This window comes from Prunus dulcis, chromosome 8, assembly GCF_902201215.1.
Source record: "Prunus dulcis chromosome 8, ALMONDv2, whole genome shotgun sequence".
Lineage (NCBI taxonomy): Eukaryota > Viridiplantae > Streptophyta > Magnoliopsida > Rosales > Rosaceae > Prunus > Prunus dulcis.
In genome coordinates this window covers 9,494,811-9,617,530 of record NC_047657.1, presented here as the reverse complement: position 1 = coordinate 9,617,530, position 122,720 = coordinate 9,494,811, and the positions used below count along the sequence as shown (strand labels likewise).

Below are 122,720 nucleotides of genomic sequence, written 5' to 3'. Positions count from 1 at the left end.
GATAAATTAGGTTTTTTTAAGACATTTTTTTATTAAGAAGAGCGATAGCATACTAAACTCACACACACTACATAAATGCTATGACTCAAACCCAGGATCTTTCCCGAGGGAGGAATTGCTCCAAATTACTACACTATTGAATCCTTTGCATATGATGATGAACTAGGTTTAATTTTGAAATATGATGTCTCTTATTGTATTTTTAACCTATAGTGGAATTAAGAAAAAAGAATAAATCAACACTAGGGTGACTCAAATCAATATTGAGTTTTAACATAAAAACTCGTTAAAATTGATATCATCAATTGGTAATTAAAAGTTAATTTCATTAAAAAGAGAATATTCAAAAATGTAGTTACATGTTGCCACCCGGGTCTAACCAATGGAAAAGGACATTGACTTGCAAATCAGTGGTTTCAGGTTTGAACCCTCATGACGCCTTAGTAGTGTGTGTCCCTTATAATTTAGACTATCGTTTATATTTTTTTTAAAAATTATAGTTATATGTTACTTTAGGTTGTTCAACGAATCAATGCCCAATCATCTCTATTTAATTAATGTTTTTTAGGGCTGTTTTGTGTATTAATTTACTATATTGAATGGTTAATGTAAGTAGTTGTAGCTAATGCTTTGGCATATTTGAAATAAATTTATATTCAAATAAATTTAAATGTCACGTTGACTAGGATTAATGGGGTTTGTAATATACCCCATCAAAGCTTTAACTTGTTATATAATTCAGGAATTGGATGAGAGCATCTTACCCAAACGTGTTTCAATGTATATACAATTTGACTATATTTTTTTTTCTCTTTATTTATTTTATAAGATATTTAAATAACAAAAATAAAATTAATTTTTATAAGGATTTTTTTCCGACCAAGACCAATCATGGCCGGCATGACAAAAAAAAATGGTCGTTTAAGAGAATAAAAAAAATCATCATCGATTATTTGTTAGATGATAAGAGTTAAAATATAAATAAATAAAAATTATTGTGAATAAATTAAGACGGCAAAAGAGTTGCCATACTTACGAAATAAACCAGTATCTTTTCAGAATGTACATACATGTAGTTCATGATCAGACTGATGGATAATCAACTACCAGTCTTCTTAGAGAGATGGAAATTCCCATTGTTTGGCTGAAAAACTTATCAAATTAGAGAGAGAATAAATATTGCCAAACACTGCAAGCCTCAACAGTGACTGCCTCCTGCCCCTCAGATTTGGGTACCATTGGGTCATGCAATAGGGGCTTCATGCTCTCAAATGTCTTCATTGTAGGAGCCATCATGTCAGAGTGACGGACGCACAACGGGATAAATGGGGTCAGGCTACTTCATGGATGTAAAAAAAAATTAGTTGTGTAGGTCCTCAGGCGATCTATGGCCAGCATATGAGCGACCTTAGATGTACACAAGGTGATCGACGAAAGATGATGGATTAATTTTTTTATATTATTTTGGGTAGTTTAGATGTAAGTTTCTTTTATTTTGGAAGAAAAGAAGACTTTTGGATGTTATTTAGATTGTGGTGTATCTAATCTTGACTATGGAATATATATTAATATTGAAGTTTGTTATTCTTTAACTATCAGTTTGGTGACAAATGAAGGAGGTCAAAAAAAAAAATTTGTCTAAGTTAGAGAGGGAGAGGGACGTTTTCACACACACACACACACACAAACAATCACTGGCAGATCTAGGAATTTTTTAGCAGAGATGCAATTTTGAAAGGCTAAACTTTTTATGGATTGAACATCTAAGGTTTTTTTTTTTTTACCTAATTGATCTTAGGTCCCTTCATGCATTTATACATGAAAAAAAAAATTATGTAAAAATATAGACTAAGTATGAAAAATGGTTTTTCGGATTAATCACTTTCTCAATCTAATTTTTGGTGGCTTTTATTCCTTACACATCAAATAAGAAAACTTGATTTTATGGGATTTTAGTATGAAGTATATATTGACTTAATGAGCCATCATTTTTAGCCTAAATCGTATTTTGCACTAAAATCGATTTTTCATATTTTGATTTGGTGGGAATTTGATTTTCTAGTATTTTTATTTGAATCCAAATAGGAGGTACTTCCTTATTTACATTGTAAATTTAAGTAAATGAATTAATATAAAAATAAATAAAAGTAAAAGAACAAAGACATTTTCTTAAATGTTGAAAATGAAAATAAGGTAACTTGTACACCAGCTGAGCAACGAGGCAATTTGAAGCACCTACAATAGTTTTTCTGGCAAAAGGAGGTGCTGCACCTCCTTTAGCCTTAATAGGTCTACCACTATTGACAGTGCAAATGTGCCATGGGGGTTTCAATCTGAAATCATTGATATACAAATTAATGCTCTTTTTCATTGACCTATACCTCGTTGGTAAAGTTATATACATTCTATAATTGGGTTTATCCCCAATGTAATTTCATGGTCCGAATTGTTCATAAGCAAATTTATTGCCATTTTACTTACACTTAATAAGCAGTGGTTGAGAATCATAATAACGTGAAACCCATGATGTGAGGGAGACAAACCTCTTTAGAGATATTTAAAAATAAAAAATAAGCTTTTTTAAATAGGAGAAAGGAAGTTTACTAGTATATCATATTCCATTGCAATGATAAACTACCAACTAAAATAATAACATTATTAAATTAGCCAGTGGTCTCGTTCGCAACTTTCCAACAGACAAGTCCATAAATTCACGTAGATTTTAGGACTCAACAGTGCGTGTGTAAAACCGAGCAGGCCTTTTGGACGGTGGAGATTTAACGTATCTTCCCATGTGATGGGCGGTATACTTTTTACCTCCCGCGCCTTACACGTCGGATTTGGAAGGCAACGTGACAAAGGCATTTTGATGTTGTGTGGTGGGGCCACTTTCGTCTTTTCGTATCCTCCATGAGCTCGTTGTCCAGCGGTTCATCCGAAACCATGAGAAGTATCTAAGACAAAAAAAAGAAAACCTCTCATATATGGGCAAATATGTACTCAAATTATTCCCACTACCCTCTTGGTACATGCTTTAGAGCATCTTCAACAAATATGTCAAAAGTGACATTTAACAATTAGGAATAATATCTCATATCATTCCAACCGATATATTAAAATTGATGTGGAATGAAGGCTGGAGGTTGAGATGTTATTTTTGACATCCCAAAAGCAAGATGTTAAATGAATATATATATTTCTTTTCTTTTTAATTAAAAATAAATCAACATTAAAATGTAATAAAATAATAATATAATTTGATACATAAAGTGGAGTGTAAAGCTGTATAAGATGTCAAATTGTCACATCAGCCATCAAAATTAAATTTGATGTTTGGTATTTGACATTTTCCAAAAGATAACATCGGTAGTTATGTTCCATAAAAGTATGACCTATTATCTTATTTTGTTTTTAATTGTAATTTTTTTAAAATGAAAAAATGTGAATTTACCATATTATCCTCATTTAATTAATGATTTCAATTCTTAATATTTGAATTAACCAATGGTATTTTCTGGTATTTTGAATGTTTCATCATTCTCTGCCTTTTGCTTTACAATAACGCTAAGGGCACCAACTCATTTACCAACTTTTAGATACCAACACATGTGGCACATGACATGGCAACCCATGTCATGTGCCACATGTGTTGGTATCTAAAAGTTGGTAAATAAGTTGGTGCCCGTAGCGTTATTGTTTGCTTTATATATATAGATTTCTGATTTTATCTTGTGATTATAACTTTAACATTATAATTATTTAAACTAGCCTCTTCACACCGCTTTCGAGAGGCCTTTTTTTAAAAAAATTTAAATTTATTTTAGAATTAAAAGAGAGTTTTTCTATTTAAACCCCGCACTTCTCTTTATTCACCCCATATCTAAATTCACCCCAACTTCTAATTCAAATTTTCACAATTTCTAAGAAAACCTCACTATCTTTCCAAATTACCCCTAAATACACACACAACATAAAAAATAAATAAATAACTAATCAACCTCACACTCTGCACCTCACCTCTCTAAGAGATTAAAACACTCTTGTCAAATGTGTAGCATCATTATTTTATTATTATTGTTATTTATTTTCTTGTTTAACAAAGCAAATCCATGTGGCAATTTCCAGATTATATATCAATCAAAGGCTTAGGTAGGCATTGTTTCTTTACTTCGCAATCAAGGTCTGTTTTTTTTTTTTCCTCCAGTTTTGTTTCTTTAATTTTGATTATATTATTATTATTTCTGATTTTTATTTGTTTGATTATGATTTGTCATATTTAGGATTTGTAAAGAGAAGATGAGAGTGTAGTATGTTTTTTGGATTGAAAGAGAAGAGTAATCTGGCAATAGGGTGTAAAGGAGTTTGTATTTTTGTAAAACTTAATATGAAGAGTGGTGGGGGGTGTGTGTGTATAAATATACTAAGGTTAAGTATTAAGTTGGATGACATTTTTTGTCTTTTTACACAATAATAAAACTTAAAGCTTAATGATTTAAGTATTGGGATAAACAAAGAAAAGTATGGGGTTTAAATAGAGAAACTCTTTAAAAAAATATAATGGGTAGTTGTGTTCCATAAAAATAGGATCAATCATCTGATTTTTCTTTTAATTTTAATTTTTTTAATATGAAAAAGTATGAATTTACCCTATTATCCTCATTTAATTAATAATTTCAATTCTTAATGTTTGCACCAAGTGCATTTTATGGTATTTTGAATGTTTTACCATTCTCTGCCTTTTGCATTTTATGGTATATAGATTTCAGACTTATTGTGTGGTTATTAAAACATAATGAATAAAAAATCATGCATGTTCATGCATGTTCATTCTCTCTCATATTCCTGACGCCGATTGATAACTTCTCTCAATCTAAATTAGTAAAGATGTCATAAAATTATATTTAACAAAATCTCTTTCAGATAAAATGAGATCTTTAGCTAAAATTTGTAGAAATGTCAACAACAACAAAAATCAATCATATATAGTAGTTATTTTGCCCTTAAAATGAATCAATCTCTGGGAGGTTCCTGGGAGAAAGTGACTTCTTACTGACTAGCTATCCAATATGCTTGTATCATTTCACCTCAACACTGATTAGATTAGAGTAGATATAAAAAAATATATGAAGCTATTATTGGCACTTTAAAATATCATCATGCATTCATCTAGGTGTATTTTTCTGTTATGTTTTAATACAAGAGAATAGTATATGATGATTTTTTCGGAGTGCTAATAATAGTTCCATAAAAAAATTAATTGTTGAATTAAACTGTTATAAAATAATTGAAATATTAATCTGTAGCTAAAATAGCTAGCATAACTTCGAAGTAGCCATTTAGTCATTTTAGCAGCCCTTCCGAAAAAAATTATTTTTATTTTTCTGACAAAGAGTTCACAAACAGTTAAACTATTACAGGGTCGGTAAAAAAGCTAACAGTTTTACTTTTGACTATTATAAGATTTTTAACTTACCATCATTGCAACTAATACATGTTGCTTGAGCTTGACCCAAGGTTTCATATCACATGATTAGTACAAAACATACTCATTACGTGTGTATAATAATGTCCTTGATTACATTCCACTAGGAAATACATATATAATATTATTACTATATGTAAATGTTTTTCAAAATAAATTATCATGAAAAAAGTACTTCAAAATTATTTAATTCATTTGGTTATACCACGGGATAAAAACATTGACATGTTGGTTATACTTATCCGACTCTAATCAAATAAATAAACGAACACAATATTTTCTATAAACAATGAAAATACTCATGATAATAATCAAAATGGTTAGACAATTTCCAATTTAACTTTTTTTTATATATAGTTGTTTTTGACATAGATGTTCTTTATTTATATTAATTTACTAACTGATTAGTGCTTGAGTAGTACGTAGTTTGAATATCATAGGATTTTTCTTTTTATTTTTTCAATCACCATGCTTGCTATAACAACTCTTGACTGTGTTACTATGCAAGTAATAATATACAATTGGAATTTCACTGTCCAAGAAATTTTTTTGACACAGTGATCACCATAAAATATTTCTTATTTTGGGATGCTAAATAAGGAAGTTGAGTATTGTTAGTCTAAGTACGAGTCCATCGAAATGCTGAATGAGGGGGTTGAGTATTTGTAGGTTTAGGTGTAATTCTCTTCAGATCAAATCAACATGCTGTTGTGTTTGGTCACTGGAGATGTTGTACTCATTTTGGCTATTTTATGACGTTATACTATGATATATTTCATCAATAATTACTATTGCTTTTTCTAAAAAAATATTTCTTATTTCAACGTAGGAAATATATATTTGGTGTGTAGTCTCTTTTAACTCCTGTAACCCTAGTTGGAATGAAAATGAAGTTCAATTTCAAAGTTTTTCAATAAATGACAAACTTGCTATTTATAAATTATTATAGTGTCTCTTCTTATCCATCGATAAGATCATTTTCATAATTAAAAGTTGTAAAAATTGCATTCAAAGTAACACATGGGACATTGACAATTCATCACCCCTCCCCAATGAACTAATTTACCTTTTGCTTCCAAAAGTGGTAATCTCAACTATGGTTAATTTCACTATTGACATTAAAAAAGAAGGCTATGATTGAATTATTAATCGAATATAGTTTTAATACTTTTGAAATGGCTAACCTTCGTTTGGCTTGATAAAGGAAAAAAGATTGATTTATATACCCTAACCCAAAATAAGAGACCAAGAAGATGGATTCACATATTTTTTCTTTTAAAATTTTTGATAAATTTTTGATTCATTTAGCGTCTAAATATATGATTAGATGTTTATGGGCAAAAGCGTACGGATAATACTACATGACAATATTGATTATAAGTGAGAGAGTAAATGACTGATTAATATGAATTCTTAATTTTAATATTTTTATTTTATTTAACAACCGTCCTATTTATTATTTGAACTCGAAATTTTATCCAACAAAATAAGTTAAACGCCATTGACCAAATGAACATTTATCGCACTCAACATTTGTGTTTATCGTAATCAACATTCAACATGTATTTTTCTCTTTTAACCCAAATAACAGAAAAGGAAATTTTTTCATTTTGTCAAAAAAAAAAAAAAAAAAAAAAGGTTATAATGAATGATAGAGATGAGACACCTTATATAGATTCATAATTATATGAGAGAAAAAAAAAGAAGGTAAAGACGTAATTGTGGGTCCCAAGAAACTGTAGCAACACAATCCTACAGAGACGGGCTTGTCTTACTGACCAACACCAACCCATATAGCATTAACAATAAAATCCAATTTTATTTTGGGTTTTTACGCTAAAATTCAACATAGAAGAGCAAATTTCTAAAAAGACCTTGTGCTTCCCTCATTCTTTGGCTTGGAAATGGACCATGGCTGGCTCTTTGCTGATTCACAACTTCAACTTGAATCTGCACGCTGGAAGAGTACAAACAAAGAAAACAAAAATGGAATGGGTGATCAATTTTGCACTCATTTTTGCTTGGAGGGCTTTGATTGCCACAAGTAAAGCAAGCAAAATGCATTTACAACCTTTTGTTTTTGAGGTGGTCCTAGAGGTGTTTGTGAATATGCCTGTGTGACCTTGAAGAGAAGCTAAACTAGCTGTCACTTCCACTTTTTTTTTTTTTCCTGACATTCAAATGGCTCACGTGCAATTGGGGGCCTTCTGCCCTTTTGCAAATTACCAATGTCCATGTGGGTTCTATTTCAATCATATCATATCTTCCCATCCCATTCATCAATTTTTTTTGGGTGTGTTTTTTGTTTTCTGTTCTTCTTCTTGTTGTTTTCAGCATAAAATATCAACCTAATTCTAATTAGAACAATCATTAGAGCTTAACAAACAAAATACCCTGCAAGGAAATTATATTTCAAATAATTAAGAGCATTTACTCTTATATCTGAGGTCCTTAAGTTCGATTTCCCTCTCCACCATTAGTGCTCGTATCAAAGAGAAAAAAAAACCCAACAGCCAATCCAAACGTGTCATGCCATCAATACTACACAAGAATCAACAAGATGATTGTACTGACTGTAATGTCAGAGTTTAGTTGTTTAGTTCAATCATACATTTGCATCACACTTCTATCAGGCCCCAGTCCAAGAAAGTTGCCTAAATCTGGAGCTCTGATGTGAATCACATCCCCACTGATAGACAAAGACACTTTCATAATCAAGATGTGATGAAAATAAAATAAAATAAGTAAAATCAGAACATCAATTAAACTATAAAATTCCAAATATGAATTTTCAACTCACAAACTATACAACAATTTTTTGCTTTTTTTTTGTTTGTGTGTGTGTCTAGAAACTTAGGTGCCAAGATCATGGAAGAACAACTCAATACAAGCTCATGCATAATCAATCAACATTTATTGACAAAGACAAGTTATTTGTCATAAAGTTCAATAAAATCAAGCTTTCAATCATAATCTAGAGGCTCCCAAGATCTCCCACCTCGATTCCAAAGCGTTATTGTGCCTCTAAGTATTTCCACACTAGTCAAACCTATCAGTCCAACCTCAAATACAACCAAAACTAAAACCAAGCAATGTCTTGCTCTTATTCGGAAGTAGTTATTCATTCTTATTTGTCAATTATAGTTTGATATGTGTAAAAAAATAAACATTTTTTTCTTTGTATCTGTATATATAAAGCAAAAAGTAGATAATTGTGAAACATTCAAAATACTAGAAAATGTCTTTGATTAATGTAAACATTAAGAATTGAAATTATTAATTAAATGATGATAATATGGTAAATTCATACCTTTTCATATAAAAAAAAAATTAAAAGAAATATCAGATAATGGATCCTATATTTTATGGAACATAACTACCCATTATCTTTTTTAAATTCTAAAATAAATTTAAATTTTTTAAGAAAAGCCAATATTTAATAAATTATCTATGTATGTGTGTCATATTATAATTTGCCGATAAAAACGAGTGATACAAGAAGAGTTCAAAAATGGTGACTTAGAAAGGAACTCAGGAGGCCCAATTCAGGTCATGTAGGCTTTAACACCATTGGACTTTAAGTCCATTTACATGAGAAGGGTGTTGGACTTTTGGGCCATTACCCACAATTCCCCAACCAAATAGAAAATCAACAGAAAAAGCTGTCGGCTTTTGGCTAAAAATCCATGTCCCCTACTTGCTTGCTTCCCCTTATCCTAGTAGCACAGAGCAACACCCTGTTACAGGGGCACAAAGAACAAAAGTAGACTATGCTTGCCTCTGTTTACAATCCTGCAATCTCCTTTCTGTTTCCATGGTCGTTATCCCCTAAACATGGTTATCTCTCTCTCTCTCTCTCTCTCACACACACACACACACGCCCACATTTTTCATTTGTGTTTCTTAGCTCATGACCAAATATTTATTAATTTGTGAAGTGTTTGGTTTATGATCTTGATGCTTCAGGGTTGTTTAGTTCATGGAAGCAATTTTCAGGAACTGGGTTGTTTTTGTATGATAATGCGAACAAACTAACAAAAAGAAGAGGTCCAAGACCAATACCAATGGCTTTTGGAAGCAACACAGATGAGGCTGAAGTGGGGGTTTTACTTGGGGAGAGGCTTTATCTTGGAATGGACTTTGGTACTTCAGGAGCGAGGTTTGCGCTCATCGACAAGCGAGGGACAATTCATGCTGAGGGAAAGAGAGAATATCCTCATTTTATGGTATGCTAATAATTTGTGTTGCTATATATCTCTTCTTTTAATAATATGTGTTTAGTTCCATTTTAATTTCTTGGATTCTATATATCCATTCTGTTGCTTCTAGGGACTAGAATGAGATGGAATTCTTGAAACCATTTAAAAAAAACATTTATTCTGATGAGTAGAAATCAAACTTTTGTGTTGCTAGGGAGTGTGTGTGTCTGTGTAGAAAATTTATATAAGGCTTGTGCTTGACCACATATGTGGGTTAGGCCAGTTGGCCAGGGCAGTGAGCCCGCCCCCCTTGCACCCAACTTCGAATCCCCCTCCCCATAGGTTAGATTAATTCAGAGTAATTTATCGCTTGCATTAAAAAAGGCTTGTGCTTAACCGAGAATTGAATAGTACTGTAATGGGGTTAATAGTTGAGAGAATTTCGACGGTAGAAATTGGTTTTGGAATTTTTGGGGACAGTTGTATTGAAATTTTCAGTCAGAAGCTACAAGGAATTGGTGGTTTTCAAATATAACTGGATAACTCAAAGATCAAAGTTGGAGTTAAGTATGGTGGAGGTGGACCTTACCAAGAAGAAGGAAATGCTTTTGTGATTAGTTGCACCATATTTTCTACTCCAAGTAATTGATATCTGCTTTCTATTGTTTAGAAAGAGTGAAGAAAAGGTGGATTGGGCGCGTTCATGGAAAGCGACACTCTTCTCACTACTTGAAGACATTCCATCTCATCTCCGCAAGCTAGTTGCTTCCATTTCCATTGATGGGACTTCTGCAACTACTCTCATTGTAGACAGGTGGATATCTTAGAGATTTGATGCTTATGCTTGTTTTTGTATAATCTCATTTGAAGCAGGCATTTGAATTTAAACATGCAGCAACACAGGGGAACCATTATGGAGACCTCTCCTATATAACGAGAGTTGCCCTGATGCTTTACCAACAGTTAAGTCTATAGCTCCTCCAAACCATACAGTCTGCTCTGGTTCCTCCACTCTGTGCAAGCTTGTCTCATGGTGGGAGAATGATGATTCAAATAAAAAATCTGCACTTTTGTTGCACCAAGCTGATTGGCTTTTGTGGCTTCTTCATGGAAAGCTTGGAGTGTCTGATTATAATAATGCCCTGAAGGTATTTTTCGGTGATCTTTTTACATCTTCTGGCTGTAAATCATTAAACTTTTGTCTGTAGATATTATAATTTCATTTAAATGTCTTAGGTTGGTTATGATCCTGAGCTTGAGTCCTATCCACCTTGGCTCCTCTCTCAGCCATATTCACAACTTTTACCTTCTGTCAGAGCTCCTGGAACTTCAATTGGTCATTTGAAAGAGGATATAAGATCAGATTTTGGTATATTTTCCTGGCAAGTTTCCCAGTAGTGGACACGTATAGCACTTACAAACTTTTTTAATACACAAATCCTATTATGCATTTATGCAACTTAAAAGTAACTTTCGTTCAATTTGTTATGGTTCACCACAATTTAGGAAAAACAACAACTAATAAAAGTGTCTTTTGAAACCGCCTAAAACTTTAATGTATGAAATAACATGTTCATATTGCCCCTGTGGATAATATATGTTTTCCTGGATATTGTAGCAGATTTATATTTGAAGGTGATGGGAGATGATCATGTATTTTTAAGACTGTCTGTCATTAGTCTCAAATAACACTCTTTACTAACTAATACAATTCTGGGTAGTTCCATCCAGCAAACAGTGCTAATGCATCAGATAGGAAAAAGAAATACTTATAATTGTTCTTATATGCTTCTTTTATTCAGGTTAAGACTGAATTATGGAAATAGCATCAAGTCATACAGTGCATGTCTTATCATCTGCCTATTGCACCTTAAACCTGAATATATAAAATTTCCTTGCAGGTTTCCCAAATGATTGTGTTGTATGCGCAGGAACCACTGATAGTATAGCAGCCTTTCTAGCAGCTCGTGCAACACAACCTGGGAAAGCTGTAAGAGTTCCATGTGTTCCTTCTTACTCACTCAGAAAGTTTCATTGAATTTGTATGCATTGCTTGATGTGAAAAGTTCTTGTGGGCTAGCCATACTGGGAAGCTCTCATCACCAGGTCTTAAATATTCTGGGGGTTCAAGTTATGACCATGAAGCCTCATTCTGTTTCTGCACCTCCAAATCCTATGCAGACCTCATCTTGCTCCATACATTGAGTTTCCTAGTACTTTAAAAAATATTTGTACATACGTTTCATGTCTTATTTTCCTAAGGTTTTGTTGCTTCCCAATGGTCTCATGCCCACTATTGATCCTTAATTTAATTTGTGTATAATTTTTCTACATAGGTAACTTCTTTGGGTTCGACACTTGCCATAAAACTGTTGAGCACTACTAGGATTGAAGATGCACGGTTTGGGGTGTATAGTCATCGCCTTGATGATAAGTGGCTTGTTGGAGGGGCTTCAAATACTGGTGGAGCAGTTCTTAGACAAATTTTTACTGATGAGCAACTGGTGAAGTTGAGTGAACAAATTAATCCCATGGAAGCCTCTCTTCTAGACTACTACCCGCTGCAAACAATTGGCGAGAGATTTCCAGTGGCAGATCCGAATATGGCTCCTAGGTACGTGGTATTTTCTGTACTTCTTGAAGGAACTAGAAAGAAAAATCATGAGAATGATAGATGCTTGACAGTATTATCCAATTTAGCCTGGTATGTTGCATATATTCTTAGGTTCTCATCTGCAGAAGCATGGTCAATCTTTCTCGTAATACAAGTAATACATGATAAGATGTTTCTCTAGAAATATTATGTATATATTCCCATTTGTTTATTTAGTGGAAACAGAACATGGTGACTGCACCACGTTCATGGTACAAAATATAAATAATCAGCTGCAACTTGGATGGGATTAACAATAAGATCATGTAATCAGGGGTTGGTCATCTAACACTAAGAGATGAACAACTCATGGGGATTTTGGTTATCCTATGCTTCAAAAACCCTTTACATGAGAAAGTCTTGTACTTGAAAATCTGCTTGTCAGCTTAACATGCCTGAAGAAAGCAAATCTCAAACCAGACATTTCAATATTTTTATCTCTATTTGATGGAAAAAAAAAATGTTTAGTGTTCCAAAGTTTATCAATTTGATTAAGCATGCAGCTCAAAATGTTTCATGTCAAGTTCTTGGGGTGGTAAGGAAAATGCCAACCATCCTCAGAAGGAGAAAATAGAGATGATGAATCTGCCAAAGTACTTCACTATATATAAAACCTCGCCTAGGGGTTTAGTGCGTCGCGACTCATAAATTATCAAAAGGGAAGCATTAGTTAATTTAAGATCTTTTAGAAAAGGAATTCTTCATTTGGCATTGGCTTTGCTCACAATATTTGCTTGTGCTGTCTCTGCGCCAGACTAATAATCTCCGGTGGTTTGAATGGTTAATTAGTTTTTTGTTTTTGTGCAGGTTAGATCCTCGTCCAGAAAGTGAGGTTAAGTTTTTGCATGGGATTCTTGAATCCATTGCACGCATAGAGGTATGGAAATTGCCTTCTCTCTGATCAAACTTGATCAACGCTGTTGAAATAGGAGACACTTAACAAAATAAAAACCAGATGCTGATGGCAATAAAACCTTCACTTTGTGATTGTGAAATGAAACAGGCAAAAGCTTACAGCTTGCTGAAGGATCTAGGAGCAACTCAAGTTGATGAAGTGTTCACAGCTGGGGGTGGCGCGAAAAATGAGAAATGGACAAAGATAAGAGAGAGGGTACTTGGCTTACCTGTGAGTCGTGCAACTCAAACAGAGGCTGCTTATGGAGCTGCTTTATTGGCGTTGAGGGGAACTGATGAGAAATGAATGTATTATATGTAACCTGGTACGATCTTTTTGAAGGTGGTGAAGAAAGCTAACATTTTAATGATGATAATTGTATACTTATTCGTTTGATACCAATGTCAATATAAACTTAGGCTTGTTTATTGAATTCTATAGTCTTTGGACTTTCATCATTGCCACCATTTCCGTTTAATTTTCTCCATATTTTGATCATGTGCTGCACATGCGACCAACTTTGAGTGACAAAAAGATCGTACCAGGTTATTACTTCCCTAACGATCCCACGCACTCCGTAAGTTGAGGTTGGTAGGATTGTTAGGGGAGTAACAGTAACATGTCAGAACATTTTTTGCCCTCAAAAGTTAGTCACATGACAGAAATGACCACAAGGATGAAAGCGTGACACTGAAAAAAGTTCGTAGACTTGAAAAAAGTTCGTAGACTGGAAAATTCAAAAAATGAACTTAGAGACTAAACTGAAAGTCGGGTAATAATTCATGAGTTATTGCTACAGTTAACTCTATCCTTAAAGCAAAGAGCTTGTAACTCAATTAACAAAGAGCATTTAGCAGACTCAAGAATCTAAGTTCAATTCCCCCTTTCGTCAATATTATTTGTATTGAAAAAAAAAAAAAAAAAAAACTCTATCCTTGGATTGGATCAGGCCCGAATATTTTAGCCATGATCGGTCAAAGCCCATAAGACCAATATCAGGCATGCACTTTTTACGTGAGCAGAACATAGTTTGTTTGAGGTGGGACTTTTGCACTTGCGACCAAAAGAAAATGAATATTCAATGCCATTGTTCGAGGAGGTTGCAATGATCATCCCCTCCACTCCCATTACCCATCAACATTTTTTATTCAAAATATGTGGTTAAACAGAGAATGTATATGCATGGCTCCCACCATATGCTATTTTGGTTTCTCTGATTTTCTCAAACAAAAAAAATTAACATTACTTTCAGGTTTCCGAGATGGTTTGCATGAGACCCCAAAAGGGCAGGAAGGAAAAAGAGGAGAGGCAGAGGGTTCAAAGCAGAGGATTTACATTGTCATTTTCTTCTGGTGAGTCTTTTCTGCCGAGGTATTCTCATTTTTTCCACTTGCCCTTTTGCAAAAAGTCTCAATATTTTGGCTTTTCAGGTATTGGATTGTTCTTCGTCTGATTTGCCTGGGATTTTCGTTTGAATCAACATTTTTGGTGGGTTTTTGTTCTGAATGTGTTTTTGCTAATTTTTTAAACAATTTTGTTTGTTTTTGGTTTTGATTTGTTGGGTACCCATACGACTATGTTGTCTGATTAGTTTTCTATACATACAGATTGGGACTTGAAATTAACATCCTTATCTATTATCCAGAGGAAGTAAAAAAGACAGAGAAACATGGAGTTGGTGGTAGAAATGGGAGTTAAAATCAGGAAATGTCTGACCACACCAATCAGAACAAGTTACAGATCAGTTTGTAATCATCCATTTCTTGTGGTCATGCTGCTTTTCTTGATATGTCTGCACAGAGTATTTCCTTATGTGTTTTCTCTTTTGGTGACTGCATCCCCTGTTTTTGTCTGCTCTGCTGTTCTTCTTGGGACCCTTTTGATTTTTGGCCAACCCAACAATATACCAGAAATTGAAAAGGAACAGAAGAGTAGCCATGATATTGCTTCTCTTAGAACCGGGGTTTCGAGGGATGGCGTTGTTGTTGTTAAGAGAGATGGGGGCTTTTCTTTTGAGAGATTCTCAGGAAAGACAAGGGAGATTGCAGACAGCAGTGAGGCTGAGGATTATGGTGGTTCAGTTGCTTATGTGCCACTTATTGATGAGAGTTTGCAGCACAATCAGAGTGAGAGGAGAGCGGTTGAGGATATGGAAAGAGAAATAGACAGTAAGGAGTTGGAAAGCCGGAGAAACATTCATAAAGAGAAAGTGAGGCGTCAAGGCATGACAAGGGGTGTGGAGGCTTTTGAGAAGCAGCATTCTTTGGTTCACAAGGTACGACATGAGAACCGAGAGCCGTTTCGCAAGGGTGATCACTTGGAGCCGTCTCTAAATGGCAGTTGTGATGATGATGCTGACGATGATGAGGCTTCAGATACCAGGTCAGATAGCGCGGAGAGTTCATCACCAGATGCATCAATGGCTGACATCCTTCCCATTCTTGATGAGCTACACCCGCTTTTAGAGTTAGAAGCTCCACATCCTGCCCTTTTGTTCCATGACGAGTCTGATGCTGCTCATTTGTCCCATGATGAGTCTGATGCTGCGTCTAACATGAGTAATGATGGCAGTAATGACACATATGAAGATGTTCTCAATCAGCGTGGAGAAGTAGAAGAATATGGGGGTGATGAGGAAGAAGCACAGGGTGGCAAGGATGATGAAAGCAAATCTGCAATCAAGTGGACAGAGGATGACCAAAAGAATGTCATGGATTTGGGGAATTTGGAACTTGAGAGGAACCAATGGTTGGAGACTCTTATTGCAAGAAGAAGAGCAACAAAAAGCTTCTGTTTAACAGCTGAGAAGAATCTAATTGATTTAGATAGTTCTGATAATCCTTTTAATGTTACACCACTTTCAACAACAAGGCACAACCCATTTGATCCTTCATATGATAGTTCCTATGAGAGTATGGGGTTACCACCCATTCCGGGTTCTGCTCCATCAATTTTGTTGCCAAGAAGAAACCCTTTTCATCTTCCTTATGAGCCAAATGAAGAAAAACCTGATCTCAAGGGAGACCATTTTGAACAAGGTTTTATGACATTTCACCCCAAGGACACGTTCTTCAGCAGGCATGAAAGCTTCAGTTTGGGACCATCAAGCTTTGGGGATGCCAAGAAAGAGAGGCAAGATTTTAAGTGGAGACCTGTTTTTGTACCGGAACAGTTGGGTTCAGAAGGAACAAGCTATTCCTCTTTACAAAGACAATCAAGTGATGTTAGTGATTCAAAGTTGAGTTCCACTGCTGATACTGAATCAGTGAGTTCTGCAGCAGATATGGATGATAGGAAGTTCAGCGAGCAAGACTTTACTAAAGAAGCAGAAGTGATCTCCAACATTTACCATGCTTATGATCTGGTTGGAAATGGAAGTCAATCCTCTGAAGATGTAGATTCTCTAGAAATGGAACGCGCTGGAAAAAGGGAAGCTCAACATGATGAGCTAGAAATAAAATTGGGCAAAGTGGAAAATCTGGAACCGAGCTTGTCTGGTACAGGAGGGTCTAATCCTGTGGAAATAACGAATGACATTCGGTCGAAACCACGACCATTTAAAGGGGACAACAGCAGTAGGTCAAGCTTGTCATCAGTGTCAGAAATTGATGAAAGATTTTCAGATGTTAGGAAAGGTGGAACAAGAAGTTTGGAGCCAAGAGGTGATCATGATACGGAGTTTGGGATTTCACCACAACCTCCACTTGAAGAGTCAGAAAGCCAATTTACGAGTGTGACGCTGGATGACAATCAACATAAGGAGCCAATCTATGATTCAAGCCCTCCAGAATCTGAGAAGATCCTTTCCTTTGATTCCATTTCTTCTGATATGCAAGTTGAGATATCTAAACTGGTTCCACTTCCGGCATCAGCTGGAATGCGTGATCCGTCGGTAGAGCAGGATTCTGATTTGCATGGTGAGAGCAAAGAGAAGGGTCCTTCAGAGGCAGATGTCAATCTCCCTAACATTTTGGATGTGAAGGCAGCTTCTTCAAAATATAGTTATCAAAACGTTCCTTCCAAAGAAAAGCAACCAACAGAACAGAAAAAAGATGTGTCCTGGTCAGATAAACCACGTTTTGATGATCATAGTGCACCCCATGTAAGCTATGCAGTCATTATCTGTTACATTATTTCAAACATATTTCCTCAATCAAAGTAGGTTTGTACTTCTTTTGTACTTCGTGAATTTTCTACAGCACTGATATAATTAAGTTGGGTGGCCCTCCTTTCTTATGAGTTCCCTGGACAATCCAAATTTTTTCCATGACATCAAACTTCCCTGTTCTTTTTCTGCCATTAAAGCAAAGTTCTATAGAAAGGGTAGATAAACCAAATAATTGTCCATGAGTGCAATGTCAAGCTGTTGAGACTGATTCTATTTTATTTGTTGGATGATGCGCCTGTCAAAGTGATTTACTTCATGTGTGGCCTACGTAATGCACACCAAATAAGAGGTTCTGGATTTATGCCTGTCTAACTAGAGTTGTGTTTTTATTAATTCCATGGTCTTAAATTTTATTGCAAACTTGTGTTTTAAGACTATTAATTCTGTTGCATTCGTCGTGCAAGTAAATTTTTTCTGGATATCTTTGCATCTCTGCATAAATATATTCTTTGACCTTCTCGGTATGATCTTTGCTCTTTTATCTTGTACCAGTCAAACCAATTTTGCTGGTTAGATTAAACCATTTAGCTAGGGACTATGGACATCCATTTGAAGTCACAATGGTACTTTGTTTATATAGAAAATTATATAAGATTTTAATCATGGCTTCTTTGAAATTTTAGGAACCGGCTATCATCTTGCCAGAGCCCAAAAAGGATTCAAGCACCATTCAGGATGTGAATGTACTGGAAGTCCGTGAAGTTCAGGACATGAATTCTAAACCCACCTCAAGCAAGGAGATTGCATCAAGCACTATCGAATCTGGTTTTCAGAAACCTACCACTACTCATAATGCTTTGAAGCAAGTCTCAGAAGGTAATATTGGCGAGCTTCCAAAACCATCAGATTCAAAGGATGGTTCAAAAAAATTAGAAACTAATGCAGTGGGTACTACAAATGAGATTGCATCAAGCATTACAGGATCTAGTGCTCAAGAAACTACCACTACCACTACTCAATCTGCTCTGAAGGAAGTCTCTGAACGTAATGTTAGTGAGCTGCCAAAGCAATCAAATTCAAAGGATGGATCAGAAAACGTGGAAACTGTTGCAGTGGGTTCCAAAAATGAGGCTTCATCAAATATTACAGGGTCTGGTGTTCAAGAAGCTATCACTAGTGATATTGCATTGAAGCAAGTCTCAGAAGGTAATGTTGGTGAACTGCCAAAGCCATCAGATTCAAAGAATGGATCAGCAAAAGTAGAAACTAATGCAGTGGAATTTAAGAAGCATCTTTCATCAAGCAGTACAGGATCTTGTACTCCAGAAACTATCACCATTGATCCTACTGTGAAGAAAGTTTCAGAAGGTAATGTGGGTGAGCTGCCAAAACCAACAAACTCAAAGGATGGATTTGCAGAAGTAGGAACTAATGCAGTGGGTTCTACCAAGGAGATTGCATCAAGATGTACAGGATCAGATGTTCAGGAAACCATCAACACTCATACTTCTTTGAAACGAGTCTCAGAAGGTAATCTTGGTGAGGTACCAAAACAATCAGATTCAGAAGATGGATCGACCAAAATAGAAACTAATGCTGTGGGTTCTACCAAGGAGGTTGCATCAAGCAATGCAGGATCTGGTGTTCAAGGAACTATCACTACTCATACAGCTTTGAAGCAAGTCTCAGAAGGAAATGCTGCTGAGCTACCAAAACCATCAGATTCAAAAGAAGAATCAACAAAAACAGAAACTAATGTTGTGGGTTCCACCAAGGGGGTTGCATCAAGCAATGCAGAATCTGGAGTTCAAGAAAATATCACTACTCATTCGGGTTCGAAGCAAGTCTCAGAAAGTAATGCTGGTGGGCTGTCAAAACCAGCAAATTCAAAGGATGAATCCAAAAAAGTAGGAATTAGTGCAGTGGATCCTACCAAGGAAATTGCATCAACCATTACAAGATATAGTGTTCATCAATCTGTCACTACTGATCCTGCTTTGAAACAAGTCTCAGAAGGCAATGCTGGTGAGCTACCAAAACCATCAGATTCAAAAGATGAATCAACGAAAACAGAAACTAATGTTGTGGGTTCCACCATGGGGGTTGCATCAAGCAATGCAGAATATGGAGTTCAAGAAACTATCACTACTCATTCCGGTTCGAAGCAAGTCTCAGACAGAAATGTTGGTGAGTTGCCAACACCATCGAATTCAAAGGATGGGTCTGAAAAAATAGGACCTAATGCAGTGGGTTCTACCAAGGAGATTGCATCAAACAATACAGGATCTAGTGCTGACAAAACCATCACTGCTCATACCGCTTTGAAACAAGTCTCAGAAGGTAATGTTGGTGGGCTACCAAAACCATCAGATTCAAGGGATGGACAGACAAAAGTAGGAACTAGTGCAGTAGGTTCTACCAAGGAGGTTACATCAAGCAATACAGGATCTGGTGTTCAAGAAACTAGCACTATTGATACAGCTTTGAAGCAAGTCTCATATGGTAATGTTAGTGAGCTGCCAAAACCATCAAACTCAAAAGATGGATCTGAAAATCTAGGAACTAGTGCAGCGGGTTCTTCCAAGGAGATTTCATCAGACAATGTAGGATCTGGTGTTCAAGATACTGTCACTACTCAAACTGCTTTGAAACAAGTCTCAGAAAGTAATCTTGATGAGCTACCAAAACCGTCAGATTCAAAAGATGGATCGGCAAAAGTAGGAACCAATGAAGTGGGTTCTACCAAGGAGGTTGCATCAAGCAGTGCAGGATCTGGTGTTCAGGATGCTATAACTACTCATACTTCTTCGAAACTAGTCTCAGAATGTGATCTTTGTGAGCTACCAAAACTGTCAGATCAAAAAGTTGGATCAGCCAAAGTAGGAACCACTGCAGGGGGTTCTACCAAGGACATTGCATTAAGCAATGCAGGTTCGGGTGTTAATGAAACTATCACTGCTGATACGGTTTTGAAGCAAGTCTCAGAAGGTAATGTTAGTGAGGTGCCAAAACCATCAAACTCAAAGGAGGGGTCTGAAAAACTAGGAGCTAGTGCCTTGGATTCTACCAAGGCCATTTTATCAATCAATCCAGGATGTAGCGTTCATGAAGCTATCACTACTGATACTGCCTTGAAACAAGTCTCAGAAGGCAATGTTGGTGGTGAGCTATCAAAACCCCTGGATTCAAAGGACGAATCGACAAAAGTTGGAAGCAATGCAGTGAGTTCTACCAAGGAGGTTGCTTCAACCAATGCAGGATCTGGTGTTCAAGAAACTATCTCTATTCATACGGATTTGAAGCAAGTCCCAGAAGGTAATCTACGCGAGCTACCAAACCCATCAAATTCAAAGGATGAATTGACAAAAGTAGGGATTAATGCAGTGGGTTCTAGCAACGAGATTGCATTAAGAAATACAGAATCTGGTGTTCAAGAAACTATCACTACTCATACTGCTTTGAACCAAGTCTCAGAAAGTAATGTGAGTGAGCTTCGAAAACCATCAAGTTCAAAGGATGCATCTGCTGCAACAGTTGGGACTAATGCAGTGGGTTCTACCAAGGACATTGCATCAAGCAATACAGAATCTGGTGTTCCTGAAAATATCACTAATACTGCTTTGAAACAAGACTCAAATGGTAATGTTGGTGAGATACCAAAACCATCAGATTCAAAGGATGGATCAACAAAAGTAGGAACCAGTGCAGTGGGCTCTACCATGGAGACTGCATCAAACAATACAGGATCTGGTGCTCAAGAAACAATCACCACTGATGCTGCTTTGAAGCAAGTGTCAGAAGGTAATGTTAGCGAGGTGCCAAAAGTCCCAAAACCCTCAAATTTAAATGATGGATCAACAAAAGTAGGAACTAGTACTGCAGGTTCACCCAAGGAGATTGGATCAAGCAATACAAAATCTGGTGTTCCAGGTACTATGACTAATGTTGATGAGCCGCCAAAACCATCGGATTTGAAGGATGGATCGACAAAAGTAGGAACTATTGTAGTGGGTTCTACCAAGGACATTGCATCAAGCAATACAGGATCTGGTGTTCAAGATACCATCACTACTCATACTGCTTTCAAGGAAGTTTCAAACGGTAACGCCGGTGAGCCGCCAAAACCATCAGATTCAAAGGATGGATCAACAAAAGAAGGAACCAATGCAGTGGGTTCTACCAAGGAGATTGCATCAAGCAATGTCTCCACTAATACTGCTTTGAAGCAAGTCTCAGATGGTAATTGAGTTGCCCAAACCCTCAAATGTATAGGACGAATCCATAAAAGTGGGAACTAATGCTCTACGAAGGAAACGAATTAAACTTAGCCGTCTCCAATTTCCAAATTTTGTACTTCGAAATCACAGAAGCATTATATGCTAAAAATCATTTCATTTCTCTCAGAATATACGGATGAATTTGATGTAAATAGTACTACAAGTCCATTGTTTTCATTCATCATAGATTCGGAAGATACTGGTTTGGTTAAGCAATTCAAAGTTATCAAATTGCTTCAGAGTCACTTTTCTTGTCTAGACAAATAGTGGTGTAAATAAGCCCTATGGGCCAAGTTACCAGCTCAAACAGCAGGTTATTAACATTGCTTTTTTATTTTGGGGTAAATGAGGAGAGAAACTTTGGGATATCATTTTTTGTTATTCCCGATTAATAACGCAATGATATATAGGATAACTTTTCCACATGTTATTGGCCGGAAATAGCAAAATAGTGTTATTCCTGTTAGAGCATCTCCAACTAATATGTCAAAAGTGCAACATAGATCTTTAACGGCTAGAAATAACATCTCATATCACTCCAACCGAATTGTCAAAGCTAATGTGGAATGAAGGCTGGAGGTTCAGTCGTTACTTTTGACATTCAAAAAGCAAGCTAATGTAAAATGAAGGCTGGACATTCAATCGTTACTTTTGATATCCCAAAAGTAAGATGTCAAATGAATATTTTATTAATTTTTAAATATAGCTAGTTGTTACTTTGATTTATTATTTTTCTTCTTCATCTTGAATGATTTGACAGTTACAAATTTTTTCCTTATTTCTCTTTTCAATTTATTTTCAATTTAAGTCAACACTAAAATGTAATAAAATAATAGTTTAATTTGATACATCAAGTGAAATGTAAAATTGTGTAAATATCAAATTGTTACATTAGCCATCAGATTTAAATTTAATATTTGATATTTGACAACTTCCTTGGAGATGCTGTTAGATGTAAGTATTTTTGGTAAATGAGATATAGATAAACAATAATTAAGCATGGGTTCTGATTGTAACTTACAATGGAAGGTTAATGAGAGCCGTTGGATGATAATGATGAAAAAACAAAGTGATCAGTTTTGTCAGAGAAAGATGTAGACCGGAGAAAGTAGTGGAGTGTCTGTAAGTCTCATGGGAAACATTCGGCCTGAATTGAATCGGCGACTAATCAGAGAGTAGAGAGTAGGAGAGTGTAGAGACAGGCAACCAAAAAGGACAATCACCAAATCCATGCATTTAATACGTAATCATCATGATTCATCACTGAGATCTTGATTTCTCTTTCTCCTGCTACCTCTTGCTTGCCCCCAGAAATTTAGTGTTTTCCTCCCCCACGCGCTTCTTATGTGGGCTCTACACCTTCTCCATGAGTTATTTGCTCAGATAATACTACGGGTACAAAATTAAATCACAATACAATGTGGAAGACTGAATCCAAAGCATCTACATGCTCCACTACTGCATAATATAAAGACATGAAAGAAACATGAAAAGTTTAGAGTAGTTTAGAATATTATTTTATAAAATAAAAAATGAGAGAAGAAATTTTATTATCAAGGACTAGCATGTGATGACATTTACAAAATACATATTAATTCTGTCAAATGAAGTTAGAAAAAAAAAATCCAGGAAAAAAAAAAAGAATATTAATATTGTTTCTTCTTCTCAATGCATTAGTGTTAAGTATCACTTATTTGTATTTTAAATATATGCATAGAAAGTAAAAATAGAAAGTTTGAATTCCTAAATTTAATATAATCTTAAATTTCAACATTGAGAAGAGGGATAATATTACTTGACCAAGTGCTAATAACTTATTATTTGTTCTATTAATCTTGAACTTTGACTCGATTCACATTTTGGTCCATCAATTTCCAAAATCGTTCATGTGGTCCTTTAACTTCACTTTTGTTAGGACAAATGGTCATGCCATCAATTTTATTTGGGTTAATCATTTTATTAGTCCTTGAACTTTGACCCGATTTGCATTTAAGTACTTTAATTTCCAAAATGCTTCCTGTGGTCCCTTAACTTTAGTTTCATTTGGATAAATGGTCATGCCGTCAATTTTGTTAACTTTTTCTGTTAAATGCAGGGGCAAAATGATATTTTTATATTAAAACCAAAAAAATGAATAAAAAAATCATATCTTTAAAATAACAATAAAAGAAAATCAAATAAAAAACCAACCAAAAAAAAAAAAAGTTTTGGGAGTAGAAATTGGGATAAAGGGGGAGAGAGAGAGAGAGACAGTTTAATTTTAATCAATTTTGATACAAAAATACCATTTTGCCCTTGCATTTAACAGAAAAGTTAACAAAATTGACGGTTGGACCATTTGTCCTAACGAAGCTAAAGTTAAAGGACAAAGGGAACCATTTTAGAAATTGAGATACTCAAATGAAAATTGGGTCTAAATTTAGGGATTAATAAAACGATTAACCCATTTTATTAACTTTTTCTGTTAAATGCAGGGGCAAAATGGTATTTTTGTATTTAAAAAAAAGAATAAAAATCATATCTTTAAAATAACAACAAAAGAAAATCAAATAAAAAACCAAAAAAAAACAAAAATAAAGTTTTGGGGGGAGTAGAAATCGGGAAAGATGGAGAGGGGAGAGTTTAATTTTAATTTTTTTATTCATATTTTTATCAATTTAATACAAAAATACCATTTGCCCCTACAATTAACATAAAAGATAACAAATTAACAGCATGACTATTTGTCCTAACGAAAGTGAAGTTAAAAGACCACGGGAACAATTTTGAAAATTGAAGGACCAAAATGCAAATCAGTTCAAAGTTTAGGGACTAATAGAACTAATAACCCTATTATTTTTAATAATCAAAGCGAATTATATTATTTAGAGCAAATGATACAAAATACATAAGGGTTAGACATAGGCCAAGCGTGTCAGGCTAACTACTCTACATATAACAGTATGATCATCGGTCTTTTCAAAGATTAAGTAAGCAATAAGTTGTGCAAGGAACTTTTAGTTGATGTCTTGTGTTCGAATCTTATTTTGTCAATGTCCTTCGTTTGTATAAAATAAAAAAATAATAGGTCGTGATCTTGACCAAAGACTAAAATATTGATAATATCGCCGATATTATCCTATTTTTGGGTCTAGAATATTTTGGAACATATCCATATACATATCGTATAATAATTGATAATATCGATGATAATATCGGAAATATCGACGTCATAATTTCTCACACGCTTCAACAACATTTGGTCAAAATAACGTGATAATATCAATAATATTGAGATGATGAAGACAATGAAATATTTGAACCTCATAGGAACTCTATGTGGTATTAAGTCACTTATGTATTTTACCATGCAATGTATAAAGTGTAAAATATTGTAGTAAATCATTATAAATAAATAATTATTGTATGTTTAACCTTCTTTCATTAATTACTACATATTTTCTACACTCCCGGTGTTTGTCAGCTCGCTATATAATCAACTTAAATAAGTTAAACTCATCATACAATGCATTTCCTTCCAATTTATTGTGATAAATTAATGAATAATTGACTAAATAAACGTCCTCCAAAGTTTCAATAAAAATTTTCATGGTTTGTATTCAATGTTTACCGATATCAATAAAGGAGCTTTAGTTTTAAAACATAATATAGTTTACTAATTTGGAAGATAGAAATACAATTTCATCTAATTAGCATAAGACCAAAGACCAAATATAGTACCTAATTTTACAAAAATATCATTAAAAAATATCAAAATTACACACAATGCCACTCATTCTAAGGCAAGCATACTATGCCACATGTCCATATCTAGCCACCACTACTGCCGGCCACCACCACCGGCCACCGTCGCAGGCCACCACGGGTCGTCGGCCACCACCGCCTACCACCGGTCGTCGGTCACCATCGCCGGCCACCGTCATCACCCCCAGTCACCGTCGCCGTCAACCAATGCCTGTCACCTGTCACCGGCCACCACCGCCTGTAGGGGACCAACTCCGTTGCCCTTTATTCACCTTTAAAAAAAAAAGATTTTATGTCATTAAAGGGACTCGAACCTTGATACAATATTTATATAACAATCAACAGTTTTTTTAAATTAAAAAAAAAAATCATTTCAACACTTATTCACACAAAAACTGCAAATAAAAACAGAAACTGCAACAAAAATAAAATGTAGATATCAATTATGTTTAAAAAAAAAAAAAAATTGGAACAGGATGCAACAAACAAAATTGGAACAGGAAACTGCACTGCAGTTTCTGATAAAAGAACTGCAACAAACGGAAACTACAAGTGCAGTTTATGAAAAAAAATCTGCGCAAATGTGAAAAGAAATCAAAAAGACAAATCCATGATCAAAGTACTAAAACTAAGTTCAAAACATCTATAAATAGACGAGTAGTTGTAATAATCCCATAGACTTGCAAAAATTATTCTCAAATTGAATTATGAAACAAAAAACTGCAGTGCAGTTTCTGATCAAAAACTGCAACAAACGGAAACTGCAGTGCAGTTTATGACAAAACATCTGCTCAACTTTGCAAAGAAAACAAAAGGCAAAGTCATGATCAAAGTACTAAAACTAAATTTAAAACATATTTAAGTCGATGAGCAGTTGTAGCATTCCCATAGACTTAGAAAAATTATTCTAAAATCGAAATATGGAATAGGAAACTGCAATGCAGTTTCTTATCAAAAACTGCAACTAACGGAAACCGTAGTTCAGTTTATAATATAAAAAAAATGCTCAAATGTGAAAAGAAACCAAAAGGCAAAGTCATGATCAAAGTACTAAAACTAAGTTCAAAACACATACAAGTAGATAAGTAATTGTAACATTCACATAGACTTGGAAAAATTATTTAAAATCGAAATATGGAACAAGAAATTGCAATGCAGTTTCTTATCAAAAATTGCAACAAACGAAAAATGCAGTGCATTTTATGACACAATATATGCTCAAATTTGCAAAGAAACCAAAAGTTAAAGCCATGATCAATAAAACTAAGTTCAAAACGCATTTAAGTCGATGAGCGGTTGTAACATTCCCATAGACTTGCAAAATCGAAATATGGAACAGAAAACTGCACTGCAGTTTCTGATAAAAAAATTGCAATAGAAACTGCAGTGTAGTTTATGAAAAAAGAAGAAGCGCAAATGTGAAAAGAAACCAAAAGGCAAAGCCATGATCAAAGTACTAAAACTAAGTTTAAAACATATTTAAGTCAATGAGCAATTGTAGCATTCCCATAGACTTGAAAAAATTATTCTAAAATCAAAATATGGAACAAGAAACTGCACTGCAGTTTCTTATAAAAAAAATTGCACTGCAGTTGGTGAGGTTGAAGGCTAAGGAAAGAGCAAAACTAACCACTAAGGGTTCTCATTCTTTTCCCACCCCATGTGCATTATTGTATACTTCAGGAAGAAAAATAAAACAAAAAAACAAGATAAATAGTTAATCAAAAAATGCTCGGAGAGTAGTATTTTATGGAAATCACAATCCCCAACCATCATATGCCTCCAACTCTTCTTAAAATGAATAGGCAAACCTTATGCATATTTTTCAGCAGTAGAGAAACAACATATGTAAACAATTAAATTTCACAAGAACCAGTGAAGGCCAAATAACTGGAGAATAAGCAAATGGTAATCCCAAAAATTGAATAAAGAAGATTGCGGAGGATATATTACCCAAGCCACAAAGAAATAATCTGAGCAATTGCAATCTTCAAATAACCAGAACCAAATGCATAAACTTGCCATTTTAGATATTCAAACTAAAATGCTAGTATGCCCAACCATAAAAGAAACTGATGTCGAAATAGTAATCGTACAGATACTTGTATCAATACTAGTAGTAGCATGCTATAACAAAATGATCAAAGCATGCACTAAAAATGATAGAAGATACCATATTTATGTTGTTATTGACTCATTGTTGCAATTGAAAACACAAGCTTAACAAACACTTACCGACAAGGGATAAGACAATCAAAACGCATGCTCCCAATTCAACAGCTTTACGGCTTCCCATCTTAGTGGCAGCTAGTGTGTGCACATTTTCAGTTAAACTTATGGGGCCTGTTCCAGTACCCCATAGACCAGCCAACACACTAGAAAGACCTTCTAGACCAATCCCTCGACTAAGAACACCAGGGGTTGGAGGTCTAGAAGCCAACAATAACGAAGATGAATGATAGGAGCCAACCTAACATGTCATACACAAAGCAAAGGAATGAAACAGCATTGCATGACAAATCAAATAAGCAGCTTGATGGAGCAAAGAATAATGCCTAATGTTGAACTAATAATTTAGTATTAGTTCAATATTTCCGTTACACAAGTTTAGAGGGCACTCTCAAGGAGGAATTTTCATGCAGTGATGTAATTGGGATCTTTAAATAGTATTCTATGTAATCAGACTAATGCTTTTCCAAGAGGAAAATTCAGAACATGGAACAATAGTTTTTCACCTAAAAAAATAGCTTAATTCCTACCAACTACATTGTTACAATTTGTAATCTCGTCAATCTCAAAAGTTCTATGAGACCAATATTAGAACGTTAGACTAATGAAAATGAAAAATGATCAAGAATTAAGGATGTATGTCCAAACCTTCCATTCAGGCAATCAAGCAGAGTTCAAAACTTATTTATAAATGTGAATTAAAGCCAAATCATTTCACCCCACACCAATGACAAGGCTGGCCAAACGAATTGTTAGATCCATATTGTAATAACCCAAAACAAAATATCTAAAAAGAAAGAAAATATCTAAAAAAGTAAGGAAAATATCTTTTAACAAAAAGACAATTTTACCCTCGCATTATTTAATAGGGAAAAAGTTGAATTTTTGATCGGGAAAGAATTTGGTAATTCCGATTAAGCTGTTGCGTAGAGCACGGCGAAACGAGTCCGTAGACACGGAGTAGGCCCGAATCGGAGTTGTAACGAAGGAGTTATGGTCAAAAGAGTCTCAGTGGCAGAACCGTAAATATTTCAAAGTTCAGTTTTATAAACCCAGCTTTCTTCTCTCTCGAACCATCTCGACCAGCCAACTTCAGACAGCGATTTCTCCCAACTCAGGCCACCGTTTCAGGCAATACCGGTCCCAAACGAACCACCTCACTTCCCTCTATCAGCCCTGCCCCTCCTCAGCCTCCATCCGCTATTGTAGTAGCCGGAAACTGCCACGAAACAGGCTGGTTCCAACAGTTTTTCTGAAAATTTTTGGGAGCTCGTTCTCTCACTTCCGACCACCAAATCAATCGAGTAAGGCACCAAGAGCCCGACAGGATTGCAAAAGAGACCTTCGAAGGGTCGAAGTAGCTCGGACCATCTGTGAGTGGACTTTCTTTCATAAATCAGATTTCATGAATGATTTGATGTGATTTTATATAAATAAGTTTTATAAATGAGTTTATATTGATTTTATATAAATAAGTTTTTAGAAATGAATTTATTGGATAAATTTCTTTATTTGATCTTGAGTAAGTTTTATTACGGTTCTGAACATGATAAGTACAGTAACAGTTCTATAAGTCTGTGCTGCTTATTTACAAGTTATAGAAACAGAGTTTGAGGTTGGAATCAGATGAGACAGCAGCACAACTTGAGATTTCAGTTATTATTCAGATTTTTCTAAAGGAATTTATTTTAAAACCACCTCGTACCCATTTATTTTTGGTGATTACCCAGAGTTGGACCGATGTCTACGGACATCCAGTCCAATTTCAGCTTATGTTAGTGCACTTGATTTTGCCTCACGAGTTTCGGGGACGCTCGGACCGTGAGTGCCAGGATTTGCAGCTCGGCAGACTTGGTGTCCCGAGACCTGCCAGGATTGCGGCTCGGCTGACTCTGTGTCCCCAAGACCTGCCAGGATTGCGGATCAGGCTGACTACGGTCCCCTGCATCCTGCCAGAGCGACTCGAGTTGACTTGGTGTCATCGAGGAATCTGCCGGCGGGACAGGTTGATCATAGTCCCCTGATTTCGCCAGTTTGCGGCTCGGGTAGCCTGTGTGACGCCCAAGACCTGCCAGGGAATTGACGGTTATGACAGGGGTACAAAGAGGTGGTATTTTCAAAGGATTTTGGGTTTTCTCTTATTTAATTATGACTTTCAGTTATTTTATATCAGCTTCTCCAATTTTTCAGGCATTGATACATTTATACAGTTTTGTTCAGTTATACAAGGTTTGAGTACAGTGCTTTTATACAAGTTTGATTTCAGTGTTTTATACAAGCTTTGATTTCAGTGCTTTTGAATAAAATTTATCGAGCTTGATTATGATTTACATGGAATGCTTTGAGTTTAGAAGGCTTTAAATGGAATGTACGTATTTAGTTTATTTAACAATTTTTATAGTGGGGGTTATTATGATTGTTAAACTGTTTTCAAGAATTCTTATGTTCGGTCCACTCACATCTTCAATCTATTTCCGCCCCCAGGCTGTAAAAGTACGCGGGATCCACCACCAGGCCAATTATAGCTTCCGCACTAAGGTAGAGTTTGTAGAAAATCTTTGAAAACTTGAAAACTTTAAAGTATGCTCTGATATCTAGTATTAGTGGAAAACTGGAGTTGAGATTTGTTAATTGAGATGTTCTGGCTGTTGGGATGGATTTACTGATTGTTTAGCATGTGGAAAATTTTGGGATTGGTCAAAATACAGGGGAGACTCTGCCGAAATTTCGGCAGAAGTCTAAGGGCATTTTAAAGAGAATTTGAAACAAGAAGGGTAAAAAGGTCTTTTGTGCCCGACATTCGTCAGGTGTCGGACACGCACAGGACTTGGCTCGAATTCCAAAGCGGAAATTGGGTCGGGTCCTGTCACATATAGTCTTCATAAATCAATAGATACAGACACTTCGCTTGAGAAGAATTTGATCTAGAAAATTGAAATAACGGATCTATTGTTAGATCCATATAGGTTGGCCTAACAGATCTACAAAATTGAAATAAGAATCTAATCTAGAAAACACATACCTCACCAGATGAAAAACAGAACTTTGCGTGAAAAGAAGAAAGATGAGAGAGAGGGTGTCGTTGTTGATGGAGACTAATAAGGAAGAGGAGAGAGAGCGGGTGTCGTCGTAGTTGATTGAGCGAAGAAGAAAGAGGAGAAAGAGAGGGCGTCGTATCGTCAATGGAGAGAAGAGGGAGTCGTCATCGCTGGAGTGAATAAGGAAGAGGAGAGAGAGAGAGGTGCTGAAATCTGATTTTAAAACAAAAGGGTAAAATTGTATTTTTCTTTTATAATTTAGACAAGCCCAACGAATCTGGGCCTCCTCTTTGGTCTAATCCAAAATAATAATTCTTTTTTAGGTATTAAAACCCAAACAAAAATGCCCAATGTCTCAAATAATAATTAGTAAAGTTAATTATGTCTAATACCTAATTTTTCTTATCAATAATCATGTTTTAGGCCTTGTTTGACACTCTAAGTTTCGTTTGTAAAACTCCAAATTAAATATTTAATATTAATAAAAAAACTACTAAAAGTTAAGTTCGAACTGTCAAAACGCTCTCTTAAGTAATTAGTTAGTTAAAACATTATTACTTGCCAAAATAAAAAATCCAAATTTGATTTATGCCTTGAAACGCAATTAACACAATGATGAAAAGAATCATATATTTGGAAGTTTTTGTATACACAGATCCTAGACTCAATACTCCTTAAAAAGAAAAGGCAACAAAAACCAAAACCCCAGAAACATGCATCACCTATAGTTCTGTCTTACTGGGCGTGAGAGTAGTAGAAAACTAGTGAGTAACCCAAGAAAAAAAGGGACAAGCCTCACTTCACATCAGCAAAAAGGCAAGTTTTTGAGTCTTTTCCCCTTTCCAGTGTACTTACCATCTCTCGGCCTTTTTAGCCAAAAAACCTCTTTCAATCTCTCTGTCTGTCTGTCTGTCTGTTTCCCGAAGTTAGTTTCCAAACCTCTTTTGTTTCTTCCATGGCAGTTCAAATCACAGGAGGGTTTCAGGGTTTGAACCCATATGCCCCCGAGTTCTTCCCTAACCAAAACCTATTCTCACTCTCTGGTTCAATAATCCCCTCCTACTTTTACCCCCCACCGCCTCTGGTAAACCCTAACCAATATTCCTCCTTCTACTTCTCTTACTTTCATCAAACAAACACCACCACCTTTGATACTAACTTTACCTCCTCCGATACTAATTACTCTTTCAACCCACTTTTCCCTACCCAAAGTACCCAACAAGCCCCTCTCAACTTTCTGCAACCATCAACTGAGCCAACTCTTACCATACCTCATGAAGAGCATGGCCTCCGTGGGGTCCAGAACCAAGAGGCCAAGACAGTGTCTCGTTCTCCAAGGCCAAGGGCGGCCAAGGGGTATTATAGGAATAAAAAGCGGTGCTCTTTTGGTCATGGAGGTCTAGGGAGCAGTTTTAATGAAAGCAGAAGGGGTACTTATTGTAAGTGTGAGAAGGAAAGGGAAGTGAGGCCAAGGTTGGGGTTTGTCAATAGTTATGATAAAGGTTTTGATAATTGGAAAAGTAATGGCATGGGAAATAATTGGCTTGTGCCCAACAAGGTGAGGAGCAAACAATTCTCGGATGTGTTGCCTGTGGTACGTGGTGGAGACAATACCACTGTTATGATCAGGAACATTCCCAACAAGTACAAGTATGCTCTAGGCTCTTTGCATTGATTTTGATCTTTCTTTACAGTTTACATGCATGCTTTTGGTCTTCATCATCTGGGCTTTTTTTTTCTTTTTCTTTTCAAGTTTTCAGTTTGGTTTCCAAGCTTTTTCAATCTGGGTTTTGAGATTTTCATCTGGTTGGTGCATGTGGGTTTTGAAATTCAGTTTGGTCAATTGGGTTGAGTGTTTTGCATGGGGTTGGTTGATTGTCTAAATCTCAATTTTGATTGGGAATTTAGTTGTTGAGATGACCCAGTTAGTGCATTTGGATTTCTAAAATTGTGGCTCATTTGATTTTATGATCTGAATTCATCAAATGGGCACTTTCTGATCCTCATGGTTTCTTCCTAACTTTTCTGCTTTTGGGTTCTCTGAATATCAAAGTCGTGATCTGCTTATGGCTTTTCTGGACACTCATTGCGCCATGGAGAATAAAAAATATGAGAAACTTGGCGGAGAAGGAGGAGGAGATAACTCGACGCTAATATCTGCTTATGACTTCTTGTATCTACCAATAGACTTCCAGTAAGTATTAATTAGCAATCACTACTTATCATTCCAATTACTTCATTAATTTCTGATATTAATTTCCATTTGGGTTTTTGGTTTTCCCAAAAAGTTCAATTTTTTTTAATTTTTAATTTTTTTTTTAAAATGTTTTGATTGTATTTGCAGGACCGGGTTCAACAAAGGGTATGCATTTGTGAACTTCACGAGCCCGGAGGCAGTCTGGAAGTTTTACAAAGCGGCTGACAGCCAAGCATGGGAGCTCTTCCACTCTACTAAGATACGTCAAATTGCCTATGCCAAAATCCAGGTATATATCTCTTATTTATTATAGCCGCATGCATGTTGTTTTTAATTTTTAATTACAATTGATTATGCAAATAAGTAGCTTTAATTGGTGACCAACGGGTCCATAGCTCAATGATAAGAGCATTTACATGTCAGTGGTCTCGGATTCGAAGCACAAGCACACCTTCCCCTCCCCTTCCAAACTTTGAAAAAAAAAAGCAGCACAAATAATGCAATTTTAATTGTGAAAATAAATGATGTATGGTTTAATGGTGATCAGGGGAAGAAGAGGCTGGTAAGGCATTTTGAGACGATGGGGTTTCCGTGTGAATCAGAAGATGTGTTGCCTCTATCTTTCGAGCCACCTCGAGACGGTCTCAGGAGGCAGGTTCTGCGCACGACCGTAGGCAAGCTCATTTTCCGCGAAGAAGAAAAATCTCAGTAGTAGTTGAAGGCCATCTCCTCCTCCCCTAATACTTGACATGACAATTAAGCTAGCCTTTCGATCCTCCACGTCATTGTCATTATCTCTGCATGCGCTCCCTTCCTTCCATGTCATATCAATGCAAATATCCATCATGATACTGTGGGTCCACGTCCAGTCTCATCTCTCTCTCTCTCCACCGTTTGATCTTTTCGTATTTAGTTGCCTTTAGTTTGGGAGTTTTAGTTCGGTTTCATTTCAGTTTTATTGTCAGAAGTTTAACGAGTCTAGCTGGTTTTCCTTCCTTCAGTTAAGTAGGGATTAGGTTAAGAATAGTAGGAGTGGTTGTACTAGATTGTGGCCAGGGTAGTCTCTGTAGAGATGTAAGCTTGTCTTGTGTATGTAAAATGTCTGTAGAGAGGCCAACGTTAGTGGGGGTGGAGCTTGGCACCTGGACTTAATCATGGTCCTGATCATTATGGATCTGAGGGCCAAGAGGGCTGGTGATGGGCTCCACCCTCCAGAAATGTATGGCTCCGATTGCCTTGTTTTCCTAGGCAACAGGGAAAAAGCCGTCTGTAAACTGATGCTTAATTTAAAAACCCTTAGCTTTAAAGTTCTTGTTTTTAATTTTATGTACTGTAAAGTTTGTAAGAGTAGGGTACTGTTAATATCCAGTGGGGTACCAGATATGGTTGGGGCAAGAGGGGGAGAGAGTAATCAAACGGGATTTGAGGCTGATTTTGGAGAGGCATGGTTTGTTGGTTCTCTGAGTCTCTGATTTGGGAGAATGGCCTACACTCTACCATATATACTATAAATAAGTTTTAATAATCTGGTCATGGGATTTAATTCTTTCTTGTTTTGAAACAAGTAGCCGAAAAGCTAGCTTTTGTTTTGTTTCCAACTGAAGCTGCAGATTTTGTAAAAAGCCATTAATTTTTTTTGTTTTGTTTAGTGATTCTCTCTGGGATTTATTTACAGTTCCTGTCTACTACAGTTCCTATATATATATATAATTATATTCACTATGCTTTTATTATTCTTAGGTCATCTCATTCTAATTATACAATTTTCTGCTAATTAATCTTTTAAATTTGCATTCGTACAGATAATAGTCGGAATAAAATTTGATACTTTATAAGATCTTTAATTTTCATCACTTGTTTGTATGCTTTTATGAATTAAACCCGTTTAGTTTGCAGAAAAGATTTGATGGGAAATTGTTTGTGAGAAATTTATCAAGCCTCCACTGAATTGAATTACGCGAATAAATTTTTTTATCTTTTATGGTGAATGATAACATTTAAATAATTCTAAGAATAATATAGAATTTATAAAAACAATATGTATTAATAAGAAAAAGTAGAGAAAATGCGATTTGAGGACTGATTTTTGCTGTATTTTATGCTTTCTTTAAGATCACAGTGATTAATTGATTTTGTTGTTGCTTCATAACCTTCACTAAATTTTTTTTTTTTTTTTGCTGTATACATTTATAAAATTAAAATTTATCCTATGATGACACTTAAAAAAAATTTCTAAGAATATTTCTATAAAAAAAAAATATTCTAAGAATAATAAAGAATTTAGAAAAAAAAATTAATAATAAGAGAAAGTAGAAAAAGAAAAGGATTTGAAAACTGATTTTTGTTGTAATTTATGGGTTATTTAAGATCACTGTGATTATATCGTATGCAGATTTGAATGCACGTTCATAAAAATAAAGACTGAGAATCTGGAATAAATAAATTTGGAAGAGATAATAATGTAGGCATGGCCTTGAGTGCATAACGTAGGTGTTCCAAGTTTCAAAACACACACTCTCTCTCTCTCTCTCTCTCTCTCTCTCTCTCTCTCTCTCTCAGAGTTGTCAGCTTTGGTTTTTGGGAGGTGGAAACGTCAAATTGCAGCTGGATCGTCAGTTTAGGGTGGTGTGGGTAAGCAGTGGAACTGTGGAACTCAAATTGCCTTGCCTTCAAACATTATATAGGCAGCGGTGTTAAATACCTCTCACAAGTCTCAACATATATATAATCATTATTGGCAAAGGAATATTAATATATTTTTTTTTGAAAGAAAGCCAATTTTCCTTGGAAGTGTGGAGCAAAAATTTTATTTCATTAGAGCATCCACAATCAAGGTCTAAAATATTGGTGATATCGGAAATATCGGTAGTCCAAAAATATGGAAATTTTGATGGAAATATCGGGATATTATCGATATGGATAAAAATTGAATAAAAATTACGGAAATTGTAAGAAAAACTTGGAAATTTTTATTGAAATTTTGGAGGATGCTTATTTAGTCAATTATCTATTAGTTTATCACAAAAACTGGAAGGAAATGCATTGCATGATGGATTTAACTAATTTAAGTTGATTATATAGCGAGCTGACAAACATTGTGAATGTAGAAAACATGTAGTAATTAATTAAAGAAGATTAAACACACCACAATCATTTATATATAATGATTTACTACAATATTTTACATTTTATACATTGCATGGTAAGATACATAAGTGACTTAGTACCACATAGAGTTCCTATGAGGTTCAAATTTTCACTATCTTCATAATCTCTATGTGTAGAATAAGTGTAGTGTGAAGAGTAGTCATCAAATGATAAATCCCCAAAATAGTTTTGCATGTAATTGTTAACATGCCACCTATATGGATCCGAGATTGGTTGACGTTGTCCATGAGCAAAATCATTTGAATATTGAGTCTCGGATTCTGTCCATGTCTCAATATTTAGAAGAAAAAAGAACTTATGACTTGGACACCACAATACAAAGCAAACCAAGGATGACTAATTTTACAAGAGGAAACACCTTGAATCCCCTTTGTGTTTTTTCCCCTTTTTTTTTTCCTTTTTTTTTTCATTACATCGATATTTTCGATATTATAGCGATATTGTAACAAAATATTGCTGAAGTGTGAGTGAAATTATCGACGTCAATATTTTTCAATATTATCGTCGATATTCTCGATATTTATACGATATGTGCATGGATATGTTTTGAAATATCAGTAATTCAAAAAAACGATAATATCCTTGATATTTCATCGATATTATTGATATTTGAGAATATGTCCACAATGATGCTATCTATTTCTTAGCTAAAATTTAGCTAAAAATATAAGAAAGCTATTTTATGAGCTCTCTAAAAAATTTCAATTCCAACCATACTCCCTAATTTGGAGAGTCATAAATGTTATAACTCTTTTTTGATTGGTCCATCTCTATTAAAAAATAAAATAAAAAATAGTTAGCATTAAATAAAGGTTTGAAATACTCATTAAATAAAACAGCATTACACTATAGGGAGCCACTAGGAATCCTTTCTCTCTCTTCAGATTTAGGAGCTCCTAGAGGACTCCCTATTTTAGGAGGTGGATAGGGAGCATGGTTGAAGTTGCATTTTTACAATTCCTCTCTAAAATTTGTCTAAGGAGGTGGTTTAGAGAGCCGATTGTGGATGCTCTTAGAGCATCCACAATGATACTCTCTATTTCTTAGCTAAAATTTAACTAAAAATATAAGAAAACTATTTTAGGAGCTCTCTAACAAATTTCAACTCCAACCATATTCCATAATTTGGAGAGTCATAAATGCTATAACTCTTTTTTGATTGGTCTATCTCTATTAAAAGATAAAATAAAAATAGTTATCATTAAATAAAGGTTTGAAATACTCAATAAATAAAGCAGCATTAAATTATAGGGAGCTACTAGGAGTCCTTTCTCTCTCCTCAGATTTAGGAGCTCCTAGAAGACTCCATATTTTAGGAGCTGGATAGAGAGCGTGCTTAGAGTTGCATTTTTAAGATTCCTCCCTAAAATTTGTCTAATGAGGTAGTTTAAGGAGCCCATTATGGATGATCTTATAAGGGAGCAATCTTATGACGTGATTATTTAATGGGTAATACTAGGATCAAAATTGAATCTCAAAGGAATATATATAATTCATTAAACTATTTTCCAGCATGTATTCATTAAATAAAAATGATTAACTTCTAAAATAATTGAATTAAGAATGAAATCGAAAAGTCAACTAATGAAAAAACCAATTCAAGAGCCCTCTCCTCCATCCTCTACTCCGATGTATGATCCCTTCTACCTGCTAAAATATGAATATGGTTTGAATGTATTAGTTTTTTTTATTTATATTCTTCTCCATAATGAGATATATATAAGAGTTTACATGTGGGTTTTATAAGAAATTAGATGCAGTAAAGAATTAGGAAAGTATCTCCTAATTGTACAATGATTTATCAATTATATAAAAAATAGGAAAGTAAATCCCTTAATTAATCAAGGAAATAAATCTCCTTGATTAATTAGAAGACTCACGTCAACACTCTTCCTCAAGTTGGTGGATATATGTCACCAATGCCTAACTTGGTAAGTGAGTCATGAAATACTATACTACAAACAACTTTTATTAAGATATCTGCCAACTGATCTTCTGATTTTATGAATGGTAGGCGGATGATCTTCTTCTCAATCTTCTCTTTGATAAAATGTTTATCCACTTCAACATGTTTGGTTTGATCATGTTGTCAATCATGACTTTCAGACTTACAGACTTACTTCCAACAACATGGAATTATCCATGAGACGACTTGTCCTCAAACACTGCAATAAAATGGTGTTGCTGAAAGAAAGAATTGACATCTTCTTGAAACCGCCCAACACTTCTGATTAGCGCTCATGTTCCTCGCCATCACTGGGATGATGCTATTGTCACTGCAGTTCACCTGATCAACTGCATGCCTTCTGGTGTATTGACCTTTAAAACTCCCTTACAGGTGCTTGCGCAACACATACCTCTATCCTATGTTTTGGTACTTACACCCCAAAGATTTGGATGAATGGCTTTCGTTCATCTCCATAAAAATCAACGTAGCAAACTTGATCCATGTGCGCTTTGTTTTGTTTTTGCGGGTTATGCCACTCATCAGAAAGGCTACCGCTGTTATCACCCTCATACCTGACTTACCTATGTCACTTTGGATGTGACCTTCATGGAATCTGAGATGTTCTTCCATGACCCATCATCCAATTCTACGCTTCATGGGGAGATACGAAGTGAAGAGCAGAATTGGAGCAACTTGAAAAACGAAGAAATTCTCTTATGTACAGAAATGATCGATCGTCCCGAGTCTGGAGCACGAGATTACTCTTTGCCAAAAAGCTATCAATTGCCTGACCCACTTGATCCATGCGAATATATTTCTGATACGAGTCTCACACCTACAGACAATACAGAACAACAAGATGAAGACCCCCCTCTAATTCAACAGTACTAACAGACCAATCTCCTGAGAATATCCTTGAGATAACTACTCCTACTAGACTTGTACATTTAGAGGATAAAACTATTGGATATCAATTACCTTTCAGATAAAATCGTGGGAAGCCACCAAACCGTTATTCACCTGATATTGGCAAGACATCCAAGTATCCAATTGCAAATCATGTATCCACTGAGAAGCTGTCTGAACCACTCAAGGCTTTTGTGCACCAGTTGTTTGCTATCCATATTCCAACCAAGGTCTCTGAAGCATTGAAAGATCCTAAGTAGGTTCAAGCTATAAAAGAGGAGATGAAAGCTTTTGAGAAAAATCAAACTTGGACATTGGAGACTATACCAAGAAAAAGACTATCGGATGTAGATGGGTGTTTACTATAAAACACAATGCAGATGGATCTATCGAGCGATACAAGGCAAGACTTGTGGCAAAAGGGTACACACAGACCTATGGTATAGACTATGAAGAAACCTTTGCTCCAGTTGCAAAGTTAAACACCGGCAGAGTCTTATTGTCCATTGCAGCTAATTTAGATTGGCCACTACACCAGTTTGATGTAAAGAATGCTTTTCTACATGGCGAACTCACGGAGAAGGTGTACATGGACATTCCTCCCGGATATAATACTACTCAAACTGGAATAGTTTGCAGGTTACGAAAAGCATTGTATGGATTGAAATAGTCACCACGTGCATGGTTTGGACGGTTCACCATGGCAATGAAGAACAATGGTTTCAAACAGTGCAACTCAAATTATACTCTGTTCTTGAAACATTGGAAAAGGAAGGTAACAGCATTAATAATCTATGTTGATGACATGATTATTACTGTGAATGATAAACAGGAAATATCACAGCTACAAGAGTATTTGGCTATTGAGTTTGAGATGAAGGTCTAGGTGGACTCAAGTATTTCTTGGGAATTGAGGTGGCTCGATCGCAACAAGGCATATTTCTCTCTCAAAGGAAATATCTCTTGGACTTGTTGATAGACACATGAATGCTAGATTGCAAACCTACAAACACTCCTACTGTTCAGAATGATCATCTTGGAGAATATCCGGATTAAGTTCCAACTAACAAAGAAAGATACCAAATGTTAGTGGGAAGATTGATCTACTTGTCACATACTTGACCAGACATTGCTTATGAGGTAAGCGTTGTCAGTCAATTTATGCACTCTCTAAGTGAAGACCACATGAATGCAGTTCTTCGGATACTTAGATATTTGAAGTCTGCACCTGGAAAAGGACTTATGTTCTCAAAGCATGGTCATCTAAATATTGATGGTTATTCAGATGCAGATTGGGCAGGTAATGTAACAGATAGAAAATCCACATCTGGTTACTTTACATTCGTGGGAGGTAATTTGGTGACATGGAGGAGCAAGAAACAGAATGTAGTAGCTTTATTTAGTGCAGAAGCCGAGTTCAGAGGCATGACTAAAGGGTTTGTGAACTTCTTTGGTTAAGAAAGTTGCTTACTGAACTTGGGTATAAACCTACATCCACAATGAATCTCTTTTGTGACAACAAGGCTGCTATAACCATTGCACAGAATCCAGTTTAGCATGATCGTACTAAACATATTGAGGTGGATCGACACTTCGTCAAACAGAAGCTTGAGGCTAAAGTGTTTCAGTTTCCTTTTGTGAAATTCGAGGATCAATTGACAGATATTTTGACAAAGGCGCTTTCCAGTAAAGCATTCCACAATTCACTGGATCAGTTGGGCATTGGCGACATCTATGCACCAACATGAGGAAGAGTGTTGGCGTGACTTGTAGATATTGACTTACTTTCCTTACACACCAAGAATTCCTATTATAATTGTAATTGATTTACTTTAATTCATGATTTCTTATTGTAAATAGATTTAGGAATTTATTATTTACTTGTCCATTCAGGTTTCGTTGTATTATAAATATGACATCCTATAAGAAAAATAATACACAAAAAATTTCCACAAACAAATATTCTCTCATAGTTTTCATATTTTAGCGAATACATATATTCGTAACCTATTCAAGTTTTCCTCAAAGTTCTCATTGACTTGAAATTTTAGTTGATTGAACCATTTATGTCCCACACTTTTCTGTAACTTGGAATTTACTGACTCGGATTGGAATACGTTGCAAATGAAGTGAAGCTGAGAAACTGAAAATAGAAATTGTACAATGATGAAAGTGAAAAACTACCGATAGTGAAATTTGGCCGAAATAAACATTTCGAAGGTATGTGTTGTTGGGTAAGCTAAAAAAACTAGAGCAAATGGCAGCAGCATCAGCAGTAGGAGCCCCAACCTGTCACCGGCTCCACTGCCTCCTCCACCGCCCATCACCGCCATCTTCTTCCTTCTCCCTTTTCCTCAAACCCCTTCTCATCTCCACCACCACCGTCTCCACGACTCCATTCATCCCACGCCGTAGAATTATCTCTCCTTCCCTTCCTTCCCTCCCTTCTCGTCCTCTCCTCTTCTGCCACTCTTCTACTCTCTCCCACCCTCCTCCTGCCCCCAAAGCCTCTTTACAAGAAGCAGAAGAAACCCAACAACTTGAAATTCCAGAAGATGATGATAACGATAATGGCGAGGAAGCCGAGATTGAAATTGAGAACTTGGATAATAAGGAAAATGCCCAACTGGGTTTGGAGTCTTCTTCGGGTTTTAAGAGAGATGGGGTCAAGCCACCAAGCCTTACGCTGAAAGAAAAGAAGGAACTTGCGTCCTATGCTCACAGCTTGGGGAAGAAGCTGAAGTCCCAGTTGGTGGGAAAGTCCGGTGTTACAGCCAGTGTTGCAGCTTCTTTTGTAGAGAATCTTGAATCCAATGAGCTTCTCAAGGTAATTTGTTCATTTATGAATTAGTGTTTTTCTTTTTTAAAGAAGAATTTGGTGGTTCAGTTAGTACCCAGTTGGGGTTTAAGGGTTTATGCTAAAATTGAGGGATTTTTTTTTGTGCTAGTGTGAAATTTGTCTGCTGTTTATTGATGAGAGGTTCTCCTTTGCAAGTTGCATTTTCTCAGATTTGTCGTAGAAATGGATTGAAGATAATTGAAGTCTTATCTTTTTTCTTTTTGTCACAGAAGTGTTTACATTTTTTATTTCTCAATTTGGGGAGTAGAAGATTGTTGATTCTGATATTTATGTATGGAATGAATATGCGGTAGCTTTCTTACTTCTCTTTGAATATCTAGTAGTAAGGGGTTTTGGTTAATAAATTTTGAAATCTCAAATTGAAGTGATCTGATGAACTCATTATTCTGATACGGTTGCCCATCTACTTGCTAAACATGTGTTGTTATGTCATGCGATGTCTGCTTGATGATTCTACTAGCTAGTGCTCTGTAATGAAATGTTGTCTTCTGATAAAAATGTCATAATTCTAGGCTCTATAGATAGTTTGTGAGGACCATACTGAAAATTATTTTGCACATACCAGACCCGAATTCTTTTAGGATTAGGGCTTTGTTGAGTTGAGTTGAGCTGATTTGGAACTAGCTCTTGATGACGCTGCATAACGCACAAGCTTCCCTTACAATCAGATCTGCTTGATGATTTTACTAGCTAGTGCTCTGTAATAAAATGTTGTCTTCTGATAAAAAGGTCATAATTCTAGGCTCTATAGATAGTTTGTGAGGATCATACTGAAAATTATTTTGCAGATACCAGACCCAAATTGTTTTAGGATTAGGGCTTTGTTGAGTTGAGTTGAGTTTAGCTGATTTGGAACTAGCTTTTGATGACACTGCATAAGGCACAAGCTTCCCTTACAATCAGTTACTCCAAATTAGAAGAAAAACCTTGTTCCATAGTTTATAACTGTACAATGTTTGTAGCATACTCTATGGTTTAGACATTAGACTTTAGAACCTGATATGGAAAACTCCCGAACAGCCCTCCAAGGGAAGGTATGTAAACAAAGACTAACTCGGACAAGATGAGTTCTTTTTAGAAAATTATCGTAACAGTCTGTATTTCATTTGTTGTGTGTCACTCTGTTTTCTCTCTTTATTTTACTTTTACCAATTGAAAGTGAAGAACTGAAATATAGGTGTGCTTAGCTAAACATAGTGCCATTTAATGTTGTGAACAGGTAAAAATACATGGAACATGCCCGGGAGAGCTAGACGATGTGGTGAAACAATTGGAGGAAGCAACTGGTTCAGTTATTGTTGGTCAAATTGGTAGAACAGTGATTCTATACAGGCCCAGCCTCACCAAGTTGAAAGCAGAGGAGAAAAGGCAGCAGATGCGGAAGGTATTTATGAGACGAAAGACGTATTCGAGACCCACATCGGTGGAATTTCAGAAAAAAGGAGAAAGACCAAGAACGTTTGGGCGTGATAGCCGAGGAAGAACTAGGGTCTAATTCCTGTCACATTAGGGTTATGGTTATATTATTCTGGAACTGTGTTGACAAGGTTCGGGGGGAAGGTGTTCTTACATTTTACCTTCAAAGCTTTGCATTGTGTGGATACTGTGGAATTTTTGTTGCAAAGTCAAATTTAAACTGAACCAAAAAAATGAAATTGAAAGGTAACCTAGGATCTTACTGAAAGATGGTGCATGTGGCTGGCATCGGTGACCATAATGGCAGAAAATTTGAATCTTTACTTCTAATCATTTTTAACTTAGAAAATAAAAAAGAAAGGTTTCTTGGAATCATTTTCTAAATTATGTTTGGTTGTAAAGCTTAATTAAGTGTGAATATCAAATTGTAAGGCAAAAATAGAATCCCAAATGCAAATGTTACTTTAAATTATATAAAAAATAGGAATTGGTTTCATCACGGAACTTGTTCACCAATTGGATTGATCAACACCCAATTAGTTTACAAATAAAAACTGTGAATCTTTTTCTAGTCATTTATGTATGGAGCTTCCCTTTCTGTCTACAGAACAATTACAATAATTGATCAAAAGAGACCGCAGCTGCTTATAATTACTTTCTTGACGCCAACATTGCTTCCATCTGTTCATTGGATCTTGAAGTAGAACCTTGAACGTTCCTAGACAAAAGAATAGTGCCAACCTCATTTTTGGGCATTGGGATATTGCGCACCTAATGGATCATAATTGCTAATCTGTAAAATGATAACAATGCAACATGAATTTGATCCATGCGGAGATGTTACCATTTAGCTCATATGTTCATATGATTCCTAGATTACACAGCTCTGAGTTTTTCCAATTTGTAGCGGCTCATATCTTCAGAGAAAAGCATGCCGTCAGGGGATATCAGGCGTTGTAGAGAGAGGAAAAACCGCGTCTGCCAATGAAAGCTTTGTATTCAGATAAGTTCAAATAGGTAAATATTTAGACATGCAAAGTCATAGAGATATTGGTTTTTACCCATTGGAATGCTACCAGGGCCCACCAGCAGCCTGCTAAGCCATATCCTCTACTGCTCAACAGCTGATGAAAGAAAAGTGTGGATGCATAAAGAACCAATAACTCTTGAAGTAGACACCAAGAAATTTAAAACAGATCTTACCAGCAGTAGAAGTCCACCTAAAGAGAAGCATCCGCTCATGGACAGACTAATAAATTTTAGATCTCGTCCAGCCTGAAAAAAGAAAATTCTGATGCTCGAGAAAAAGTTTGTGCCTATGATGTAAGAGAGCTCTCTATAGTAATATAATAAAATAAAAAACAACAATTCGAAGCAAGTTTGGACTCCAAATCGTGGCATTAAAAAAGGGTCTTTCTTTAATTTGTAATTTGGATAATCAGCAAGCAGCACAAGATTTAGCAAAACAATATGGCTTGTTGAGCATGTGCTTGTGCTGTCGGATTTCAAAAACAAAAAAGAAAAGCCTACTTCCAGCAGAACAGAAGTTCCGGAACACTATAGTGCATAAATGAGATTTGGGAGACTTGTGTATTTCTCTCAAGTGGTTATTGTTCTGATAGAAAACTCCATGGGATACACGGCAGAAGGGGATGAAATGCCTAACGTCCCAGTGAACTATAGGCCCAAAAGAACTGAATTCTATCATCTGGGGATAGGTAAACCATAGGCCAAAAAGTGCATCCCTTGTCCAGCAAAAGCAATGGAATGACGGTTTCCTTTAATTTTTTTTAATCAGTAAGCCATAAGTTTTATTAGCAATGACAATACCTGGAAAATCTGACCTCAGATGGTGACGATTTGGGGTATATATTAGTCTGATTTTCCCAAAGCACAAGGAAAAAAAAAAGGAAAAAAAAAAAGAAAAAGAAAAGAAGTCCTTAGCTCAACAAGCTTTCAGTTAAACTAAGATTAAGTCCTATTAATAGAGACAGAAAATTGAGTTCGCTGAAAGGTAGTGCATGTTTCATGAAGATAAGACAAATCACAAGGAGCATCCATCAGATGTTTGACCATGCCACAGAAAGTAGAATCCCATTCAAGTACACAACATGACTGTCAAACTTATTAAAACCCTTCCAAGAGAGCTTATATTTCACATTTATAAACAGGATGAACTGTTCAGTATTTCCACTGGAAACACAGTGCATACATAACTCAAAGTTTTCATCAATCTTTGATCCAAGAGGCAGGCACAAGATGTGCAACCAAAGGCTTATAAGAACATTAGAAAAATCATCATTGAAGATAAAATTGAACATACCAGCAATGTTCCTTCAAGGCTGTGAGTGGGGGGAGTCACAGCTAATGCAAGAAAATATGGTATCAGCACCTTATGCATCTGCATTAACACATAATAGAATATCATGTGGAATTGCACTTGTGGAACCTTTTACAAGTTATTACAACTCATGACCAACGGACTTGTAGAACCTTTTATCAGTTATTCCACCTTTTCATGACCAATGTAAGCCATAGGTGAATAATCAATATGCATGGAGTCAAAAGTTTGATATGATTGGATGAATAAGTGCTGATGATTCATTTTAAAACAGTTGTCACAACCCTCTTATACTATGTGTCTGGTGGAAAGCTGTAAATATTATAGAAGGATCAATACAATTTATAAAGGCGCTATACAACCCAACTTGATTCTTTCCTTGACCAAGATACACAGCAGCACCTATAACTAATGACAACAAAAGAAATTTGAATTAGAAGACTTTAACGAGTTTAAGAAAGCAAAGACCAACCTCCTGTATGATCTTCTGATCAGGTGTAAAGATATTGGGAAACAACCATGGAACACATGTTCCAATGATACCTAATACCGAACCAAGTACAGCTCCAATGATGACAAGTGACTTCAGCAGCATTCGAGCCTGTTCGTATCATAAAACTTTCAGAAGACAATGAACAAATAAACATTAATATAGATACAGATTCTACATAGGAATAATCTACATTATATTCATTGAAAGGGGAGTATCCTATGTAATTTATTTGTCCATACCAAAATATAATGGAAACTCTTCAAATCTCAAACAGTACAACCAAGATAAAAAATTAGATGTCATCATATCAATAGTGTTAAGTAGGACACACCTTTGCCAAACTACGATTTACTCCATATATAAACTCAGGCATAAATGATTGCGCAGTTTGAGAGAGAGGTTCACCCCACACCGTACACATGCAGAATGTTTGAATCATGACCTAGTAAATTGCAAGCCATCAATGCACATAACCATCTTATCTCCGAAAGTAAACCACTACTAACATGAAATTTGACCAAAACTAACCTGATGAGCTGCCATGGTATTTGTTCCCATAGATGTTGCAAAATATACAAGGAGGGAGTAGAAAGCAACCTATGCATCACAATATCACTATTAGAGAACAAAATTATATTTTAATTAGGATCCCAAGTTAGATAGAAAATTTTGGTTGCCTAATCTGTTTAGGGGTGTGATCTAGTTTTTCCTAAAGTGCGTGAGTTGGTTGTTATTTAGTTTCCTTTTGGCCGTATTCTATTTAAACTAAAGCATCTAACTTTCTCCCTTATTTTTCGGCACAGTATCAGAGCATTAGACCTAACCTTCTTAGGGAAAAATATTTCTTTTTCTGGACAAACTTAGCTATATGTTATAAATAGGTAGTCATAATGTTCTCCAAATTTTTCTTCTTTTTTTTTTTTTTTTTCCCCTTCTGGTCAGATCTTGTTGTTGGATGTTCCTTTATTGGTTGCTCCCTAAGTTGAGTCATGCTTGGTTGCTGAATTTATTAAATGTAGTATGACTATTGAATATTTGTTCATAAAAATTTAAAATACATAAACGTATTTATGAAGTTTTGGTTTGAAATTTGTGATGATAATGCCATCTAGTCTGAGAATTTAGAAGTTTTGTCCCTTATCAATTTAAGAGGGGGTGCAAGAGTATCGATGATGTTTAACGAACAATGAAAAATGGGAAAATCGCATCAGACATGATAAAGAAATTTAAAAGAGTAAATTGAACCTTCGACATCATTGTCACAAATACTGGAGCAGCAAGCCCAAGTACTGTCAGAAATTCCTTGGATGAGGGAACAGAGATTGCATAGCCATTGTATCCTTTATTGTTGAGAGCTTCAATCATCATATATCCTGCAACAACCTATTTTATACCAGTCAGTAGTAGTGGAAAAGAAGTTAATGTGCCAATAGGAAAGATATTAATATGTTCATCTAGCATACCTGTGACACCATTGTTGCCCATGCTGCACCAGCAATACCATAGCCTAAGAAGCTACACAGGAGCACATCACCAACGGCATTTATGGCACTAGCTACAGCCAAGGCCTTCAAAGGACCCCAGGAATCTTTCATGCCAAGACTGGGAAACAGATTGAGAATATCAGAGACTGAACATGAAGTAACAGCTGCTCACAATCTCATTAACCTCAGCACTTAAAATTCCTGCCAGAAATAACCTTCCCTTAGGCAATAAATAAGTGATTCAAGTCAAAAATAAAAGTTTTGCCTGATAAAAAGTCAAATTACGAGTGTTCGTCTCATACTTGTTTCTGAGACAATGAGACGTAAATTCATAAACTTAATTTTATCAACTAGATGGTGCCAAATTTCTTTCTTTGACAGTAAATTCTTCTCAGTTCTCCCCCAATAGAATCAATATCACCTGTGCTAAAAAGATATTAAGGCCTTTACCATATCCATTATGTACAGCAGTTGCTAATTATTTTGACCAAGGAGGACAAGTAGAGCTTCTATCAATTTACTTATTCACTTCTATATCTTTAAATGGTTAGAATTTTATGCTGTAGATAATGCATGGGAAGAGATATAGTAACCTTGCACTCTGAGTAACCCAACCAACAAGAAGTGCAGGCCATGCCAATCCTCGTATCTACCAACAGAAAATAATCAGTCAAATTACAAAGTCATTTAAAAAGAAATCAAGACAGGGATTCTTCTACTGGTTGTAGAAGAACACCAAGTAGAAAGATATGTCAAATGATCATCCGTTGTAACAACATAGGAGCAATCAAGTAAAGAAAAGACTCTGTTTTGATTTCGCCTACTAATGAACAACGGGACATTATTAAGCAATTACTTACTTTTTGAGCACAAATTTGTGTTCCAGAAACATTAGTTTGGACTTCCATCATAAGTATCCATGCACATTAATAATATTAAAAAATAAGACGGGTTCTCATTTATGTGCACCTTCCGTATGATAACTATGAACAATGGCACTAAACAAATAGAAATACCTCTTAGATCAAATAATCTTGACAAGATAATGCACAAATTCTACCAAAAATCTCATTCTCACGTGTACGTATACGCAAAAATGTCGTTGTCATGCATATGTGACCTAATGACTAAGAGCAAACGTAATTAACAACAACGAAAGGAAAAAAAGGAAAGACACCTGAACATATGTATTTGCTGCAGAAATAAGTTCCACATTCTTTGATCCAGAAAAGGCTGAAAAGCAAGAATTCATAAGTCAATAATCATCTATGCTACTTTTCGAGACTTGAAAACCTAGTACTATCTGCTAAAAATGCATAAATTAAACAATTGAACAAAATCAAGCACTTTATCTTTCAGCAACGTAAAGATATCTAAAATATGCATCTGTCCTCATTACCCGTTAGTGCCCATGAACCAAAGAACCTTGTAAATAAAAGCATTAAGAAGCCACAGGTCAATCCAACAAAGAGCAAATTAGATATCTGATGTTGCACTTCATTTTTATCCTGCACCAATATTAGATAGTCAAAGAAATACAATAAAAGTCACGGAAAATAGTGATTAAAGTAGCAGATGCATCCAGCATGAGAATTCATAAGTACACATAACAGAAGTTTGTCTCAGGAAAAAGAAAAGAAAGAAAACACGATTTGATGCCAAAGCAATAAATGTAGTCTGTTACAAATTACAAAGTAGTGATAACAAATATACACACTGACAGTGCATGAACATCTCACAGGCAACACCCCATGCCCATTCTCACAAGCAAGTCATCAGCTATCATTATATTTGTTCTATTAGAGAAGTCTTGTTATGAATTTTCAAGAAAAGACCACTTATCCAATGGGAAAAACTTGTCCCCACCTAACTAGTTAAATTCATTTTCGTAAATTGACTGAAATGACTATATCTCCCTGGACTGCGTAGTTGTCTTGGAAAGACTAATATATCAGCAATCATGAATCATGTTTATAGAATATGGCCACAAAAAATACCCGAAAGATGAAAGTTTCATGCCTAACTCATTTTCTTATCAACACCTACGCAATGCACACTTTTCCAATATCCTAAGAGAAACTAACCTGTCTTGCAAGCGAAGTGGCAACCATGTTTGAAGTTGCAATAGAAAGGAACATGAACACATAGCTCATATAATCACACATTACAGTTCCAGGGCCTGCACAGAAAATAGTAAACAGAACTCAGCTAAATTCCACCATTACCTAAACGAAAAAAAAAACCCAAGTAAATTTGAACTAAGTACCTAAAGCAGCAAGCTCAATAGAGCTTCCCTGACCAATGACCACAGTATCTATGAGACTCATAAGTGGGCCACATATCCAGAGCCCCGTGGCGGGTCCCGTAAACATTGCAATCTCCTTCATTTGATTCCATAGACTCGGATTCTCCAACTCTTCTTTCTTCACCTCCACAACTTCTCCAGACACCGAAGCATCATCTTCCCCATCTTCTATGCTACGATTTCCGGCGCTATCGTCGAGGTTTTCGCTAACGCAACCTGTGGCGAACCCATTACGACGTCGTACTGGAGCCGAGAAGAGTAGTTTTGGGAGGCGAAGTGTGTGGGTAATGCGTGAAGTGAAAGAGAGAGATGGATTGCTGAAGAAGAGTGAAGGTTTGGAACGAGAGCTGTGGGTGGGGATTTGGAGGAGACAGGAGTGAGGAGGGTGAGCTATCAGGGTTTTGGCTTGCATTTTTTCTGTTTGCTTTGCGGGAAAATTGGGCAGGAAAATCTCCTCCCGGGAAAGAAAAAGAAAGGAAGAAAGTTTGAAGAGACGACTAGGGGTGGGCATTGAACCGCAAAACCGCAAAACCGAATCGAAAAAATTCAAAAAAAAAAAAACCATGTTGAGTGAAAAAGTCAGTAACTGAAAAAAAATCCAAACCGAATCGGTTCAGAACGGTTTCGATTTCAATTTCGATTTTTCAACAAATAGAACTGGTTTAATTCGAACCGGTCCAGTATAATTAATTTTTATATTATATATATATAAAATATTGTTTACACATGGCTCTTTTTTATTGGTTGTATATGGTGTTACCATAGGTGTGCATGCACACGATTAGGTTTTTCCCTTCAGCCGATTAGGTTTTTCCCTTCTTTCCTCCTCCAATTTCGTTCCTCTCTCCTTTAGCTGCCGAAACCTCTTTGATAGAGGTCATCATCTCCCTCAGCTAAACTTCTTCTCCCTCAGCCTTCCTCTCTTTCATCCTCTCTGACAGAGGCTTTGTCTGCGCCAATCCTCTCTACGCAAAACCTCATCTTAGGCAAACCTCTCTGTCAATAGCGCCTCTGTCAACTAGCACCTCTCTCAGCTCCGTTTCTCTCTAAGCCGCCACATCTTAACGCCTTCTTTTTTCTTCTCATCGGAGTTATTTCATAAAGACTTGCCACGGTAAGGAAGAAGGGAGGAAGAAGCACACTTGGAGAGCGCAGTACAACGAAAAGTTATATGCTGCATTCAGGAAGGATGAATCGCTCCCGAAAAGGAATCTATTGATTCTTTCCCAATTGGTTGGACCGTAGGTGCAATGATTTACTTCACAGGCGAGGTCTCTGGTTCAAGTCTAGGATGGCCCAACTGCGCCAAGGAAAAGAATAGAAGAAGTATTTGACTCCTTCATGTATGCGCCACTTGGCTCGGGAAGATATAGCTCAGTTGGTAGAGCTCTGCTCTTCCAATTGGGTCGTTGCGATTAAGGGTTTGATGTCTAATTGTCCAGGCGGTAATGATAGTATCTTGTACCTGAACTGAGGCTAATTTGATCCTCTTCCCCAGGGATCCCAGATGAGGGAACCCTAGGAGAGCCGCCAACTCCAACTACAGTCCATGTACGATCTATACTAGATCTGACCAACTGTCCATCCTACCTCCTCTACGTTCTTGACAGCCCATCTTTGTCTCAGTAGAGTCTTTCAGTGGTATGTTTCGGTCCTCTTCCCCATTACTTAGAAAAAGTGAGCCACCGGTTCAGGTACAAGATACTATCATTACCGCCTGGACAATTAGACATCCAACCTGTAATCACAACGAACTTACGCCTCACCATGACGTTACTTTACCACAGAGTTAAAAGGGCTTGTTTGATTCAATTCCTGAATAAAGCCAATATAATTTTAGTGCATATACTTATTATAATGGATGTACATATATATCTTATAATAAGTATAAGGGTTCATTCAGGAATGATAAATTTTATTTAGCCAGTAAATTAAATTTAAATATAGGGTTGGGGTATACTAGTGAATATAAACAGTTTATTGGCTAACTTGAGGAAAGCTGAAGGCAAGAGACAAACAATTGAGGCAAATTTAGGTAAATCGTGGATCAACTAAGCCCTCTCGGGGACTTGTTTAAGAATAAGAAAGAGGAATCTCATGTAAATACCATGGAATAAGGTTTGATCCTATTCATGGGGATTCTGTAAAAATTCCATTCCAAAAAGAGACAGATGTTCTATAGGAAAGGAATAAATTAGGAATGAATAAATTACTATTCCCCTCCTTTACAGAGAAACATTTATTACAAGTCACGCCGTTTTAAATATCTTTCTTTGATTCCAATTCCAGAACACAAGATCCATTTTTATTTTATTTATTTTATTAGTTATATCTTATCTATCTATTTATATATCTAGCAAATAACTATTTCATGTACTAAATATTTCCATCCATATTGATACATACGATATTTTTGTTCCGACAATGTGATGGAGAATGGATGCGAGAAGGATACTTTCATTTCTAGTCTCCTATTATTTATTTAATTAAATACAATATATTAATAAAATAATAGGAAAATTTTTAAAATAAAAGAGTAAAATATATGGTATTAGAAGAATACATAAAAATATTTATCAATCTCCCCCCTTCAATGGAATTCAAGACTAAGATTAGTTGAAAGTTTAATTTTGTGAATAAAGTTATAAAAAAAAAAGTTCTTATTATTACTTTATTTATAATTTAAATTTAAATATTATATATATATACATGTATTAATTATATGCACATATTAGTTTAGTCAACTCTAGAGTTGACTGATGAATCTGTTGATTCAAAAGTGCGACATGGATAAATATCACAAATGATGAATTGATTTCTTACTTATGTTACTATATCCTCTTAGTCGCCGCCATCACAGGTCAGATTGTCTCTTTTTTATTTCTTTTATTTTTTTTCTTTTCCCCCTTCGAATCTCTAGCTAACTCTATCTGTCTGCAATTCGCAGATTCAGCACAGCAGATCGCAGCCACCTCTTCATTTTATGTAGTTGTCTTTCTCTCTGTCAGGTATGATTCGCAATTTGCAGATTTTCTTTTTTCCTTTTTCTTTTCCCCCTTCGAATCTTTGTTATGCTGGTTCAGATTATTTCTTCACCTAGCTGGCTTGTGGTTCTTAGCTTTGTTATTGTCTGTTGTTTGCACAGGGTGTTTTTCAAATTAATTTAGGGTTGTGGTTCAAATTGATTTTGGGTGTTTTTCAAATTGATTTAGGTTTGATTAAAATAAAATGGCAGCCCTAGTAATTTATCAAATTGATTCAAATTGATTGAGGTTTGATTAAAATAAAATGGCAGCCCTAGAAATTTATCAAATTGATTCAAATTGATTTAGTTTTGATTAGCAGCAGTTCATGTAGATCAGCAGGAAATTTCTGGAGCAGGTTGCAGCTTCCAGCATCAGTTCTGCCACTCTTTGAGGTTCTCTCTCTCTCTCTCTCTCTCTCTCTCTCTCTCTCTCTCAGATTTTGATGTTATGCCGAAATTCTGCAGATTTTTTAATTATTTTTTGTGGATAAATTTCCTCTATTTTTAATTGTTTTCATCTGCCAAATTCATGTTAAAACGAAGAGTTCTTGTTTGTATACACTTCTGGTCAGATTTCAGGGTCTTCATTTGCAAATATTTGCCTTGTGTTGTGAATAAGCTTTCTTTAGTCTCTATCTCCATTCGATTGGCTAAGTTGAAGTGCTGAACAAACCCATCACTTATTATATTGAATATATTAGATGAAAGCTCCGATTTTTTTCCATAAAAAACTTGAATTTCCTAATTAGATTATAGAAATCAAATTGCCTTTTTAAACAATGCTACTGCCACTTGTGTTTCCATGAACCAAAACAAATCATGAAAAGGAACTTATAGAGGGATGCTCTATTTTAATATGTAGAGAATTACGAATTTGGGTGCTGCCACTTGAGGATATATATATACAGCTTTTAACTCATAGACTGTTTTGTTCTTATAATTTAGAAGAATACAAGTTGAAGAGAATATTGACAACAATTTATTAAGCTGTATTATGTTTAATACATGTGTAAGGACCTAATTTTAATACATGTCTCTCACTTTCAGATTATGAGCTTTATTATGTTTAAGGACCTAATTAGGAAATGAATATAAATATGTACATAGTTATTATTTTTTTTTTATACTTAACAGTGTTTTGTTTTGTTTAGTTGGATTGTATAATGTTTAAGTTTTTGTTTATTTTAATTGAGGTATTGTTTTTATGTGAGCCGACAATTCAAGAGATGGAGTTCTATGAATCGATTGAATTAGGTATGTCTTTGTTATTTTATGTGCTTGATTAATGTATTATATAATATGTATGTTTGACTAATGTTTTAATGGGTTTATGTTTTTTTTATGTAGATATTATGAGTTCATCCACACCTACCAAGTCTGCTCCAGCTACTTTTCAATGTTAGGAGGAATTTAATAACGTTGGATTGAATTTGAGTTGTAATATATATTTGGATTGAATTTGGGTTGTAATTTATTTTGGAACTTATTTTGCTGAAGTTTGATTGATTTTGGGTTGTAATTTATATGTTGTTGAAGTTAGATTGAATTTGGATTGTATTTTTGTTGAAGTTGGATTCATTTTGATGTGTTAAAAGCTTGATAGAAGCTCAAATTTTGGGTATGTTAGTATATTAATACATTTTAGGCATGTCTGTAAAAAAAATTATAAAATAAAATTTTGGGCCCAGGCCCAAACTGGAATCGCAAGAACCGAACCAGAACCGGACAGGTCTGAGTTGGTTCGGATTTATATATGAATTTTAAACAAAATCGGTCTAAACTGAATCAGTCTTCATTTTCAGTTCAGGTTCTATTTTTTCATGAAAACTAGTCCAAACCGAACCGTGCCCACCCCTAGAGACCACGACGAAGGCCAACAAATTTGAAGAGAAAACCTTAGTTGGGTTAACTCCATGTGGAGGGTTGGGGTCTTTTCTTCAATGTAGGCTTTTTGTTGTAGCTTTTTATTTTAGCAAATTTAGATTATATTTTTCTAAGTGAAAAAAGGTACAAAGAAGAATCCTCTACCGATCTTATAACCATATATTCATAAAACAGTTTTGTAGATGGAAATGGACGAAAGTGGTAAAATAAGAAAATTTCAGTAATTATTAGAGATTGTAGGATAAAGTGAGAAAATTTCTGTTTTCGAGGGATAAAGTGAGACCGAGTCCGTTCTAGGGGTAAAACAATAATTAAGCCTTAATTCTATATAAAACGAATTTGTGAAAACTTAGATTGAACTGGAGAACTGGAGAAAATAGAGGTTTTTTTTTTATTTTTTTTATTTTTTTTTTTTTTTTGGGGTATAGACGATATTGCAGAGAGGAAAATCAAATCTAGGATCTTGGATGTACCATAAATGTCTTTAACCACCTGCGCTATAAACCCCTTATAAGAAAAAATAGGGGATTTCAGACACATAAATTGGAGTTTTAAAATATAAAGTTTGGCTCGTTTTCCAAAGTCAACGTACTCGACATGTCAAAAAAAGCCAATGTACAAGACATGCCAAAATTGAAATTACACGACCAAATTGGAAAATCACTCAAATCTCACAAATATGTATTTGGCTAAAAAAATCATCACACATTTTATGAAGGTAAAATTGTATTTTTCTTAGCAATTGGGTGTGAAATGAGCAAATGATGAGGTTCAAACAATTTGAATTTTTTTCCAATTTATCAGTCTAATGATACCTTATTTTCAATGTTGGAAGAGGTCCCAAGTTCGTGTTCTCTCAGCCCTATTGATTAAAAATAAAATAAAATAGAACTTTGAATTGAAGAGAAAGTAATTTTTAATGTTTTCGAAAAGCCAAGCAAGTATGATTATACAAAATTTATCATGAAAGAAGAGCATGAGTAGGGCTGGCAATGGGTCATGTCGTGTTGAGGTAAAGCTACAGCTTGTGTTTTATCAAGTCAAAACGACACTTGCAGTCCCTGTGGTTTTCAACTTTTACCACTAAGGTCCCTGTGGTTTCAATTTTGTCACTTTTGCCACAGTGGTTTAAGATTCCAAACAATTCGAGGACACTTCTCAATTTCCGTCAGATTTCTTTTAGTTATGTTAGGGCCTGAGCACGTGCCCCTCATATGGCGGGGCTTTACGGTCAAATTGAGCAATGTTATAAACCTAAAACAATGGATCAGCCTTACCCATTAGAATTACGCGATTTTGGGGGAAGTTTAGGAGATGTTGAACTCTGGCCAAGCTCCAAGGTGACAATTCTGTAATGGCAAAATGAGATTGGGAATCTCCAAGAAAGATAGGACTCGTGGGAGACGTTTTGGGAAATTCACTAGATCTTATGTAAGTGCAAATTTATTTTTGTCAATTTTTGGGTATAAATAATGGTGAATCTGGTTTTTGTGCTAGTAATTTTGGAATTGTGCCATGCAGGGAACACTTTATTGTGCTGGATTTATTTGGGATGATGAACCAATTAGATTCAATCAAGCAAGCAGAGAGAATGAAGCAGTGAGAGGATGTGAAGGCATTAATGGCTGCTTGGAAGATGAATTGCAGAAGCCCAAACAGTTGCAAGACTCTACTGTAAATTCCCTAAATGGAATTAGGGATTTGTTGCTGTTGATTTGTGGATTTCTAGTATTAATTTCTGTGTTGTTGATCATGATTGTGGTTATGAAGTTGGCAAAAAATTAAACGTTGGCACCATTCCCATTTGTTATGTATTCCGAATGTTGTAGTGTGTAAATTGAATGTTGTAGTTCTTTTGATTTTAAAATTTACAAGGAATGTGGAATGGAAGCTTTATTTTGATTCAAATTGCCTTATTGAATTGACATTTGTTTCAACAGAGATACTGGAAGAATAGTTTGTTCAATCATTATCTTAGTGATGATAGAAATAAATGAAATTTTGCAGCAACAACACAAATCTTGTTATAGATCTCTTAAGGTTAATGTCAAGAAAGCTCACCTATATATAACATTTAAAAAAGAATAAAAATGTCACCTATTAACCCAGTCACACAATACATATATGATACAGGGGCAAGCAACTAAAGATAGTAAGCAGAGAACTTCCCAAACAATAAAAACAACAATTTAATAAAGCTCCTTTAGTATGCAAATTCAATTTGGGCCAACACATTGCTGAACACTATCAAGTGAAAGGATAGAAGTTTGAAAAGAGCAAACTTCCTTGAAGAATGTAGGCCGCAGAGTATGCCCAAACTATACATCCCCATCTCTTAACATTTTTCACATATTGCTAGCTTAATATTGTTTAGCAAATTAAGGAATTTAGGAGGAAATAAAGTCAAACCTGCACATGCATGACAAAAAATGATGTGGCTACCATAAATCCCAAATGTAGAATACATAAAAAACTTCAAATGTTCTAGCAACTAAAAAAAAATGTTAATGTAGAATACATGGAAGTACAACAGCTAAAAAAACTTCAAATGTTCCAGCAAATAAAAAACTTCAGAATGTTAACAAGTTGCTGCTCCCATTCAATTCCAAAACAAGTCACTTTCAATTCCAAAACAACTTCAAAATGCTATTACATAAAAAATGTTCCTGGAACTAAAAAACTTCATAATATTAACAAGTTGCTGCTCCCATTCAATTCCAAAACAAGTCACTTTCAAGTCCAAAACAACTTCAAAATGCTATTACATAACAAATGTTCCAGCAACTAAAAAACTTCATAATGTTAACAAGTGATGTCATATTCAAAATATATAGCAATTCAAAATACTTTAACATTCAAAAGGTGCAACAATTGAAAGGTTCAGCACTTCAAATTCATAAGTTCCAGCAACTGAAAGGTCCAACACTTCAAAATACTTATATATTCCCAACTTCAAATTATATTTCCAATTTCATTACTTCACAAAATAGTCAAATTTTTACTTCATTCACTTTCTTGGTGCTTTCCCAGGTGGCTTCCATCGAGCACTGCTGCTAACTCCTAACATTCTTGGACCTTGCCTTGGAGTTGGATGCACAGAAGCAGATGGATTCACAGAGGCAGGTGCAGATAGATTCAGAGAGGCAAAAGCAGATGGGTTCACAGAGGCAGAGGCAGATAGATTCACAGAACTCGCTACACCTTGCTGCAAAGTCGCATGTGATGAGCTTTTCTGGATCAGCATTGAAAAAATAAGTTTACCAATCATTGTAATATACATGAAGTTGGTAAAAAAGAAATTGCAAAATTATGAACTGAAACTCACAGGAAGCTTTCTTCTTTGCACCTTCATTTGAGAACCTCTTGCACTCATTTCAGAAGTAGATGCATTGGTTTTAGAAGCTCTCTTTTTCTTTGAAGGATACCCAGTTGTCCATCTTTTATCAATATAAGTTCCAGGTAGAGGGTCTTGTGGCTGATTCTTACAATTCCTCTTATTGTGGCCTTTTTGAAAACATCTAGTGCAAGTAACAATCATTTTCCTTCTCAAATTTGCACCTATGGCATCAGCTATCTTCTCCATCTCATAGTATTTTTTTCTACTTCTCCTTGGTCACCCTGGTTGTTTTCTAATAAGTGGAGGTGACAATGGTGTTTGGTTTAACCTTGGCTACATTTGAAAGCCTTTGACATGATGAATTATTGGCTCATAAGCCTTTAAATAAGTGTCTTTGTAATAATATATGGCGACATAATCTTCTGGATGTCTTCTATACAAATATATAGCAGAAACAGCATGAATGCAAGGGATACTATTAAGATCTCATCTCTTACAACTACATGTCATCTCAGCTATATTTACCACATGTTGATCATGTAAATACTCTCCTACTTGAAATTCATAAGGTCCAGCTTGAGTTGGCATATTTGATCTTCTCCAACATCTTTTGAATTTTAGGGCAAATGACCCCCTCATGTTTTGACATTGTTTCCCTCTTCATTTGAAACCTTTTCATAATGTTACACCTTATCATTTCTAGCATGGTTAGTATGGTTTTATCTGGGGCAATCAAAATATAGCTATTAAAGGTTTCACACAAGTTATTTAACAACATGTCACATTTAGGGGCAGTACTAAACCTATGTCTGGCCCACTTGTCTAGATCTTTTGACATCAACCAATCATATGCAGCTCCATTCATATCTTTCAGCTTATTCATTTCAACCTGAAATTCATACCTATTTGTTGCCCTAGTTGCACTCCATAACAGATCCTTTAGGCCCTCGCCCTTAAACTTGTCCTTGAAGTTCCCATACATGTGCCTAACACACCATCTATGCTGGGCTTGAGGCACCACAATGTCAAATGCTCTGTTTAGTCCCTATAATCACAAACAAGCAGTTAATAAGCTTTAAAGAAACTGAAACAAAATGAAGCAAAATAAAAAGTAACAAACAATGAAGTCACCTTTTGTTGATTAGATATAAATATCCAACCATGGTCACTTACAGGACCAAGATCATCAATCAAAAACTCCAAAAACCAACTCCAAGTCTTTTTTGTTTCCAACTCCACTGCAGCATATGCAATGGGATACGTATTATCATTAGCATCAACCCTATTGAAGCTAACAATTGACCTAAATAAATAAATAAATTTGAAGTTAACAACTAACAAAATGAAGGAAAAGAAACTGAAACAACTAAATTTTTATTTTTGCAACAACTAAAAAAAGAAACTGAAACAGCTTATCTGAGAAAGGACCCTTCAAGTGGCACCCATCTACTCCAATGATGGGTCTACAACCAGCAAGAAAGCCCTTTTTGCATGCATCAAGGCGTAATAAAGCCTCGGAAAATGTGGAGGAGGCTCCACCCTTATCTTCATTGTGCTTCCAACATTAGTTGCTCTAACCTCATCACAATACTCTCGTAACCTTGAGTATTGCTCCTTATAAGTCCCTTCTATTATCTCATTGGCCTTGTTCTTTGACAGGACCCGATCCAAATTCCACTTTGGAATTCGAGTCGGATCCTGTGCGTGTCCGACACTTGGCGAATGTCGGTCACAAATGACCTATTTGCCCTTCTAGTCACAGACTAAATTTTAAATTAACCTTGACTTCTACAGAAAATTCGGCAGAGTCTCCCCTGTAATTTGTTCAATCCCAAAATTACACCCGTCAAAACGAGCAAGTATTTTTAAACAAAGCTTTTATAAAACAAAGCTTCTATATCAAAGGAAAGGCGCGGAAGACGGAAAAATGGCCCGTTGGTGGATTCCTGTGCACGTCTACAGCCTGGGGGCGCAAAACATTCAAAAAATGTGAGTGGACAAAAATAAAGGTTCAGAGAAATAGCATAAGAATATACTAACCCCCACTGTAAAAACAGTTATGTAAAACTGAATATTTAATCTGCATTTGAATCATACTAAAATCAAGGCATTCACATATTTATATACGTATATGCTACTATACTTAAGGTCACTAAAACTTTCTTAAAAGCACTGTTATCAATTTAAAACTACCACCTAGGTGTACCCCTTTAATTCCGTCAATTCCTGATATCCGTCAATTCCTCTGGCAGGTCTCGGTGACACAAAGTGAATCCGAGCTGCAAACTGGCAGGATTCAGGGGACCGTAGTCAGCCTGATCCGCATTCCTGGCTCTCACGGTCCGGGGGTCCCCAAAACTCGTGAGGCAAATGTCAAGTGCACTGACAAAACTGAAGGTAAACTGGATGTCCGTGGACATCCTCATATCCGAAGGCAACATATACCAGGCAAACTGTTTCTGTAACTGGGTACCTACGGTGGCTTAAGAAAATATAAGATTTTTGAAAGGTCTGATGAAAAACTGAATTTTTGATTAAATCTAGAACTCTGCTGCCATTTTATCTAATATAAATCTCAAACTCTACTTTTCATAACTTTTAGCATTTTAACTAGGCAACATTTAAATAAAGATATGTAACTTCAACAAAACATGCTAGGAAAACCACAATCAATAAAACTTATTTAAGATCAAATAATGGAATTGATTTGCATAAAATAACTTATAAAATAAAAGTCCACTCATGCCTGGTCCGAGCTAGCTAGACCTCCTAAAGGCCTTTCCTGCGGGTCTGCTTGGTCCCGGGTGCCTGGTTAACCACCATGAATATTTAATTAATAAAATTGCTCGGTATAAGTATTTAATTAAAACCCTAACCCCGGCTCCTAGATGTGCGTGCACTAACTTTAAAGTCATTCTTATGCCCACTTAAGCATTTCAGATGTTTAGAACTGTTTGAAACGACCCAAGACTCACTAAGTAATAAACTTCCATATTGGTCAATACGGAACCTCGTAGGGTCCACGACCTCCAATTATCAATACGAGAGTTCCTATAAGTTCCTCACATTTAAATACCCATGTCTTACTAGTCTGGTCTGAATTGGACGGTCGGATTGACCACGATCGTGTAATCGCATAATTTCTAAACCCTAGCCCTAGGGTTTGCGATATCGGAGTATTCGGGACTCCGATTCTCAATCCGTCGAATCCTACACGATTCTGGAATGATCAAGAATAATATATCTGAAATTGAGTACGATCCAACGGCTTAACAGTGTTGAACCCGGAAAACGCACAATATGGAAAATCCGTTCGAGGCTCAAACGGTGTCCAAATTGAGATCCGCGAATTCCTACGCGCTTGTGACAACCTAAGGATTGCATCGAGATACAGTGCCACTGCACTACCCTTGCCCACGTGCCGCCAGACGTGCCGGCAGCATTGGGTGTCCAAAGTGATTACGCATCGCCGAAAAATCTCAAAACCACGGTTCCAAACTCCTACCCTAGGTATAACACCATATTTGGAACCACTTTTGTTCTTGGGCCTACCCCAAAAACTGGCCGGAAGTGGCCGAAAAAGAAATTCAAAAACTGGCCGATTTCCAATTTGAAAATCAAACCATCAACCCTCAAAATTAATGAAATCCTACCCATCCATCAGCTAGAACACATTAAAAGGATGAGAAAACATACCTAGATCGCAAGATTTGGTAGCCGGAATCGTCGGAACGAGCTTTGAAAATTCTGGGTAAAACCGGCCGTTTTTCTGCAATTTTCGGCAATCGTGGCAGCTGCCGGTGTCGGGGATGGAGCTGGATGGAATGAGGAGGAGCTGGCGGCCCTTTTGGGACCGGTACCACCCCAAACGGTGGCCGGAGCAAGCGGTGGCGACGGTAAAACCGTCGCCGCTGTGTATACAGGAGGGAAGAGAGTCGCACGCGGCGGGGGGGGGGGGGTAGGAGAGAGAGAGAGAGAGAGAGAGAGAGAGAGGAAAAATCTGGTTTTCTAAAAACCAACTTTGAAATATTTAAGATTTTGCCATTGTCGATGTTTTGATATTAACTTCTTCGTTACAACTCCGATTCAAACCCACTACGTGTCTATGAACTCATTTCATCGTGCTCTACGCAACGGTGTCTGTAGAATTGTCAAATTTCTTTCCAGTCAAAAAGTCAACTTTTCATTAATAAATTAATCAAAGGGCAAAATTGTCTTTCCTCATAATAAATTACTAATTAAATATGAATTTTGGGTTTGGATCATTACATTCTTAGCTCTTGCACATTGACTATCAGACACATTGTACCCTAAGTCCCTCTTCACTGCCTTCATCAAATGCGTACACTTTATATCAGGCTCATCCATGATACGATCTAAGTACTTATGAGCAATGAACACACAGTTCATATATGGGTTAGTAAGGTTTCGATGACAAATGTGCTTATCAATAAACTTCTTGATTTGCAGGGTTTGCTCAAGCTGCATAAAAGAAGCATGCATTTTCCGCGTGTAATTTTTACATTGTGCAGTTATCCTCCTCTTATCATTTTTCACAAATTTAATATGATAATTGCCTTGCATAATTTTTCATAGCTTTTTTCAAGACTTCCTTTCTTCCTAATAACATTCCCTTCTCAAATTTAGGGTTATCCAAATCAGACTTACAAAACTCTGGAAATTTTCTCCTTCTTTCACCTTCCTCATCTGAAGAGTAATTAGGAGAGTCAAATCCTTTCTCAGAGTTTGTATCACTGTCTTCTTCACAAGCAGCAACCACAAAATCTTTAGGGAGATAAGTATTTCCTACTCTCCCAAAGTTGGACCGAAGATTTACATCAAATTCGTTGTTGTCATCTAGAGCAGCATCATTGTCACTCTCTCCTTATCTAATTCATCAGCACTATCTTCAAATTCTAATCTTCTTCTTCTACCATCAATATCAATATCTTCTTTAGTACTATATTCTTCACCATTTTCTTCTTTATTACCCTCTTCATTGATGACATTCCCAGCCAGCTCTACAGGAACATCTACAGTTCTTATAGTTCCTATGTTAGGCACTTGTTCTACATATCCTTGGGTCAACTGTGACTCATAATTAAAAACCTCTTCAAAAAATGCATCTGGAACGTCATCAAATGCTACATTATAAATCGATTGGGGTGGCCCAACATGTGGAAAATTTTAGCATAACCAAATAAGAACAAAAATGCAAACCATGCATATTGAATACTTTATGCAAATAAATAGGGACACTATTCTTCCTAAAGCCTTTGGTAGTGAAAACATGCACTGGACCACTGCCTTTACTTCCTATTCCAACAAAAAAAAAACATTTACTTCCTAAAGTATTTACTTTTCCACCAACTATTCCACTAAGTGACAAACTCAACCCAGTACAAAAGACTACAAATCAAGGATGAGAAATAACACATGCAGACAATCGAAAAAACAAAGCATTTAAAGCAACAAACACTTTAACCATTGAAAGCCCCTATATCAAATTGAAACTAAGTTAAGGCTACAAATCAGGGATAAGAAAAAACACATGCATACAATTGAAAAAATAAAGCATTGAAAGCAACAAACACTTTAACCATTGAAAGCCCCTATATCAAATTGAAACTAAGTTAAATAATCAAGCTCTTTCTAACCTGGTTTGTTCAAGCTTCCACTGCCTTCTCCTATGCTTTTCGTCATTTTGGTTGTGTAACCATCTCCTTCAATCGATTAACTTTTACGCACATATGAGAAATTTTCAATTAAACCCTAAAAGGCCCAAAAGAAATCCCTAATTTCTGTTTGAGGATTCAAGCTGCCGTGTTCTCTTTTTTTGGAGTACAAAGAATGAGACTGCTGGGTTATTCCACTATCGCACGAGTGCTATGAATTACAGGAGATTTTACCTTAATGCCCCTCCACTTATTAAATAACTAACGGCAACAGCTGATGCCCTAACAGAGCTAAAAGGAATCTAATGGAAATTGAGAAGTGTCCTCTGCTTGGACTCTTATGCCACTATAGCAAAAGTGACGAAATTAAAACCACAGGACCTTAGTAAAGTTGAAAACTACAGAGACTACAAGTGTTGTTTTGCCTTTTATTAATATTGAAATTGAAAGCTACAGCTTGCGTTTTTCAAAACACTCAAATGAAACGACGTCGTTTCATTTAACCCTGAAAAAAAAAAAGAAAAAAAAAAAGGCGCGAGTCTTCTTCCTCGCAGAGTCATCTTCCTCGCAGCCAATTTGCAGACTCATCTGCGCAATCTCTTCCGGTTCAGAAGTGTCCAGATCTGGCACCGCCTTGCTCCGCCTCGCTTCTCCTGGCCACGCCTTGCAACGCCTCCTCACGCCTTTCCCGCCTTGTTGTACTGAGTCTTGATTGGATCTTCTTCGAAACAAAAAAACCAAAGCTTGATTTGGAAGAGATGGGGTACATTGGGGCACATGGTGTGGTTGCTTTGCATAAATATAAGTATAGTGGTGTGGATCACTCCTACACTGCGAAATATGTATTGCAACCCTTTTGGTGTCGCTTCGTTAAAATATTTCCCCTTTGGATGCCGTAAGTTTCTTAATCTGTTTTCTTGTATTTTATTTTAAAAGCTAGAGTAACTTTATTTTTTTTTCTTACGCACCGTTCTCTCTGGGTTGAATTGGTTGGTAAGATCATTATTTTATTAGTGTACGTGTGCATGAGCATGTCTATTTTTGAATTTTGGTGCTGAAGGTCTGTATGATTAGTTTGTGCGAGGTAAAATCTTGAATTTGGTTATTTGGTAGCCTACATATGATACATTTATGTTAAGAAAACATCAAAATGGATGGGATTTGTTGATTGCATGTCTAGTTCTAGATAGAACTACATATTGTAAAGTTACAATGCCAAGAAATTATCTGTTTATCGCAATGCAGCTATTAGCTGAGGAGATTGGTTAATTATGCTCTTATTTGGTATATTGAATTTACAAGAACGAAGAGTTTTAGTACTTTTCTTGAGATTTGTTTATGTCTTGCTTTTATAACTTGCTTATGATTTAACAGAGCTGGTTTAGGGTTATTTTTCCTGCCATTTACTAACTTTTTCTTTTTCTTTGGTCTATGTGCGCGTTTGGGTTTCTGTGTTCTTTTTCAGGCCCAACATGGTATAATGACATTTACTCCCAATTATGTTTAATCATTTTGATACCGTTGCCTATTAATTGATGGTTATGCTTTATTTTTGGCCAGATAACACTAACGGGATTCATGTTCTTGCTCACATCTGCGCTGCTTGGATATGTGAGTGAATTTTCTTATCATCTTTTTAATTTTTTGTTAGTTTTCCTTTTTTGTTAATGCTAATATTTTACTTTAACTTTCACTTTTATTTGTAATTTTTTATGAATGTAAAAATATATCCACTGGCTGTTTTGTGTATAATGCGTAAAGTAGAAAGTTGTTATTAGTAAGCTCCCATTGAATTTGCTTATTGATTTTTTTCTCAGATATATTCACCAAGATTGGATTCAGCTCCTCCTAGATGGTTTAATTTCGCTCATGGATTGCTACTTTTCTTATATCAGGTTGGCTTAACTACTATTTAAGCAGTGTTGCCTTTGATTTTTTTAATTATTTTTTTGGTGGTGTGCCTCTTTACTGTTATGCATTACTATTTTGTTTTCATTGGTATTTCCCATTTTCAATCACTTGCTTGTTTGACCTTTTCACAAATATCTTAGACCTTTGATGCTGTTGATGGGAAGCAAGCAAGACGGACAGATTCCTCAAGTCCACTGGGGGAACTTTTTGACCATGGTAATGCAACGTAATGTGTTTTTCTTCTATCTTTGTAAAACAAGAGTTGATTATTGATGGATTATATTCTGGGCAATCTCACTGTATTGCAGGTTGTGATGCCCTTGCATGTGCGGTATGTGTCTTCATCTTTTCTGGTAATTTCATAGCCCTGAAATTCAAATGCTTTTTTCATATTCCGTATGTGTTTATTTAGTTTGAAGGATTGGCTTTTGGGAGTACTGCAATGTGTGGAAGAACTACCTTCTGGTTTTGGGTGATTTCAGCTGTTCCATTTTATTGTGCAACATGGGAGCAGTAAGTTGCCCAACCTAGTTTGATATGTTATTAGTCGTTATCCATGTCTGACCTTTATACTACTCCCTCCCTCCCTCCTTCCCTCCAAAAGAACAATCCATAATATGTGTAAGGTTGTATATTTTGGATTCTGAAGTTATAACGTTTCTGAAATTTTCCATTTTATAATTGGGGAGTGTTGATTCACAATGCTTGCTTAGAGGGTTGTCTACTCTGATCCTGCATGGAATACTTTATATGAAACTTGGATGTTTTGTTAGCAGCACTGATATATTACTTTATTGATCCAGTTACTTTACCAATACCCTGATCCTTCCTGCCGTTAATGGGCCCACAGAGGGTCTAATGCTGATATATTTGTCCCATTTTTTCACAGCTATTGTTGGTAAGCTCGTAATCTCCTCCTGCTATTCTTTGTATGTAGAGCTTGAAAGTTTATTTTTAAACCAATACACTAATTATTTTTTTCTTTTACTTGGGTTTTACTTTTTCTTTTCTCCATTTACATTTAAATTGATTTGAAATTGCTTAACCTTTTCAGGTTCTGAGTGGTGGGCTCAACAATTTGGAAAGTCTCTGCCTTTTCTTAGTTGGGTCCCATTTATTCATGGTAAGGCTGCCTATTTTAGTTGAGCCTACAAATTTTATTTCGCATTGAACCCATGTACAGAATCTACATTTTGCGAGACTTGATTGCGTGCTTTGATTTAAACACCCTTTTATGAATACTTGGTAGTTGGCACACCCTCCATTACCTGATTGATGTTTTATATTGTTGTATTTATCCAATGCGTTACTTTTGAGTTGTAAGTGTTGGTCGCTGCTGCTTCTTGTTCGCTTTATATGCAAGTTAACAGAATAAGCCTGCCAGACATTTTGCATATTTATTTCCAATACATCTCTATATATATCTCTCAAAGTCTATTTAACATTTATGCATTCTTACTCCCTTGTTTTTATCAATTTCGGAACACTACTTTTTCATCTGCTGCTTCATGAAAAATTCGTACTTCTATTGCAATTGGTCTGAATTTAATTCCTTTCTGTTTTTTACTTCAGAAATTACAACATACAAAGCTGTGTTGTTTCTAATGGTAGCTTTTGCTGTTATCCCAACGCTCACGTTCAAGTATGTAATTCCTTGTTCCCTGAATTTTGAATTTGAGTCATCTCCCTTTATTTTGTGGGTGACTCAACATAGTTTGTCTCCTCCCCTAACAATTCATGTGATTTGGTGGACCTCATGTGTAAATAGTCAGTTGAATGGTAATGCTATTATCTTTCGGATTTTTGTGTGCAGTGTGTGCAATGTTTATAAGGTTGTTCAGACAAAGAAAGGAAGCATGCTATTGGCACTGGCAATGGTAATACTATTATCTTTTGGAGTTTTGTATGTTAATTCTCGGTACTTAATTGGCCTAATGGGTGTTTCATATTGTTCCATCCCAGCTTTACCCTTTTGCTGTTCTTTTGGGAGGAGTTTTGGCATGGTATGTCTATATTCTTTGTGTCCACACTTAACTGTTTTCTTCTTTATGAAAGTAAAAAATCAAATTATTTATATGCAGGGGTTACTTGTCACCAGCTGACATTATGGGGAACTATCCACATTTAGTCGTAGTGGGAACTGGACTTGCTTTTGGGTACCTTGTGGTAGGATATCCGTGTTTCTTTATAACCAAATCTGTTAAAGTTTCTCAGTCGTCCATCTTGAATGTAATTGCTTGCAATTGGTTCTGTGAGTGTCCTAGATTTCAAACAATGTCATTTTAAGGGGCTGGTAGACAATCAAATTCTTCATTATACCATTGTTGAAGAAAGCTTTGTTTTGGCAGGGAAGACTGATTCTTGCGCACTTGTGTGATGAGCCAAAGGGTTTGAAAACTGGAATGTGCATGGTATGTAACAATCCCAAAGCTATTGGAGTTTTACAGTCTGTTGAGGGTCTATTTTTTCGAAACATTTTAGTAGCGGCATGATACTTTTCTCCTGGGAAAGAAGGTTTCAGTTATGAATTTTTTATTATGTGGGAGAATTGAACATTAAATTATTATCCAGTTATTATTATCAATAACTTTTGTATGAATTTTTTATTTATTAAAGACCAGATTAGATTACTAATTTCAATATTTATTATTTTGTACAGTCACTGTTGTATCTCCCATTTGCCATTGCAAATGCACTCACGGCTAGATTGAATGATGGGTATGTTATATTTGATATTACCTTTTGAGGTCTGAATATTATTCGTCTGTTCTTGATAGTCCTGATGTTTCTCTTCTCTTGAACTTCCTGTGCACCTTTTGTTGCAGAGTTCCATCGGTTGACGAGAGCTTGGTTCTTCTTGGTTACTGTGCATTTACAGGTACTGTAATTTGTTCCTTTGGTGCACGTATTGGAATTGGAAATGCATGGCACAATCACCATTTTCTCAAGACAGATTTTAAGTGCCTTTTTTGGCCTTCAGCTGCTTCCCGTTACCAATTTATTTTTCTTTTGTTGAGAAATTTTTTAGTGTTTTAGAAAACAACATAGGCATTTGCAAGTGCAGTCTTAATAGGGATTGAATGTGTACTTAAAAATCTCATTTCATGTTATCATGTCTTTTGGCTGATGTTTCTCTTTCTCTGAACACAGCGACACTCTATCTTCACTTTGCAACTTCAGTGGTTCATGAAATCACGACAGCCTTGGGAATTTTTTGCTTTAGGTGAGAATGTGGTGTTACATTCAACGCATTTATTAGCCACCGATCTTGCAGAATTTGGCATTTTGTTTTCAAGGCACCTACCAGGTTCAAATAATTTTTAGACTAATAACTGTCTGAAATTTAAATGAAGCTGGTATTATGTGCTCATTCTTTCACCCAGATGACAGTTTTCTTCCATTCGCATACTTCTGTTCCATCTCATTGGCGAGCGCCAATTCTTACTATACTTGAGATCCTAACTTTCAGTTTCGTGTTGAATTACAGGATAACTAGGAAGGAAGCTTGAATTTTGCTGGTGTTTACTAGTGGGCACCTTCTTTTCTTTTTTCTTTTTTTTGGGGGTGCATTTATCTTTTTCGTACTATAAATAGAAGTATCCACTTTTCATCCAATTTCTGAGTTTTCAATTTCTTTTTTAAGCCATGCTGGCTAGTCAAGAAAGATGCAGCTATATTGAGGCTTTTCTGAAGATCCATTTAATTCATCCTCACCAGTGTATTAGTTTTTTATTTATTTATTCCCACTTTGAGAATAGAGTAGAACTAGATTATTTAGGCATGTTCTCTTCACTTAATGCATCTTTTGAAATTTGTAAAGATACAATTGAGTTTGAGCATTGCGTCTACAGAACCCAGTGATCCTGCATATATTATGCAATGAATTTTTTTCCATCACTAAATTTTTAAAACTAGCTAGAGAAGAGACAACCAGTGCTTCAAACAGATTTAATGAATTCAAGGCAGAAGGGAAGAAACACCACAATTGTGCACAGGAAATATTTGAAGCCTCCGTAAGTTAGGCGGCATGACTTTATAATATTAGAGATAGGGGACATGTAAAATGACTCCATAAAAGTTACATTAGCCTGATTTTATGATTGTAGACGAGATATGCCAACTAGTTAAGAATTGGAATATGAATGCGAGCATGCTAACGTAAGGTATCATATCTACTCATGCTTTTATTGGACGGCATGCTTGAGGCAGCACCTCTGCTTGCTTTCAGCCTTGTTGCAGATAAAAAGAGTAGTGGCAACCTCATTTTCGGATAATTCGTCATACATTAACACTGAAACGTGAATTTTGATCCTTATGTTACGACCACTTATCTCATGTATTCGTATGATTCCTAAACTAAACAGCTCTGAGTTCTTCCAGATTATACTGGCTCATATCTTCAGAGTAAAGTATGCCGGTAGGAGATATAAGGCGTCGTAGGGAGAGAAAAAGCCGTGCCTACAAATGAAAATTCAGATGAGTTCTTTTGTGATCAGATATTCAGATTAAGTTCAAATAGGTCAAAAGTCGGCATGTGAAGCCTTAGATGTTGGTCTTACCCATTGAAATCCTACCACTGCCCACCAGCAGCCTGCTAGGCCATATCCTCTACTACTCACAAACTGGTGAAAGAAAAATGGAAAGGTAGTGTACATAAAAACCAAGTTATAAACTACAAATAAACTAAAAAGTAATTATACACCAGAAAATTGAAAAACAACTCACCAGCAGTAGAAGTGCACCTAAAGACAAGCATCCACTCATTGACAGACTAATAAATCTTAGATCTCGTCCGGCCTGAAAAGAACAAACAATAAACAGGATGAATTTTGTTTATTCCAAGGTATTTATTTTATTGCAAACGAAGCAACAAAATAAACAGGATGAATTGCCTATTGCTTCGCTGGACACAATGCATACAGGACTCAGTATTCATCAATCTTTGGTCCAAAAGGCAGGCACAAGATGTGCAAAGATAAGGTTTATAATAACATGTGACAAATCAACATTCTGAAGATAAAATGAAACATACCAGCAGTGTTCCCTCAAAGCAGAGAATGGCAGGTGTCACAGCCAGTGCCAAAAAAAATTGTATCAGCACTTTATGCATCTGCATCGACACATATGAGAGTATCAAGAGGAATTCTATTTGTGGAACAATTTTATCACAACTTTTCACGATCAAGGAAAAGCCCTGCGTCAATATTCAATATATATGGAGCTCATAAGTTCAGATCATTGGAAGAATATATGGTGGGGATTCAGTTTAAGAGCAGTCATCAAGACTCACAACCAACTTATACCTTGTGATTTGATGGAAGCCTGCATATATTATAGAAGGATTGACAATTTATAAAGAAGGGCTAAAACCAACTTGATTTTTTCCTTCCTCGAGATACCATAGCACAAAGGAATAGAAATTAGGAAGATGTTAAAAAGATCCCAAAAAAAAAAAAAGCCAACCTCCTGTATGATCTTTTGGTCAGGTGTAAAGATGTTCGGAAACAACCATGGAACACATGTTCCTCCAATTCCTAATACTGAACCAATGATAGCTCCAACAATGACAAGTGACTTGAGCAGCATTCGAGCCTGTTTGATATCATAAAGTTTTCAGAACACAATTAACAAAATAGCCATCATCCCCGTTATATTCATCGAAAGGGGAGTATTATGTACAACTTAATTGTCCAAAACAAAATACACATGGAAGTTCTTCAATTCTCAACATATACTACCAAGATTAAAAGTCCATATGGATAGAATTTGAGTATGACAAACCTTGGGCAAACTACGATTTGCGCCATATATCAACTCAGGCATAAATGATTGTGCAGTTTGAGAGAGAGGTTCGCCCCACACAGTACAGATGAATAATGTTTGGATCATGACCTAGAGGAAATGGTAAGTCATCAATAAAAATAAACATCACTTACCTTCAAAAAGAAAGATCAACTAACACGACAAGTTTGACCAAACCTAACCTGATGAGCAGCCATGATGTTTGTTCCCATTGACGTTGCAAAATATACAACGAGAGAGAAGAAAGCTATCTATAAACCACAAATCAGTATTAGAGAATAAAGTATATTTGGATTTGGATTCTCAATTAGTTTGAATATCCGGTCACTAGTGTGTTTCTTTACTATGATTTGGCCTCCAACAAGTGTCAAATATTTTCATAATTAAGTGATTTGTTTGTTATTTGGTATCCTATTACTGATTAGGAGTTCATTCTATTCAAATCTAATTCTCTGATTTCTCTCCCTTGTTTTCTTAACATGGTATCAGAGCATCGATTCTACGACCTAGTGGTTATGAGCATTTACTCCTACCCCCAAGGCTAGAGTTTGACTCTCCCCTCCCCTCTGGCCTCCCTTGTAACCGAAACACATTAATCATTTTGTTAAGACACATGATCTCTTACTGTTATGGATGATCCTATCCAACTTATAGGCACATGATGCTTAAGTTATTTTGTGTCAGGCATGTGATGCCCTGCTTGGTCATTTTATGAAGACTGTAATGCCTTCATATTGTGAAGATACATTATTCTGAAGTTGTTAGAAAAGGCAGTAATATTTCTAGTCATTCTTCTGGGGAATATCAACATCTAAATTGGTGGATTATGAAAAAGGAACACATGAGACTAGATCAAGAAAGATAATTGCATAAATTGTAACCTTAGAAATCATTGTCACAAACACTGGAGCAGCAAGCCCAAGTACTGTTAAAAATTCTTCGGGCGAGGGAACAGAGATGGCATAGGCATTGTATCCTTTCTTGTTCAGAGCTTCAATCATCATGTATCCTGCAACAACCTAAAGTCATACCAGTCAATAGTAATGGAAAAGTTAATTGATGTGTCATGGACTTATGACAAAAAAATTCAAACCTTATGTGATATATGTTAATATGTTTGGCCCACATACCTGTGACACCATTGTTGCCCATGCTGCACCAGCAATACCATAGCCTAAAAAACTGCAAAGGACTACATCACCAATGCCATTTATAACACTGGCTACAGCCAAGGCCTTCAAAGGACCCCAGGAATCTTTCATGCCAAGACTGGGAAACAGATTTAGAATATCAGAGTATGAACACGATCTCATTAACCTCAGCAGTTAAAATCCCCTGCCAGAGATAACTTTCACTTAGGCAATAAGTATTTCAAGTCAAAATATGAATGCTTGTTTTATACTGGTTTTTGACAAGTCAGAGAACTTTCCTTAGGCAATCAATGCGATTCAAGTAAAATAAGAATTCTTGTTCACATTTGTTTTTTCCACGATAGTTTATAAAATCATTCATGTTTTGCAATGCCTAAAATGGTGCCAAACTTTCTCTAGCAGTTATTTCTTCTCACCCAAAAGATTTAATAATCCCTGTGTTAAAAAGATATAAGACTTACAATATCCATTATGGTGTTGTTGCCAATGACTTTGAACAAAGAAGACAACTACATCTTCAAAGATTTTATAGATTCGTTTCTAATCATCAACTCGCTAGATGTTTATGCTGTAGATAATACATGGAAAAGTGGAAGAGACATGTAACCTTGCACTCTGAGTAACCCAACCAACAAGAATTGCAGGCCATGCCAAACCTCGTATCTACCAACAGAAAACATATTAGAAAGTCTTTAAAAGAAATCAAGTGCAGGAGTATGTCACAGACAAAACCAGGACAAGGAATCTATTTACTGGTCATAGAAGAAGAAATATAAGGGTATGCCAAGAAAGATAACACATACAAGTGGAGGACATCATAATAATCAGTTAGAGAAAAGATTTGGTCTGAGTTCCACCTACTAATGAGATATTATTAAGAAATAAGCTTTCTTTTCATGCACAAATTAATGGTGTAGATACATTTTTCAGAACTCTTTCGCATGTATCGACGTGGACCTCACATATGATAAATATAAACATTGACAATAGCCCAAAAAAAATAAAGAAGAAGAAGAACCTTTTACGCTATATCTTGACAAGATAATGCAAAGTCTACCACATTATCATTCTAGGCATACAAGACCTTCTAATGACTAAGAGAAAATGAACAAAGAAAAAGAAGGAGCTTTTATGATATTTTAACATTTCCTGACCAGGTAAATGATTTAAAGGAAACCATCTTCTCAAAGAGGAGTAACCAACATTTTTAAGCTCAAAGGAAAGGCACCTGAACATATGTATTTGCTGCAGGAATAATATGCGCATTCTTTGATCCAGCAAAAGCTGAAAAGTTAGAATTGCGTCAGTTATGACTCTTCTATATATGCTACTTTTACAGACCCAGAAAACTCTCACATTCTACTATATGTGCTAAAATGTCTTAATCAATAGAAAACAAACAAAATCAAGCACTCAATCTTTCTGTAATGTAAAGATATTGAAAACCAGTTCTTATTACCAGTTAGCGCCCATGAACCGAAAAATCTTGTAAATAAAAGCATTAAGCAGCCACAGGTCAATCCAACAAAGAGCAAGATGGATATGTGATGCTGCACTTCATTTCTATCCTGCACCAATACTAGATAATCAAACAACATACCTAAATCATGCAAGAGAAAATAGTGATTAACATTGCATACAATCCTGCACAAGAATTTGAAAGTCATAGAAAGAAAGAATTTTAAAGAAAGAGAAACGTGGTTTTATGTCATTGCAATAAATGTACTTAATGGCGTACATATCAAAAATTCCTAATCTGGCAACAACTCCCACTCTGTTTAGCAGCCTTGAAAGTTCATACCTTCTTCTCAACTTCTGAATAACACACAGTACAATTCATATAATACTCTTAAATTCCTTTCAAAGTTGCACTTAATTCCCTAAGAAAATTCTGAATCAGTGTGACAAAAAAGTACCCAAAATTGGGAAGTGCAAATCAAACTCATTTTCTTATCAACACAAGCATACACATTTATCCACCACAGAGGCATCTGGGTTCTGAAGAGAAACTAACTAACCCCTTTTGCAAGCGCAGTAGCAATCATATTTGAAGTTGCAATAGAAAGGAACATGAACACATAACTCATATTATCACACATCACAGTTCCAGGGCCTGCATTGAAAACCAATAAACAGAGCTCAGCTAAAAATCTATCCTTAAAATAAACCCAAATTATAAAAATAAAAAAAAATAAAAAAAACTAAAGTAAATCTGAATGAAGTACCTAAAGCAGCAAGCTCAAGAGAGCTTCCCCGGCCAACCACAACAGTGTCGATGAGGCTCATAAGGGGCCCACAAATCCAAAGCCCAGTGGCGGGTCCTGTAAACATTATAATCTCCTTCATTTGGTTCCATAAGCTCTGACTCTCCAACTCTTCTTTCTTCACCTCAACAACTTCTTTAGACACTAAAGAATCTTCCCCATCATCTCCTTCACGAACCCCGTCAACAATGCAGGCGGTCACCAGTCGATTACGACGGCGTATTGGGGGTGAGAAGCGTAGCTCTGGGAGGCCAGATGTGTGGTTAAGGCCTGGGGTCGAAAAGAAATATGGTGGGTTGGTGGTGAAGAAGAGTGAGGGGTGAGAAAGAGAAGTGTGAGTGAGGTTTTGGAGGAGAGGGGAGTGAAGAGGGTGATGAGCTATCAGGGTTTTGCTTTGCATTTTTGTTCTTTTTCAAATTTTCCGGGAAAATGGGGGCAGAGAAAGTTCCACCCAAGAAAGACACACAGAAGAATGACAGGTCCACTGGAGAAGATGAAGTATAATTTTCAGAAGTTTGAGACAGTGAGTGGTTTATATAGGTCTGGATTCAAATGAACTGGGCTGCTGCCACGTGGAAGGTTGTCGGCTATCTGTGATGGCTTTTCGATTTTCCCCAGTTGGCGGCTTTCGATTTTCCCATGTGCAAAAATAAATCAACCTGTCTTAAAGTTTAGGAATTTAATAAGTTTGTATTTCTCATAATTTCCATATTTTTATTGAAATTATATATCGTGTCGGAAATATCAAAAATCTCAGATACAAAAAATTAACGAAAATATCAATATATTATCGAAATCAGTAAAAGTCCAATAAAAAGTATGACATTGCAAAAAATATATGGAAATTTTCGAATAAATTTTAGGAGATGTTCATTTAATCAATTGTCAATTATTTTGACGAAAAAAATTATTGAAACTTAATTGCATAATTGGCTTAGGTGATTAGTGTAAATGCGCAATGCCAGACATTGTTACTTAGAAAATGTTTACTAGTTAGTTATTGAAATATAGCTCAATATATCAATAACTTTTTGTTTTATAAAAATTAATACAATTTTTTATACTTTATACATTGTATCATAAGGTAGATCAGTAACGTAATAACGCATAATCGACTAGCTGTTGGTGTAGTCTAGTGGTATTCTTATTTCCTTCTACCATTGGTTAAAAAGAAACTCAATAACACCTTTTGAGGTACAAATCAGGGTAGAGACTCCAACCAGAACAGAATCTTTTTTCCCTTTAGATTATTCTTGTTTTTTTCGGGTGATTTGGGATTTGGCATGCAGCCATAAAAATCGTTAACCTACCTTCTTGTGGCTTTGTATATACACAGGACCAATCCAGCTATTGGGCTGTATGGGCTAGCTCATGCCCTTTTTTGGTTGTCAATATCCATGTAGCCTCTCTCTAGCCCATGCATTTTTTTTTAAAAAAAATTCAATAGCCATGTTTTCTCTTTTTCCTTATTTTCTTCATTTCTTTCTCTCTCTCTCTTTCTTTTTTTCCTCCTTTCTCTCTTCTTCTTCTTCCTATTTCTTTTTTTTTTCTCCTTCATTTCTCCATTTTTTTATGATTTGGGTTTACTACGAATTGATCTTTTTCCCACAGTTTCTTCTTCCTTTAAATAAATAAATTTAAAAAAAAAAAAATCTTTTCTCTTGTTTTTTTCCTTCCTTTCTCCTTTATTTTTATTATGTTTTTCTCTTTTTCTCTCACACGTGTTGTAAAGTCCAACTTGGTTTGATATGGCCCTCACTGCTGAAATTTCCTATATACATAAGGTAAATTTAGCCAACTTGGTGTGATATGGCCCTCATTGTTGAAATTTCCTATGTACATAAGATAAATTTAGCCTATGAAATTCTAAAATCCTGAATTCGTCTATGTATAAACATGGTTGATAGTCTCTCTCTCATCAAGCAAAGGAGAGACTACACCCTAGTACGAATACACCACATCAACGAGTATATTTCTTCCAGTTACATATGGCCACATGTTCATTTTCTAAGGCTGGAGTTCACACTTCGGTTTTACACTTTAAAATAAAATTGCTAAACTTAAAATAGAGAAAAAGGAGAGCCTCTTTGTTTCATATTTACACCGTATTCAAGGAAAAACCAAGCAAAAATTGTGATTTTACATTCGTTTCCACCTTAATGCGACCAAAAAGCTGAGCGCAGGGTCAAAAATAACAAAAAAGTATAAACAAGTTTAGAGAATCTAAAAAATTATTAAAGTTGAAGACTCCAAATGAAGTACTGTCACACTTTGCAACCCCTTTAAGTTGACCGAAAAAAGAAAAAAAAATCAACAAGATTGTTCAAACTTGGAAGTCCACACTTTTGCAACTGTAGCTCCCATTTCGCATATAATTCAGACTCTAGCTATAAATATGTTTTGCACAAAAATAAAAAATCATATGCTTATAATTTTTATTGGCTATAAATATCATCTTTGTCGGCTTTTGTTGTACTCACTGAATAAATTTGGTCATGAAATTTTGTTTACCAAATATTGTGGCAAATTTTCCCTTTAATCAGACTAATTTAGCTAGATTCTGCTGAATTTGGTCATCACATTTTGTTTGTCAAATCATGTGACTGAATTTACTCTAGACGTTATTTATTTTCAACAAGAGTAAAATGTACAATGACACATCATACAATGCTAAAAACGGTTATTTATGGGTAAAAGACCTACTAGTGTAGTGGTTTGGAGTAATTGCTCATCCAGGCAAGATTCTGGGTTCAAATCCATATTGTGTGTGTGAATTTTGTATAATATTGCCCCTCTCAATTAAAAAAAAAAACTGTCATTTATAGGATTAAGCCCCATGGGGAAGCAATTATTTTGTCCTTGCATGAGCTTGGTGGGTAAGAACCCGTTTGAGACTACTTCTACAGAAAACAGTTTTGCTGAAACCAAAAGTTTGTTATATTGGATTTTCTAAAATGTCTCCCAGACTGATTCTTGCACGTATTAGCCTATTCTGAATTCAATAATTATATATTTCAGCATAATTTAGCAAATACCAACAATGGTCTTTTTGTTGAAGAAACAAATAAAATTAATTGAGGAGGACTTTCTTATAGAATAAAGAAACTGATCCGTTTATCATGAATGCATTCAAGAATGATTGCAGCCTGAACTTTGGCAGTGAACATAAAAAGCATATATGCTGAACTCCATGATCTGAGAATGGTCACTTGGCAACGTCCATGGAATTGGCTTCCTAAGCAGCTTCTTAAAGATCTATCTCCCATTGTGCATGGAAAAATGTCTCTAATAGTGGACTGCTGACTCGACTCTCTGAAATTTCACATGATATTAAAGCGGAACTTAGATATATACTAACAGAATTAAGCTAATGCCCAATTGAAAGCCCTGTGAAAATGGGTTCAACATGAACATAAATAGTTAAGCTATGCAAATATGAACACAACCTGCAAACGTAACTTGTAACACAACGTGATTACGTTCACACGATAAGGGATCTAATGGTATTAAATATTGGGTACTTAAACTCATTAGACAAGTTATCCCCCATGATTAAAACAAAAAATCATTTTTTTTTTCCAACAAAAGACTTGAGTAAAACCAGTTTACATCAAAAGCTCATAGGTCAAACATTATACTTAAGAAAATGTTCTAATTATATAAGCTCAATTCGAATACTTGTACTATCTCTTAAATATATATATATATATATATATACACATATGGACATATGATTGTTTGTTAGGTCGGTTATGATTCGCTCCCACAACATTTTCATTTTGTCTTCTGAAGCCCCACGAGTTGAATATGAACAAACAACATGTGAAGTTGTTGCTGATAAGCAAGATTTGGTTGGTGGAGATATTTTCAAGGCTTAATCTGGTAGTTGTCATAGTTGAAATACGTTTCGAGTTCGAGTTCGAGTCCTTGTCTAGGACGATATATATTTATGATGATATTGATTGGAGGAATTGTAATTTTTGTAAATATCCCATTGTTTGTAAAACTACTATTTTTATGTAGTATCTTGATAAATAAAAACAAGTAATTTATGTGGTGTCGGATTTATTATTGGTTAGTAACTTAACTTAAGATTGGTTAGGCATGCTACCAACTTAATTTAAGATTTGTTCCTAACTTCTCTACATGTGTTAAAGTAATAAAGTGCTAGATTTTCGGCATTATGACTTCTTTGTATTTTGTTATGTTTCATCAATAATTTTTATTTTATTTTCTCAACAACAACAAAAAAGCTAAATTTTCGTACCTTTTTGTAGTGTGACAAAAAGATATAGATGGCTTTTTTTGGGTCGAAAGATATAGATGGCTATGAACAATGAGTTTTGGTTATATTACACATATCATTCATCAAAGCGTTCACCCCACAAGAATTTAAGAGAAACCAAACTATGCAGCTCCCCCAATAATGGTCCTAAAATACCTTACAACTTTAGCCTACTTATTCTAGTTTTATTTATTTATTTAAGCTTGTATTTTTTCAGAAGATTAAATTATATAGATTCTCTATGCATCACGTCTTATTTTTCTTAAAGATAAAATGAGTTAAGAAAACCTCACTTTTACTCAAATTTCTTCAACTTTGATTCCATTTAATATTAGTATGATACTTAAAAACCTAAAATCGAAATGATTAACCAATCCGAAACTAAAAATCTAAAGTCTAAACTAAACGCTGATTGATTCTACACCTTCAAATAGTCAACTATGACTATAAATAAGATTAAAGTTTATATAAAAAAAATTAAACGCTGATTGATTCTTCTCAACACTTCATGTAACTCAAATATAAAGAATAACTCTAGATTATTAAACTTAGCTTTTCTTGAAGAGGAGTGGAGATAACAAATTTAAAAAAATTAATTAATTTTGAAGACTCCAAATGAAATAATTCACACTTTGCAACCCCTTGAAGTTGACCCCAAAAAAACTTGTTCAAATTTGGAAGTCCACACTTTCGCAGCTGTTGGTAGCTCGCATTTCGCATATTCCCACCTGCTGTTGTAGTCAAACAAATCAGGCCCAAACCAACTATAAATATATTTTGCACCCACAAAAAAAAGTCATATGCCATAAATTTTTATTGGTCATAAAAATATTATTAAAAAAATTAAACTGCCACCAAATAGAACTCACTCCCCAGTCTCTTTCATCTCTCCAACTCCATTATCATCTTTGAAAGCTTTCGTTGTGGACTCGCTCAATAAATTTAGTCATCAAATTTTGTTCACCAAATATTACGGCAGTTTTAACCTTTAATCAAAGCTAAGTTATCTAAACTCGGTTATGCTCACTAAATTAGTTCATCAAATTTTGTTTGCCAAATCTTGTGTAGGGGCTTTGTGTTGGTCGTTGAAACTAATTTTTGTTATGTAGCGGACTGTGCTCATAAGTACTTTTTTTTATAAGAACATCAAGGTTTTTGTTAAAGGTACTTCTCTAGAAAGCGCATAACAAGTACTTTTCTAGAAAATGCTTTTATGACTTATAAGAACGTAGTCAAAATCGTTTCTAGTTGTTAGAAAGCTCGTTTAGCTCTTCCAAAGGCAATTTAAAACAAACCCTAGAACTGTAGAGCAACAAAGAATTTTAATTAACATCATTATCATGCTATCTAGAGGACGGACACTCACATTTGGCCTTGTGTTGGTCTGTACCTGACTAAACTCAAAATTTCCTATAAAAATGCAAAAATTTAACTAAATAAAATATTTATCGCTATAAATTACAATGATATATCGGAAAGTAAATTTGTTCACTTTTCATTATCTTAGAGGAAGTATTTTTTGCCAAAGTAAGGAAGGTAGGGAGAAACTCACACACACGAGTATCATGAGAACTTGAATCTATGACCACCTGAGACCACAGACTTGAGCAATGTAACTAACACCCCCATTATTTTTTTTTTATTTTTTTATTTTGTTATTGCCCCTTTATTTTACAGTTGGTTTTACAAAGAAAAATATTATAACATTATTCAACTACAAACAAAAATAAGAATATATCACAGTATCATAGTGAGCAAGCGCACATATTCAACGACTTTTTTGGCTCCAAATCCAATTCTTTAATTCTAAAGTACCAGGACGCCAGCTTGGACCAAGCCCAGTATCATCACCACCTACAACTACAAAAACCCATCTCTGAAAAAACTCCATCCTCAAATCAATCCCCACCTTCCCATTCCCAATCTCTCTGTGTCAGATTTCAAGTTTTGGGAGTTTGGGTTTTCTTCTCCTCTTCAGATCTCGAAATGGGTACCTTGGGGACTTTGATGAAACATCCGGATGACATTTACCCGCTTTTGAAGCTCAAAATGGCAGCCAAGAACTTAGAGAAGCAGATCCCTCCAGAGCCCCATTGGGCTTTCTGTTATTCCATGCTTCACAAGGTGTCTCGTAGTTTTGCTCTCGTTATTCAACAGCTCGGCACTGAGCTTCGTAACGCTGTAAGTTTTGTTTCTTCATTTGGTATATACATATAAGTGTTTGTTTCTGTATCTGCTTTTCTTTTTCCAAGTGGTGATTTGTGGGTTTACAGAAATTTACTTGATTATGGTCTTGACTGTTGATTTATCTGGGGATTAAATTTTTTTATTTATGGCCTGTGTTTAGTAGAATTGGTGATTTGTTCCTTTTTGGCTGAAGGATGATGCTAATGGTTCACATCTGTCCATCTTCTGTAGGCAGTCAATTTTATCGCTTATAATAAAAGGGTAGTCATTCTTATTGCGGTTTAAAAGAAGAGAAATTTGGTATTATTTACGGAGGGTATTTTGATGGGTATCGGATTATCTACTTTGTGGAATATGAAAATTGGTTTTGATTGGTAGATTGTTTTTATGTTTATTATTTGTCTTTCTCTGTATTTTCTGGAATATGAATCGTATATGTAAGCATGAACTTGATTGAAGGATAGGCATGGAGTAATTTTCAGTTCTGGCCTTAATTCATTTGGTGAAGAGATTGTTGTTTACTGTTATAATTAATTGTTCTTAAGGTCCTTACAGACTACTGCATTTCATTTCTCTTGTTGCATTTTCCATCTTTTGTTTGATTTTATTGTCATTTTCTGATGTTGACTTTTGTGGTTTTGCAGGTCTGTATATTTTATCTGGTTCTTCGAGCTCTAGACACTGTCGGTATGTTTGTGTTTGTATTATCTTTAGTCTTTTGCTTCCTAATATTAGATTGAATGTAGCTTGTTGCATCTTAAGTCTCTATTTGAAATAATTACCCTTGTGCAGGTTTGCTTTGTGCATTATGTAGCATGACCTGTTTAACTTTTTCTTTTCCTTCATCACACTTATGATGCTAATGTATTAATTCAACATGGTTTCAATGATATAATTTGTTCTGATGGACTCTATACAGAGGATGATACAAGCATTGCAGCAGATGTCAAAGTCCCCATCTTGATAGCGTTTCATCGTCACATATATGACCCCGATTGGCATTTTTCATGTGAGTGGTTTAAGATTAGAATACCACATTATTCACGTTTGCCGTTTCCTGTATCCTGTGGACGTGAAATTATGATGTATAAGTTTGCTCTGCAGTGAAAATCTTGTTGGTACAAGCACGCACGCACACACCACACATACATGTATACGTTTATATATAAAATTATATATATGGGTAGTTTTATCTAATCAAGAACATGCTTTTCAGCCATTTGATCATATGGACGGTTAAGATGCATGGTAGATAAACATCTTAATGCACTGAACCATCCATAGTTGATCTAGTAACTGAGAAAGGGGTCCTTATACAAGTTTAGTAGTGAATAATTATACATATATAAAAGCATATATATATATATATATGATAAAGTTCCCTAGAAATGTGCAGTCTTCCTTGATGAAAAAAAGGGAGGAAGGAGTGCACATTTTTGAATGCTAATAACAGTTCTCTAGAAATATTGTTATCTGTTTGAAAATGTGATAAAAAATTGAACTGTAACCAGAAAATATCAGAGTAACCGCTTTCCCTGCCTTTGTTAGAAAAGATTTTCCTCTATGTTTTCCTGTCAACGGTAAGTTTTACCAGCTGACATTCAGTGGATTGCACAAATTTTCTTGTTTTCTTTATATATTAAAAAAGAAACAAATAAAAGAACATAAGGCACAGGTAGTGTTGTTCTAGGTCCATGGTAAGCGTGGTACATGCACAGTTGCACATTACTATGTTGATGAGACTTGTTGTCTGCTTGCTCAATATCCTTCTTCCTTGTCTTCAGGTGGTACAAAGGACTACAAAGTTCTCATGGACCAGTTTCGTCATGTTTCAACTGCTTTTTTGGAACTCGGGAAAGGGTAATTTCTTATCCTTGTATATTTCCTTGATTAATTGTTGAACAGATCTTTTGTGAATGGGACTTTTCTGTTCATTCGTAATAATTCATGGTACAGCTTCTCTATCAATGGACTGATTGAAAATAATCTCTGATTCCTTTCTCATTTTCGTAATCTTTTCACGCTTGTTACTGTTATGAGGGTTCATCCAAAGGAACGTCACTTAGTTATTTAGTATTTCATGTAGCTCATAAACAATTCTTAGGTGATAAGTGTGGTTCATGAACTTGATGGTTCATACCAGTTACTGCTAACACACAGAGGCTCATAAACAATTTTTTTTAGCCAGTGAATGTGTGGAGCTTTTTTAGCACAAGTCTTAAGCGTATTTAAGATTGGTGTTGTTAAACTCTTTCTAAAAACTCAGATTCATATTTAACTTTGTTATTATTATTTTAAAATAAAAATGGTTTTAAACATTGAGCTTTAAATTTGAAAATCCTTTGAACATTCAACAATGCATAGTTCAACCCTTTATTCAACCTCTTCAATAAATATGAGTATTAATATACAAAGTTTTTGAAGAACCTGACATAGGATTCTTGAAATATATTGAACCTCTAATGATTTCATTAGGTTGATATTGACTGAATTTTCTTGCATGCTCTAGCACAATACACTTGCCCTTGTAACTCAGTAATGTTGTTTCTTTCATCCGTACTTCTCTGTAATAACGATAGCTCCACATCAGAGTGTTCTTGGTGATTATAAGATAAATTTTATGGGACTAAAGTTTCCTCAACATTTCAGCTATATGGATGAAAACTTTGATGAAATTACTTAGCATGGCACGTCTGATATTTTAGGGAAATGTCTTTTACTAGTGTGTTGATCATGTGATACCTGATGAATGGGTAATTCTGGTGCTTCATATGCTAACTTATTTTTTAATTAGAACACCTAAATAGGAGTGGTGATGTCCAACCTAACTGACTGTGAGACACTCCAGGTTCTTGGAGAAGTTTTGACTTTGGAAAAATCTGGTGAAGATTCTGATGCTTGTTCATTTTAGTGAGTGTATGGTTTGGGGTTGGTTTGTTGAACTTGGAAATATTCTTATTGCATGATGAAATTGGGATCTATAAAATATTATTCATCTTCATGTTGTAACAACTCTTTGCTTACACTTTTTTCTTTATAGTATACATTCATATATGATTGGAGTTTTCATTGTACGTTTTTTTGATAAGCAATCCGTATTCTAATTCTGCAGTTATCAGGAGGCAATTGAGGATATTACCAAAAGAATGGGTGCAGGAATGGCAAAATTTATCTGCAAGGAGGTTTGTGATGCACTTAGTTGAGACCTTACCTGCAAAGGGTGGATATATTCTGTTGTGTCATGTTTCTCATGTTTTAATTAAAATAAAACCCCATTTCAAAAACCTTTCTGACTTGGTTTACATTGTTTCTTGACATATATGTTAGACACTTTTGAAATATATTCAATTCTTTTCCATATATGTACAAATATATTATATATAATCGTTTTGATTTGGAAATGATTCCTAGTATGGAATGTTTATGGACAGTGTAGTTATATTTTGAATGCTAAGGGAAAAAAGAAAGACAAATGTAGATCAACGATAGATAGGGTATATGGTATCTGTTTTAAACTAGGACTAAGTAATTTAAATATTGAGTTAAAAATATATAGAAAAAAAAAATTTGTTTCTGTGGTCAACCACTTAGTTGAGACCTAGCCTGGTTTCCACAATTTATAAGCATCTCTTCCGGTTTCCAACCTATGGACCATAATATGTGCATATAAACAAGCACATTAGCTAGCTTAATGTTTTTGCACTATGGAAAATCAGATTCTGCAATGAAGTGGTTAAAAATATATCAAATTTGAATGATTTTTCCATGCATGAGATTTTCATTTCCAATATTATTAACAGTTTACTTTTTGCACAATGTGCATAAAGGCCAGGTGTAGTTCTTTATGTGGTTTGGATATATTTTCTCTCATCTTGCAGGTAGAAACCATTGATGACTATGATGAGTACTGCCACTATGTGGCAGGGCTTGTTGGTTTAGGTTTGTCCAAGCTTTTCCACGCTGCTGATAAGGAAAATTTGGCCTCAGATTCTCTCTCAAATTCAATGGGCTTATTTCTTCAGGTATAACAATAATATTGATGCAAGAAATGCTTTCTGCTCTGTGTCTCAAATTGGCTTGATAGTTGTTTCTAATTCTACAATGTTTGGATCTAATAAATAACAGAAAACAAACATCATTCGGGATTATTTGGAGGATATTAATGAGATACCGAAGTCTCGTATGTTTTGGCCACGTCAGATCTGGAGTAAATATGTTAACAAACTTGAGGTGCTTCTTCTTTACTTTTATACTTTAAAAGCTTCCTATGTTATTCCTATCATTTTGGCCTCCCAACCGCTTATACTTCATTTTATTTCTAATCATTCATAATCGAGGCTTAGAATAGTGGGGTGATATAAGAATTTATGCATCGCCCAGTGCAAAGTTGGAATTCTTGTCTGAACTGGATTTTTTGATGATTGCAACTCAGGACTTGAAATATGAGGAAAACTCAGACAAGGCTGTGCAATGCTTGAATGACATGGTCACTAATGCGTTGATACATATGGAAGATTGCTTGAAGTACATGGCTGCTTTAAGAGATCCTGCAATATTTAAATTTTGTGCCATCCCTCAGGTAGATTATTTCTCAACTGTATCACAACTATTAGTCTTGTGTGTGCATGCGTTGTAATCTGACATGTGTATTTTACTTATTTATATAACAAACACAAAGATTGGTAGGATTAATTGATTGGTTCTATACTATTTTTGTGCTTCGCATATGATGCAACCTTGATAAACATTGTTCGCCCATAACAGCTTTAGATTTTGTATCTAGCTGTTGTATATCATGGTTTTAGAGCTTTGTTTGCAAGATCGGACAACAAAAAAGCCTTGTTTGCAAGAGGTGCATGAGGTGATATTTATTCAATCCAGCTTAATTAGGTTATTGGACCATCTGGATTGATTAGCCGATTCCAAATGACCCTTTAGTTCTATGTACAAGTTATAAAAGATCCTATTGACTTGTAACTGATCTTTTATGACTTGTAACTTTGATGGGAAGTTGGACCAGTGAAATGATATTGATCTAAGAATTGTAGGTTTATAATATTCTATGTGTCTATCAAATTTTAGTACATTTCAGATGTCAGTTTGATTTATTCAGAGTGACTGGAATCAGTTGCTGGTCATCAGTATTTATTGCTGTTGCTTCCAACATATATTGCCTATTTAAACTAAATAGCATCTCTCTGGATGCATTTTTGTTTCCTTCAAGTTGATGGTCTAGATGTAGATTGTTTCTGTTCTCAAACCTTTGAAATTCTAATAGGAAGTCTTCAGATTGTGTTTATCATGCCTTTTGGACAAAATTCAATATAATGTCTTCTGATTTCATTGGCTGCAGTTTAATTTCTTAACCATGATTTTCTCTAAGTAATCTCATCTGATTTGTGCTGGCTTTACTAGATCATGGCAATTGGCACGCTGGCATTATGCTACAACAACATTGAGCTCTTCAGAGGTGTAGTCAAAATGAGGAGGGGTAAGATTTTAATCTATGACCATGGTATTCCTTTCAGTTTAAACTGGATACATTTTCAGATAATGAAATGAAAAACAAGTGCATATGGAATTTATAAAGAAATGGCTTTGTAAAATAGGGTAGCATGCATGTGCTATGAGATGGTCATTTGGCAGATAGTGGCAGCTACTGGAATTCTACTCGTCTTAGCAATATTATTTTCATAGTAACACATTGTTAGAGACTATATAGATATTTTGTTAGAAATTTTGGGAAGCTTACACTGTTGGAGACTACTCTATAGACGAGCACGTGTTAGTAACTGCAGTTAGTTTTATACATTTTATTATGGAAATGCTCTACAAAATCACGTCATGATAAAAATTATATGTCAGAAAAATGGAAGTACCGTGACCACGCGTTGACTATGACTTCAACCTCTCTGCCCTTCATCCACTTCTGTCTTAACTCTACTTATATTTGAAGGCCTCCTCTCTCATTTTATTAGGGTTCATGATGTTTTGGATTGAATAAGTATTGGGCTGTTGTATAGTTTTTGGTCATACTTGTGATTTTGTCATAATTCTGTACTAAATAGTGTTCAATTAATTGCTATGTTCTGTAGGCCTTACAGCAAAAGTCATTGACCGAACAAAATCAATGGATGATGTCTATGGTGCTTTCTTTGATTTTTCTTCCATTCTAAAGTCCAAGGTATGATAATTCCAGAAACAAGATATGTATGATCTTGTAACTAAATTGCTTTAACTTCATACTAAATCATGGGTGAGACTTATTGTAAAGGGCTTTACTGTGTTACAATTTTCAGAGGTTCTTGACAGATTAAAATTAATTTTCGGCTGCAGGTTGACAAGAATGACCCTAATGCAACAAAAACATTGAGCAGACTGGAAGCAGTACAGAAAACATGCAGAGCCTCTGGAGCCTTGAGCAAAAGGTATTTCATACTTTCTGGCTGTCCTGTCTAAATATTGAACATTCTTCCTTCTTTATTGTCTGACAAGTACCTATGGACTACACCAGGAAATCCTACATCGTCAAGGGTGAGCCGAGCTACAATTCAACTCTGGTGAGTTTCTTCTAGATATAGAAAATTAAAAGTGAAAGGATTAGTATCATTCCAGAAAATACATACTGATGAATCTACATTCTGAATGCAGATTGTGGCACTGTTTATTATATTGGCCATCGTTTACGCTTACCTCTCTGCCAGCCCAAGAATCTAATGTAAGTTTTCGTCACAAGAGCAATGGATCACTGGTCTCATGGTCTTCAGTTCTCATAGAAAGCAAACCACTACCTCTTGCCCGACCCCATTTCTTTTTGCTGTGCAGAGTTTGCATTCTTCCATATCCCAAGACATAAATGGCTGGTTACAAAAGTACAGGCCTTGTTCCATAAAACCAAAGTAGTTATTTTATAATTTTTATGCACGGTTGTATATTCAATATAAAGTCGCTTGAAATTATTGATGTAGCTTTCAACACCATTAGCATAGTTATTGCTGACATACAAGTGGGCCTTTGCTTTTTTACGAAGTTAATATTTGATTTGAGCTAAACCTTGTTCCATCTTGAAATAGAAAAAAAGAAAAGAAAAAGAGACCTTGTTCCATGAAAGTAATGTAGTATTTTATCCAATATAAAGAATGACGCGTAAAGTTTTTGTTGTCTCTTCCAATCCAATAAAATTGGAATTCCAATTTTTGTTACTGTGTTTACTAACACTTAAGGAATAAAAAATTATGCGTCTCCATTATTAAAATATGTAATCCAATAACCTAAAAACTAAGAATTGGATGGAAGTAGTCAAAACAAACTCCCACCCATGGCTAAAATATAAAATCAATGTATATAGGCAAGAAAGAAGAAGAAATAAATAATATAATGAAGTCCAACAGTCGAGCACAAAATACTCTAAACTATGCGATGACTATAGCTCTAGGACAAATTACACAAGAAAATTATATAGAGTGTGCGCATAACGTGTTGTAAAAGTAAAGAGAGAAGTATGAGAGAATTCAAAGTTTGTCTTTTCCTTTTTCTTTTTTTATGGCCAATCCTTTTACTTTTTGGTTTTTTTAAATATAAGTTATAGCCTACAAGGGGATGAATGTTTCTCAAACACACACTACCAAACCAAGGTGTCATGGAGTTCGTGTTGGAATTTTTGTGAGTATTTCAAAATACAAAATTATTATTAAATTTATATTTGTTATTATTACTATCTTTATTGAATTGAAATTTTAAATGTGTTAAATGGTGGTTTTAATTCTTTTAAAGTTGAGATTTCAAAACTTTTTCCTTTTGTATAGCAGGTCTGGACGTGTTCTATTGATATTAATATTGCTTTAATCTCTTTTGGCAGTTTTGTTTTGGATTTTAATGCCTTAAATTTTGAGAAAACGTGAAGGCCAAATGTAACTAGCTATGATTTAATTATGTATTAATTTGATATATTCATATTTGGTTTTAACCATGTTAACGTTGGCAACTTATTGCTTTTAACGGTGGGAGCATTTTATGCAGTTTAATTGCTTGTTTAATAACCAAACCTCCACTTGGAAAGCTCCTACATAAATCATTCAAGCTATACTTTGGTTCGACAAAAAAAAGCTATACGTTGGAGACAGAGAAATCATATTGGTGCCACATTTCTTCAATTTTTCTCCACATTCTTGGGTTTTTTGTGTTTCAATTTGTTTTCTTTTATCAAGGAAAGATTCGAGTTGTTCATCCGATCCAAATATTACGAGTGTACGCTTATGAGGGTCATAGGTTGTTGTATCCTAGAGAGTAGGAAGCCATACAACCTTGCTACATAGAGATATTGTCTCTGAGGGGCGAAATCTACTCTTAAGGACAGTGAATGACACGCCTCAACCTAAAGCTATTATTCTACTCAAACATGAATGGAGAAGGATCTTCTATGCCCCTAAAGATAAGTATTTTGCTGTAATTTCATTGGCTTTATTTAATCTAAGCTATCAATGTAAATTACAATTTTCTAATAATTATTTTATATGACGTTTTGCAGGAAAAGTAGCATCCTTCAACCAAAATTTCCAACAATCTTAAGAGTATATGTAATAACCTAATCCTAAATAAATATTTAATTATTAATTTATTCAAGTAAAAGACGAATTTACTCCCGAAAATATTTTAACGGTGTGTTTGGATGAGGGAAATAAACTTGGGATTTTGACAAAAGTCAGAATTTCTAAATTGACATGAACCAATTCTCGTGTTTGGATAAGAAAAACATAGAAATTTAGAAATTCCATGTGGGAAAAAACATGGAATTTGGATATCATAAATCCCAACTTTAAATTCTACCTAAAAGTTGTCATTTCTAAAATCCCAAGAGAGATTGAGTTTTTAAAAATGATAGATTTACAAATACAGGTTAAATTTCGTGTTTTAAATCCGTCACCCAAACAAGAAACTTTACAAATTCCGTGTTTTAATTTCCGTCATTTTAAATTCCGTCATTTATGAAATCCCTTGTACTTTGAAATTTCCTCATCCAAACACACTGTAATGGTTTAAAAGTTGACTTTTTGTTCGGGAAGGAATTTAGGGGGTTTCAATTGTACCTTTGCGTAGAGCACGTCGAGATGAGTCCGTAGACACATAGTGGGCTTAAATCGGAGTTGTAATGAGAAAGTTACGATCAAAACTCATGTAGTGGCAAAATCGTAACTCTCTCTCTCTCTCTCTCTCTCTCTCTCTCTCTCTCTCTCTCTCTCTCTCTCTCTCTCTCTCTCTCTCTCTCTCCCCCCTATCGCACGGCCAAACCCCTGCTTCAAATTTTTCTCTCCAGTCGACTTCTCTCCTCCATCGCCGCCATACTTGGCGGCGCCGGTCCCAAAAGGAGCGCCTCACTTCCCTCTTCCAGTCTCAGCCCATCCCAGCCTCGATCCGTCGTCGTGGTCGCCGGAAATCGCCACAAAACAGGCCGCGACAAGTTTTGATAGATTTTCTCAAGCTTTGTTCGAATAATTCCGGGCACCATTTTCTTCGAATTTGGTATGTTTTCTCATCCTCTCGAGGTGTTCTAGCTGCTGGTTGTGTTAATTATGAGAAATTTTTGAGTTTTGGAGGGTAATTAAGCGATGGGAGTTTGGTCGATTTTCGGCCTTTGATTCCGGCCACTTCAGTCGACTTTTTGGGGTAGGTCCAAGAACAAAAGTTACTCCACTCTAGGTAGGGGTGGGCACGGTTCGGTTTGGACCGGTTTTTGCCTCAAATTAGAACTGATCCGATACTATTCATCCGATTTGATTCGGTTCGGTTTTAATAAAAAATTTCAAAAACTGTTCGGTTCGGTTTGAACTGGTTTCGGTTCAGTTTCGGTTCCAATTCGATTTTGAACCGGATTATAAAAATTATTTTTAATACAATTCTCAACTGAAAATATTATTTTTTTACTTGAAAATTAACAAATTATTCAATTTCATATAAAAAATAAATATTAAAGTTAGAAAAGAGAGATATTTTGACATTGAACTTGGATAAATATTAGGTTTTTTTTTAGTGAAATTAAAAATATAGCATTAAATATAAATATATATTAAAATTATATATATTTTTTAGTTTGACTGGTTCGGTTCGGCCCGGTTTGGTTTTTGAAAACATGGAACCAGATCCGGAACCGGTCCAAACCGGTCCGGTTCGGTTTTTGACCGGTTGTTGACTTTTTGGTCGACTCGGTTTTTTTCCGGTTTGATTCGGTGCGGTTCGGCTCGGATTTTCGGTTTGCCGGTTTGAGTGCCCACCCCTAACTCTAGGTGCTAATCATGTAGGTATAAATCTTGCCGGGCGATTTGGAGATTTTACGATCGCTGGAATCGCTTTGGACACAACCACTTTTTGGCTTGTCCTTGAGTCCTAAAATAATCCTCATGTCGTCCCGAGCACAATGGTATGCTCGGATTCCATTTTGGTTACAGTTTGATCGTCGATCGGATATCACATATTAGGCGTTATCCAGGTTCGATATGTTCGATACGTTCAAACCGTTAGATCGACTTCATTTGCAAATAGGTTGATTTAGGCACCTCTAGGATCGTGTAGAAATTCGCGGATCGAGAATCGGAGTCTCGGATACTCCGATCCAATATTTCAAAGTTTAAGTTAACGATAACCGTCCAATCGTATGATCGTGAGCAATTCGACTATTTGATTTAGACCAAACTTGCAGGGCATGTTTAGTAAAGTGTGTTGACCTTATAGGAACGCTCAGATGGGTAATCGGAGGTCGTGGACCCCACGAGGTACCGGGTTGACTAATATGGGAATTTAGTCGCTTATCTAATCTCGGGTCTTTTCAGACCATTCCACTTGTCAGAAATGTTGAAAATGGGCTTAGGAACCTTCATAAGTTATGTACACGCACTTTTGAGACTGGGGGTCAGGGTTATGATTAAATATTTATGGTTGAGTTATTTTATTAATTAAAGGTTTTTAGTTGCTTAAATATGTACTCAGGCTTCATTGAACCTGCAGGAAGGACTCTCAAGGGGTCAAGCTAGCTCAGACACTTAATTGGTGGACTTTTGCTTTCTAAATAAATTTTATGTAGTTAAATTTTTATTAAATGATCATAAATGAATAATTATGACTTTTACTTTCCAAGCATAAATGTTTGAATTCAAATATTTTTATTAGATTTTGTTTATGTTTAAAAGGTAAGTGGCTTGGAAAGTAGGAAAGGAAGTGATAACAAGATTAAAGAATTTATTGAGAAATAGGATCATAATTTTTCCAGAAAAGGTTTTAAAACCACCAAAGGTACCCAAAATGTTGCCTTCGAATAATATGTTGCCTTCGGTTGAGTCAGCGAGCGTTTGACAATGCCCCACAAGTTTTGGGGACGCCCGAACTGTGTGGTGCGAGGAATGTGGCTCAGGTGGACCAAGTGTCCCCTGAGTCTTGCGAGGAATGCGGCTCGGGTGACTTTGTGTTTCCGAGATCTACGAGGATGTGTTGCATTATGTGACACAAGGAATTGACGGTATAATGTAGGAATTAAGTAAAAGATTATGGAATTAACAGATATATGATGGGTACAACTAGGTGGGAAAAAGATTATTTCTTTACAATGCTTTCAAAAGGTTTTGATGATTCGATTTAATGCGTGATTAGTTATATGTATATAAATATGCATGTCTTTATTCTTATACGAATATAGAACATGAAGATAATTAGATTTCTAAATGTTTTAACAGTGACGTTAGTATGTTAATATTCTATTTTCCAAAACTTTATTTTTGTCTACTCATACTTTTAAATGTTTTACGCCCCCAGACAGTAGTCGTATACCAGAGCACCACCACAAGGTGGCCATCACTCTTCATTCCTTCTCTTTCTCTATGTAGGATGTTTCCTTGCAACTATTTTATTTTTGCAAAGTTACTAGATTAGTATTGCTCTGAAATTGCTCTAGAATTTTTGTAAGGCCGGAGGCCATTAAGTTATGTTGCTGGATTGCTTGAATTAAAACTCGGTGCATGCGGAACAGTTGTGGTTATAAATTGCTTTTCTTACAGGTGAAATTTTTGGGAAACGAGTATTTACAGGGGAGACTCTGCTGAATTTTTGGCAGAAGTCAAACTTGAAGTTAAATTTTGGTTCTTGTTAGAAGGGCAATTTGGTCAAGTGTGCCCAGCACCTGCCAGGTGTCGGATACGCACATAGTTCGGCTCAGATTCCAAAGTAAAATTTAGGTCGGGTCTTGTCAATATATTTCGCCCCTTGGAAACAAAACACTTAGGTTGTGTTAGGTACGGCTCACTGGACTAGACTGGCTTAAATAAGACTGGAGAGTATGTTTGGTAAGAGAATGGACTAACTTAAATGAGGTTATATAGTCCAATAGTGAAAAAAACCCTTCACTTGCTCCTTTAATTTAGCGAAATTGAAAAGTGGTTCACAAAATAGTGAACTCGCTAAATAGAACACGCGAGTCCGAACTACACCAATTTCTTCTTCTTCTTCTTCACATGGAGCTGGATTTTCTGAATTTGTGTTTTTAGGAAACTGTATCGACACCAAAAACCATTCCCAATTAAACACCCATCACCATTGCATAATCGAGAAACTTGATGTCTCCACCTCCCTTGCACAACCACAACATCCCTTGCACAACCGATTCCCACAAAGTCAATAATTTGATGGACAAGCCCAATAATTCCATTCGAAAATTTGAAAAAATTAAAAACCAGAGAGTGAAAATAGAAGAAGATTAATGGTGGGTCTGTCATCTTTGGAAATGTTTCTTCCCCAATTAATGGGCTGCTGCGTTTCCCTATTTTATTGCCTCATCCAACGGTGCGCAATCCAATAGGACCCCATCATCATCATAATCATTCCCATCTTATTTGCTTTGTTGATGTGGGTAAGAATCTAATGGCCTTAATTAGGGGCAAAGTGGGGTCATAAGGAGGAGAAGAGGCATGGTTGTGTTTGTGGAAAGCATGGCCTGAGTTGTGTGGTTTGGGGAGGTAGGCAAATGGGTTTGAGGAGGATCGTAGGTGGTGAGGTGATAGGGAGAGGAAGAAGAGAAGATATTTGTGGTTTTGTCAAATATTTTATTATTTTAGCTTAAATTTTATTTATTAATTGTTTATATCCACTATGATGTTATTATCTATTTTTTTAATAGAATTTTATTATTTTTTAATTATTTTTTTAGAACATAAATTAACAAAAATACACTTGAAAACAGCTTCCATATTATTATTCCAAAAAAGATAAAAGTCTTTAAAAAATATCAGAATCCTTAACTAAATTTAAATATTACAATATTTATTTTTTAGTCCAACACAATACCAAATATATATAGGTCTTCACAATTTTTACAATCTAGCTTCTTAGTCTGACGCAGCACCAAACGTAGGTCGGTACTTAATCCAACTTAGTCCAATCCAAGTCAATACAAGACAGTCTCAGGATTTAGTCCAGTCCATGACAGTCCGCCATACCAAACGACCTTTTATTGTCTTAAAGAGGTTTCTATTGAGAATCAAGAAGATATAGTGACAACTTGGATATGCGATCATGACATCTGCCATTTAGAGTGCACAAAAAGGAACTTGAAACACTTGGTCTGCAAGTTAATGTTCCTTTCCACTAGGGTAGACCCCGTTGACTTTTCCTTAAACATCTTTATATAAGATTAGGGTAGGCTACACCAAAGTTTTCAGATTTTACATCATTAAGTAACTAAACTCATTAGATTACATATTGGCACAAACTCACAATTATTGATAAAATATTTTTTAATAAATAAACATTTCCTAAAATGTAATTAATAAGATTATTGTTACAAATTGAACAAACTATAATCTATATTATTGTATAAATCAAACATAACGTGAGTATAAATTATTTTATAATTACTAAATATTATAATTGGAATAGTTTATTATACCCTTCCAGGAATGTGATTGAGAGTATTAAAAAATAAATTGAATTCTAGAACACAAATTGACAGGACCCGATCTCAATTCCACTTTGGAATTCGAGTCGAATCCTGTGCGTGTCCGACACCTGGCGAAGGTCGGGCACAAATGACCTTTTTACCCTTCCTGTTACAACTACGATTAAAACCTTCCTTCGACTCCTGCGGAAAATTTGGCAGAGTCTCCCCTGTAATTTGTCCAAACCCAAAAATTTTCACCTGTTAAAAAGGCAAATAACTTTACACCAACTGCCAGAATAAATCAACCAAGCATTCACCAGTTATGGTTTCCAAACCAACCAGATATCAGAGCAAATACTAAATATTTACAAGACTTTAAGTAATTTACAACAAAATCCTACGTTTCTTGGGTGGCGCGAGAGCTAGGAGTGGCCCGTGGTGGATTCCTTCGCACTTCTATGGCCTGGGGGGCGAAAAACAATTTGAAAGTGTGAGTGGACAAAAATAACGTTCTTAAAACAATTTATAATCATAGTAACCCCCATTGTTAAAATAAATAAGTAAATAAAGCTAAAGTTCGTTTGTAAACAAATACAAGGCACTTATCTAAACATGTATACGTATACGTATCTATGCAGTTGTAAAACATGCACAAATATTAAGAAAACTGGTATAAAATGACTGAAAGCAATAACTGCATAAAAGTACTCAAATTCCTTTAAAACTACCACCTAGGTGTACCCCTATAAATCCGTCAATTCCCTTGGCAGGTCTCGGCGACATACAGTCTATCCGAGCCGCAAACTGGCAGGATTCAGGGGACTATGGTCAGCCTGATCCGCTGGCAGGTCTCGATGACACAAAGTCGACTCGAGCCGCTCTGGCAGGATTCAGGGGACTGTAGTCAGCCTGATCCGCAATCCTGGCAGGTCTCGGGGATACGAAGCCAGGCGAGCCGCAAATCCTGGCAGGTCTCGGGACACCAAGTCTGCCGAGATGCAAATCCTGGCACTCACGGTCCGAGCGTCCCCGAAACTCGTGAGACAATGTCAAGTGCACTGATAGAACTGTAAATAGACTGGATGTCCGTAGACATCGGTCCAACTGAGGGTAATCACCAAAAACGGGTACATGGTGGTTTAAAAATAAACTATTTAGAGAAGTCTGAAAAATAACTGTAATCTGAAATTATGCTGTTATCGTATCTGATACAAGCCTCAAACTCTGCTTTCTATAACTTTTTAACATGTGCAACTAAGCAGCATATAGATGCAGAAATGTTACTGCACAAGTCATGCTCGGAAAAACGTTCAACAAAACTTATTCAAGATCAAATATGAAATTTATTCAAATAAACTCATTTATCAAAAACTCATTTATATAAAATCATTTATGAAAGAAAGTCCACTCACTGCTGGTCCGAGCTAGCTGGACCTTTTGAAGGTCCCTCCGGTGGCTCAATCTGGCCTCTGGTGCCTGATTAACCATAAAGATGAAATTAATTAAACTGCTCAATAAAAGAATTAAATTAAAACCCTGACCCCCGGCTCCTAGAAATGCATGCACTCATTTCAAGTCACTCCTATGCCCACTTTAGCCTTTCAGACAATTAGAACAGTGTTAAAAGATCTGAAGCTGTACTAAGCGATAAACTGCCAGACCGGCCGATCCGGAACCCCGTGGGGTCCACGATCTCCGATGGCCAATCTGGGATTCTCTAGAAGTTCCTCACAGAGAAAGACCCATATCCTGCGAGTTTGGTCCGAAACGGACGGTCGGATTAGCCAAAATCGCGTTATCGCTTAAAATACAAACCCTAGCCCCAGGGTTCGCTATTTCGGAGTATTCGAGACTCTGATTCGTGATCCGTTGGATCCTACACGACCCTGAAATCATGTAGAATGACATATCCAAAGTTGAGTGCGATCCAACGGCTTGACGATACTGCACCCAGGAATCGCGCAATATGGAAAATTCGTTCGGGGCTCAAACGGACTCCAAATTGAGATCCGCGAAATCCTACGCGCTTGTGACAACACGAGGATCGCAAAACTACACAGAGTCACTTCACTACCATGACCCACGCGCCGCCACACATGTCGGCAGTTTGGGTGTCCAAAGCGATAACTGCTCGCCGGAAAAACTCAAAACCGAGACACCAAACTCCTATCCTAGGTAAACACCCCATTTGGAGTCACTTTTGTTTGGACACACCCCAAAAAGTGGCCGAAAATGGCCGATCACGGGGGCCGAAGTTCGGTCGATTTTCAATTCGAAAATTGAGTGTTCCACAGCTAAAATCGATCAAAACCCATCCAACCATTAGCTAGAGCACGAAAAATAGGTGAGAATTCATACCTTACTCGAACGATTTGGTTGAGAAACGAAGAAGAATGGAGGGTCTGAAATTCGGGTGAAAACCGGTTGGTTTTCGCCTGATTCCGGCGAGCTCCGGTCGGTGCAGGGGCTGAGACCGGTCGGGAAAGGACGGCGGCGGCGAGACGAAGCCGACGGTACCAATGCCGTCGATCGGCGTGCCCTGTGGTGGCGGCGGAATTGGCTGGAAGGGAGGAGGGCACGGGCGGTCTCGCACGCGGGAGGAGAGAGAGAGAGGAGAGAGAACTGAGGAGAGAGAGAGAGAAGAAAAGGGATAAAAATCTTACTTTTTCCAAATTACCGTTTTGCCCTTCACGATATTTTGACCGTATTTTCTTCGTTACAACTCCGATTCGAGTCTACTCCGTGTCTACGGACTCGTTTCGTCGTGCTCTACGGAACGACGTAAGCGAAATTGCCAAATTCCTTCTCGATCAAAAAGTCAACTTTTTCCCAATTAAATAATGCAAGGGCAAAATCGTCTTTCTCCTAGAATAAATTAATACTAATTTTAGGATATTTTGTTTTGGATTATTACACAAATGGTATCTAATAATAGTGGTACAATTCAAATCTAATGCAACAACTATTATAAATAGTACGTCTGCCTCTCATTCTATAACTATGATCTAGAAGTTCGCTTATTGCAACATCAAGACACTTTTTACAATTTACGTTAAAATGGTTACTAATACAGTCAATAAAGGTATTTCTTATCTAATACTTGTTGTTTCCCCGAGCAAATAACGGTCCATGAATAGTTTTAGAACTTAATCTAGTGAATAGTTGACGAAGTCTTTTCAGCATGGGATGATCATTGAAATCAATATTTATCAAGTAAAACCCATTATATGTGTCACCTTTACCAATGAAATCTACATCTCAGTATTTTAAAATGCATCATTCAATCCAAATGATAGCTCCTCGTATAGAGGGTAATGCTTGTGAAGCTCTAGACCTGTTGTACTGATACAGCTTTGGCATGAAGTAAAGACCTTATTTTCCGAAATAGAGTTCCAACATTGTGCTAGCCCATATACAAAAGTATTTTTTCTGTTGTAGATTTAGAAGTGTTAATGAGTCCACTTCGGAATCTTAAATGAGAAATTTATTTAGATAATACTTATGTCAGTAATGTATTCAAATTTTCCTCATAATATCCATTGACTAGAAATTCTACCTAATTGAAACAATTATATGCCAAAATATGATGTTCGAAATTTCCAAAGTTCATTTGGAGAAAAAGAGAAAAAAACAAAAGAGTATAAAAGATTGAGTAAACTGTTATAAAACTAGAGGGAAAATGTAGAGAGAAGTGATATGCTAAAGATAAAGTTTCATCATGTTTATTCTTGTCTTAATCTTTGGTAGAACCACCTATTTATAGGCTTACAAGATAGGATATTGAATACCATCATTTACAATATACCTATAGGTTACAAGCACTAATTACAAATACTTAGTGCATAGGTTACATAAAATCCAACGGTAGAATACTAAGAGGTATGGTGGTCATCCACCAACCCATGCATTTACAACACTCCCCCTTGGATGTCCACCATACAATGACATAGTTCCCTCATTAAAAACCTTGCTTGGAAAACCCAGTGGGACAAAACCGAAGTGAAGGGAAAAAGAGTGAAACTTTCTTCTGGATCATTGATATGGTGTTGGATGCGCTTATGTTGCCTCGTTAAAACCTTGCTAGGAAAAACCCAGTGGGACAAAACCCTAGTCGAAGGGAAAAAGAGTACAACGCGCATATGTCCTACATGTAGTAGAATTGGGATGCTCCCCCTGATTGATATCTCCCCCTGATTAATATCTCCCCTTCTCTGATTTGAGCAATACAAGTAACATTGTCTTCATACATGATCGTCTATCACACTATTCGACATGTTTTTCACTTTTCAAATGATTGAAATATTTAGGAGCATCAACAACAAATTTAATAGTTAGAATATGTTACAATAATATCAAATTTGAATTCAAAATACTCAAACTTTTAGTGATAACTCTTAATTAAGAATATTTTGGTACTTTATATCCTTCAAGAGGTTGCTTCATCCGATATATCTCAAATATTTCATGAGCTTTGAGGATTTCCATGTACCATATAGTCTTAATAAATATGCATTTAACATATGCTATAAGTTTCACGTTAAAGTAACAACTGCACTTATAGAAATATGGATGCATCTATGATGAGATGGGAGACTAAAACCATGTCTCTCCCAGGAAACCTTATGTCATATTAGTGATCTTATTTCACTTCATAAGCACCAATTCATAACCTTCATACTTAGAATTTGTAATTCGGTGTTTGAGCTATAGGTTCAATATCCCACACTTCATATTTAGTGATAAATGGAATTGCCTATTTCCATTTTTGGCCAATCACTTAACTTGTCGACATTCATGAAACGTGATTTAATATAATCATAGCCCTTGATGATTGTAGTAGCTACTAATAAACCAAATGTATCATCAATTTGTGATCCCACAATTCTCATGTGCATGCGCATGCATAATTTATAAGCATCTCATTGCTTTGGGGTACCAATGCCTATTCAGGGGCTTATGTTGTCATTTGTTAGACAAACATCTCTTTTACAATGAATTATTTAGAATATGTGGATCATAACCTCCTATAGAGCGTTATTTTTTATAGGGCTTGAATTTTTCAAATAATCTCCACTTATGAGGAGTTAAGTCTTTAGAACATATATTTCTGTCATGCTTCAGGCATGCATTATATATATAGTCACCATGTTAATGGATTGTGATATGAGAATATCAATCCATGTTAGCATATGTACAACTTTTATATGCATTATCTTGATGAGACAAAAGCGGATTGATTCAACACTATTTCACGACGTTCTTCAGGAACTGCCATTTCTCCCCCTAATGGCGGGAAAATTGTCTCAAAATTTAGGAAAATAAACTCATCATCATTATCAAGTCAAATTGACTGGATTGGATAATGTGGGAGTTGTGCTCGTAAACGTCTTGACAAGAGACAAATATGTGACCATTTTAGTAGGCACAATTAATAAAACTGGTGAAGTGATCCATAATTAAATGTTATATAAGCTCACAAATATCCCCTTGAATTATTTAAGGAAAGAGGGCTCAAAGTCAATTTTTGACTTTGATGATCTCATGACAACTTTTATTTGTGAGGATTCTTTGTAATGATATTTGTTGGACAAGACAATATTTTGAGTCTTTAAATGATGAGCATTCTTTGTAATGATATTTGTTGGACAAGACAATATTTTGAGTCTTTAAACAATGTCCTTACAAATTTATAAAACTCTTATGTATCATTGTGGAATATGGATTGCCAAGATAATCATACCACAACATAAAAGTTATCCGGTCAATGAACTTCTGGTTCATGATATTATAATCTTCAACTACTTTAATAGTTGTGTAATATTGGGGCCTCATGAACTTTTGGTTCATGACATCATAAACTTCAACTACTTTAATAGTTGTGTAATATTGGGGCCTCATGAACTTTTGGTTCATGACATCATAAATTTCCTACCCACAAAAGAAAGTAGGAAGTTTCTCCAATAGACACCTCTGACTGTCAATATTGGGGCTGTAATACAAAACATTATCATCGTAAAACGAAATTAACTAATAAACCAACATAAATAAAATAAAAAGAGTAAAGTGGTATAAATGAGGAATAAATTAAATAAATTAAAGACTATTAAATTCCAAGATAATCCAATATTAATGTGTATTCAATATGTAGATAAAACTACAGGTTTAAGAATTGGGTTTCCAACCAATTCAGGTTCATATAGGCACAAATAAGTAATGAACTTCAAGTTCATATATAGTATTAAGATCCACAAAAACTATGAACTTCAGGTTCATATCAATATATATTTGAAACTTCAAGTTCGAATACGTAGATATAAATAAATTGAATTAATAGTTGTGCTTTGAACTTCATACTCAAATCCATGTATATGCACTCGAAACTTCTGGTTTGGGTTTTTGACATATGTAGGCCTCATGGAATTCTGATTTTGATTAATACAAAATCGAGGAGTTTCATGTCCTTATGTGCTCTTTAAATTCGCGAAACTTCACGCCCTCAATTATTTGGAATCAAAGAACTTCAGGTTATGATTCAATCAAAAGAACTCTAGGTCCTAATCTAGTTATATGATGAGGATCGAGGAACTTCGGGCCCTAATCTTTTGTATAATACAAACTCATCATAATAATTAAGATCATACTTAAAATTAAATAAACAAACAAATAAAAAAATATATGGCATTATATTCATGTGTAATAAGAATAAGAATTTTTTCCTTAAACGAGCATGATGAAGTCTGATGGTGAGTACAAAGAAACTCTATACCATGTGATGACTCTAGCTCATATAAGAAGAAAGAAAATTCAAAGAAAGAAAACATACCAAGAGCAATGTCGTGCTGATAACGTGTTATAAAACTAGAGGGAGAAATGTAGAGAGAAGTGATATGCTAAAGATAAAGTTTCATCATGTTTATTCTTCTATTAATCTTTGGTAGAACCACCTATTTATAGGCTTACAAGATAGGATATTGAATACCATCATTTACAATATACCTATAGGTTACAAGCACTAATTACAAATACTTAGTGCATAGGTTACATAAAATCCAACGGTAGAATACCAAGAGGTATGGTGGTCATCCACCAACCCATGCATTTATAACATAAACATGTTTAATTTGAAAAAGGATTCAATTAATTATTAGAACATAGATATGTATCACAATTATGTTGCTTCTATTTATATATGATATAGTATAGTTTGCCATAAAAGTAGTATACATGTAACACAATAATTATAAATAAATCTATGTGATTACCAATTTGTTCCATAAAAAGCCATATTTGATATATGGGTGAATGTACACACTATATACATGTGTGCATGTTTAGTAACGCTTAAACGCTAACTAGTCAATATGCCCATACGACACTAACCATTTGTATGGACCAACTCCATAATGTAATTTGATGATTCAGACCATTAATTTTTAGGTTCTAATATAGTGATCATTCTTCAAAAAATTCACCAAATTAGAAATTGTTTAGCCGCTTGATTATTATCATGAATATTTCATTAATTTTCAAAATTATTTGTTTGTTTATTTATTAAATGACAGTTAGATGAGAAAACACTTTTAAATTTGAGTGAACTTTCGCATCAATGATTTTTGGGTTAATTTCAATTTGGTAGCCTGGAGTTGTACCCGTACGACATGTCCGTCCCTACATTTTCAATTTTAACAATAAGGCACCTTCAATGAGACCTAAGGAATGATCAGTTTATTAACATAATAAATGATTAGTGCTTAACTACTCCTATATATACAATAATTTTCATATCTATTTTTTTTTCCAAGTCATATTCATTGATCATCCTAAAAGAAAAAGGTAGACATGTAGTTTGTGATAAAATAAATTTATTAACATAGTGTTTCAAAAAAATACTAATACTTCCATTTAATCAAATTGTTAAATGTTTTATGTCTTTCAATGTGGACTAATTTTCGATAGAGATGATTTTTTAAAGAATAAAAAACAATTGTTCATATTATTAAACTACAATACATAATGGACGTGCAATACAAGTGTCCCTTAAATAAGTTTATTATATATAGGTAAACAAGCTTATTTGAGGAATCTCTCGACTGAAGCACCCTCTGTATATATATAAGAAATTGAAAATTAATTTTTTTTCTCTTTTAAAAGCTAATATATATAATATTTTGTAGTTTTGTGTATAGTTGAAGGGTAAAACATTGCATTTGGTCCTTTAATATAGGGATCGTCATTGGGCTAGGTCGGGTGGGACTTTATTAGACTAAAGAAAATATACAGGCAGAGCTGAGCTGGGCTTTTTCTACAAAATCAAAGCCCAAGCGCATCCCATAGGGCTAGGCTTTCATGGGCCTCGTCGGGCCAGGCCAAGTAGGCCAAAATGGAATGGACCGAAATGGGCTAACAATATAAATAAATAAATAAATTTTTTTTTTTGGTCAAAAATAAATAGACAGTAGGATTTGATTTGATAAGGCCCAATTTCTTACACAACTCAATTTCGAATTGTCTCAGATTCACCGTCAACCACAACCTCAACAAAAAGATTATATTGTTACATAACAATTCAACTTTCAATTGTCTCATTTTCAGATTCACTGTCAACTTCTCCACTAGATGTCATCCGAACTAGTCTTGACGCTCTAATGTTCATTAATTATTCAACGCATTGCTCATCTTGTGTTGCATCTTGCATCCTTGTTGCAGTGGAGTAGTTGGAGACTTGGAGAGTCAATTAATAATTTCAATAGGATGATGGGCTTGTTCACTAAATTGCTACCATTGTAAGTCCACCCACTATTAATTATACATTATGCAGCCCGGGCTTTTATGGGCCAAGTCAGGCTTTACACCCCTTAGCCCGAGCTTAGCCCACTCTTTGATGGGTTGGGTTGACCCATAGCCCACAACGGGCTGAGCTAGGTTTTTTCTCGATGGGCTTAAAAGTCCGTGGGCCAAATGATGATCCCTACTTTAATAATAGTAATGGAGTTATGCATCACATTTTTTATTTTTTTTTAAAAGTAACAAAATGAACATGGTGAGATATATATGTGTATTATGATATATACGTAAAAAAATCAGTCCAAGATACAAACAACATTAGTATCCTTGTCAAATATGTGTAGTGTACTGGACATGATTACTATTTTTAGGAGTCCATTCATGCACCTAGTACCATGGATTACGTACATAGCTTTAGAACTAAAAGAAAATGTCAATAAAAATTGAAGATGAAGAAACCACAAATACAATGAATTGGAAAAGGTAGTGCTTAACTGGAGATTCCTGAATTATGACAGTAAAAATAACATTTATTCACATGAATGAACACTATTATGAACTAATAGCCAGTGAGAAACTTTATAAATCTTCATAATTAGTTCTTGTACAAAAACATTAACATAATTTAATATGTTGCAGAATATTAATCGCAACTAAACTATGGAACTTGAAAGGAAAGATCATATGTCATATAGTATGTTTGTAAGCTATTAAGTTGGTTCTTGATGTGTATAAGTGAGGATCTTATATCATATCTCATATTGTATCGAAGAAATATGGATTTTCTATATTTCATAATGAGAATTACATCGGTATATATAGGGGAAGCTGATACAATAGCCTCTGTTCTTAATGCTTATCACAAGCTACTTATCATATTATATACAAAAGGAAAATCATGGCTACTTATGAGATAAGTGGTGGAAGGAGATACACACTATAACATCTATCTTTATATATCTATGAAGAAGCCATCAATGCTATAATTTCCAGCCATAACCCTATTACTTGCAGTGAGAGGCTGCAGTATATTTGTAAGCTCATCCAACTCAGCTTTAAGAATAGAGTTCTTTGCCTCAATGCTCATGCAACTCTGGTGGTTGATGTTTATGTTGGTGATGATCCGATACTTCACCTCCATCAGCCGAGCCCTCTTAGCCAACAAATTCTCCAATTGCTACTTCTTTCTCAGCCTAGACCTCCTTCCATATTCACAAATCTTTCTTTTTCTCTGGTCTATCTCTTCTTCAAGACTCTTGGAGAACAAAGAGTTATTTTGGGCTCTTGGTCTGTAAATGGGGGCTATGTGATTTGTTCAAGTGGAGTTTAATAGCTATTTAAGTGGCTGTATTTCAAGAAAATGTATATAAATATTGAACTCTCAAAAGTGAGAGTGAAGAGTGAAGAGTAATGCAATGCAAGGGGAAGAATTAATATAGAGGAGTTTATATAGAGTGAAAAAGGAAGTGGTGCATGTGCTAACACTAGGATTTTGTATAGTGGGTTGGTCAAAACTTACGTAGAGAAAGATGATCATAATGCAAGTACAGCCATGCTTATATCTCTTTGGTTTCACTCTTGATGTATTTAAGAGGAAAGGATGTTGCTTCATGACCAAACAATCACAAAAATATTCATGCACTTATCCAATGTAGATACGGCTTTCTCCTATGCCTTTTACTTTGCCAATATAGTGCACTCATCATCTTTTTGTTATTCATGATAATTAACTTCCTCTTAGTTTGATATATTTGTTGTGGTTTAATTATCTGGTACTGTATTTTGTTCTACTTGCACCTATCCAATGTAGAGTATGCCTCTCTCCTACGCCTTGAAATTAAGTTCTATATCATTACTTTGTCCAAAAATATTTTGTAAATTAAGATTAATATTGGAATAAATAGATTTTTGCAAGTGTACATAAACAATAAAATAAACCATGTTAAATAAAAAGTAATGAGAAGTACTCACAACACAACTATGCAAATATGTAGATAGTGGGTTAGTCAAAACTTACGTAGAAAGATGGTCACAATGCAAGGTATACCTCTTTGGTTCTTGACCAATTTCACTCTTGGTGTGTACTTAAGAGGAAATGATGTTTCTTCATGACCAAACAATCACAAAACTATTCTCGCCTTTCTTTTTCTTTTTTTGTCGAACATCATCTTTTTGTTATTCATGATAAACAGTCTCTTGGTTTGATTTGTTGTGGTTTAATTATCTGGTATTGTATTTTGTTCTAGTTGGCCTTCTTTTTTTTTTTTTTGCTTGTGCTTTGAACCCAAATTTGGTTAATGTTTTTCTTTTTACAGAACAAAATAGTATGAATGAAAGTAGGCCCAAAATATTCTTGCAAGTTGTAACTTGTATGAAGGAACATTAGAACCCTTATTTTCTTTTTGTAATTTAGCTAATCAAATTTATGCCACTTATTTTTTAAAATTATGATGGTCTTTTGAAAGTTGAAGCTCTCAAGTGAATGTGCTTAGCTTGTTTATTCAAACAATTATATTTATATGATTTTGAAGTTCCATAGAATCCAAGTGCTGAACGAAATTATTTGTCAATATTATATCTTTGTAACAAACTTTTAAATCAAATTCTTTATCATTCCTTCGTCCAAAAACATTTTGTAAATTGAGGCATGAATAGTAAACTTTGAAGGCATATTTTAAATAAAAATTAATTATTAGCTCTAAATTTAACATATAAGAAATTAAAATAAAAAGTACACTTTGAAGACAAATTTTGTTTTAAGAATCCACTAAATCTTCTTAGGTTAAATATCTTTATTGTATTACTAATGTCTCTAGTTTGGTTAAGGAATCCCTTATATAAGAAAAATTAGGTATTAGTGATAAGAATCCTTAATAATGAGGAATACCTAGAGTATTTCTGTTTGGGTTTTGGAAAATAGAATTCAAATTTTGTTTTGGATTTGCCCGAAGAAGAGGCCCATATTTGTTGGCTCAACTTACATCAATCACTGAAAAGACAATTGTACTTTTTTTGTTTAAAAACTTGGATCATATCTTAGATTAGGCCTTACCAATGGGCTAGCCCGACCTATTTTTATGCACTTGGGCCCAGTTAGGTTGGGCTTTAATTAGGAAAGAGAAAATGATGGGCCAGACAGGGCTGGGCTTTTATAGAAAATTTAAAGCCCGGGGCCATTCCATGGGCCTGAGCTTTTTGGAGCCCACCAGGCCGGGCTTGATTCTATTTTTTTTTCTTCTTCTATATTTCTATCTTAATGTCTACTTTCAGAGCTCTATTTTACCCTATGTTTCTATGTTCATGTCTCCATTTTTTTCTATGTGATCAGTTTGTGAATCTTTTTTCCATCAATTTGTGCTTATGCAGTACAACCACAAAAGTGCAAGTCATTCTGACCAAAAGACAATACAAGTCCAATAAACTCTGTCGAGTGATCCTCAAACAACTCTTGTTTCTTCTAACTATAATGCCCAACAATTTTTGGCAAAGAATCATCTTTAATCATCTTCATCATTTGCTTAATGCTCTGGTCAATCACATATAAAAATAAAATATGGCAGAATAAATCAAATGACAGGATAACATAACTAATGCTAATAAGTGAAATTTCGTAATATCACTAATGCAAACAATTAGTTCCATGACAAGTAAAAATAGTAAGCATGAAAAAATCAAACCTTCCATTCCAATCTGTCACGGGTTTCCATAAAAATTGAAACTTGCAAATTGAAATTATTTGTTTATATGAAATATGCTCAAATCTGCAAATATCTGGAAACAATCCCAAATGATTAATCTAAACAGAATTAGAAAACTGTAAACCATCACAAATCACAGTGAGAGATTGAAGTTGGCACAAAAAATAAAAAATAAAGAGATGAGGACATTACCTTTGATCAACGAATAGAGATCTACAAAGATAGAGGAATTATGGGGCTTTTCCTCACTGGAATTAGGAAATTTGAACAATAAAAAGAAAAAGGAGAAGAACTTCTTTCTTTTTGTAGAGAATGATGCGGCTAGGTTATAATCTACAGAGATGCAACCCCCTTTATATTGATTGGAAAAGACAAAAAATAAATAAAAATAAAGAGGTATTGGCTTTTGAGGCTTGGTTTTGCAGCACAACACTCTAACAAGAAAATAAAAACATAAGGTACTGGGCTTGTGTTTGTGGGCCGAGCTTTCATAAGCTTAAAAGGGCTGGGTTGGGCTTTAAACACATAAGCCCAAGCCCAGCCCATTGAACAACTGGCTGGGTCAGCCCATGAACCGTAACGGGCCAAGTCGGGCCTTTTTTTAGATGGGCCGGGTAGGCCCCCAACAGCCCATGAAGTTGCGGCCCTAATGATGACCTCTATCTCAGATCTCATCTCAGCCTCTACACACTCCCTCTCATCTCTTTGTATCTCTGTCTCTCTTCTCTCTCTTCGTGAAAATCAAGCTTACCAACAATGGTCACAACCACGCCCTAGCCATGCAGAGAGAATGTGTAGATGGTGAAGTTCGCAAAGCAAGCCGAGCGCTACGAAGAGATGGTGGAGTTCGTTGATAAGTTCTTGGCCTCCATGATCAGTGAATAATTACATATTATTTTATACCCTTATAGCTTATGATTTCGTTATGTTTTTGAGTTAAACTTGTGCTTTTAATCATTTTTGTGTTTGTTTTAGTGTATAAGGTAGGTATATCTAGGATGAAAGCTTACAGGGCAAAGGCAGAGGCGATTCGAATGATTGAAGGATTAGTTGCTGAGCAATATGCCATGCTCTGGGATTATTGCCATGAGCTGGAAGACAAAAACCCTGGCTCCACAACAAAGATGCAATGTGAGTTTATTGATGGTGAAACTGTTTTCAAGCGTTTGTACATTTGTTTAGAACCATTAAAGAGAGGGTTTAAGATGAATTGTAGGCCTTTTATTGGGTTAGATGCCTACCATTTAAAAGGGGTATATGGTGGACAATTGCTTACAGCAGTTGGGATCGATCCCAATAATGAGACTTGGGTGCTAGCATATGTTGTGGTTGAGATGGAAACAAAGGAGTCATGGACATGGTTCATTGATCTGTTGGCCAAGGATGTGGACATTGTTAATTCCCATGGATGAGCCTTTATATCTGACAAGCAAAAAAGATTGCCTGGTGCATTTGAAGACATTGTGCCTAATGTTGAGACAAGATTCTGTGTGAGGCACCTTTGGGATAACTTCAAATGGAAGTAATGAGGACCTTAGATAACAATGCATGGGAGTGGCTTGCTGAGAAGCCACCAACACAATGGACTAAGTCTCATTTCAAAACACATATTAAGTGTGATATGCTGTAGAATAACTTGTGTGAAAGCTTCAACAATAGTATCAAGACAGCAAGGGACAAGCCAATTATCACAATGCTAGAGATGATCAAGTGCTTGTTGATGAGAAGGATCCAGTGGAGGAGGGACAAGATGAGCAGTTAGCCTCATCAAATATGCAAGAACATTTTTTACCATGTCCAACAGAAAAAGTTAGAAGCATGTAATTGTACTATGCAGTGGTCTGGTGGTCCTAAATATCAAGTAGATGCAGGAAGAGGTGACCAATATGTGGTGGATTTGGATAATCACACTTATTCTTGCAGAAAGTGGGACTTGTCAGGCATTCTTTGTGCTCATGGAATTGCTGCCATACATTACAAAGGAGGTAAAGCTGTGGAGGATTATGTGCATTCATACTACAGTAAAGACGGTTACATGGCCCTCTATAACAATCTCATTATGCCAATTAATGGATCATAGCTATGGGAGAAGACCAACTATACAGTAATAAAGCCACCAACCTACACTAGACAACCTGGAAGACTTAGAAAGGTGAGGATAAAAGGAGCTGAAGAGAGAACAGATAAGACTGGGAAAAAATGGTTGGAAAGACAAGGAATGCAAATGAGGTGTAGTATTTGTAGCTCAACTGGCCATAACAAAACTACTCACCATCAGAATCTACCTCAAAAGGAAAAACCCCTATCAAGGGGTAAAGGAAGACCAAGAAAAATACTTAACCAAGACCCTGCAGTTGTTGCTGTGAGTGCCTATTTTTATTGCTAGCCTATTGATGAAATGTTGTGTTGTTTCTTCCTTAAAATGGAAAAGCTATTTTATTGTTTTATTGTTTGAAGCTGAAAGTGTTTTTTCTCTGTAGGATGAAGCAAAAGCAGTTACAAGAGTTAGGAGAAAGCTTGCATATGCAAGGGCAAAGGATGCTGCTGCTGCAAAGAAGGCTGCACTAAATGCTTCCCAGCCAAATGCAGCTAAAACTGCTGGAATAGGATTAAGAGCATCCAAGAGACAGATAACATAGGCTCTTACTTCTTAGTTCTTAGTTTATGAAAATTCCATTTTATTTTGAACTAGTACAACTTTTGGTTTTGTGATGTGGCTTAATAAGTTTACTTTTGGTAGCTGCTTTATTGTATTCCAAGAAACAGACCTTTCATACACATACATAAACATCTTTCATACAACTTGACATGGGAAATTACAAGAAACAGATCTTTCATACACATACAGCACTTTGATTTTCCAAAATGTCTCACAAATGGCCACAAAAAACATCACCCAAGTCTTCTAAGTTCTAGACCATAAAATGTAAGTGCTAATTTCACATTCTTGGAAGATCCAGAGTCTCTCCATTTAAGTACTAGCATTCCCAACAACACAATCAAAAAAATTCAAGAACCCAGAACACTTGCTCGTAGAAATCTTTGTGCTTTCAAGGTAGGTCCAACCTCTTTTTTCAATTTTCAATTTTCCTCTTTTTCCTTACGTAATCGTTTCAATAGTCCACATATCACAATCTTGGACCTTTCGCATACCTATAGATCATACCATTCAAAGAATGCATAACCTCTTCTTACCCCATAATTGACGCCGCCCCAAAATCTTCTCCTAGGGTTGTTGTCAGTCTAGGACGTCGTCAAATGACATTGATTGCCGCAGTAACAAATGGGCTGGCCCACTTCTCATCTTCGATTTGCCGACATCATCGATCTTGTCGACATCGTCTTCTTCGATTTGGAACATGGGCAATCACTTCTGTCGATTTGGGGCTTAGATATGAGTGAGGGCTTAGATATGGAGCTTGATTTGGGGTTTTTTTTGTTTTTTTTTTGTTTTTTGTTTTTTGTTTTTTTTTTCGAATTAGAAAAGCCATGTGTTGTTTTGGGTGCGAAAACCAGGGACATGAGATGCCGAAAATGCCCTTAAAAAATCATCCAGCTAGACACCACGTAGGCAGATAACAGATTTCTTGACGGTCTCGCTAACGGAGCGGGCAATATGTAGGTTTTCCGTGACGTTGAGTATATACTCGTAAATGTCCCTAAAATCGAGTATGAACTTGTAAATGACCATATAGGTTGGGGGTTTACTGTAGTTTACATAATAAAAAGAAAGTGCTGCTAAACGAGCCCTAAAATTAACTGAGTACACCCTATAATCTAAGTTAACCCTAATATTTTAATAAAATGTAAAATTAACTAAGTACACCCTATTTAACTACCAAAAATAGCCCTAGTACACACTCTAATACCATTCATAAATTAGGTTTCTCTTTTTACATGAATTTGTGCCCTCTTTTCAGATTTTGGGTTTCGTCAAAATCTTTAATTTTGTAATATCCTAAACTAGTACTCGCGGCGTTATTTGTGAGCACCAAGTAATACGAAAACTTTTCTATGTCTGATAAGTGTTGAATATAGTGAGTAAGGTATATTGATTAAAATTTTATTTGTTTCACAATTCAATATATTTTTTTTCTGTTATTTTATATTAGGGTAAATTAGTAATTCAATAAATAGTTTAGTAGTAATGTGATTTTAAGGTTCGTTTAACAGCACTCTAAAAAAAGCTTCATTTGCTTAATAGTGTTCTCAATCTCAAGTTCGAATCCCATTCCACTCATCTGGTTTAGACTAGAAAACAAAACAAAATCCGTTTAAAATCCAGGTCAATCCAGGTCAAATTCGCCTCCCTCTCAGTGTCACTCTCATCCCTGATCGCAGACCGCCATCGCCCCAAATCCCTAATTTTGATTTCCTCAACCCCAAATCTCTCGTTTCCTCTGGATAGACGTATCTCTCTCTCTCTCTCTCTCTCTCTCTCTCTCTCTCTCTCTCTCTCAAACTCTGTCTTTATCGTTCGCTGATATCTTCTCTCCACTCTCGACTTTATAGGAGCTCTCTCGGCTGAGCACTACCCATCAGGTGCTCTTTCCCTTGTCCCCTTTTTCCTTATTTCGTCTTCTAATTTTTTTTTTAAATGTTGTACGGATATCATGCGATTTTCTCCTCTCAATTGTTCTAATTCTGCTGCTGCTTGTGTCTTCTTATTGATTTATTTATTTGTTTTTCTCCGTGATTTTCACGAGTCTTTTTGTGTTGAATTTGTGGTGTTGGTTTCATTTATTCTTTGTGTATTAACTCCCCATCCGCAATTTGCTTGTTCTGTTTAAATTTGATTTAGATGCGGTTGAAAATTGAGAATTTGACTCATATGTGAATTTGGATGGCCATCTCATATGAGAACTCATGTGTTTCTGGTATCAAAGATTCTGTCTTTGAAGTCTTTGAAAGAAACCATCGCTATGATCGTAATTCTTTGACCTTCCATTTGCTGAGATTCCTTCATTGTTTGTGTAATTAAAGAAATGATTCTGCTTGTTCTATAATAGTAAAGAACATAGTAATAAATTCTGCTTGTTGCTATTATATAATTAATCAAATTTGATTGTATGTTTTTAATTTCTTTCTAACGTAAAATTATTATGTTTCATATAGATGGATCCTTTTGATAGTGCTGAAGGTGGAGGTACAGAATCTGCAAATAATGTGCAAGAATCTGCTCCTTCTAACCCTATAGACCCTGTAGCAGTTTGGTAAGAGGTGTAGAAATTAGCGCTTGAAATTAATTTTTATTTTATTTTATTTTATTTTTTGTAAATTTGATTTTGGCTTGGTTCAGCTAGGGTTTATATGAGTCCACCTGCTTTGGTGAAGATGGAAGATGCTAACCCCAAAGTTTTAGCTTCCAAGAATTCAAATTCCGAAAGCATAGATTCAGACCCCATCCAAGCTCGATTTAATGATTTGTGCAAGGTTGCCACTTTGCCCCCATTTTTACTGTAATTGAATGTATCCTTCTGTTGTTTCTTATTGTAAATGTCATTTTATTTGTAAAATTTGGTTTATAAACTGTACTTTTGTTTACTTTTAGAATTTCTTTCTTTGTTTCCATAGTCATTTCTTGATTTGTGTTCCTGTGAATATATATGGCTTCTAATTTCAGAATGGATTGTCGTTGGATGAGAATGCTTACACGCAAGCTATGAAGCTGTTCAAAGAAACCAAACATCTATTAATTTCAAATGCATCGGCTATTGAAAACGGAACAGTATGTGTTTTTATCAATTTTCCATTGTATAGTCAATAATAATGTTATTTTGAAATAAGGTCTGAGGTGATATCTTTTAGGATCTTTTTGCTGGGACATTTGCTTGAATCTGAATTTTTTGTAACTTAAATGCATTTTTCTGTACAGCCTGAAGAAGCAGAACAGTTCTGGTTTGCCTTTGTTTTGTACTCCGTGAAAACTTTGAGTGAGAATAATTCACAGATGAGCTCTGATGATAATGGATTTTCTCTCTTCCAAATTTTGAGAGCTGTGAAGCTGAAGTATGTTGTTTGCCCATCTGTTTTTTTAAAAATAATTTTTAATTTTTTTAAATAAATTTGTTTACTTAGCTTACAGTTAGATGCTCGTAAATTCTTGTCATCTTCTATTTTTCTGGTGTTTTACAGCATTGTAGATTTTTTCAAGGAGCTTCCTCAGTTTGTTGTTAAGGCCGGTCCAGTTTTGAGTAATTTTTATGGCATAGATTGGGAAAACAAACTTGAGGTATTGACTTGTCAGAGAGTTAGTTTATGCTTGAAAAGGACTCTGTTTTTATGTGTTTTGACATTCTGTTTTCTTGAAGTTACTTGACCCTTTGCTCATGAGTTTGAGTTCTTAATTTATTAGGCAAAAGAGTTGCAGGCAAATTTTGAGTACTTGAGCCTGTTATGCAAGTGAGTGTCCTTTCTTCTGCACCATTGTTCCTTATGTATTATTATGGCTGATCGTTCAAGAATTTTCTCTCTCTTTAAAATTTTGCATTATCTTGTGTAAGATCTCTATACTTAGGATTTAGACCTTGATGAAACTAAAATAGCGGTATTGCATGTGTGGTGATGCCAGATATGAAAAGTGATGGCTTGACATGTCTAATTTTTTATTAGGCTGTAATGGAAATTGGTTGCAAGACTGAAATTGATTAGAATTAATGTTGATTACAAAAGGAATGATGATGCAGGGCAGCGGCTATAAGCTGCTGCCCCAGCGACCCAAACATACCCAAAATACAGAGAATAGAAGGATCAAGCAGTAGAATTGAAGTTGGAACGAAGATAATTGAGTTCTAGGGCAAAATCCCAACGGGAACTCTATAGATTAACGTCTGAAATTATATTCATCAACAAAACTAAATACAAGAGTCTCTTAATAGCCTATTTATACTAGAATACAAAAAACCTAATTGGCACAGGAAAGTAAAAACCTAAACAGGAAATTAAACCAAATCCTAGTAAGAATAGGAAAACAAAAGAAGTAACTAATAATTTAAAGTAAATAGAACCCTAGCCCAATTGACTGACGAGCCTAAGTAATCTTGGAGAGCTTCGTAGATGCTCCTGCATCAAACTCCCCAGGTTGGAAGAGACTCGTCCTCGAGTCTAAACTGTTATCAACGAAGACTCCATGAGGAACTTGAAACTGAATTCTTCCTTTCCAAACAAAGAGGTATGTTGAATATGCTCCATGAGAAGCTTGAAACTTTTTGAATATCGAACCGCTCTTGAATACTTATGTTTATTTTCTTGCATCAATTCCACCGGATTGTATAGAATTCGTCCTCGAATTCCAACCTTTTGCTGAAAACTGACCAAACACAACCTCCACTTACATAAACTGTCTATAGAACTTTGGCCTTGAAATTGAACCTTCCCACTCCAAAGATATAGATACTTAGAATATTTAAGCCTTCTAGAACAATTCAAGTTATGTACTGTATACAACCTCGCAGCCCAAAAACTGTTCAATCCAAAAGCCATTAGATTGACACGATCAACGAAGTTTTTGGCAATCTTCAAAACAAAAGCATCAACTCCAAGAAAATCAACATACTCAGAAGTATCACAAGAAGTCATCTCATCTCTAATGGTTCCTTCAAGACTTTCTTGTATCACCTTGCCTTCAAACTTGTATGGATTGTGTTCCTGCAAAAGTTCAGACCCAACCTTCTCTTGATCCACCGCCTTCAAGATTACACTAGATTCATCTTGCTTACTCTCACCATATACATTGTCAAAATCAAAACTTTTCTCCACCTCAAAACAAATTTCACAATCGTCTTCTAAACAACGATCAAATACGGAAGGAATATCTAAATTTAGGGAACTAACTGAAGAATTAGAGCGAACCGCTCCTTCCAATCCACCTCTATCACCATCATCATGGTTTCCAGCTTCATGGAAGGGGTTTACCTTTTCTTCAAAGTCATCCTTACGACTTCCTTCCGGTATGTCTTAAGGGTTCGCGGTTGCGTTCCGGAATCTCCATATAGGCATCCGCGTGCTCCTATCGTTGGAGGGCTTGCACCACTCTTGACAACTCTTCCATCATACGCCACATCTCAGCCATCTCTGGGTGTTGGGCTTGGTTCCCTCGTCCACGACCTCTAGCACGTCCAATCATGGTGTGGAGCAAGGATTAACTCAGGCTCTAATACCAATTTGATGCAGGGCAGCGGCTATAAGCTGCTGTCCAGCGACCCAAACGTACCCAAAATACAGAGAATAGAAGGATAAAGCAGTAGAATCGAAGTTGGAACGAAGATAATTGAGTTCTAGGGCAAAATCCCAACAGGAATTCTATAGACTAACGTCTGAAATTATATTCATCAACAAAACTAAATACAAGAGTCTCTTAATAGCCTATTTATACCAGAATATAGAAAACCTAATTGACACAGGAAAGTAAAAACCTGAACAGGAAATTAAACCAAATCCTAGTAAGAATAGGAAAACAAAAGAAGTGACTAATAATTTAAAGTAAATAGAACCCTAGCCCAATTGACTGATGGGCCTAAGTAATCTTAGAGAGCTTCGTAGATGCTCCTGCATCAAATGAGAAAAGAAATCTGTAATGCAGCTTCTTTGATATCTTCACTTAATTATTTCAGGTTGACTAATTTGCCCCAGAACTAAGATGTTGATCTCATCCTTGTTATGTGTCAAAAACCTTTTTACAAAGTGTGCAGTGTTAAAAACAACCTGGTTTTTTATGTTATGTTATGAAATACTATGCCTCCAGTTTAGTGCTGAGGTTTATAAATTAATTCATGCTACCATCAAGTGGTTGTCACTGAATGCTATAGTACATGAAATTAATTTGAGTACTGAAGATTGAACTTGATGCTAGGCAGGCTGCTTTAGTGATTTATTAAGCTTCATTCTTGATTTCTAGAGAACACATTGAGTTGTGAGCGGTATGGACTTCTTATACTTTAGAACTTAGTAGCTGAGTATGGTATTGATACCTATTACGATTTTGTTACTCTGTAACATGCTACATATCTTTAGAAATCTGGGTTACATTAGACTTACTGTCTACCTTTTGATCTATTTTCCTGTCATTTGGGTTCATTGAAAGAAGAATTAAAAAATAGGAAATGAATGTATCCTAGAGTAGTGCTTTTGGTTTATCTTTTGGATAGTTGACTACATGGTTGAAATCTGTTGTACATCATGCAACATCACAGTTGGTAAATGTGTAGTGTAAACCTATGGAGGACCCCCTTTTTTTCTTCTGTCTATTCAATTGCAGTTTCATGAACTTTTAATGGATATGTTAAAATCACTAAGCACCTACAGAGGTGTGTTTCCCTGCTTACCCATCTAAATCTTGCAGGGGCATAGTATCTCTTTGCAGTCTGTGGCAATCCATTTTTTTGCATGCTTCGCATCGCACTAATTTTTAGCAGAAAATTAACATTATATGGATGAAAACTTACCATTAATTTGATTTCCATTTAATTCAGACCAGATTACTAATTGCATTGAGATGATCCAAGGGACATCCGCAGCATAATTTCATTCTTATTCTTTGTGAACTATTTTTAGTGCTACCTCATTTTAGGCGGAGGTCATGTTGGATGTTTCATTGTATGCATAATAAATATGCTTCATTGTACTTTGTCTACGAATTTGCTTTCACTTATATGAAGGTTTTAAGCTAATAGAGTCGTATCATAAAAATTCAATGCTTCAAGGTACTACAAACGTGTATACCGAGAGGTCTTCTTGACAAGTGATGTAAATGCCGATAAGCAGTCAGCTGTTGCCAGAGGAACTGGTTATGTGTCGGAGTATCATCGTTTTGGATGGTTGCTGTTTTTGGCCCTTCGTGTACATGTATTCAGCCGATTTAAAGACCTGTTGACTTGTGCAAATGGCTTGGTTGCCATATTGGTCAGTTGCATTTCTGTATTACTTCAATTAGTTGGTGATATTAGGATGGCAGTCAGTTACTTGAAATGTCAAACATAATATCAATTTCCATTTTACAATAAACAAGAAATACGTTGCCTCAAGAAGTGTGAAAACATTACATTACATTACATTATGTATGTACACACACACACACACACATACGTATCAACCCATATACACATATACTTTTTGGCTTTATACATGAACATGTATTTTTTCTTACTGCATGGTTTTCGTTTTTACAGGCAATTTTAATTATTCATGTTCCTGTTTGCTTCAGAAAATTCAACATCCATGATTCAACACACTTTGGTAATATTTCACTTGGCTTATATAGACTTTGTATTATATGATTTCCTTTTCAAGGAAGGATGTTCAATTTTTGAAACTTGCTTCGTCTTTTGTTCATTTCCCCCATACTTTTTCCCTCTATTGTTTTGGGGTGGGTTTACATTTTGGCATTCTTCATCGGAGCTGATTTGGTTAGTGTCCAATTCAGTTAAGAAAGGCAGCAAAGGCGTGGACCTGCTTGCGTCCCTTTGCAACATTTATGACACTTCAGAAGATGAGTTGAGAAAAACAATGGAAATGGCTAATGCTTTAATAGCGGACATTTTGAAGAAGAAGCCCTGTTCAGCGTCTGAGTGTAGAAATAAAAATCTAGAGAATATGGATCCAGGTTTCTTTGAGAATTTTCTCCTATGTACAGTGTTTGATACAAATCTCTTTTTCCTTTGTCATTTATCAATGATTCTGAGATCTGATCCTGTTTAATGCAGATGGTTTGACCTACTTTGAAGGTCTTATGGAGGAACCATCATTGTCATCCAGTTTAGATATTCTAGAAAAGGATTACGATGATGCAATTCGGAGTAAGGGTGAACTTGATGAGAGAGTCTTCATCAACGAAGAAGATAGCTTACTTGGTTCTGGTAGCTTTTCTGGGGGATCCATGAATTTATCCGGTGTGAAGGTATGCTTTTAATAAATAGTACCATTGAGGTCCTTATGTGTGGTATTGTCAATGTTCTTCTTTGTTTCTTCCATTGGTTCCATTTTGTGTAGAGGGAGTTTGTTGATGGTTTTATATATTCTGTTATGTTAGAGGAAATTTGATTCTATAGCCTCCCCAACAAAGCCAATTGCAAGTCCACTGTCTCCCCATCACACTCCTGCATCTCATGTTAATGGTGGTTCTAATTCAAAGATGGTAGCCACACCAGTGAGCACTGCAATGACAACTGCAAAGTGGCTTCGGACCTTTATTTCTCCACTTCCGTCGAAACCCTCAGCCAAGCTAGAGGGGTTCCTGGCATTGTGTGATAGGGATGTTACCAATGATGTGGTATGCAGGGCACAAGTCATATTGGAGGTTATATTTCCAAGTAGTGCCTTGGGAGAACGATTTGTAACTGGTAGCCTGCAAAGTGCTGACCTCATGGACAACATCTGGGCAGAACAACGAAGATTGGAAGCACTCAAACTTTATTATAGAGTTTTGGAGGCAATCTGTAGGGCAGAGGCTCAAATACTGCATGCTACTAATTTGACCTCTTTATTAACCAATGAGAGGTTCCATAGATGCATGCTAGCCTGCTCTGCTGAGTTAGTCCTGGCAACACATAAGACTGTCACAATGTTGTTTCCAGCAGTATTGGAGAGGACAGGTATTACAGCTTTTGATCTTAGCAAGGTGATAGAGAGCTTCATTAGACATGAGGAATCTCTTCCAAGAGAATTAAGACGACACTTGAATTCATTGGAAGAACGACTTTTGGAGAGCATGGTATGGGAAAAGGGTTCCTCGATGTATAATTCTTTGACTGTTGCAAGACCTGCCCTCTCAGCAGAAATAAATCGTCTTGAGTTATTAGCAGAACCCATGCCATCTTTGGATGCAATCGCCATGCGTATTAACTTCTCTTGTGGAGGGTTGCCTCCAGCACCTTCTTTACAGAAGCATGAGAATTCACCAGGTATTTACTTTATATATATATATATATGTGTGTGTGTGTAAACATCTTAACTCTGAAGTTGTAATGCAGTCCCTCAATTTGGACGTCTAAGTCCATGGACATTGGAAATGGATTTCTATCCTCTTAGTGGCAGATGCTATCCTCTTAGTGGTGATTTCGTCTTTTTTTTTGTTAATTTTCAGGTCAGAATGGAGATATCAGGTCTCCAAAGATGGAGCAGAATTCCTTTACATCTCCTGTGAAAGATCGTTTTCAGGCCTTAAGTAACCTTAAGTCAAATCTGCCAGCCCCCCCTTTACAGTCTGCATTTGCCAGGTATCAGTCTCCGATCCCTGGAACTAATAAATTTAATTTCTCTGTAGCAACTGACATGTGCTATGCATGTGGTTAAGTTGGTGACAATATCAGTCGTGGACCAGTTGGTAGTGAGCCACTGGTCCGTCTCTCTGAAATCTTGACAATTGCTGCTTTGCTTTTTTCCTTCTTGGTATTATACTTCTGAAATTCCAATGTGCAGTCCAACACGGCCAAATCCGGGAGGTGGAGGGGAAACATGTGCAGAAACTGGAATTAGTATTTTCTTTAGCAAGGTGCGAGGGAGTTTCCAAGAAAATAGTTTTCTTTTTATTTTTCCGGTAAATAATCAGAGGATCTGCCTGAATGAACAGGATGTGTGTTGTAGATATTAGTTCATACCAGTGAAGATCTGTTTGTTTGGCATGTTTAGCCACTTGACCTTATAATTCTACTTTATTAGGATTTATCCTCTGCTTTATACATGGTGCATTTCTTGTATTTAGATAATCAAGCTGGCGGCTGTCAGAATCAATGGTATGGTTGAAAGGATGCAACTGTCTCAGCAGATCAGAGAGAATGTTTATCGTCTCTTTCAACAAATCCTTGTTCAACGGACATCTCTCTTTTTTAACCGCCACATCGACCAGATTATTCTTTGTTGTTTTTATGGAGTTGCAAAGGTGTGATATTACTTCTGACAGTTTTACGGGATGCTGTTAAATAATTATCTTCTTTTCTTACTCATCCACTGTTTTCTGGTTGCAGATTTCTCAACTTAATTTAACATTTAGGCAAATCTTATACAACTATACAAAGCAACCACAATATAAACCGCAAGTTTTTCGAAGTGTGTTTGTTAATTGGCCTTCAGCACGCCGCAATGGGGTATCATGCCTAAACTTTACTGTTTGTTAGTTTTCTGGATAGATCCCAACCCTTCTCATGTTTTGGAAACAGAGGCCAGCACAGGAACACATTGAAATCATACCATTTTACAATGAAATATTCATTCCTTCTGTGAAATCTCTGCTAGTCGAGGTTGGACCAGGTCCAACAACTACAAGAGATAGCATAGTTCCTGAAGCAAACAATGACAATGATGGTATGCGTTTGCTAAAACGTACATGTAACTGCCACAATTTATTTCCTTTTTTTTTTTGGGAATATTCTTCTCCATCATTTCCTAATAAGCCCAATTTTTTTTAACTGGTCAATTAGCTCAATGTCCTGGATCACCTAAAGTATCCAGCTTTCCAAGTCTCCCTGATATGTCTCCAAAGAAAGTATCTGCAGCACACAATGTTTATGTCTCTCCATTGCGATCATTTAAGGTACTTGTTTAGTTGTTTAGGTTTTTTGCCTTTATTTTATTATTTTGTTTACTTTTTTTGTCAACATGTTGATTCCCATATATGAATTGCCTCTTAGAATTGAAGAAGCCATTCTTAACGCAAGGTTGCGGTTAAATATTTACTATGTGTTAATCACCAACTTATTTAACATAACTAATTTTATATTACTTTAATCTTGAATATCTCAGCAGTCTTTGATGGGTCCATGTTATGTTATTTATTTTTTATTTTTTATAGTGTTGAACATTTGATGTGTTGGCTTCATATTCCTTTTCTTTTATTTAATTTCGAAGCCCATTGGCCTGATACAATCCCATGCAATATATATCCCCGATATACCATTGCTTTTGGCTGATAGCTTTTTGCTTATTTTAGAGGATTTTGCTGTATGTTGCATGCCTAAATTCTCTCTGTGATCCTACTTTACGAGTGTCTAGAGTGGGCTGGCTTAGGTATTATGACTCTCTCAATTTGGTGGAGACCAAGGTTTCTTTCTCTTTTTCTACCTTCAAGTTCTAGTTTGTAGGATTAAGTACCAAACATGCATGAACTTGGATAATGCAAGATACAGTACGATTTAAATATGCAAGTGCGATCATATGAATCTTTGTTAATTCCATCTTAGTCAGTATAGTTCAATTTGTATACAAAATTGATCTTATTAGTGAAGAAAATAATTAGAGTTGAAATATCTGATAGAATATATAGAATAATATCAAGATATGTCAAACTATATCTATATGAACTGAATGGTTACTTGATCTTGCTATGGGCTTTTAGTGAAGCTCAGTGACGTATCAGCCAATCGTTTAACTCATGCAAATTTGTGAGGTTAAAAGAAAAAACATCACATGCATCCTTTGGCGATACTTTACTCGAAGAAACTTCGTGCCTGTGCATCTAATTTTGAACTTTCTGCAGATGGATGCTTTGATCTCGCATAGCACAAAAAGCTATTATGCTTGTGTTGGGGAGTGTACCGTTGCGTATCAGAGCCCTTCGAAAGATCTCACTGCCATCAACAACCGCTTGAATGGGTATTCTATTAGTTCAAACCAATGTAATTTTTTTTGCCAAATTAATGATTTCCTCTGATGCATCATTCCGTTTTTCAGTACGCGAAAGCTCAGAGGCACTCTCAACTTTGACAATGTTGACGTAGGCTTGGTCAGTGATTCTATGGTGGTCAACAGCCTCTACCTTCAGAATCAAAATGGAAGTTGTGCATCCTCATCAGGTGCACCGGTGAAAACTGAGCAACAGGACTCATAATTCAACTCAACGGCTCTATGTATAGTTATAGTTTTCCAGTTTGTAAATCTAGTATTTTGATTCTTCATAGTTCTGTACATTTCTGTTTATGACACGGAAGTGCTGGTGCTGAATGGGCGGGTTAGGTAGAATGGCCACCAAAAAACCCCGTTTCCCATTTACTCACGTATGTTAGGTAGGACCTTTTTCCTCGGCTTTCTAGGGTTCAAGTAATTGTATCGAGATTCTCCTTCTGCAGGTG

The 122,720-nt window shown here is 35.6% G+C and overlaps 9 protein-coding genes and 2 long non-coding RNA genes across 18 annotated transcripts in view; 8 read left to right on the top strand and 3 right to left on the bottom strand.

Annotated features, from left to right (window-relative positions):
- The first annotated feature begins 9,181 nt into the window (after positions 1-9,181).
- LOC117637364 (D-ribulose kinase) lies at positions 9,182-13,662 on the top strand. Of its 3 annotated transcripts, none has more exons than XM_034372237.1 (9): positions 9,182-9,319; positions 9,449-9,708; positions 10,356-10,495; positions 10,577-10,829; positions 10,918-11,050; positions 11,613-11,671; positions 12,018-12,295; positions 13,142-13,211; positions 13,338-13,662. In XM_034372237.1, exons 1-9 carry the CDS (start codon positions 9,253-9,255, stop codon positions 13,533-13,535), a joined length of 1,458 nt encoding a protein of 485 aa, XP_034228128.1. In that variant the 5' UTR covers positions 9,182-9,252; the 3' UTR covers positions 13,536-13,662. The 3 variants fall into 3 exon arrangements, with proteins under 3 accessions (XP_034228128.1, XP_034228129.1, XP_034228127.1); XM_034372236.1 differs by having other exon boundaries at positions 9,183-9,319; positions 11,583-11,671; XM_034372238.1 differs by lacking the exons at positions 10,918-11,050; positions 11,613-11,671.
- A 714-nt stretch (positions 13,663-14,376) lies between these two features.
- Positions 14,377-14,923, top strand: LOC117638067. Its single transcript, XR_004587260.1, has 3 exons — positions 14,377-14,581; positions 14,660-14,717; positions 14,837-14,923. It is a non-coding gene; the product is annotated as an uncharacterized LOC117638067 (long non-coding RNA).
- A 16,657-nt stretch (positions 14,924-31,580) lies between these two features.
- On the top strand, positions 31,581-33,534 carry LOC117638428. Its single transcript, XM_034373559.1, has 4 exons — positions 31,581-32,275; positions 32,679-32,819; positions 32,970-33,111; positions 33,370-33,534. The coding sequence occupies exons 1-4, from the start codon at positions 31,581-31,583 to the stop codon at positions 33,532-33,534; spliced, it is 1,143 nt and encodes a 380-aa protein (XP_034229450.1).
- Positions 33,535-41,039: 7,505 nt separating this feature from the next.
- On the top strand, positions 41,040-43,388 carry LOC117637047. The gene is made up of 2 exons (XM_034371800.1): positions 41,040-41,671; positions 42,924-43,388. The coding sequence occupies exons 1-2, from the start codon at positions 41,102-41,104 to the stop codon at positions 43,197-43,199; spliced, it is 846 nt and encodes a 281-aa protein (XP_034227691.1). The 5' UTR covers positions 41,040-41,101; the 3' UTR covers positions 43,200-43,388.
- A 173-nt stretch (positions 43,389-43,561) lies between these two features.
- LOC117637046 (protein DETOXIFICATION 46, chloroplastic) lies at positions 43,562-50,293 on the bottom strand. 3 transcript variants are annotated; one of them, XM_034371798.1, is made up of 15 exons: positions 49,705-50,293; positions 49,523-49,617; positions 48,838-48,946; positions 48,616-48,671; positions 48,032-48,087; positions 47,418-47,556; positions 47,200-47,337; positions 46,483-46,551; positions 46,286-46,396; positions 45,934-46,062; positions 45,444-45,521; positions 44,324-44,395; positions 44,182-44,244; positions 43,965-44,098; positions 43,562-43,891 (listed from the first exon to the last, which is right to left on the bottom strand). In XM_034371798.1, the coding sequence occupies exons 1-14, from the start codon at positions 50,252-50,254 to the stop codon at positions 43,997-43,999; spliced, it is 1,767 nt and encodes a 588-aa protein (XP_034227689.1). In that variant the 5' UTR covers positions 50,255-50,293; the 3' UTR covers positions 43,562-43,891; positions 43,965-43,996. The 3 variants fall into 3 exon arrangements, with proteins under 3 accessions (XP_034227689.1, XP_034227690.1, XP_034227688.1); XM_034371799.1 differs by having other exon boundaries at positions 43,562-43,838; XM_034371797.1 differs by having other exon boundaries at positions 43,562-44,098.
- Positions 50,294-52,489: 2,196 nt separating this feature from the next.
- Positions 52,490-54,389, top strand: LOC117637720. 2 transcript variants are annotated; one of them, XR_004587226.1, is made up of 4 exons: positions 52,490-52,603; positions 52,691-52,751; positions 53,089-53,161; positions 54,116-54,389. It is a non-coding gene; the product is annotated as an uncharacterized LOC117637720 (long non-coding RNA). The 2 variants fall into 2 exon arrangements; XR_004587225.1 differs by lacking the exon at positions 52,490-52,603 and having other exon boundaries at positions 52,610-52,751.
- A 4,162-nt stretch (positions 54,390-58,551) lies between these two features.
- LOC117638427 lies at positions 58,552-63,692 on the bottom strand. Its single transcript, XM_034373557.1, has 5 exons — positions 63,647-63,692; positions 62,924-63,115; positions 62,567-62,795; positions 59,163-59,292; positions 58,552-59,034 (listed from the first exon to the last, which is right to left on the bottom strand). Exons 1-5 carry the CDS (start codon positions 63,690-63,692, stop codon positions 58,552-58,554), a joined length of 1,080 nt encoding a protein of 359 aa, XP_034229448.1.
- A 588-nt stretch (positions 63,693-64,280) lies between these two features.
- LOC117637168 (choline/ethanolaminephosphotransferase 1-like) lies at positions 64,281-69,135 on the top strand. The gene is made up of 18 exons (XM_034371989.1): positions 64,281-64,559; positions 65,130-65,139; positions 65,225-65,275; positions 65,482-65,559; positions 65,716-65,791; positions 65,884-65,906; positions 65,988-66,088; positions 66,379-66,473; positions 66,630-66,698; positions 67,148-67,217; positions 67,389-67,452; positions 67,538-67,578; positions 67,657-67,741; positions 67,924-67,986; positions 68,235-68,293; positions 68,401-68,453; positions 68,726-68,798; positions 69,063-69,135. The coding sequence occupies exons 1-18, from the start codon at positions 64,423-64,425 to the stop codon at positions 69,082-69,084; spliced, it is 1,170 nt and encodes a 389-aa protein (XP_034227880.1). The 5' UTR covers positions 64,281-64,422; the 3' UTR covers positions 69,085-69,135.
- A 439-nt stretch (positions 69,136-69,574) lies between these two features.
- Positions 69,575-75,292, bottom strand: LOC117637166 (protein DETOXIFICATION 46, chloroplastic-like). The gene is made up of 14 exons (XM_034371988.1): positions 74,754-75,292; positions 74,547-74,641; positions 73,988-74,096; positions 73,757-73,812; positions 73,136-73,191; positions 72,508-72,646; positions 72,259-72,396; positions 71,560-71,628; positions 71,357-71,467; positions 71,039-71,167; positions 70,608-70,685; positions 70,301-70,372; positions 70,135-70,197; positions 69,575-70,033 (listed from the first exon to the last, which is right to left on the bottom strand). The coding sequence occupies exons 1-14, from the start codon at positions 75,190-75,192 to the stop codon at positions 69,932-69,934; spliced, it is 1,656 nt and encodes a 551-aa protein (XP_034227879.1). The 5' UTR covers positions 75,193-75,292; the 3' UTR covers positions 69,575-69,931.
- Positions 75,293-80,841: 5,549 nt separating this feature from the next.
- LOC117638854 (squalene synthase 2-like) lies at positions 80,842-88,316 on the top strand. Of its 2 annotated transcripts, XM_034374011.1 has the most exons (14): positions 80,842-81,258; positions 81,909-81,951; positions 82,184-82,273; positions 83,049-83,124; positions 84,377-84,446; positions 85,143-85,286; positions 85,390-85,494; positions 85,697-85,843; positions 86,680-86,755; positions 87,360-87,448; positions 87,601-87,692; positions 87,779-87,824; positions 87,916-87,982; positions 88,090-88,188. In XM_034374011.1, the coding sequence occupies exons 1-13, from the start codon at positions 81,064-81,066 to the stop codon at positions 87,979-87,981; spliced, it is 1,239 nt and encodes a 412-aa protein (XP_034229902.1). In that variant the 5' UTR covers positions 80,842-81,063; the 3' UTR covers position 87,982; positions 88,090-88,188. The 2 variants fall into 2 exon arrangements, with proteins under 2 accessions (XP_034229902.1, XP_034229901.1); XM_034374010.1 differs by having other exon boundaries at positions 87,916-88,316.
- A 23,588-nt stretch (positions 88,317-111,904) lies between these two features.
- Positions 111,905-122,720, top strand: part of LOC117636388 (retinoblastoma-related protein-like) — a 10,862-nt gene continuing 46 nt past the window's right edge. Inside the window, exons 1-20 of one of the 2 annotated variants that reach the window (XM_034370863.1) lie at positions 111,905-112,203; positions 112,777-112,874; positions 112,965-113,094; positions 113,285-113,389; positions 113,537-113,670; positions 113,797-113,893; positions 114,017-114,063; positions 117,363-117,561; positions 117,828-117,894; positions 118,082-118,261; positions 118,362-118,555; positions 118,688-119,558; positions 119,741-119,873; positions 120,076-120,148; positions 120,359-120,535; positions 120,621-120,740; positions 120,813-120,957; positions 121,074-121,186; positions 122,129-122,244; positions 122,323-122,720. The exon at positions 122,323-122,720 is cut by the window's right edge and continues 46 nt beyond it. In XM_034370863.1, the coding sequence (XP_034226754.1) occupies positions 112,777-112,874; positions 112,965-113,094; positions 113,285-113,389; positions 113,537-113,670; positions 113,797-113,893; positions 114,017-114,063; positions 117,363-117,561; positions 117,828-117,894; positions 118,082-118,261; positions 118,362-118,555; positions 118,688-119,558; positions 119,741-119,873; positions 120,076-120,148; positions 120,359-120,535; positions 120,621-120,740; positions 120,813-120,957; positions 121,074-121,186; positions 122,129-122,244; positions 122,323-122,479 (3,156 nt within the window). In that variant the 5' untranslated portion in view covers positions 111,905-112,203 and the 3' untranslated portion in view covers positions 122,480-122,720. Of the gene's footprint in view, positions 112,204-112,776; positions 112,875-112,960; positions 113,095-113,284; positions 113,390-113,536; positions 113,671-113,796; positions 113,894-114,016; positions 114,064-117,362; positions 117,562-117,827; positions 117,895-118,081; positions 118,262-118,361; positions 118,556-118,687; positions 119,559-119,740; positions 119,874-120,075; positions 120,149-120,358; positions 120,536-120,620; positions 120,741-120,812; positions 120,958-121,073; positions 121,187-122,128; positions 122,245-122,322 lie in introns of those variants that run through there. The other variant, XM_034370864.1, reaches the window with a different exon arrangement.

What these genes read in the sequence shown, in the direction of transcription:
- LOC117637364 (XM_034372236.1), top strand. Translation starts at nt 9,253, where the DNA reads ATGCTTGCCTCTGTTTACAATCCTGCAATCTCCTTTCTGTTTCCATGG. An exon ending in GTCGTTATCCCCTAAACATG is followed by an intron (nt 9,320 to 9,448) that starts GTTATCTCTCTC and finishes TTGATGCTTCAG; the next exon opens with GGTTGTTTAGTTCATGGAAG. An exon ending in ACTACTCTCATTGTAGACAG is followed by an intron (nt 10,496 to 10,576) that starts GTGGATATCTTA and finishes TTAAACATGCAG; the next exon opens with CAACACAGGGGAACCATTAT.
- LOC117638428 (XM_034373559.1), top strand. Translation starts at nt 31,581, where the DNA reads ATGGCAGTTCAAATCACAGGAGGGTTTCAGGGTTTGAACCCATATGCC. An exon ending in AACATTCCCAACAAGTACAA is followed by an intron (nt 32,276 to 32,678) that starts GTATGCTCTAGG and finishes TGAATATCAAAG; the next exon opens with TCGTGATCTGCTTATGGCTT. An exon ending in TTGCCTATGCCAAAATCCAG is followed by an intron (nt 33,112 to 33,369) that starts GTATATATCTCT and finishes AATGGTGATCAG; the next exon opens with GGGAAGAAGAGGCTGGTAAG.
- LOC117637047 (XM_034371800.1), top strand. Translation starts at nt 41,102, where the DNA reads ATGGCAGCAGCATCAGCAGTAGGAGCCCCAACCTGTCACCGGCTCCAC. An exon ending in AATCCAATGAGCTTCTCAAG is followed by an intron (nt 41,672 to 42,923) that starts GTAATTTGTTCA and finishes TGTTGTGAACAG; the next exon opens with GTAAAAATACATGGAACATG.
- LOC117637046 (XM_034371797.1), bottom strand. Translation starts at nt 50,254, where the DNA reads ATGCCCACCCCTAGTCGTCTCTTCAAACTTTCTTCCTTTCTTTTTCTT. An exon ending in TGGTTCATGGGCACTAACGG is followed by an intron (nt 48,672 to 48,837) that starts GTAATGAGGACA and finishes CTTGCTTTTCAG; the next exon opens with CCTTTTCTGGATCAAAGAAT. An exon ending in GCCTTGAAGGAACATTGCTG is followed by an intron (nt 44,396 to 45,443) that starts GTATGTTCAATT and finishes TTCTTTTTTCAG; the next exon opens with GCTGGACGAGATCTAAAATT.
- LOC117638427 (XM_034373557.1), bottom strand. Translation starts at nt 63,692, where the DNA reads ATGACGAAAAGCATAGGAGAAGGCAGTGGAAGCTTGAACAAACCAG. An exon ending in TGGAAGCTTGAACAAACCAG is followed by an intron (nt 63,116 to 63,646) that starts GTTAGAAAGAGC and finishes ATGACGTTCCAG; the next exon opens with ATGCATTTTTTGAAGAGGTT. An exon ending in TGATTGATGATCTTGGTCCT is followed by an intron (nt 59,035 to 59,162) that starts GTAAGTGACCAT and finishes TTGTGATTATAG; the next exon opens with GGACTAAACAGAGCATTTGA.
- LOC117637168 (XM_034371989.1), top strand. Translation starts at nt 64,423, where the DNA reads ATGGGGTACATTGGGGCACATGGTGTGGTTGCTTTGCATAAATATAAG. An exon ending in TATTGTGCAACATGGGAGCA is followed by an intron (nt 66,089 to 66,378) that starts GTAAGTTGCCCA and finishes TTATTGATCCAG; the next exon opens with TTACTTTACCAATACCCTGA. An exon ending in TGGTTACTGTGCATTTACAG is followed by an intron (nt 68,454 to 68,725) that starts GTACTGTAATTT and finishes CTCTGAACACAG; the next exon opens with CGACACTCTATCTTCACTTT.
- LOC117637166 (XM_034371988.1), bottom strand. Translation starts at nt 75,192, where the DNA reads ATGCAAAGCAAAACCCTGATAGCTCATCACCCTCTTCACTCCCCTCTC. An exon ending in TCTTGAGCTTGCTGCTTTAG is followed by an intron (nt 74,642 to 74,753) that starts GTACTTCATTCA and finishes TTTTCAATGCAG; the next exon opens with GCCCTGGAACTGTGATGTGT. An exon ending in TAGGTGCACTTCTACTGCTG is followed by an intron (nt 70,198 to 70,300) that starts GTGAGTTGTTTT and finishes TTCTTTCACCAG; the next exon opens with TTTGTGAGTAGTAGAGGATA.
- LOC117638854 (XM_034374010.1), top strand. Translation starts at nt 81,064, where the DNA reads ATGGGTACCTTGGGGACTTTGATGAAACATCCGGATGACATTTACCCG. An exon ending in CAAAATTTATCTGCAAGGAG is followed by an intron (nt 84,447 to 85,142) that starts GTTTGTGATGCA and finishes CTCATCTTGCAG; the next exon opens with GTAGAAACCATTGATGACTA. An exon ending in CAATGGGCTTATTTCTTCAG is followed by an intron (nt 85,287 to 85,389) that starts GTATAACAATAA and finishes AATAAATAACAG; the next exon opens with AAAACAAACATCATTCGGGA.